Source organism: Neopsephotus bourkii, unplaced genomic scaffold, assembly GCF_033783945.1.
Source record: "Neopsephotus bourkii isolate Nb327-2 ecotype Australia unplaced genomic scaffold, CSIRO-AGI_Nbou_v1 NB_1053, whole genome shotgun sequence".
Taxonomy (NCBI): domain Eukaryota; kingdom Metazoa; phylum Chordata; class Aves; order Psittaciformes; family Psittacidae; genus Neopsephotus; species Neopsephotus bourkii.
The window spans coordinates 840,515-964,563 of NW_026901542.1; the positions used below are offsets into that span (position 1 = coordinate 840,515).

Consider the following 124,049-nt stretch of genomic DNA (forward strand, 5'->3'; position numbering starts at 1 on the left):
CAAGTGAGTGGCAAAAGATGGTGCATTCACTGTCCTTACGTGGAGCATGATTGCATTCCTCATTTGTTGAAGTGGGTCAGTGATTAGAGTTTGAATCCTGTAAACAGTTTGGCTTTGCTTATTTGCATGTCAATCAGGGGAATAGCGTGAGTGTTTCATCACACTCTTCATCAAGGGTGTCTGGTTTGCTACTCAAGCACTGCAGCCATGCTTTTGAAACTGGGAAGATACGTGCACAACAGCTTTTTGTGTGGCATAGTCCTCTGAAAATGTCATGGGACAAACCTTGTTCTCAGAGTACACAGCTTCAGGTGATAGAAGCAGCACTGGAATATGGTCTTGCACAGTCCTGCAAATTCAGACAAGCTTCATCTTGCTTTATTCTAGTGTTAATCTCAAAACACGACAGATAATAGGGTGCTGCAGTACAGGTTAGAAGTACCCATGTGATTTTGGGAATGAATGGAACAGGGCTGTAAGAGAAACAGTGGCATTGCAAAACCAGATTGTAAAGAGAGCTGTGTCAAGGTAAATGCTGACTTCAGAGGCATAAATGAGCCTTAGAGATAGTGGGGCCCCATGTTGCGGCCTCTGTGGGTACGCAGAAAGTGGCGTTCAGCCATTCCACCACAGCCTCCTGAAAGGAATTGTTTCACCTGACTCTGGATGTCTCCATCGTGAGGTACACCTCAATCAAGCAATATTTGGTATGAGAAAGAAGAAAGGCACTGAGGAAATGCCTGTTTATCTACTGACTATGGCTAAGGGGATAGTTAGATTTAGATATATACGTTATAAATACCTGAAGTTACCCAAAGTGGATCTCACACTGTGTTTCAAAAGGTAAATAACTTCTCATTCTCAAACAGGGAAAAGTTAGGAAGAATAAAGTCTAATATAAAGGATTTTGGCACAACAGTCCTTCCAAATTGAACCTTAATTTCCAGTACAGCCAGTGACAAGATGATCTTTCGAAGCTCTAAAGAGGATTCTGCTCAGATATTTCATTTGTGTAGTTATGGCTTCTTTTTTTTCTGAAGATATTGAAAAACACCTCTATCTCTGTAAGAAATTTGGACAAGTAAACTGATTCACAGATGGCTGTCATAGGCAGAGTGCATCCTAGGCACAATTCTCAGTGCTGCACAGCATACTCACAAGGTGCACATTAGACATAGGAGCTTTGCATTGCTTCATGAATAGCATTAGCTGGTTGTAGTCAGACACATTTGACTGCTTATAGCTCCTTGGGACTTAAAACAACCTTGTGGTTACTACAGGTTCACTCTGAAGTAGTGGCAAACAGATGAAGAGGTCTTTTTCGGCCACGTCTGCCTGAGTAAGCACATTATAGATCCCAAATAGCAGCAGTCTGACCTTCGATCTGAGTCAATAGACTATGTAGCCATATAAGAACAGGCTTCGGGAGCTCTCAGTAGTCAGGATAGCTGCTGTTTGGAGGTGGGAGATAATAAAGACATGAGAGAGAGAATTTCACAGCTTGCAAAATTCATCAAGCTTTAGATCTTATACTTACCAGCACATGTTATTAAACTTACATCAAAGCTCTTTATTCAGTGTTTTATGTGATGAGAAATCCTGTGCCATATAAAGCTGGTTTTGGCTGGAAGGCAATTATGGAGCAACCACCCCATATTGCCTCAGTGCCTACCAACAGACTGCAAATGCTCTCACAACACTGAATCAGCCTCCCCAGGGCTGGCTCCAGCAGACTGACCGGCTGTTTTCAGGAAACAGTGGATGTTCTGCTGCCACCAGATAAGGGTGAGTACCATAGCAGACACTCTTTTGAAGTCAGAACCCCAACCAACATCTGTAGGAAGGCATCCATACCTCACTAGCAACCCAGAAGTCCTTCTCCACAACTCAGTTATCTATGGGATCTCTTAAAAGCTGGGGGATACTCAGCCCAACAGGGTCAGCTCCCCACCTGGTACTGAAACACTGCATCTTCCCACTGTGAAGAGAGCAAATATTCAAGGTTTGGCTGGCACAGAGGACATCAGCTTTGAACTGAATCATAGCTCAAGCCTCCAGCAGGGACTCAACAAAGAAGGAAAACATGGAGTGATGCTGGCTTTTATCCTGGATTTCCTCCCCCTTAGTGTAGTGAAAGAGGGACCAGTAAGGCAAACTCCTGAGACTTACTGGGGTATGAAATGCTGCAAGAAAAAAAGATACAGATAATGAGCACAAAACTACATTTCATTTACAGAGACTAATTACAAGCAATAACACATGCCAATTAGATTTTTAATTAAAAAATATATTAGAGACTGACACTTACCTGAGAGTTGCTACAGAAACATGAGCTCAGCCATAGTTCTATTTGACATGACTAATTTCACAACTTTTAAACATATAATTCACCATAATGAGATCATAGTCATAAATCCAAATGAAATTGTATTTTACATCTTTCACATTAAAACCATCAATTTATTTCTTCAAGTATTCACTTTCTGAGATTTAAATTAAAATATTTGTACTTTTTTTTATCTGCATTGTTTCAGATATTTTATTCTGTATTTTATATCTGAAATGAATTTACAGCATTATCCAAGTTTTCTGTGTGTACTGAGGGATTGCAAACACTCTTTGCTTACCTTTATTTTTGGTTTTATTCACCTTTTACACTGATCTCACTTAAGGACTAAGGGAACACAGCTTCTTATTGCAAAATCCCTCTCCAAAACCACCAGGTGCCTGCTTCTTGTAACAGGCATTGCTTTCAGTCTGCATCTCTTTGTCTTAACCTGAGCTCACACATTAATACGATGGAATATGAGCTTCCACAGGGCTTATTACACTGAAATCTTCAGCTTCCTTTGACTGTGTCTTGGCTGGTAAGGTCAATTATCTTCCACCAGCTAAAATAATTATGTTAGGTGTTTTTTATTGAACAGGGTATCTTTTTAACCTATTTCATTCAAAAGAAATCCTCCATTATGTCTGAAAGGATTTTGCTAATAATAATCAGCCACTGTGTGGTCTGCAGCTCCCGCTCTGTTTATAGCAGAAAAGATATGGGAATGGCAGAATAAAAAACAAGGAATCAAAATTAAAAATGCAGCTATAGATCTTTCTTAATGATCTGATCTGCTTGTTGTCAAATACAGATATTTGAGATCTTAACATCCTTTCCAACCCTAACTATTCTATGATTCTATGACATATTTCCCTTCTCTGTCAATAGCTGCATATATAGCATAGGAGATATAAAAGCTGGAAAGCTTTTGGAAGTAAGTATGAGAACTGCCTGTTCTGAACCCCTGCAGGTTTGTTTCATTTTCTGGTTCTTAGTTACATACTCCAGGGAAAAATACATAATCTGACAGTTAAAGAAATATGGTAAGCTTCCCAAATGATGTCTTAGCTAGCCATGAAAATTGTGCTTTGGTTTTTAAATAAGCACGTTTAAGAACAATTGAAAGTATGAGTGTACAATGTAAGTTTCATTGGAGGTGAAGTGATGCAGTGAATGTGATGCATGGCATTAACACAATGCACTGATGTGTGAAAAGATGGGAAGGTAGGGAACTTTTACTCACACACACATGTATACCCACAAAATACTCAAAAGTACTGTGTTTGCCTTAAAACTGATAAAATCTTGAAACAGTGTTGCTAGAACAAGTCCTGTAGATCCATTATCATCTTCTCTCTCTAAGCATAAATCCCCAACACATTCTACTTCCCAACATTTCTGGTAAAAATGCATTGTATTCTTTCTACAACAATTTTTAACAATGGAACATGAAACCGTAATGAAATGTTATATGACAGAATAATAGGTCTTGACTTTTCTTGCAGGACAGTTAACACTGTGCAATGTTTGAAAGCACTATTTTACGTTACCGCAGCATTTGACAGGATCAACGACCTTCTGGGAAATTCCCCTTACTGCATTCTAATGAGCAAACTGATGGCTTTTGAAACAGAAACAAGTTGTCTTTCAGACAAGCTATAGTTGGGAATGGCCAATTTGAAATGATTATTGACACCTGTGCAACAGTCCCCGTTTCAGCAGCTCTCAAGAGAAAAAGCAGAAGGCAATAGTATTTAAGAACGGCAGGGACATTCAACGCATTAACTGCCTGTTCATTCTGCTTTTATTCCCAGAAGATTTGTGATTTTCAAGGGATCTGAGTGAAGACTATAAACAAAAGTAGAGTTATGAATTTTTAAAACTTAAATCAGCACTGGTATTCTCTGTGCACCACACAGACCATTTCCTTTACAGCAAAAGTCCATCTTTGTTATAACAGAAATTCCCCAAGCCAAGCTCAGCCAGGCAGCCCTGTGTTAGATCTCACAAACAATGTGCAGATGCACCAGAGACTTAGTTTGATGTATGAAACTTATCCTTGCTGTTCCTAATGTGTGGCCCTGTACTATCACCTTTATGTAAAATAAAGACTACAAATTTCTGCTGCCCTTTCCTTCAGCCTCCTTGCACACAGTAAGATGTAGGTATTGCTAAATATATAGTTTTTATATTGTTGCCCTTTCCTCGAGTATTTATGTTCCTTAAGAAAAAGCTAAAGACTAAAGGTTGCATTTTTAAAGGTATATAGGTGTTACACATCGTTGCTGCCTTTACTAATATAACCACTAATCCTTTTTATTCACAGCAGACTGGAGATCCTTGGCTGGAGGCAGGGAGGGTTGTGCCAGGGATGGTGGTCTGTGCTGGTGGCCTGGAGCCGCAGCATCCACCCCTGCAGTCGGCTCCTCCAAAGGGAGAGCAATAGCTGCTAAGAGGAGGTGACACAGTTTACCCAGCCTAGGGGCTGGGAAGATGCTACAAATTCTAGAAGAGAGAGCGAGTACTTTTGTCACTTGACACGATGTAATATCAAAGCCCTCCAGCACTGTGCCCATAGAAGCCTTCTGTAGATCTGAAATAACAAGAGAATGGTCCCCAATATATTCAGTGATTCCTCTGAAAAATGCTACTCCCGCTCTCCCTGCAAATATATCAGAGCCTGCATGAAACAAACTTCCTAGGGAAACCATGATGCCCAGAAGCTGCCTCCCAGCCAACTGTGATCTCTGCTTGTTGCAAAGGCCTTCAGAGCCACACCAGTGATGGACAAACATCTGCACTCTTCCAAGTGTGGTGTCACGTTTGCTGTTGAAAAAAGTCACCGTCAAGCAGCTCCTAAAGAAAGAAACATAAACTTTCCCTTCCAGAGTAAAACATTTTGGTTGTTTGAAAAGTGAAATCAGTAATAACCTATCACAAATACCATAAGCAAAATGCAGCTCTGTAAGAACAGGAATCCTGGCAAAGATAACCTGCAAGTTTTGCACCATTTACAAGCCGCATTATTGCCTTATTGCCAGCTGCTAACTCAGAGCAGCTTCACAAAATCCCACGTACAATGTGCTTGTTGGTGTTGCATTTTTCCTTTGTCTGTTTTATAAACTTCTAAATAGACAATATTTTCTTTCTATATGTAATTGTTAACAGTAAATTCTCAGATGATTTAATTCCATCATCATGTGTCTGTTCTAAATGTTCGATGCAAAGGGAAACAATGCTCTTAAAACTGATGGAGAGCATTGTATCTGAAAACATTTATTTAAAACTTTACATAAATGAACATATATCTAATATAAAACAAAGCATAAAAATAATATGAAAACCATGTATCTTTTTATATGAGCCAAAACATAAATCTAATAAGAAAAATGTGAGAGAAGAGCAACTAACTCATGATCTTGAAGGGACTATAAAACATGCTATAAAAATACTTTGAAAGTGGTTTAAGAGAGAGGGAGGCCCAAGGCAACACAAAAGATAAAACTCTGATCCAAGTTCCATCTCCCATGACCCACCACAACTGCCTGCTGGCTTCATTTTCATTACTATTACAAATGGAACATGTCTCAGGGGTGATGGTGCCTGCGAGCATATGCAGTAATGAACCTAATAGAAGAACCAACTAGCAACTAAAAGAAAGATGATTTTACCATTCCTGCTCAGTAGATCTAGAACCATACAGGGATGTGGATGCTCTTGGGAAAGCTGGGAAAAGACTTCAGACTTTCCAAAAGCCAACCTCAGCCACAAATCACAGAACCACAAAATCCCAGATATGTTAGTACCAGGCCTCTGGAGGTCACTTAATGTGGTTTCCCTCAGAGCAGCTCTGCCCACCCTACCGCTTCAGGCATGATGCAGTGGGACTCTTGATCTGGGCAGCTCCCTGCCAAGAGCAGAGAGAAAGCAGGGTCACCAGCTACTGGCATGGCCCACAGCGCAACAAGGAAACATCCTCTGTTCTACAGGCAAACACCACATAAAACAAAAGGCAGGTCATAGAATCATAGAATAGTTAGGGTTGGAAAGGACCTTAAGATCACCAGGTTCCAACCTCCCTGCCATGGGCAGGGACACCTCACTCTAAACCATATCACCCAAGGCCTCGTCCAACCTGGCCTAGAACACTGCCAGGAATGGAGCATTCACAGCCTCCTCAGGTAACCAATTCCAGTGCCTCACCACCCTAACAGGAAAGAATTTCCTCCTTATATCCAATCTAAACTTCCCCTGTTTAAGTTTTAACCCATTACCCCTTGTCCTATCACTACAGTCCCTAATGAAGAGTCCATCCCCAGCACCCCTATAGGCCCCCTTCAGATACTGGAAGGCTGCTATGAGGTCTCCACGCAGCCTTCTCTTCTCCAGGCTGAACAGCCCCAACTTTCTCAGCCTGTATTCATACGGGAGGTGCTCCAGTCCCCTGATCATCCTCGTGGCCCTCCTCTGGATTTGTTCCAACAGTTCCATGTCCTTTTTATGTTGAGGACACCAGAACTGCACACAATACTCCAAGTGAGGTCTCACGAGAGCAGAGTAGAGGGGCAGGATCACCTCCTTCGACCTGCTGGTCACGCCCCTTTTGATGCAACCCAGGATACGGTTGGCTTTCTGGGCTGCAAGCGCACACTGAAGCTGGCTCATGTTCATTTTCTCATCGACGAGGACCCCCAAGTCCTTCTCCACAGGGCTGCTCTGAATCTCTTCTCTGCCCAGCCTGTAGCTGTGCCTGGGATTGCTCCGACCTGGGTGTAGGACCTTGCACTTGGCATGGTTAAACTTCATTTAATTTCTGAACATGATATTGGCACAAAGATGAATTTTTGTTCACATAAAACTGTGCAGACAAGGCAATCATTATTTTTTTGGTGGAAGCCTATTATTTTTTTTAATATCTTTTGGTTTTGTGACTGCTGAGAATTTGCAGTCAAAGAAAAAGAAAATTAAATGGAACAAGAACGACAGCGGTTTCCATCCATGTCCCAGCTCTACAACTTTAAGGCTGAAAAAAAGCCATTTTGATTTTAAGACTGCATGCAGAGCTCTGCCTCTGCTGAGTGAGGAGAGCATCATGATTGTGCCAAACACATCAGAATCAATGGAGAGACTCCCATGCACTCTCTTGTACCTGCCCCAGTGAGGGGAAAATGCAGAGAAAATATGCTCTATTCTTGGACACAGCTTCTCAGAATTAGTACAAATACTTTGGCACTTGCAGTTTATTTTTGCTAACACATACTGCTTTACAATTTCTTTACAATTCCTTTATAAATCTTCCCATTGCCATATTTATGAACGAAAAGTAGGTGAAAGGCTGGAAAACAAGGGGGCAGCAGAGTCTCTTGCAGGCTTTGAAGTTAGGCATTAGAGACATCCCAGTATCATTAAGGGGAAACTAGGAGCATTCTTTTGAATCAAATGGCAGTGGAACAGCATAATCCTCCCATATAAACCCTTCTTTGTTTTCAGATTGTGCTGCAGACTAACGAGAAATATCAATGGGAGAGTAAAAAGCAGCGGAATACCAGTTTATATTCTTTGGAATAAACAGTGTCATTCCGACTTCTGATAACATTCCCCAGGGAGGCCAACTGGCTTCTTAACCCTGCTTTTAACTGCCAGTTTCCTAATTCAGTCTCAGAAGTCAATCACCAAAATCTCTATGATTTGTAAGTATGTCTGGATATATATTTATGTACTGGTTGAAGCTTGTTTCCTTAAAGGTAAAAATGTAAAGAAATATAAAACCAAAAAGGTAACCTGCAATTACCACTTTCCAGGCTTTATTACGTTATTTTGACACACTTCTGTGATTTGAGTCAGTCTCAGTATATTCTGATTAAAAGTGTGAAAACATGTTCTCAGGGGAATTGAAAAAAGGGTCATTTCCTTTCCCTGGGGAAATTAAACTTACTAGCATAGTATTTGCACTGAAAATTACTTAAATATACCAGAGAACTTAAATGATGGGAAGAGAGAGAAAGATCTTGTCAGTGATAAATCCTCTTATTTCCCGTATGCCATTCCAATTATTTCATTGGGTCACGCACCTACAACTATTAATAGCTTTGAATACTTGATTTTAAAAGAAACCTCAGCATGGACATTATAATATGCAAGCTGCCTTGTTTGACAGCCTGAGCGAGCATTACAAAGTCTGCTAGGCTGCAAATAGACACTATTAGCCACACAAAGAGGCTTTCTGCTTGAGCAGCTCTCCTCAGACATCACCACCAGCAGCACAACATGATTTTCAAGTGAGCAACTGCCAAGCTCATCAAGACAGCATGGTAATACTCAAACATGAGGAGCAGAGAGGAGCAGACTGAGGGATGTGTAGCGGGTTGATGTGGCCAGGGTTTAGCTTCTGACAGTTTGCAAACCCCTGGGAAATAGTGTCTCAGTTGGCATTAATTATATGATCTCTTCTGGTTTGAATTTTCACTGAGAACAAATTGCCTTGCAGATCTCTTGTCTCCTTTGGTAAACTTTCACTTATTTTCTAGTGTTTTCCTCAATTGTTTGCCATCGATATTTAAGTGCGAGTCAAGTTTATACCACAATGGAGGATACCTAGGGAATACGCTTGGGATGGTATTTTCTCCACTATCTCAGAAATGCTTCCCAGGATCAAATAGGAATTGCTGAATTGCTAAATCTTATGACTACTACATTTTCAACTAATCTTCTTATTTGGTTTCCCCAGCTGTTATCATATTCAGCAGGATTTAATTTTCATAGCAACTTGCTTATCTTTGAAGTCAGTGTTATCCCTTCATAAAATCCTTTGTGTGCCAGCACTCAGGGGAGCCACTCTTTAGCATGCTCAGCTTTTGCAGCTCCCACAGGCAACCTAGATAGTCCTACCTAACCACTGTAGCTAGGATCATGTTAATTCTGCTCTCAGGATCAAACATGCTGCTCAGCAGCCTGGCTTAGCAGGAAAGGCTAAAACGAAAGCAGTTTTGGCACTGCTGACAACAGAATGTTTTTCAGAACCAAGGGGAAATTAGGATCGTTTTTGACCAACTGGACAGAGTTCATTCTGATCTCATCCAACAGTCTGAACTAATTCACTTATTTGTCTCAGAGTTTGTAAAAAAAATATACCCACTACATTCAGATAGCACTTTTCAGCATTATGGGGCTTGACTTTTGATTTAGGGTAACACATGTGCTGTAGGACTAGAAAATAAACAGCTTATTTAATGTATTTTCATTCTAACATCTAAAGGCAGATTTGGTACTGAAAGAGTTACTTTATTTATGAGTCCGGCTCACAACCAACCAGTTTCATGGCTGCTAATCAGAGTAGAGCAGCTGCCACCTTCAGAAGAACATGTGTGTGCCAGGATGTCTGCTGCTTGCTTTGTAATTTCCCAGTACAACTCCACAGGCCGCCGTGTCCTTCCTCTAGCATCTGAATCTCATGGCCAAAGAATAACAACTTTCCAAAATCAGGGTTTGTAGATCTACAGTGCTATCCACCTAGAGAGAGGGTGTTTCATAGCAGTTTATAAGTTTTCTCGTAATTCCACACCCAAGTTTTCTTCACCCGTAAAGAGCCATAGCTCTTGCTGGCAGCAGTACTTGCAAGGCAGAAGCTAGAGATGGATCCAGCCCTTGTCATCTGCACAAGGAAAGGGTAAGACCACCAATGGAGATCTGATGCAGGTGGTGTAATAAGGTCAAGCCTCCCTCTCGACTTCAACTTGGACTATTTGTTTCTCCTTCTAAAAAGTAGGAGCTGCTCAGATATTACGCTGGCCACAGAGATACATATTCTGTTGGCTGACAAATCTGCAATGAACGGTAGGTTTCAAACTTAAAGTGTCACGCCATGAAGACAGATTACAACCACCAAATACATAGACACATACAGGGGAGAAAAACAGGAGATTACCAGCATTTTTATTGCACTTTTGTAGAGCAAACATGCCTTTCCATATCTCACAAATGTTTGGATTAATCAAAAGGAGGTAGTGTTTCATGCAATGAGTAGAACCTTTTTAGACCAGGAAAAACTGTAACTTAGCCAGAGGACACTGGATGCAACTAGGCTACTTGACTCAAGAGGAGACTAATGATGAACTGGAAAGACACCATCTGGACACTTTCCTACTGCTCACACTCACTAAGTAAGCAAAATACATCCAGGAGGGTAGGAGGGAAATGTCATATACATTTGCCATATTCTTGCACTTATGACCGCTGCTGGAGACAGAATGCCAGGCTAAGTGGACCTTTGGCCTGGGCTGCCACAATCATCTGATGTTCTGACATTAATTTATGTTGATTTTTACAGCAACTGTTTGATTATTATTCACATGCAAGGCATCTGAAAGGACCATGCATACCTTGATACTAATAATTAATAATGCATTGTTAATTACATTTAAAGATGATTTAAGTAGGACTGTTCATGACAATGGATAGTACCATTGGAAGAATATTTGAAGGACAAAACTTTTGGGCATTTGCCATGTCTTCCGTGCTTTTTAATAAGAAGAAAAAACCTTGCTTTAGAAATGTGCATTGTAGCAATAATTCTGAAGCTTCTTTGCTGAGGAGCCATAGAACACAGCTTTCTTTTCTGCAGAAATAAAATTTCAGTCTTGATCTAACATACTTTCGAATACTGGAAAACAGGTTTGTATGCACAGAACTAAACCTATTGTATTGACACAAAGTCTCTTCAAACTGACAAAACAAATCTCTCCTGAAAATTGAATCAAACTACAGGCAACAAAAAAAATTACACCATAAAATGGAACATTAATAAGCTTGTATCTATGTAGTTTGCATCAGCACTTCCCATATTACTTTAACAAATGCACATCTACTAAGATTCAGATTTTCTGTGTCCCATAGGGTACACTCTTGTCAATTTTCCATTTATATTTTGCTTTCAGGGAATAAACTCAGTGAATTGAAACACCATCTTAAGTTCCCAATAATCACTTGTAAATTCCAAGTTGTGTTTTTACTTCACTGATTCAGTCTATTGTGAAGCTGAAAGATATTAAAGACTGCTAGCTAATCAAAACTTTCTTTGATAAAGTTTAATTCACATTGGACAGAAGTTTACCCTTTCTTCCCAACCACGAAACAGCGTTAATACAGACCATAGTCATTCTTGGAGAGGATGGTAGCCCCTAAAATCTTGAACCTATTAATTGCAGACATAAAGAAAACAAATTTATTCTCATGAGAATAGGGCCATCACGTTCTTTTACTTCCTATCCCAACACACAAAAAGCAACCAGAAAAGTTTGCACCATCAGCACTAAGCATCACTTGACCACCTATCTCCCACCATAGCGGGACATGAAGGCAACTGGCTGCATGTCAGATTGCCTCCCCATCCTTCTCTGTTGCTGCATGGCTTCATCATCTCTCTACAGCCTTCACCATCTTTCAGCAGGAAATGCTCCTGCTCCCTCATGCCTGTGTGTCTCTTCATGTGTTTAACAGCTGCAGGATGTGGTATGGTGAGGCTTCATAGCTCTGGGTAGCCCAGTGCAAAGGCAGCAAACCCTCCAGCAGACCCTCTGAGCCATCCCATTTAAACTTGGAGGGGTGTCCAGTTGCAGTTTATGTCTTTCCCATAACTGGTTAAACTTCTTTTCTTCATTCTTTACTTTAAATATCACTTTTTAGAGTTTTAAAAAATTGGAACAAATAAATAATAAAAAGAAGCAGTAATGCTTTTTCTCAATTTATTATTCTCTTAATTTTCCTGTCTGATCACTTGCTAGCAGTTTTGCTATTTGCAGAGAAAGGCATGGCTTTTGCCTTTCATCTTAGTATCTCACCTTTACATTTTTATCCATTGGTTTATACAACAATAAAATGATCTTGGAGATACTTTTTGAATTCTTTATTTTGCCTATAACATTTTTAATAAAATGTCCTATGTTCTCATGTTCAGAAGTCTGGGTGTTTTTCAGCTTTGAGGTGAGTCTGCATTGCAAGTTGCAGAAACTACACCTTAAAGAGATACAGCCAAAGGTTGTTTCAATTAATACTTTCTCTAATGCTCTGAAGTGATGATAGGTGCTAAGAACGTGCTGCCTTTGATCTACCATCCTTGAAATGGTAGCACAGCAGCCACTTATCCAAGTTAAAATAAGAAGGTTACTTTTTGTTCAGTAATTAAACAGTAGCAGCTACCACCCAAGTGATGGACAAACTGGCTTTATTTGGCAAAATATAAGGTGAGGCAAGCAGGTAAAAATGTTCCTATGGGAATAATTGCAAAAAAAAAAAAAACCCAAACAACACCACAGAAACCTGCTTCCCACTGCTCCTCCTGTCTGTGCTGCAGGAAATGCTCCTGTAGATAGAGATGTGAAGAAGAAATACTTGAGTCTTTCAAGAATTTATCTTCCAAAGAGAACCTTGCCAAGTGTCAGTGCTTTCAGCAGTCATGCAGAGCTGACTGCATTTCGTACACTGAGACTTGTTTCTAAACATCACTAAAAAGGTTTATTTTCTCTGTGAGGAAGCAGAGAAGTAGTTTTTACATGGTGGGATTGATTTTTACATCATAGCCAGTTTCCTCTTCAGAACACATCAACAGAATGAGAGTATGCTTCAAACAATGCAGAAGTGCCATATTAACTAGATGCGCTAATGGTAATATTCTACATAATATACCTGCAAACAGCAACAGCAAAATAAACTATCAAAACTCAAATGAGAATTCAATGAATTGGGAGCACAATATATGCCTAGCCTACCTTTTAAATTCTCCTATTTTTTTTTCATAGCCATGACCAAAGTGATTTGGTAGTGATTCTCTTAACAATGTGACCATCTGAACCTTTTAGACCTAGAGGAAATATATTCCAAGCAGACAAGGGACAAAGATGACAGAGGAAAGCAATATAATACAGAGGTAAACAATACTTGATCATAATTGCTTGCTGGCTAGCTTAAGTTTGTATAAATAGAATCATAGACTCATAGACTCATAGAATCGTAGAATCATAGAATAGTTAGGGTTGGAAAGGACCTTACGATCATTAAGTTCCAACCCCCCTGCCATGGGCAGGGACACCTCGCTCTAAACCGTATCACCCAAGGCCTTGTCCAGCCTGGCCTTAAACACTGCCAGGGATGAAGCATTCACAACCTCAATGCGCAACCCGTTCCAGTGCCTCACCACCCTAACAGGAAAGGATTTCCTCCTTATATCCAATCTAAACTTCCCCTGTTTAAGTTTTAACCCATTACCCCTTGTCCTACCACTACAGTCCCTAATGAAGAGTCCCTCCCCAGCATCCCTATAGCCCCCTTCAGATACTGGAAGTCTCCATGCAGCCTTCTCTTCTCCAGGCTGAACAGCCCCAGCTTTCTCAGCCGATCTTCCTATGGGAGGTGCTCCAGTCCCCTGATCATCCTTGTGGCCCTCCTCTGGACTTGTACCAACAGTTCCATGTCCTTTTTATGAAATGTTAAGTGGGTTTTTAATAGGGGAAAGTCTTCATTGTTAGAAATTTCTAACCGACATAAATTATCTGTAGCCATAGCAGTGTGCAGAATATTTTAGGCATGGGAACCAGCCTGCTCTATCCAGTCTGTCCATGCTCTGCATGGCAAGCTGCCAGGGAAAGGGAACCCAGGCAATATGAAAAATTACCAAAAGTAAGTTCTTCGTGCAGAGGTCCTAGACTCTTAAAGAACACGCTGGTGTCCTGTCTTTGATGAAGCTCAAACACTGGGGGAAAATGCAGCAGAAGCTTCACAGCTTGTGTCTGAGTTACTTTCCCCTTCCATTTTCTAACCTGAGCTACAGTTAAATCAAACTAATTCTACACAAAGCAGAGAAGCAGAGTGCGGGTCCAATCAGAGTGAGCAGCAAATCTTTGCAAAAGAGATTTCCTTGTTTTCCACCAGTCTTGTGATTCTGGGACACATTTCAGCAGCTGGACACATGGATGCAGCTTAGCATTCACCTTGGGAACTCCAGTATTTGACTTGCATGTATCTGTACAGAGGCTGATTTTGGCAAGGAAAATATATGCATTAGAACAAGAAGAAAAGGAAAAAAAAGCTGGTTCAAAGCATCTCTCCAGACTGTGTAATAATCTGTTTTGCAACTTTTTGCTCGTACCTGCAGGTTTTCAACATCCTTGCAATCAGCTCTAACTGTTCAACTTTTAAGAGGTATAGCAAGAGCCTCTATTATTATTTCAGTAAGGGGTTTTGTTTGTTTCTTTGTGGTTTGTTATTGGTTGGGGGCTTTTTAATAATAGTTTTCTCCAATGTTTTTCCTTGCTAAATAGCAGCAGTTGCTAATAAATTTAGCCAGCTTATTAAAGGAAATTCTGCTCTTTGCACTCTAAGATCTCATTCTCTAGAGGCAAGTAAGAATCATATTCAGAGACCACATGGATTCTCTCACCACACAGGGCTCAACAAGGTACTGCTCTTTATTATACCTCTTCTGTGGAGGCAAAGGGCAGTCCTTTGTGTCATATAGGAGGTTAAGGTAGCAATGCCATGTGCCCTGGCTTTCTGTTTTACAATCTGTCATCAAAACAAATTGCTGCAAATACCACAAAAGCATTTTATAAATAAAAGCATTTGTACAGGTTTGTATCCAGGCAACAGTTGTAAGCTTCTAGATAAATTGCCTATTACTCATTGCTTGTAAATTAGTTGCAGCTAATTTCTCCTGGCAAAAGAGGGCTGCATAGACCTGATAAAGGGAAGTGATTAAAGCATGTTTTAGGAAAGCTGGCAGAGCAAGTATTGTTTTACCAGTCTCTAGGCCTGCTCTTGCTGTGGATTATGAATCTGAGAAGGACTCTGGTGTGATTCTTATCAGTGTTGCAAATTCTGACCATTGCAGAGTACCTGACAAGGCTGCGTGTTTCTATAGATGGAACTGCTGCCTATTATTTGAATTACAATGATAATATAAACAAAGCATAAACTAGCTGAAAAAGCATCCCTATAGACAAGAAGCAACAAGGTGAATACTTGGCTGCAGGAAGATACCCTGGTGACCCCAAAACCTGCTGCTAGCTATAGGCATGAGTCAGCCGAAGTCATGTTTTCATTGAAAAATTGACCAGTTATCTCTAGCTTCAGGATCTGGTTTGTGGCACATGACTTCAGAAGTTAATAAAATCCACAGCAGTTTAGAAACCACCACTGTTCACAGACCAGTTGCTGTGGTTACATCCACACTGGTAATTAAAAGGGAGTGTGAGCTTCTCCTTGATTCTAAGGCAAATGGTAGCAGCACAGACCAGGTATAATGCTAGACCCTCTGATCCCCCTATACAAAGCAGTTATATTACCATTATGTAGAGAGTCATATTAATATATGATCATATAATTATCTATATTTAATATTAATATATTATCACATTATTATATTTAATCAATATGTTTATATAGAACATATATTTCATTATTTATGTACTACTAATAACATGAATGTTATTCTTTTACTATCTGTTAAACTAATATAGTAATACTTATGAATTATGAAAATATATTTTATTTATTAACTATCTTCTATATGGTAAAACTATGTACTAATATTTATATTATGCATGAAATTTGATGTGGCTGCTGGGAACGGTCTCTGGCTTGTTGTAACCACCCCAAGCCCATAGACTGCCTGGGAAGCACTAGCTGATCACCCAGAACTGGGCCAAAGTCTGTAAAAACATTTTAGCAGATGGTGAGCACATACCAGGGCTCAGCCCCCACCCTGTTAATGTATTAATGCGCACAAAGCCCCTAATGCCTTCAGCTTTAGAAAAATGCCTTCTAAAAGACAGATCCTTGGTTTAATCCTGTTGGATCAGTACAGCTTTTGGGATACCAGCCACCACCAGAGGAGAAGGCATTGCCTGGATGTGTGGGTCTGGAAAGGAAGGCAGAGATGAGGCTTCTCCAAGTCACCCCATATAACAGCTCTGGGGCACAAATGTCAGGAATGGTGGCAGGGGTGAAACGTGGTACATCTCTTGTACCTCCTGCCCCAGGGAAGCAGGGGGGAGTCTGAAATACAAGCACTGCCTTATTTATGGAGAGCAGATCAGCCCTCTGTGCACAACAGCCTGTCTCAAAGACCTGCCATGGTTAGTTTTTTTTAAGGAGGTTGCAGTGAGTTACATAGCAGGCAGACAACAGCTTGAAATCAGAATCCTCTTGTCTGGGACTGGTGAATGTGCATTTGATGCTATTAGAATTTCAAAATACACAAGAAAGAACAACATAGTGCTTCTCCTTTTTTTTCCACTTGTGTTTAGATGCTTTCAACTGTAAGCTCCATAGGAAGATTTTTTTATATATACTGAAAAATACGAATTTATAGAAACTTCTGATAAAAACAAACTTCCATGACAACAAATCCACTTCAATTCACACGAAAATTAGCTCATGAAGGATGGCAAGAATGAGAGTCTTTAATCACTGGGAATCTATTGATCTCTTTACTTTCCTCTTAATTTAATATGCACTAATATTTACAACATAATCTAACAATACATACCTTCTCTACTTGCAAACATTTGCCTATTGCAATTATTAAGGTATAATTCATCTAGATACAATCAATGCTTATAATCCCAAATAAAAACCTGTAACATGGGTACTGTGAAGTTTATAGTAAGATATAACATACAGAAAAATATTATCTCAAGCACACACATTTGCTGTGTCCCACTATAGCTCTGATTGTAATTAAGGCCTTCTAGCATTTAATTAGAGCAATCTAATTTTCAAAAGCTTTATTTTCTTTCAACCCTTCAAGGTGTTCCAGCTTTCTTTGTCGTCTCCTACTAGCTCTGTACAGGACTGTAGTAGAAAAATAGCTGTATCTTTACAAAGGCACATTTAAATATACCCCAGATCTTGTTCCTAAATGTGAGTTGATTTGTATGTTCTATTCCAAGCCAGTCTTCTCAGATATTTGCACCTAAGAAAGTCCTCCCTCAGAAATATTTCCAGTGGCTTTAGTAGGAAGTGAGAAGACAGGAATGAATTTTCCATATAAATTATCTTTTCACCCTTCTTTTGTGACCCAGTGAACACATGGGTAACAGAACCAATTCACCTGTCTCCCTCCTTAATACCACTGATGGTTAATACGCACAAGAATATCATTTAGCCATTGCTCTTGGGAAGCAGTGTTCTAGAAAGGGGAGCTATCAACACAAGCCAGCAGAAAGATGTAGATTTAAAAAAACAACATGCATAATCCACTTTCTTAATCAGGTACACAGCCATCATGTTTCATGATGCTCCTGAAAGCAAAAGCAAAATCCTCCTGATTTCTTCCATAGGTTTTAATGGGACAAGAATCCCTTCCCAGTTGCAAAGTACTATCTTAAAGCTACTTTAGATACTTTTTCTAGTTGGAGCTGATAGATTACAAATAACACTTCTAATTTTTACTTGCCACCTCTTCCAGCCAGTGAAACTTGGTTCCTTGTTATATATATTTAAAGATAGCTAATGCGTATGTAGGGACATCTTTACCACAAACATTGACTCAGTTGATTAGCTTACCAGCTGTTACTGCTTACCATGAGTGTTCAGCTTCCCCCATTTGGATATCTAGATTTGACAAACAGGAGAGGGAAAGTAAAAATAATCACTGAGTTAAATAAGTTGTATTAGTTTTTTAACTAAATAAGATCTATTGGAAGAAAGGCGTTTCCTGCTCTCACATTCTTCTGCTTCAGTTCTTTCCATTCTGCTTGGATATATATCTATCAGTTGTGTTTTCTTCCTTTGTTATAGATTACTTCTGTTGATTTCATTAGAACCCAGGACACCTTCTTATCTGGCAGTGTATCTTTAGGTTTTCTATGGTGGCTATTAAGCTTCTTTAGAAAATCCCTTCCCTTAAGTCTCTTCACAAAAATAAGAGAAGTGACATAAACATGAATTCTGGGGAGTACCCTAAAATTTTCTTTGGGAGACAAAAGAGACATTTTCATCTTTGCTGGATTAGCCAATTTAAGAAAACAAGAGAAAGGTAATTATAGGTGTGAGCTCCAGGCATCAAAACACTCATCAGGCAATAGTCAGGGCTGTTGATGTCACTTGCACAAAAAAAGCATTTTTGCTAGAAGGGTCTTATCCCAAAAGCTGTCAATGTACTTCTAAGAAGCATATTGTTTGCTTTGGAACAGATTAAGGATGGCAGGCTTTGAGGAGGAGGTGAGGAAGCTGAGTGAGGAGCAATGTTAGAGCTGTTGACCTTGAAATTCGTATCTCAGGGTTTTCAGATACCCACTCCATACTTCAGCAAATGAAGTGTGACATTCTAACCTCCTTTTGGCATTCTTTTTCTTTCTTTTTTTCTCTGATTTCAGAACACACACAGAGAAACACCTCTACAAAATGTTGTTTCCAGCCTCTGCAACTCTCTTTAAAGTCTATCTATAAATAAGGTATTAAAGCCCAGGCTGCAACATTTAAAACACTGGATGTGACATGGACTTAAGAGCAAGACTGAACATCATTCACCGCTGCCAAATATATGTGTGAACCTCATGGTGCTCTTGGGTGGGCTTGTGGCAGGGCAGGGCACGGCTGTGGGGATCTGGAGACTGGCCCTGCTGTGGCCTTGGGGACTGCTGGCCCTGGGAGGGGAGTAGGGGGGCTAAAATGGAGCTCTGGGCAAGGCTGAGGGAGCCCCAGGGGGTCTGTCAGGGCCAGTACAGCCTGGTGCTGTCCCCTTGGGGCCTGGCACTGTGGTGGCCATGTGTGTTTTCTGTGAATACCTTTTCTCAAGGGCATGTAGTGGTAGGACAAGGGGTAATGGGTTTAAACTTAAACAGGGGAAGTTTAGATTGGATATAAGGAGGAAGTTCTTTACTGTAAGGGTGGTGAGGCACTGGAATGGGTTGTCCAGGGAAGCTGTGAATGCTCCATCCCTGGCAGTGTTCAAGGCGAGGTTGGACAAAGCCTTGGGTGATATGGTCTAGCGTGAGTCATCCCTGCCTATGGCAAGGGGGGTGGAACAGGATGATCTTAAGGTTTTTTCCAACCCTAACTATTCTGTGGTTCTCTGATACAATGAGAGCCCCAGGTAAGTTTCTAGCTCTCATATTTTCACCAAAAAGCATGATAAAATGACTCAACTATTCACCAAATATTTTAAACAAAGTCAAACACTTCCAGCCCTGAATATATATTTGTTTATTGGCTGAAAATCATGCTTCGTTGCTTTAGAAGAACCTCTGATTCTGTTCATGTTTTAAAGTGGCAGCATTGCAACTGCTACACCTTTACAAACAGTGAAGGAAATCAGTAGCAAAATATTATTGTAGCAGCCTCCTCCAGCTGTATACCACCATGTGTTATTTCGTAGTTAGTCATAAATCCTGAGCAGACCTAGCACCCTCCTCAGGCTTGCAAAGCAGGACAGAAGCAAATATCAAAGCTGATGCTTGGCTACTCATTATTTATGAAGAAAGCTCTAGAAGGCTTTCAGTTTTATCATACCTTTGGGACATGGTTATGGGTCCATGCAGCTGTGCAAGCAGCTGCTGCAAACACTTGGAGACTGGCTTTGAAGGTCTCAGCCATGAGGATAAAAAGAAGTGAATGCTAGAAGCTGGATAGGCAGGAGCCTTGTTTACTTATCTTCTTAGCTAGACTTTCCCAGGATCCCTGAGGCATCTATCTCCTTGGGGTTGACTGGGAAAATGCCTCTAGATTGAGTAGTCCCAATCTTCTGTTTGCATTAAGTCACAGACAACCCTGTCACTAAGGTTTTGAATGAAAGCTAGACAAAATCCAAAGCCCAGCCAGAAAGGAACTATGGAAGCTATTGCTTGATGAGCAAGGAGTTGTAGTGCATTTTCTGGATCGAGTTTTTCAGCAAGTTCTCACTAAACTAAGACCCTTGCAAGTGGGCCTCTCCTATTGTATGTTCTGTCCAACCAAGAGGAGAAATTCTTAGACATCTGGACAAACATGAAGCTAAATTTAATAAAACTGCTCTTGAGTGCATTATCTTTAAATTATTAAAATTGCCCAAGACAACAACGGGGGGTAGAGTAAGTGTATGATTGTTAAATGGTATCATTTCTAAATTGGTCTCACTTGGAAAACATGCCCATAAATCAGTTGTCTTGGCTAAGCCAATTACAATTAAATGGAGAAATGGCACCTTCAAATAAAGAAAGTGAATTAACTATAACCTCAGTGGGGAGCTGTACCTTTAAAAGACTCTTGTTGAAGGTATTCTCTGAGTTAGGGACACTGCATGAAATTTATTTCTGTTCACCTTTGGTTGTTAGTGATCACTAAACCCATGATCAAGAGAGTCAGGCATATGATATAACAGAAATAAACCCAAGATCACTCCCTGATTGTAAGGCTAGAACAAGTAATGCGTCTGCAGAAGTGCAGCTTTATAGTATACAGAAGGCACTTAAAGAGGGGTTCAAGATATATTAAACGAAGACATTAAAAATGCCTGAGAAGCCAGTGAAGCTTTTAGCCATTCTTCATTCAATCAGACAGAAAGAATTAATTCCCCTATATCTGAGTAGTTTGGCACGTGGCGTTGTATGCCACAACAATGTCTGGGCCTACAGGAGGCTGAGGTGGACATGGGAGTTGTAATATTCTCAATATTTGTGTTAATCCCAGTATTTCAATAAAAAGCATAAGGCAAGGAACCAAATGGAACAAGATTCAGAATGTGCATGAAAGAGCAGTTCTTCAGCAGCAGTTGAGGTGCTCTCAACAAAGCACAGAGTAAAGCTGAAAGAGCACATGAGCTGTGTTTTATTCTACTTGCCCTAGAGTAGATGAGAAAACAAGACAAATAGGTTAATTGCTCATTAGTTGCAGAGTAATTCCTTATTTTTCCTTCAGTGGAAAATTCTTGTATCTTTGAGGGGGGTGACCTGCAGTTATTTCCCTCTACAAACCTAGTGCTGGGAGTAGTAACTAGCAATATTTCTACTGTCTTCTTTCTCTATTCAAATAACATTACACATGCATGCATTAGAGAAGGACCTCTGTGGACCTGCTACTTACACTGCTGAACACTGCAGGAGAATTTTGTGTAAATTCACTAAACTTCCAGCAGAAATAAATGGACTTTAGTGTGCACAGGGTCACTCTTCAACGCTGTGTGATTTGTAAGCCTCACAATCTGAGCAGAAAACTGAACCTAAGTGTCTCCCTTCCTGGACAAGTATACTCACCATTAGACTATAATTTCAGAAGCAGACAGCACTAATGGTCCACCAGATAAGCCAGCCTTTGGCACATCTGAAAAGGAAACGAACTGAATATTGGCTCTGTTCAGTTCTCTGGAAGAAAACAGAAGAAAAGAAAGGAAAAATAAAGACAATAAAAACCAAAACAAAACAACAAGAGAACCCTCTCCAGCAGAAGACTCAGCTTTGGAGATAAAATCGCAAAACAGAAGAATTTAGGTCCACCTCTTTCTTGAGCATTTGTTTGTTGATTTGTGTTGGCATTGACACCTGTCATTTGCAGTCTACTTGGTTGTGTAGGCACTTCAAACCAGTGATCTACAGTCCAGGGCTCTTCCAGCACTTAACACATGGCAAGGTCCACAATGTCTCTTGATGGATCTTGCTTTTGTAACCAAACTTGTTAAAATGAGTGCTCCTTTTGTATATTCAGCTCACTAACTCTACTGTGTTTATACAACCATAAAAAACCAACTAGACAATGAAATTGCAGTAGTCCCTGCAGTCATAAAGTACAAAAATGACATATCTGATCTTCCTGGAACCATTTAGTTATATATGATTTCTTCCCATCATTCTTCTGTATATTTGTCATGTCTTTATACTGTCCACAGTAAAAGAGCATTCATAACAAAAATGAATTATATCATCTGGTCTAAATGACAAAAGCCTTTTAGATGAGAACATTTGTCATCTAATAAATACTAAAAAGCCTATCTATGATGCAGTTGTCAGAATGGCACCAAAGCTTACAAAGTGTTGAAGCAAATGTGAAAAAAAAAATGATGTATGTTGTGCACTGTAAATCCTTTGGTACCTATGAATGAAGTCACATCTTCGTATCCATCCTGAGCAACAAGAGAAACTAACAAATCCAAATGAATTACTGCTTCTAAGGTGTACTACAGCATAGGGCAGGATTCTCACTGCATTTCTGGAGTTGACTTGATCTTGTCCCAACTCCAAACTTGCCTTTCACCACGTTTTTTGCCAATCAAATTGTGACCAGAGGCATACTCATACTCACTTTCAGGATGATGGGACAGATATCAGCCTCATCTGAAATACAAGAAAACACATCAGCTCCCAGGGAGTGAAGCTGAGTGTAATCCAGATCATTCTAATGGGAAAAATTACATTTACATGCTTGTGTATCATCTGTCTTTTGAAAATATCATCTAATGATACTTCTGCATCCCTTCTGGAAGGGCTCAATATTTCTGCAAGGATTGCACATGTTATTTCTCAGCAAAGGAGATATATGTAACTGCACAGTGAGTGAAGGGAGAAATAATATGCCTTCTGTTTAGTATCTGTATCCCACTTCTTTCTCTGGCTATTGCCTGCATTATGGTTTCATTCATGTCAGAGGAGGTTATCTTGCATTTGTCACAGACATATTAATGTTATTTTACTTTCCTTAATTGCATGCTAGGATATGAGGGAAAGAAAGAAGTGGTTATTTGTTTCTTTGTCCAGCTCTTCCAGACACAACCTTCTAAAATCCTTTTAGAAATCCTGTGGGCTCAAAAGGCTCTATTTCCTCTCCTTCCCTTCCTTTCCCTTCCCTTCCCTTCCCTTCCCTTCCCTTCCCTTCCCTTCCCTTCCCTTCCCTTCCCTTCCCTTCCCTTCCCTTCCCTTCCCTTCCCTTCCCTTCCCTTCCCTTCCCTTCCCTTCCCTTCCCTTCCCTTCCCTTCCCTTCCCTTCCCTTCCCTTCCCTTCCTTTCCCTCTCCTTCCCTTTCCCCTCTTTGAACATCAGCCATCAGGTTTTCAAAGATGAAAAAATGGTAGCTGTTTTGTGCTAACCACTTGGCAAAACCTAGCTACTCAGTTACAGGACTAAATGAATCTTTCTTTGTAGGCTTTAGCTTCAGGATCTTGTTTACCAGAACTCATATTAACCCACCACATCTGAGCATGCTGTTGGAAATCAGCAAGGATCCCTGGCTGACTTAAAAAGAAGAACACACCCTAGAGAAACTTCTTGCAACCGATGCTGATGTTGATGGTGATGAGTAAGCAGGAAAGTTTCCAGTTTATTTTTACTTTTTCTATCTTTAAAGTATTCATGCAGGCACATCTGTGTATCTCTAAATGCATTACAATGTTGGATGACGAGCCTGTTGCTAGGCTACTAACAACATGTCCTTTTATGTGTCTAAAAATACATTTAACTTCTGCATTTAATGATGGTACTTCTAAATCTTCTGAATTCTAAAGCACACGTGATTACTGTAGAGCACCTTGAGGCTTCTGGAAGATGAATGTTTTATTCCCTGTTACACAGCCCTGTTGTTAAGATTGTTAGAGTCTGGGATGAGGCACAAGTGCTCCTGTTTCCTGATTCATATACGCTGTTTCTTTCTTGGCAATCATAAGAAACAGAGCTGGAAAGGACTCAAAGGTCATATTACTTATCTGTATGTATAAGGCAGGATCAACTAAGTAACTCCTGGCAGACATTTGTCAAACAAGAGTCGGAAAGTTTCTAGTGATGGAGATTCTTTGACCTTCAAAGGCAACATAATCCCATACCTAAACATCCCCATTAGAAGGTATTTTCCTGAAATCCAACCTCAACCTCCCTCACTGCTCTTTAAATTCATTACTGCTTTTATGAAATGCCATTCATGGGTGTTGCCTGACTAGACAGATTGAAAAAACATAGCCAGCAACAGCAAAATAAGGTACCAGGCCTTTTTTAGACTACATAAAGACAGTTATTTCCATTAAAGAGAATAAAGGCAGCTGCTGCTCCTGTTTCAGACTGAGATGCAAGTCTCTAAAACATTTTAAAAGGGGAAACTTCCATACATTCAGAATTCTGTATCAGGTTTCTTCACTCTTATTTATCATAAAAGAGATCTGATGTGAGTTTGAGAGATTAACAAGGGAGATCGGCATGGAGGCTATACTTGCAATTTACATGCAGACTTACAAGTTCCCACTTTTCCAGATTGCACCACATAAGTACAAGTGAGCAAAAGTGGGCATACACTTAATTCCTTACAAAGTCAAGGCTATTGTAGGCTAGAGAACCGAGTCTTTGATGATGGAAGTGAAAAGTGGACAGGGTCCTACAGTCCTGTATGAGTAAAAGAACAGATTTTCACTGTCAGAATACCACAACAACCTGCTTCAAAACGATATCCACACAAAGCCCAGACATGTGTGGAGGGGTGGTGGATTCTGTTGCTGTGAGCAACATATTTTGAGCAAATAATGGGCATTTTGGTCTACCTGCTGAACCAGAAGAGGAAAAGATCAGAAAATGAAGCAAAAAACATGCAAGTGGTGGTATCAATGGAGTCTGGTGCCTTATAGATTTGTATCTTTAGGATGATCTCAGTCATGGATTCTCCACAGTCTATCCATCAGGTCATCAGAAGGATCTCTCTCCTCTGTCAAGCTACTTTATTTTATGAAACATGTAAGACCTACCCTGCTTTCAGGTTCAGCCACCCAGAAGTTATTTCAAGGAGAGACACAGTTCACGTTTTGATCAGGGAGACCTCCAGAATTAGGTCCATGTTAAATAAAGTTATTGCTCTGAACTTAATAAGAAGCAGCATTTTGAAAATGTCACAGTGAAATGGTATGACATTTTAAAAATGAGAATGACAACTGCAGCCTCAGAACACATTAAAAATGTTAATAAGTCCTTCTTATTAAAAAAAAATATAAATTAAAAAAGCAAACTGCCAAGAAAATGGTACTGTCCAGCTCTCGGCAGACTGTCTTCCCTAACCTGGAAAATGATAACAGAGGGAGCTCGTACAGTACCAGAAGACCTGAGAGAGGACAAGGAAATGCCATGAAAGAAACAAATCTGTAGGAAGATTTGAAGAGATGAACGGTCCTTTGATACGACTTACTGGGGTTTTTTGCTTTTTAATTGGGATGGAATCTATGCCAGAAAGGGTTCAGGATTAATTGGGGTTTCTATTCAGAAGAGACTGCTCTTCCCAAAAAAAAAAATCATATAAAAAACACGAAGCAGTGACCTAATCACTCAGCATGGTACAGATCTCTTCAGCTTCTCTATGCTCACACTCCCCCACAGCTATGCTTCTCAGGCAGAAAGCAGCATAATCCATAACTAAGCAAAGCCCCTTCTGCTTGTTAACTAATTGCCCTGTATGTGTTTGTATTTTACCTCAAAAGCAGAACCCTCCTACGAGACATTAATTGCCAGATGTTGCAAAAACGAGAGCACTGGGAAGAAATAACACGTTGTGTTTCTTCTTTGTGCTACCAAGGTGCTCATGTCAAAATCCTCTTCCAGGACAAGTGACAATGTAATTAATTCAGTAATAAAACTTCAGTAGCTCTAAAAAGCCTTCTGGCAGAGACTGTAATCATCCACGCTTGTCAGTGCCTGTCATGCTACACCTGGAAAGCTGTGCCCAGTTCTGGTCCCTACAATGAATTTTCCTGAAGGAAAGACACAGACAGACTGGAGAAGATCCAAAGGAGGGCCACAAAGACAGTCAAAGGGCTGGAGTACCTGCCCTATGAGGAAAGACCGAGGGACTTAAGTCTCTTTTCCCTGGAGAAGTCTCCAGTGGACCTCACCACAAGGTTCCAGTACTTAAAAGATGGCTACAAAGGCAAAAGCTTTCTCTTCACAAGGAGCACACGGAGAAGACAAGGTGCAGTGTGTACAAGTTGCACAAGGAGAGATTTCATTTCAATATAGGAAAGAATTTTTTTTATGGTGAAAACAATTATTCAGTGGAACAACCTCCCCAGGGATGTGGTACGATCCCCATCCTGGGGAGGTTCAAGACATGACTGGACAGGGTGCTAGGTAATCTTATCTAGGCTCCCTTTCCCATAGAAGGCTGGACAAGATGCAAAATCCCTTCCAAGCTCCACTGTCCTGTGAGTCTGTGATTCTAGGAAAATATAAGTTTACATCAGAGTTCCTCCTATGGCTTTGGCTGAAGACATCAGATATCAGTTGCAGCATTTAGCTGTGTATTTGCACACACATCAAGAATGATGGTGTCACCTGTCACAAGGTTTCATTTGACCGTGATTCAGTCTAACTATAGCAAAAGACTGGAGTCTCCTTCCTTCATTCCAGCAGAAATAATCTAACATCAGATTAGGAGATATGATGAAGAAGAACGTATATGTTCTTTGAGCTGACGTGCCCTCAAGCAAGGAAGGTACTGCAGTTGAATAAATTGCTTTCTCAGACAAAGAAGTTTGCCAACTCATTTGAAGTAGAGTGACCAAAGAGAGCAGGGAGCAGGATGCCATCTATACATGCATTTGACATACTCATGAAACCTTTTGTCCCATGACCCATTAATGCTTCCATTCTTACAGAAAGCTATTGTTTCAATTGTACCAGGAATATTTAATCTGTCACATCTGACTGCATCCGTTGCATATTGATAGTGTTTCTTTGCATAAATCAAAATTGTAATAATAAGCAGCCAAACCAATACTTTCAATTTTACAATGTAGTCATGACCCAGATGATGCGATAGGGCAAAATACAGCTTCAAAAGCTGTTGGTGTCTCCTACAGTTCTCTCCAAAGAGAAGAAATTTTACTTGAGGAAGATACTCTTCATGACTGAGCAGCATTGTATGCTCACAAAGATACACTTAAAGTAACTGTAATGGCCAAATCTCTGTACTCAAGAGGAGAGAGGGAAGGGCAGAAAGGGGAAGAGAAGGGAAAGAGTTGTCAAAGGACAGCCTTTGAGAAGGAGAGGGAGAAAGAGAGGGGGGGAAGTTGTCTCCCAAAGCCAGACAGGGAGAGCAGAAACAGTCCTCCTCTGGATGCTCTTTCCAGTGCAGCAGACTGAAGATGTGGAGAAGGAGGATTTCCATCATGCTTTTCCCCTCACTGCTTTCCATTGTGATTTTGTCAAAGTCTCTGGTTCTTGATCCACTTGATGATGTGGTTAGCACTGACTGAAAAATGCTAATTAAGTATAAGTGCTGCATATCCATTGGCTCTTAAGTTCCTCTGTACGAGTTTCGCTGTATAATCTTTATCCCATATTTAAATGACTGCTGTTTACCTTGCTCCCCTCTGTGTTTGTTTTTTATTTGATAGAAACTAAATTCTGCAATACAAGAGGTGAAGCAAAAAGGGAGAAAAGGATGCAAATCTCAGGCTGATGGTAGCCACCTCCCATAAGAACCCACCCTAACAACACTCAGGTTTGCAGGCACAAAGTCATGAAACTAAAGGCAGCAGAAAATACTGCCACAGTGACTGGGGAAACAGTGCTATGGCATCCTGTGGGAGTGATTGTGTCAGTAAGGCTGAGATATGAAGGTACCTAGTGCACTGCAGAACAGCACTGTGATACTGACCATCTTCAAAGCAGAACAGGATTATCAGAGGAATGATTGCTTTTCAATTTCTTCTGTGAGAGTCTCACCTAACAGCATGACCACCACCCTGGAATACAAATAGAAAGTCAGCAAACAGACCTGTACTGTGTTTTCTTTTCTCTGATATAAAAGCCAAAACCCAAAATAACAACAACAAAAAAAAGAAAGTAATAACTGAACTCACCGGCATACATCTGCGGAGTGGTGCTGATTAAATAGTGTCTATGAGAAGCAATCATTAATATTTATGAAAAATCTCAGCAGCAGCTGCCAAAGGATGAAGGGAATCTTCAGGAAATTCTGACTAGCAATAAAACAAGTTATAAGAATTATGGTTTTATATTAAAGGAAAATGTATCAATTTACTGAAGGTCTTATAATATATGTTCCTCCACAGTTCCAGTATTCCTACACTGAGAGACATAAGACATTACAAAAATAAAACCATTGCACTGAGATCTGTCAGGTTTTGGTGACTTGGGAAATCAGTACTGAGAATCTTTAGTGAAGTCCTGCAAAATATATCAAGAAGTTCAACTAAAATACGGTCAAAATGAGTCCACAGACAAAGCCTTCAAAAGAAAAAATACTGTGGCAGTGAAAAAAGCATATAAAAAAAGAAATTATTCCCTCTCTCCTATAGGACTGCTTCTTGTTACAGACACAGTCGCTGGGTGCCCAGATGGGATTCTTACGAGACATGCAGCAGAGGGAATATTCAAATATTCTTCTCTATAAATTGTTCCATGCAGTAAATTTTACCTGAAGAAGTTTTATAAACTGAAAATGCCTAAAAGCTTTCACTGTCTGAAATATATTGAAAAAAATATATACTGATGTTAAAGTCTGTAAAAGACCAACAAAGGAAAGTAACTGAAGGGGTCACATCTCTCTGCTAGCAGCAGTGTGTGCCCATGCTAACACATTCCTGCACTTGAGTCTCTGGGGCCCTTTTATGGATAAGAAGACCATTTCTACGTAAAAGGTTATAACTCATGCTATACTTGTACTTTCGTTTCCATTTAAACATGTCATAATAATAACAAGCCACAAGTCATGCACAGGCTTTTCACCTTGGAAACAAGCTAAGAACACTGAGGGAAAAACGTGCTTTTGTATAGCCTGATATTTTTTCCTACCTTTCCTGCTATGCTTATAATGTCTGCTTCAGGCACCCATGTTCTGTCAAAGGACCATAGTTCTCACTTTGCTCCATAGCCATGTCTTGCCCTCAGCACACCCTCTTTCCAGACACAGACCTCAGGCTTTCCCACCTAAACATGACTGGGTCCAGAAATGGAGAATACTGCCAAAAAGGTCAAAGCAAATTTCTCATTTCCCTTCAGCAATGATGAATGCTAACAAAGCTCCCCTTAAACCATATTGTATTCAGACTGAGGGTCAAGCAGAAGCCTTAATTTGGCTTGAATGAATTAATGTTACAAGTACTACTTCAATCATCAATTCTGTGACATGATCTTTCCTTCAGCGAGATTTGAAGCAAAAATAGTTTTCATGTCTGGCTAAAATGACTGGTTTGGGCAGCATGCAGTTTAGTTTGCTTCTGGGAGACCATGAGCAATGCTTTAAATATCATAAAAATAAACAGATGCAGATCCAGTATAAATGCGCAACCAAGAGTTATGAATATAATTAATCTTTTATCTCCACAAAAAAATAGCTGATATGGGTTGTAGTTGTAGTCTTAGACAGATGGCACTGATTTTTTTTCCCTGGAAATGGTACACCTGAAATACTTGAAAAAGAAAATATAAAGCCACCCTTTATTTTCAAGGTCACCAGCAAATAGCACAAAATCCATTGACACCCAGATGCATGAATGATTGCATTAATAGCACAGTGACAGAAACAAAGTAGTATCTTAGATTTTAGCAGATGTGTGATTAGAAAACCAAGACAATTCTGCTCCATTCTTGACAGGCATGAATGTGAAAAGATTTATTGGTTGGATGGCCACGCACAGAGAGTTGTAGTAAATGGCTCAATGTCCATCTAGAGACCAGTAACAAGTGATGCCCCTCAGGGATTGGTGTTGGGACCGGTCTTGTTCAACATCTTCATCACTGATATGGACAGTGGGATTGAATGTGCCCTCAGCAAGTTTGCCGATGACACCAAGCTGTGTGGTTCGGTTGATACGCTGGAGGGAAGGAATGCCATCCAGAGGGACCTTGACACGCTTGTGAGGTGGGCTGATGCCAACCTTATGAAGTTTAACCATGACAAGTGCAAGGTCCTACACCTGGGTCGGACCAATCCCAGGCACAGCTACAGGTTGGGCAGAGAAGAAATTCAGAGCAGCCCTGCAGAGAAGGACTTGGGGGTGTTAGTTGATGAGAAACTGAACATGAGCCGGCTTCAGTGTATGCTTGCAGCCCAGAAAGCCAACTGTATCCTGGGCTGCATCAAAAGGAACATGACCAGCAGGTCAAAGAAGGTGATCCTGCCCCTCTACTCTGCTCTCGTGAGATCTCACTTGGAGTATTGTGCGCAGTTCTGGTGTCCTCAACACAACAAGGACATGGAACTCTTGGAACATGTCCAGAGCATTTACCCTTATATGGAAATTTATACCTATAAAACATACAACACATTTATTTTCATGCCATAGCATATGAAGAGGAAAAGATGGTTTTACCCTCAAGCTTTTGATGATATTGCAGATTATCTGGGCTTATCTTTTTAAAACTAATGATATAAGAACTAAACACCTGAGCTCAGCTGTGGCATGCTAGTGTAAAGAGCTGAATGGAGATCAGAAGTGCTCATTAGTAGCCTGTGTTGCTGAGGAACAAATGACCGTATTATGTACTAGCTGGATTTTCCTAACAGTTGTAAATCTCTTGGTTAAATATATCCACTTTTGTCCTGTGTTTCCCACTGTGCTCTACTTAGGAAACTATTAAAAAGAGATGTAAGCATTGAAAGGTTGCCAGAGAGCTGTATTTGACTCCAGTGTTTTCCTGCAGAACTTCTAATGAGAAATAAGTCTTACACATGGTCTCACTATGGAATGATGAGAAAGTGAGATAAGTCTACCGTGATACATATTCTTGCGTTACATGAAGAGCTGAACCTTATATTTCATCTGATTTCCTATGTCATAATTGACCAGCTGAACAACAAATCATCCAAAACAAACTGGAATATTTGTGAATACTCTTTAAACCATCAACAGGTAGTTTTCATCATGACATTTTCATAATAATCATGGTAGTCAGTGATAAAATTGATACGGTTCAAATGATTGACTGCAGAACTATGATTATAGAAGTAGGCCTTTTGCTCTTTTTGAAACCGTCATGATGTAAAATATCCACTTATATGGCATGTTATACTGTCAATGGCTTCCAATGAGATCTTTTTAATAGGGATGCTCAATCCTTTACACAAATAGATTTTCGTATTTTTCATGTCAATATCTATCAGACAAGAAGCATTTTCAGGTTCAAACAGAGAGGCGCATTGCTGTTAAATTCTGACAAATTATATTTCATATCTATGTTGTTCATGTCAGTGTCACAGGCTAACAAATAGTGTACTTTTGGGGTGTTCATTGCTTTGGCAAAGCTAGAAACTTAGTCAATCTTTAGTCACTTTGCAGTTAAACATAAGAAATTAACTTTTTCAGCCATTCTTCACACATGCAAAAGATATATTCACCGAATCCTTTCAGGAGGTTTTTTTCACTGCTGTCTGCTGGATCATCTACTCAAAACCAAGAAAGAGCTGGTTGGAGTTGTGACACTTGAGGGCATCTTAGGCTGCAGTGACCACAACACGGACCCAAAGGGGAGTGAGAAAACTAAGTAGCAGAGTCCCTAGTACAAGCATATGGGTGTCACAGTTTAAGCCCAGTCAGCAAGTCAGCCACACAGCCTTCACTCGCTCCCCACCTCTCTTCCCCCTGCTCCTGGAGGGATGGGGAGGAGAATCAAAAGAATGTAACTCCCCCAGCTTAAGAGCAGTCCAGTAACTAAGGTATAACACAAACCACTGCTGCTACCACCAATAGTAATAATGATAAGGGAAATAACAAGGGAAGAGAATACAACTGCTCACCACCCGCCGACCAATACCCAGCCCAACCCGAGCAGTGATCTAGCCATTCTAGGTAACTGCCCCTAGTTTACATCCTGGCCATGACATGCTGTGGTATGGAATATCTCTTTGGTCAGTTTGGGTCAGGTGTCCTGTCTCTGTGTCCTCCCAGCTTCCCCTCCTCCCTGGCAGAGCATGAGACTCAGAAAGTCCTTGGCTGTAGTAAACATTACTGAGCAGCAACTAAAACCATCGGTGTTATCAGTGCTGTTCCCAGGCTGAAAGTCAAAACCATAGCCCTGCACCAGCTACTAGGAAGGAGAAAAACGACTGCTACTGCTGAACCCAGGACAACAGGGAAGATGATGCCAGACTCTTCTTGAAAGTACTCAGTGAAAGGATGAGAAGTTAAAACAAGGCAAATTCTCAGTAGACAGACAAATTTTATTTAAACCTGAAGGTAGGCAAACACCATAAGAGAGGGGGAAGAAACTCTGTCCTTGGTCCTGAGCAACCTGAGATGAGTTGGACCTCCTATGGGCGTAGGGTTGGACTGGACGACCTCAGGACTTCAGTAGAGTTAGGCTTGTTCAGGGATTTGTTAGATCAGTCCTCCTACAAGGCTGTTATCACAGGAAAAATTGCCCAGGGGAGCCTAAGCTCCCTCTGAGATTAGGACCTCACTGTGCAGATGCTGTACCTATCTGAACAGATAACCCTGGCTTCAAAATAGCTATGAAAGATGAGAGGTGAAGGAAAGGGGAAAAAAAATAGTCCCTATTCACAGAGGGGAAACTGAGGCACCAAGTAATTCATGATCTTTTTGACTTCCTAAAGAGTGTGGATGCTCAGTTCCCATCCATTTTAATAAAAGTTGAGCATTCGAGGACATGAAAACGCTCTGTGAATCCTACCCTGCTTGGATTCCTCAAAGCATCCGTGGAATTTGATGTATCTTCTTTTTTAGAAGCATTTGAAGTAGCATATGCATATATGCCTATGTCTGTATATGTTTGTGCACCCTGGCTTTCAAAAAGCAGACAGCTCAGCATATCTTTGCCTGAGTTGGATTTATTTGTACTGATCTGTAGAATATCACATAATCCATTTACAGGACAGTGTGTAAAAGTCTTGGGTAATACACAGACTGAACAGTTTATCCTTATGTACTTATCCGCACATGGGCCCTGTAAACTGCTCAGCTTGCTCTACTGACTGAATTTTCTAAATGCCAGGTCAGCTCTTATAGATTTGTAGAACATCACAGGCAAATTGTTCACACTGCTTTCAGTGCCAATGGTGACTAGGAAATCCTGCCTTTGCAGGGTATAGCCATTGTCCAACTTGCAGGCATAGGCAGACCCCAGACTACACAGCCATTAGCCACGGGCTCACTCCAGCCTCTTCTCTGGCCATCCCAAAAATACTGGATGACAGTGCTGCCCCCAGCCAGCCAGACTGTCCCTCACACATCTATGATATGCAAGAGACGTAAAGTAGACAAGTGTAATAGACTTGAAATCATTAGATTAGCCTATTTTGACTGCCCAATCACCCAGTTTCACCCTTTCCTCTCAGTCAAGCCTAAAATCCATGAAAGACATTTCTGCTTGGGATACAACCCACATCTTCATCCACACAAATCCAAGAGAAGAAGTCACATAAGACTCTCAGTGAAGTGAAGTAAGAATCTTCCTGAGGTGTACTATAGATTAATGGAGAGAAGAGCGGAAGGAGATATAGACTAAGAAAAGAAAAGAGCTTCCTGGAGGTGTTTTGGGTTTAGGAGCTAAGACTCAAAGCGAGAATTAGAAGGAAGATGAATATGGTAAAACGCAGTCAAAACCAAAGACAGGCAAAAGAAGCTGACTGTAAGCAGGTTGACTTTAAGCTAATAAATTGAAGAAACTGTGGGTGGAAGGAACAAAGGAAAACAGAGAAAGCAGTCTTGTTCTCCTAAAGAAACATTGTCTGACTGAGGAGGAGGTCCTCAAGCTGGATGCTGCAGCCCTGCATGTAGCTGTCATATAGTCTTCCCTTCCCAGTCTTACTAAGGAAGCATGATTAATTCAGCCTTAGCTGAAAGCCAACACCCTCAACATTCTGAAGGATCCCTTCTGAAATCACATCACCTCCGAACTCTGCTCAGCTATTATACAGTGACTGTACTGTGTCTTGACAGATGCTTGTCATGGGGAAAAGATCTTCAATTCACATATTTTAAATAAATCAAGATAAAAGCTACGCATAATTGCCAGTCAGTGGGCTCAGGATCAATACCACTTAAAATCAATATCACAGTATCAGACTCTTTAAAATGTTAACATTAACCTACAGATTTCTAAACACCTCTCTATGGCTAATACTAAAATGTTTTACTCCCTTTGATACACACCAGCACCCAAATACACTTTGGGTGCGCATACATCCCACCTGCTCTCATCCATGTGCTTTATATGCACCAGACTCCTGAAAGTGAGTGTTCCCCTGCTTGCACAACCTTCCTGTTGCAGAAGTAGGTGCTCTACATCCCATGCTGTTCTGCATGGCCCCATAATTCAAAGCCAGTGAGATATCATCACATAGGGTCATCTAAGCGTGCCCCAGGAGTGGGTCCTTTCTTATTGCACCCCACACTGTAATTCTAGCAGATGGATGCAGGCTGCTCTTCACATCCAAAAGAGAGGACATTCCATCAGGCAGAGGGAGGGTTTTTGATACTGGTGAGGCAGCTTCTGATAGTTTCAAACCAGACTTACACTATTGGTTCTTTCTTACTCCAAGGTCTCTCCTCACAGTTGTGTATTTTCGTGCTTATGCTGTTTCTCAAACTGACTCCCTTGTCTCAAAAGTATCTTCATAATTCCCTGTTTTCTCTTTAGTCTGCCCAACATGCATCCTCCTCTTTAGCACTGTCAGCTGGGCAGAAACGCTCTTATACAGTTTGGGGTATCTTATCCGTACACCCTGTGTACATTCACAGTCCCACCCAAAGCAGTTGTTATTCAGGCCATCCTGCCAAGGGTGGGCTGTGCAGGCACCTCTACAAGTGCTGCTGACACAGTGCCTGAGCTGCCAGATCATACTTGATGAGCATATGACAGCTTCATAATCAGCCTGAGGAAAACTGTGAAGGCACCAGTAAAATCTGTGGGAAGATACGTCACGTTCCCTACCTTCCCTGAAACAGGCCTGACAGGGAAACAGGGCACATAACAGAGAGGACTGGATTTCCTATCCTCTCTTCACCTGGCTGAACACAGTGCCTCCTGTCACCAGCAGAATTTGGGGCATTTTGATCATCATCCCTGGAGGTGTTTAAAAGACAGTGGTGTTTAAAAGTTGTGGCACTTAGGGACATGGCTTAGTGGTGGTCTTGGCAGTGCTAGGTTAGCAGTTAGACTATATCTTAAAAGTATTTTCTAATCTAAACGATTCTACGATTCTATATATATCACCAAACCCATGACGTTTGTTTAAATGAAGTAAAGGTTTAAAATGTCTATCACACTTCCTAGATTTGTTCACAAATCTATCTCAGAGAAGCAAGGACAAGGACAAGATATAATCTGACACTTGGCTGTCACACAGACGTTAGCCATCTTACTATCACTCCTCCATTTGTAAAAGTCTAGCCTGCTTGTCAGGCGGTTAGTGATAAACGAAACTGCTTCTAATGCTGTCTGCCCCCATTAAAGAAAAGAAATGTTCTGTCTATCTCCCGTCATGATTTTTCTCACTTAACATTTAGCCTTATCCAAACAAGAAGGTCTGGCTATCAAAGCTCAGTTTTATCATTCACAGTATTAACTTTTCCCACTCAGGGCTTCTGTGAATCCTCAAGGCATCAAGCCTGATAACCCCTTACCCATCTTGCTGTCATTTTATACATTTTTTATACCCCTTTTTAAAGAACTATATCATTCTGTATGTGTGTAGCAAAGAAGTAATACAGAGTAGATTTAGATAACTGTATTAGTCACCTAACCCGTGTAGGCTGTCTGAACAGTTAACAGAAGGATGATTTCTCTGGGGATGATCTCCAAACATTCATGATAGGCTCCTGCCTACCTTCTCTCCTCCCCCCCAGCTACACATGAAACCTCCCATCTGTGGCTCCTGTGCCATCACTGCTCTAGGGCTGTTCACCCCCATTAGCCTGATTCTCCAGCCATTCAGGATGAGAAAGTGCTGGAGGGCACTTACTTATTTGAGGATGCAAGGACACTAGCGTGGAGGCAGGAAGGGTGAGAAGAGCATGGTGTCCTCATCCCACTGCCACATCCAGATGAAGTTAGCCTTGTAAGTGAACAAAGTGTGAAACCAAAATCAAGCACCCCCAGGTTCAAGAGTAGTGCTGTGGCGTAAATTAGACCTTGGCTCCCAGAATACTTACCAAGGGCAAAGTAGCATGAACTTTTGTGGGCCAGGTTTAGACAGTCACAAAAAGTAACTCCAGAGAGCTGAGTGATTGTTTTCACTGTATTCACTAAGCCTCCATTCCAGTAGTGTGCTAGCAGCAGCCAGCAGTAGCGATGAACTAGCTCTGAGAATGCATCCAGACAAATCCTCCCCACTCTGTTAAAATCCTTGCTGCCAAAAAATAGAAAAAAATAGAAATAGCATAAATTGTGATTTGAGAACAAACCAAAACAACAGGAAAAGGTTCAATACAACTGCAGGATCCATAAAGGTTTTTTTCCACTACATTCTCAGAACTATGCAGTATTCCAAAAACTACTTCATGTAACTCATGTTCAGACACAAAAGTAAAGATTAAGTCATGATGAAATCCAGTACAACTTCTTGACTATTTATATACTAGCATAACTCAAGTGTGCTTGGGAAATATAATACACAAGTATTATGGTCTTTGATAATTGACCATGAAAAATAGAATCAATGAGCTTCCTTAGAGTGTCCATCAGTAAGTCTTGCTTAGTTACAATCATAGAATCATAGAATAGTTAGGGTTGGAAAGGACCTTAAGATCATCTAGTTCCAACCGCCCTGCCATGGGCAAGGACACCTTGCTCTAAACCATGACACCCAAGGCCTCGTCCAGCCTGGCCTTGAACACCATCAGGGATGGAGCATTCACAACCTCCCTGGACAACCTATTCCAGTGCCTCACCACCCTAACAGGAAAGAATTTCCTCCTTATATCCAATCTTAACTTCCCCTGCTTAAGTTTTAACCCATTACCCCTTGTTCTATCACTACAGTCCCTAATGAAGAGTCCATCCCCAGCATCCCTCTATACCCCCTTCAGATACTGGAAGGCTGCTGTGAGGTCTCCACACAGCCTTCTCTTCTCCAGGCTGAACAGCCCCAACTTTCTCAGCCTATCTTCATATGGGAGGTGCTCCAGTCCCCTGATCATTCTCGTGGCCCTCCTCTAGACTTTCTCCAACAGTTCCATGTCCATTTTATGTTGAGGACACCATAACTGCACACAATACTCCAGGTGAGGTCTCATGAGAGCAGAGTAGAGGGGCAGAATCACCTCCTTCGACCTGATGGTCACACTCCTTTTGATGCAGGCCAGGATACAGTTGGCTTTCTGGGCTCTGAGTGCACACTGAAGCCGGCTGATGTTCATTTTCTCATCAACCAGCACCCCCAAGTCCTTTTCCACAGGGCTGCTCTGAATTTCTTCTCTGCCCAGCCTGTAGCTGTGCCTGGGATTGCTCTGACCCAGGTGTAGGACCTTGCACTTGGCATGGTTAAACTTCATGAGGTTGGCATCAGCCCACCTCACAAGCGTGTCAAGGTCCCTCTGGATGGCATTCCTTCCCTCCAGCGTATCAACCGAACCACAGAGCTTCGTGTCATTGGCAAACTTGCTGAGGGTGCACTCAATCCCACTGTCCATGTCAGCGACAAAGATGTTGAACAAGATCGGTCGCAACACCGATCCCTGAGGGACACCACTCGTTACTGGTCTCTAGGTGGACATTGAGCCATTGACCACAACTCTATGCATGCAGCCATCCAGCCAGTTCTTTATCCACTGAGTGGTCCGTCCATCAAATTGATGTCTCTCCATTTTAGAGACAAGGATGTTGTGTGGAACAGTGTTAAATGCTTATCACAGGGGCTTGAGCCAAAATCAGAATTGATGTTTGTAATCTTTGCAGTATACTCTGCTGGAGAAGTTACTGAGCAACCTGAAGTAATTGCACCTGTTTTGAGCAGGGAGTTGGACTCCGTCTCCTCCAGAGGTTTTTCTAACCTAAATCATTGTATAAATCTATGGTACAATATGTAGACCTTATTCATTTAAATTTAATCCTACTGTAAGTTAGTGCAAATTTTCAATCTCTTATGGGCATGTTCTTCATAAAGGAACAGTGTCAAATGTAATACTTGAACAAATTTCTGGAGGAAATGATTGCATATTGCAACGTAGGACTTGCTTCTCAGTGAGGTGCCTCTTCAATGAACTATGCTGTCTCCTTTAGGAGACATTTCCCATGGGAAGTATATCAGGTCATTTTTTCTATTATACTGTGAAGTACCTGTGTGCTAAAAATTGCCAGAACCCTTGGCTCATATTGCTAGCATACCACTTAGTATGACAAAATTCAAAACATAAAGGCATTATTTGTACACAGAGATTCTTTTATATTATTAATCCATGATAGATTTATGATTCAACAATCATGTTCCCTGGTTATTAACTCCTTGTTCATTCACATTTGACGCCCAAGCAGTTTTAGCTCGATATTTTTTCACATAGTGCAGGTTTTAATATCTATTCAGAAGAACAGTATATCTAGCAGAAATTTCCTTCAGAAGCTCAGCTGGCTGTAAAAGCATAAAGGAGACACAAAACTGACATAAACATACAGTTAAAGAGGGGTTATAGCACTGTATTTGCTGAATCCCCACTCATCTCTGTGGTCATTTCAAGAGGTGGCATGAGGGCTGAGAAGTGACTACCCAGTCAGTAACCTCAGAGCATTCTTCTGAAAACTGTGGCATACCTGGTCCATTCATATTTCATAGCACATTGGGTCAAGTATTCTCCCCGAGGGAGAGATGTTTAAATAATGCATATTCTTTAAGCTATGGCATTGACATCAATATTAAACTGAGATCAATTAAAAATGGAGAGATTCTTCTGGTTTATTGAAACAAAAAATTGAAAATAAAACATCTTGTTTCATTTTACAGATGAACACTGATTTATTTTTCTGCAAATTGATAATATTGAAATGAAAGCCTTGTCATTGTGACATTTCACATTTTTTTCTTATGCTTTTTAGCTGAAACATTTCACTCAACTTCAATCAAGTTGTCCAACTGATTTGATCCTTTCATACAAAACCAACAAACAAAGCCTGTACTCATTTTCCCCTAGAGTGTCAAAGGAGGGATTCCCAGGAACTCCCATAAATTCCTTTATTTTGATAGCTACAAACCATAAAAAAAAACAAATACTTTATACACATTTCTCTGGCAATGTTAAAGGAAAGTTAAAAGCAATCCTTATCTCAAACCTAAGGAATAACTCAGTATGGAGGATGAAAGACAGCTGCCTTGGCCTCACGAACACTTACTCAAGCCTGATCACAGAAAATATGCAGGTTATGTTTGGATTTGTTGTCCTGACTCTGTCTGCAAACAGGCCCCAATATCTCTGCCTGAGCTGCCTTCTGATTTCCAGCACCATTTCTTTTCCCTGTTTGCAGCATTCCTTTGATTTGCAGCAAATACCACTAGCAATCTGTCGCATTGCTGCCAAGACCAATCTCCTCCATTAACAATCAGATTCAGGGATAAAACTACTTTTCACAGTTCACTTTCTTCAAAGATCAGAGACAAACTCTCAACAGGTAATTGGATCCTTATTAGCTTGAGAACCCTCTGTTCAGCTAATTGATATTCAATAAGTATGGCATGCTTAATGAAAATAGGGATGATATATTGGCACTTTAATTTAACATCGAGTTTCTTTGATGTAGGCTGGCTTGATGGGATATTAAAATTAGAACTGAGACAAGTTACAAGCTTCACACTCTTAAAACTTGCTATAGTTCTCATTTAAGAACACTTTATAAAAGAATTAATGCTGTTGCCATGTAAAAAATTTACCAGAATAAGCCATCAGCATCCTTTTCTAAATAGACATATACAGAAATAATGAGATTTACAAGGAAGCTTGCATCTGTAGCTACTAAGCCTGGTTAAACTTCTGAGGAAGTGCACTCACTGGTATCCCTGGTACCATTCCTGTTTATTCTCCATGACCACTGGAGATCCCATATTTATTTAAAGCATACTTTTAAGGCTCTCACTCCTTTCCTTATAACTCATTTCTTTCTTTTCTTACCTATTTCAGTCCCACAATTTACTTATTTAGGAAGACAAACACAAATAGCTCTAAGAATGAGAATATAGTATGAATAAGAATGTAGCATAACTGATTTGTATTTAATATTATACCTGTAATTAGTCTCTGTTCTTCAATAAAAAAACTGTCCTTTTATAGGCCTGTATTTTAAGGGCTGCTTTTTGCTAAGACTGCACATATCTTTACCTCTTCCTTTAACCACAAAGCTGTATACACATTGTATATTACACTGTTTTGTGGTTTGAAGTATTTGTACCATGAGTGGCTGCTGAAGGAAGAAAGAGATGCACTCTCATTTACATGCAGTGTTGCCCTTGGGAGTCATGTTCTGGTATCTGTGCTGAGACTGTTGAAGGATGGGACAGGCTGGAAGCCCGTGTTCAACAGCTGATGTACAGAGCGAAAATAAAACAAACAAAGTTACGAAAATATTCACACTTTCAGTTTATTGTAAAGGATTCATAATTTCTACCTTTGTCTGCCTGATGATGTTGCATGCAGTCTTAAATAAAGTGGTGAATATTTTATGGAAGGAATATCTTTTATCTGTTTAGATAGCACTCAGTATAATAATTTTTAAAGGACTATTTTAAAGGTCTTTTTCGTAGTATAGGTGATAAGGGGATAATGAAGAGACTAACTGGTTTATATAATATTCTTTCCCTGTCTGACAAATAACTAAGGACCAGAAATCCACTTGGATGGCCCCATACCCCTTGCATGAGAATAAGGTGTATATCACCCCATCCTTCAGATACTGCTTAAAGAGTACTAGGGACCAGGGCAGCTCCTGAGGACAGTTCACAAGTGTTCTTCAGACCCTTGCATTACTTTGAATCCTGATGTCTTCAGCCAGGCATAAGATTAGGAGCCCCAAAGGGTGGCAGGTTCTTGTCACCCACTAGAATACTCATTGGCTTTGAGATCATGATTTCATCTTTGAAATTTTAAACAGAGCACTACCAAACTTTGGGAAAAAACCCAAGGCTTGGGAAGAAGGGGGTGTCAGATTGCTCAAGCAGCGATCAATTTCAAACCACAGGTGTTTAAAAAAAGTCATATAAGCAGCTTAAAATTTGGACTGTTCACCTTCCAAGGAGCAAGCTGAAAACTTTAATACTTACTGCGTCACCTGTAGATGTTCTCAGGGGGGTAAGAAAAATGTGTACAAATGCTTCTGTAATTGTGACATACAAATCGTCACTGCTCACTGACCCTCAAACCTGTACTGTTCACTGACCCCTTGTAATTTGCTGTTCCATAGAGTATGAGGTGCATAAAGCTTGCTTAGTAACTGTTTTCTACAACCTATGCTTTCCTAAGCATATTTGCTTGATATCGAGGCAGGCTGTAAATGTGCCACTCAATTACACAGCAACCAAAAAACTGGCAGCACATATGACCACTGGGCTAATGTTGCATAGCACAGAAATGGCTCACAAAAGTAATTCTGCATGTGACACATTAAAGTGTTTGACAATATTGTTTTAAAGCCTACCCAGGCAGAAACAGCCTCATGTTCTCTATGTGGTTTTGGTGGGCACCTGGAGTCCAGCCAGGGTCAACCCACAAAAACAGTGAAAAATAAAGTTTGTGCCACTAATGAACATTCATCTAAATAATTTCCATTACGTTACAGACCAGACATTTTGAAATAACTTAAATTAATAAAACCAACTCATAATTTTTTAGACTTCTGGGGCATTCTCTGCAGATTAGAATTTAAAGAAATAGAACTTATAAAAATTCAGAGTAGAATTTGAAGGACTATTTGTATTCCTATTTTCCCATTCTCATTATTAGAAGATGAATCTGCATTTGATAATAGTCTGAAATTATACAGTCAAATATATTAACTTTGAAGGTAAATGATATTTATACACTACAATATTGTGTCACTTTCTATACACATAGCATATTCCGTATATTTTCATAATGCTCATGGTCAAAATTTCTCTTACAGATGCAAGAGGGTGATGAACAATTTGAATATATTCAGTTCTCATATTTTTGTCTGAATTAACTCCATAATTCCCTCTAGGAGACAAATGCATGAAGGCAGAGAAAATATTTCAGCTCTGCAGAGCAGTATAAGAAAAAGACTGAGTATTACAACTCACACAAATTTTATCAAATCACAATATTAAATTTTAACATATAAACACATCTAATTTTGACATGGATGTTTTCATTACAAAATGATTTACTTACCTTTGAAATTGATTTATACAACAGCATTCAACAGTATTCAAAGGATAGTCCTTTTGTGTCTCCTAATATTTTAGAGACAATGCATATAAAATACTCCATTTCTTTTGATCAAAGTCTCAAGTTAACTCTTTGTCTTGTAACAATGGATGAATTCTATCTTGTGGCCTTGACAGCTTAAAATAGGATTAGCGTAATATTACATTTATGATATTCCTCTAATCTGCTTTGATTTATAGAGAAGAATCTTTATTAAAGGAAAACCTGAATATACTATACTAATATAGAAGTCAGATATTCAGTCAGTCTGTTTCTCCATTTCAGTAACTGATAATGCATTTTCTTAAAGTGTCACAATTAGTACCAAAATTCCGCGCTTTGGCTTAGATACTGTCCTTGCTTAAACTGCAAGTAAGATGAGCTGAATTGTCTCATTCTCAGCAGAATAAAACCTCTGTCATAGGGTAAGCCCCTTCTGTTGAAGAATGATTAGGAGTTTCTACCAAAAGTATCAGACAAAGGTGATGTTGTGGGGAAAAGGAGTCAAATGATAGAGATGTTTATATGTCTATATGTTTATATTTGCATAAATACAACCACATGTCATAACTTCCTTTTAGCCCTGTTGGATAAGGAAGAGGTGGAGGTGGGGGGAGTTTTGGGCAGAGCATGTCTGCCCTCAGTGCTCCTGAACTAGCGAGTGGCACCCAGGTAGGACATGCCTGACCATTCTTCTGCAATGCTGTCAACCTCCATGCACTAGTCACTTGTTTTATCATTTTCATGTCCAGTTGGATATTTAGTGCACTGTATCACAAGCACATGAAGTAGTTAAGGCTTTGCCTGTGCTAGTGCCTCCAATACGGATATCACCTGAGATACTTCTTGATTGCTTTGCCTGTTGGTGTGCATATTTCCATGGGCAGACAGCCTTGTTAATGATACATCTGGTCCAGTTCTGATCATCTGTTGTCATCACTTTTCACAACCTAATAAACACAATATCCATTATGGACTTCTAGTGCATGTACACTCCTAGTATACCCTAAGGGAGCTTTTACATGGTATCTTACTCTTATTTGATCTTCCCCAGCCTCATCAGGGAGCTTTTGGCAAGGAAATTTCCTAAAGACTGTGTGTGCATCTGCTGAGCGTGCTCCGCCCAGAATCTGCAGGAGCAGCAGCAGGGTAGCCCTATAGCACCTCCAAGGCATTAACTAGTGTATTAAGCACACACACATAGACATTGAGGCACTTCTGGAGGTCTAAGTGTTTGACTTTCCATTATATCGTTCCTTTAATACAGTCTACAAAGAAATGGCAAATGCTCCATCCCTGGTAGTGTTCAAGGCCAGGTTAGACAGGCCTTAGGTGACATGGTCTAGTGTGAGGTATCCCTGCACATGGCAGTGGGGTGGGAACTAGATGATCTTAAGGTCCTTTCTAACCCTAACTATTCTATGGCTCTATGTAAGTGTCATGCAATCTAGTAGCACTCTTCTGTGTGAATGGAAACAAATCAAACCCAAATGCTACGGTGGAATTTTTAATCTCTCCTTTCACAGCAAGTGCATTAAGCTTCAAGATACCCAGGTGCTGAGAAGAAAATAAAGATTTCTTTCCTGAGGTTTCGCTCACATATTTTTTGTGAACAGATAGTTACAGCCGAACACATACCATCTCGAAATATAAGACTGCACCAGTCTTGTCAACAGAGGATCAGGAATATGAATCACATTGCCAGCAGACTGGAATTTGTATTAAATGTATCAGTAAGTAGTGTGTTCACATCATGACTCTGCCTGCCAGAAGGCGTGTATTCTCTGTGATGAAGTACAATTTTTCCCATCAGTAAGTCAAAAGCTGGAGCCACTCAGCATTAAATCACTTGAGACCAGACATCTATTAACACATTTAGAAACATGGGAAAACTTTTCCAATATACTGTGATAGCTAGCAGATGATTTATTCCTAGTATCTGTTCAAAGGTAGTGATGTAGATAATCACTGAACTCAGGAATAAACTAAGGAATACAGGACCAGCATCTTAAAGCAAAAATTTTGGTTTAATATATACACAGCTGAAAGTACAACCATGAAAGACATTTTTAGTGTTTTGTGTCAAAATTCATCTTTGGATAGCTTCACGAATTTCAATGCACAGAACAATAACCTTGGAACCAAAAAGCATATCTGTATATTTTTAGCTAAATAAAATAGCAACATCAAAGATAAAAGTTGCATTCATTATTAAAATCATGCCTTTTATATTATTTCAGCTTCAGATTTGGTCTACATATGTAGCATTGTGACAAGCTTATGTTTTGTTTCAAAACTTCTTGTAAGTGATATACTCTATTTAAATAATGATCGTGATGGTGATAATGATGATGACAAGAATATCAAGACTCTCTTGTGTCTGGTTTTAATATCCATTACTGTGTCAACTCTCCTGAGAAGTGGTTACTGGGATGTAGGGTGATGTCTGTCTCTGGTTATATCTAACTCCCCAGGCATAATTTCCAGAGATCTTCAAGGCTGATTTTTTTGTTTGTCATTTTGTTTTGTTTGGCATTCTTTCAAACTTCTTTCCCAAATAGCATTGAAATGTTTCCTCCACAAGGTTTTTACTGATTCCTGTGTTGTTAACTCAGAATCCAGGAGATTTGTTGCTTAAATAAATGTACAATTTTAACAGTTTTTGGTAAGTATACTGAAATGGATGCAAGAAACATAAATCCACAATTCTAAAGGTCTTTCAGAGTGTCAGTAATGATATATAAAACCATTTTATAAATGCAATAGCACTTGCATATGTCTGCACTGCACCTCTAGGGCAACATTTGATAGAAATTCTAGAAGCCATTGGATAGAGCTTCGTTGCCTCCAAAGTTCATTATGGAATGATGATAGAACAGGTACCTGTGGAAAGTATATGCTGGTCCGCTATGTTGGCAAGAAAAACAGGAAGAGGGAGTGGGTATAGCCTGCTTAGTTTCATTCAAAGCCTATTGCCTCTTTCATTCCTGAAAAAATGAAGGACAAAGTAATGAGAGTTTTAAAGAGGACTTGTAAAGATGTCCAGAAATTGCCTTCTTAATAAGGTCACTCTGAGAAAGTCCTGAGCTGGCAATAGCAGGATCATCACACAAGCCCAAGAGAAAGACACAGCTTCTGTCCTTTTGGTTCAGAAAGGCAAAGTGAAGAGAACCTGGGGTGCCTCTGCAAGAGATTAGACAACCAGAGTTTGGGAACAATACTGCAGATCATGAGGCTCTACCTGTGACCATAGGAGCATAGAGGGGTCTGGTGTTGTGCACACATAGGACTGGAGTGATGGGTATTGGGATGGCAGTTGGAGTTTTGATATGGTAATGTGAATTACATCAGGTTTATTTCTGAGTTTTTAACAGTGTGATTTCCTTTATTCAAATCCATATGGATCATCTAATACAGCTCTAAATTAATTATTTCTGACTGCCTTACTGTAAGTAATACAATTCCCATTTGAACCGCTTTCCTTTGCAGACCTGCTTCACTGCATGTATGAATCGTCTGTTTCACAGCCATGGCTGTTTCCTGTAGATACCCAGGGCATTCGGGGCCAAACCCCTACATTATGAAGACAGAACATGGCATGCCCTTTTTCTCTTTTTTTTTTTTTCTTTTTCCTTTTTCTCTGAGAAATCCAACCCAAACGGGATTTGACTGAAATAACTGAATAGCTGGATCATCTTACTTTCCCTTTGTCTGCTCGTGATACCCTTCAGCCAAGAATAGCTAACATTCATGAGCTCTTGAGGATACTTTTACCCTGGCCATGTGTTTGGGAACTAGACAATACAGCTATGTCTGCATGCCATGTCTGCCTCACATATTAAACTCTGCCAGTTCCAGCTTGGGTCTCCACACCACACTGCCAGTCTTCCGACAACAGTGTGAAGTCAGGAGCAGTTTATTCGAACTGATAACCAGTTAACATTGTCAGGACCAAGTGATCACAGTGAAATTGGCAGGACATAAGTTTGGCACCATCTTTAAAATTCTATCAGCATCATTTTAGGGAAAGATTAAAGAGATTATCGCCTGACACCTCTGGCTTCAGCATTCACCCGCAACAAGTATCGGAATTAGGACTGGTTATGAGCATACAGCAACAGTTCTGTAGAACAACAGAATTATCAAAATATACTGTAAAGAATGCAAAACACATGTTGGGATTTTCCTTTCATTCTGTAGGGTTTGTTTTTTTCTGTAACAAATCTATACAGAATTGGTAGATTACATTGTCTTTGATCTTATCTGCAATGCAAAACATAAACCAGTCATTTTTAAGAAAGAAGCTAATTCCTTTTACTGATCTGTGCCTTTCCCATGTAGTAACAAAACCCCGGAAAGTAAAAAAAAGAAAAAACACCAAACTACCCAGATAAACAGAAACTACTGCAGTGCCAGGATCAACAACATAGCCATTCACCTCCAGAGTGTGAACTAGTATGCTATATATTGTTCTGCTCAGAAATGATTTGTGTGAGAAAACAGAATCTAGACATCACTGAGGAAGGTTTTCATCTCATAACTGGATTTTTTCTTTTGCATGTGCTTCCACAGTGCCTCCAGGGACTTGTACATTCGAATTTCTGATTCTCCCATATGGATTAAACACCGTGGCCAGACTAGTGATGCCTCACAGTCATGTCTCGTAATGAGACACTTTAAATGCCTATTGGAAATCTAAGTTAACAGAGAATTGGAAAAGCTATAGTCCATCTGAATAATCAAAATATATAGAAAACAATGGCATAAGATTTGCAAAATACAGCTAGCAAGAAAAACAATGGCTAAATTTGCAAAGAGAAAAATTTCATTATATTTTAAATGTCATTTTCTTAAGAGTAAGAAAAACCCTGTTAAAGAACACACTATTAAAAAAAAAAAAAAGGAGTTATCAAAATTAATTTTCCATCATTTGAGAATGAATTTTGACAGAAAATTGTGGACCAGAATCAAACTCCCCACTGAGTGTGTTTGTCACAAAAGAGAACCTGAGTGCTAATTTGACTAAAAGTCTTAGGAAGTCAGTGGCTGAATATAGCAAATATCCTATCAATAGTATGGATTGTATCTTGGATGTTCGTACCCCAGATGAGAATGCTGTCATTTGAGTTACAGAATTACTCTGACAGAGCGCATGTGGGGTAGAAATAACAACTATCAATTAAAGAGAGGGGGAAAAATCAATCAAACAAAACCAATGTAACAAAAACAGCAAGAAAAAAGCATCAATTGCAATTCTAGTAAGAGACTTCATACTGACTCTTCCCCTTCCTGTCATGTTCTGGTACCATCTTCACCCACCTTCTTCCTCTTCCTGATTTTCAGAGATCTGTTCTTCTTGCCAGACAGACTGGGACACTAGCTTTACCCATGATAAAGAATAGCAATATTTGGTTCATACCCCTATCTGGTCTAATTATACAGGGCATAGAAGTGACAGTATATTCAGCAGGCATTAACCTGAAGTGTAAGTATTCATTGTACAGCAGCACTTTTCAAAATCCAGTGTTTAGCTTAAATCAATATTTCTTTGAGTATAATTTAAAGACTATTACACTCCCCACACTTTTATAGCTTTTCCATTGACATTTGAGACTGCTAGCATTCACAAAAATGAAACGTGCATAGCACTGATGAAACATAGTATAAGGTAGGCAGATGATATGCAAGTATCACCAAGAATCTCTGTGAATGCAGCTCTACTCTCACCTGAAAGAGCCTTACTGATATTCCTTCCATACTCCTCTGATTAGATTGCAGGCACTGAAAGGGGATTAAATAGCTACCTGCATAAAACACCCACAAACCAGCAAGCAAACGACATTTTGAGATAAAAATACACAGATTTATTTTTATCATGAAGGGGAAGTAATTGAATTTGAGCCTGAAGGGGTTCTAAGCACACTCTTGTCAATAAATTGCCTGCCAGGGCAAATAGGTCTGAATACCAATAGAAATTGTACATTCCTAAAGCCCATTTTTTATTTAAAGTATATACACGTGTGTATTGAGGGAAGAGGGAGTCACTTAACTGCTTGCACACCAGGGAATTACATAGAAGATCAAATGCAATAGTGTGAAGCCACAAACCTGAACTGCTACTCTGTTGATGATACCTGTGATCCACAATGGCATCTGAAACAGAAGTAGGTATTCATTGTCACAAGAACATCAAATTCCTTTCCTTTTTTAAATGATATCATGCTGCTTGGCATTCTATAAATGTACATAAGGAGTTAATTTAAAGCAGGTATTGATAATAGCTGGCAAAGCATTTTCCTGACTTTCTGCTGACTTCTCAAGATTTGCCGGTAATGATGAACAATTCATGGTTCAACTGGAAAACATATTCAAGTCTAAGTATGCCAGATTTTCCTATTATGTTTTAATTTGTTGGACCAGTTAGTTGTAAAATTTTACTGTTTAGAAACCGAGAATCAGAGAAGGGAAAGTACTTCAGGACAAAAAATATATAAGACACTTTTACATATCTCTATCAGTCTTTACAAGAATTCACTCCGATAACATAGTGGTGATGGAACTACTGAGTCAGGCTTGCACAACACAGAAACTTCCTGTATATGCTACAGAACTGCAGAGAAACATATTTATACAACAAAAGACAGTTTTCCAGCTTCTTTATCCACAAAACATGGGATGGTGGTAAAACACTAATATGTCTTGTGAATATAGCAAATGTAATGTAAACAGAACCACAAAAAGCAGTCAACATTTATGCAGCAGTACTGTTTTCCTCAGGGTCTCTGTCTACCAGATGAATGCTTCCTGTGATCGCCGATTCCTCTTGAGCCGAGGTGCTCTCTACCTGCTTATTTGTGCAATATGGAATGTGGCCACAAAAATACATGTAAATCCAGGGGTTGGTACAGCTATTTAAATTGCCAAGGAGCATGATAATGGTGAATGCCGAACCTAGAATGAAACAGTTAAAAGGAATAACAGAGTCAATAAAGCACTCGTACAAATCAGTAACATTTTCATAGTCTGCTTCTTTCTGGTGTATCTGTTCATATTTTAAAGTTAATCTAATAGGAGGAAATTCCCATTTATTCAATGATTTTTTTAACTGTTGAAGGTATGAAGCACACCTTATTCTATGTATTTCAGAGTTAAATAGATCCAAATAGCTCTTTTTTGATGTAGCTTCATTAGATTTAAAAGCAATTACTAACCTGCTATACAGATAAATACAGATATAGGTATTGATATAAATGTATGTATAATAAGACTCAAATTCACACTGATAGGAAGAATTCTTAGAACAAAGATCAGAAGATGGGGTTTTTTTCATCGGGCAGAGCTAGTACCTTTTTTTTTCCTTTGGTTTATATGTATGAGTTTAGAATAGGTGAACTTAAACAGTCACATACAGAGTGTGCCTTTCACAAAGAGGTGATAGTATAAGTTTGACAAGATTAATCTTGTTTACAGCATGGTGTTTTTCGATACCTCTCTCAGGCTTGCTTTTTTGCTTTATAAACAGCTGTTTCACAACTTTTAATTATTTCACAGTGTACTACAGAGATTCCATCAATATGATTTTATGATTTCAATATTCAAAAAAACCCAGATATCTTATAGCATTGCTGTTATAAGAAATATTTCATTACGTGGAATAGTTCATCCTTTTCACCTTAAGAACCCAAAAGCCTGAAGCTATAACATCTAAACCTCTAAAAGTCTGAACCTTTGATAAAGCAGATGATACTTTTCACAGTGCTGTTCATTAACCTTTAAATCATTAATCACTCAAAACAGACGAAATACACACGTTTTGATCACATAACTTTAAGTACTCTGAAGCTAATTAGGTACAGTAGATAATCAATGCAGAAATTTCTTTTAATCATACTCAAATGATCACATGTAACTTTTACACAAAATCAAAGTGCAAATTTAAAGCAACACAGCAATTTGCTAGCTTGCTATGAAGTTATGAATGAGGATTGAGAGTATCTTACCTTCTGTCACGACACTGGGGAACCACACAGACCACAGCTGTGCAATGAAGAAAGGTGACCAACAGAGAACATATGCAACAACTGTCACCACTGTCATTTTTACAGTCTTGATCATAGCCTTTGAAATACAGTTCACACTGCTTGCTCGGGATGGCAGGACTTGCTTCTGATTTGTTACTTCATATTCATTCTGGTTTTTGACATACATATTTCTTTTGATTTTTCTGCAAATTTTAACCTGGCAAGTGATGAGGATGGCTGAAGGAATGAAGAATATAACTACAAAAATCCAAGTCACATATGCCCTTGGGCCCCATGGCTGAATAAATTCACCCCAACATTCAAAAATACCTGGAGATATTTCAGTCTTAGAAAAGATAAATACCTGCGGTAGGCTAAGAAACAGTGATATAGACCAGCTGGTGCAAATGGGGATGTTCCAGAGAGCTCTCTTCTTTTGGAAAGTGACCATAGGGTAGCAAACCGCCTGATATCTGTCCACTGTCATGACCACTATCATATAAGTAGAGGCAAACATGCCCAGCAATTGTAGATACTTGATACTTCTGCACAAGAAATCTGGCCCTATGAAAACGTCTGTAATATCCCATATGAGTTGAGGCAGCACTTGAAAAAAAGCTACCATTAAGTCAGCGATGCTGAGGTGAAGCATGAACACATACATCCTAGAGAGCTTCCTTCTTCTTCTCCACAGCACCAGAATGAGAATAAAATTGCCCACAGACGCTGTCAAAAATATGACCCCCAGTACAGCAATCTCTACTTGAGCTAATTGCTCATCTCTTTCTGGTCTTCCAACAGGATCTGACTGATTTGTCAAACTCAGGAATCTGTGAGAAGAAGAACTCTCGGTCTGATGTGTGTTATCCTGCATAGGAAATGAAAAATTCTTCATAGTGCACAGCAGCCACTTACAGTAGCTGCTACTTGCGACTCAGGTTGACAGCTGTGAAGTACTGGCTGGCAAACAGACCAGCCTGGGTTCAGGTTTCAGTATATCTTCAAGCAAATCTCCTCCTGCTTGTGCGAACCACAGCAGTGGGACCTGGATCTTGATAAAATTCTGCCTCTTGCAGGCATGCAAAAAGGCTTTATATAGGCTCCCAGCAGACAGAGCCTTATGTAACTGCAGAGCCCTTGGGTAGGCTGCAGGGAACGCAGCCAAAGGCAGACCGAGTCACACAACTGGGGGAAATATATAAATAAAAGGCAAACTTCAGAGGCTCAACATAATTCAATTACTCACTTCAGTCGAAGCCTGAACTTGTAAATAGCTGTGGCCAAAATCATACTTAAATGATCCTACTCGAGAGAGTTCTTGCAAATTTTTTTTTACGCAAACCAGAAGTGAACACTTCAGCTGAAGCGAGAGGAATGCTTATACGTAGATGGAAAGTTGGGCCCTGAGCTCAGGCGCATCATAACTGCAATTCTCTAGGCTCCTGGGGCACGACCACATCCTAAATGCAGCAGGGACAAAGAAACGCAATTTTCCATTGTCGCCTTCTTTTTTTTCCTTCTCTTTTTTTGAGTCACCTGATTCTAAAAAAAAATAAAAATAAGTAAATAAAAAAACCAAACCAAAATATTTGACCTGCCCTAAAAATAATGTTTTTATTTCAAGACGGGGTCAAGGCTCAGAGGTTTTTTCTCAGCAAAATGAGAAATAACACATGTGAAATAAATTACTTTTAATGAGATTGTGAGTCTACCGAGAATATAATAGAGAAATAAGTGAAAATTCAGTGGGAAAGCCAACTGAAGAAAAGGTCTCTACAACAAAACAATTTTCAAGTGTCTCTATTCTACTATAGTGCTAAAGGTTGGGAGGTCATTTTTCATTATCTAAGCATTTTTAGTTTTGTGGAGTAAGTTGTATCATGACCACAAGAGTTTCATTGGGTTTTGACCTTCTGTGTGACTTTGGCATATTCTTAGTGGCTGATAAAAATAGCAATTTTGATTTAATTTCATTTCTTCTTCCTTAGTCTGCCCCTTTAATCACAAATGAGATTTAATCACAAATGAGATTTAATCACAAATGAGAGATTTAATAAAATATAACACATAAGATAACACATATTTGTATGCAATCTTCTTTGGAGCTAGAGCACTCGTATCCTTTTGTTTACAGTTGGGAGACTGGCAATTTGAAGTCTTTCTGAAGAGGAAATTGGTAAGGTTGAAAGTATCTCTGTGATGCAAGTATATGTATAGTACATAATACTGCACCTACACTGATTAATCACTTTGATCACAACTATGTTACAAAACCAGCTCAGGAATCTCACAGACTACCATCTCTTTGGCACTGTATGTATCAACAGACAGGAGAAATGCAAATTTATAAACAGGATGCTAAAGTAGACTACAAAGGTTTATAAAACCAGCATGATCTAGTTTCTCCCCATTCCCCGTTCAATCCCACCATGAGACTGATATTAATACCTTATCCTGGTTTCAGCTGGGACAGAGCTAATTTTCTTTTTCTTAGTAGCTGGTGCAGTGCTGTGTTTTGTCTTTAGTCTGGGAACAATGCTGATAACACCCCGATGTTTTAGTTGCTTCACAGTAGCACTTACCCTGACCAAGGACTTTTCAGTCTCATGCTCTGCCACTGAGGAGGGGCAAAAGAAGCCAGGAGGAAGCAGACACAGGACACCTGACCCAAACTAGCCAAAGGGGTACTCCATACCACAGCACATCATACCCAGTATATAAACTGAGAGAAGTTGGTTGGGAGGTACTAATCGCTGCTCAGGAATGAGCTGGGTATCAGTCAGTGGGTGGTGAGCAATTGTATTGTGCATCACTTTTTTTTTTGGGGGGGGGGGGGAAGGAGGGGTTTTTCCTCTCTCTCTCTCTCCCCCTTCCGTTCTATAATTCTTAATATTATTGTTGTTGTTGTTATCATCATCATGTCATGGTTTAAACCCAGCCAGACAGCTCATTCAGTCACTCCCCCCCTTCCTGCCCTCCCCCTACTCCCAGAGGGATGGAGAGGAGAATCAAAAGATTGCAACTCCCACAGGTTGAGATAAGAACAGTTTAGTAACTAAGGTATAACATAAATCACTACTGCTATCACCAATAATAATGATAAAGGAAATAACAAGGGAAGAGAATACAACACCTCACCACCAGCCAACCAATAACTCGTCCTCCCCAGCCCAACCAAGCACCGACCGATACCTCCTCCAACCCCACAGTCTCCTGCCCCTTTTGGGTAACTCCCAGTTACAACCTGGGTATGACATGCTGTGGTATGGAATACTTCTTTGGTCTGTTAGGGTCAGGTGTCCTGTCTCTGCTTCCTCCCAGCTTCCCCTCCTCCCTGGCAGAGCATGAGGCTCACAGTCCTTGGCCAGACCAAAACATCGGTGTTATCAGCTCTGTTCCCAGGCCGAAAGTCAAAACACAGCATTGCACCAGCTACCAAGAAGGAGAAAAATGACTGCTACTGCTGAACCCAGGACATATCATCATCATTACTATATTTTACTTTAATTATTAAACTGTTCTTATCTCAGCCCACAGGTTTTTGCCTTTTTTCTGATTCTTCTTCTCATCCCACCAGGGTGGGGAGGGGGCATGAGTAAGCTGCTGCATGGTACTTGGTTGCCACCTGTGGTTGAACCATGACAACCTCAAGCAAGGGTAAGTCTATGAGAACAGACCACAGAGAAACTGAACAATCTCTGGAAACCTTGCCACTGACAGCAGTAAGTAAGAATCCATAATCCAGATTTGGCTGAACACTGCTGCAGCTGCCTGAGTCTACAACAGCTTTTCTCTAAGACCATGTTGCAAAGAGTATGAATCACAACAACTTAACGTAATATATCTGATATTTTTTTCCTAAATGGAAGCCTAATTGAAGCCTTCAAGTAGGAAATTGGTTGTTTCTTTTTAGTTTTTCCTCCCACTTCAGAATCTATCTCAATTAGTAGGAAACAGCATGGCAAGACCATAAGGAAACAGATGGGTTTTACTTTACCCTCACACTCCTTTCCCAGCAAACTGAAGAAGAGTAACTGAATTGGCCACAGACCACTAATCCCTGGCAAGGCTGCTAATAGCAGACACTGAGCTGTAGAACAGGCTGGCTGAGCTCCAGTTCTGCCTTCAGATGTGTGCTCCAAAATAACTTACCTTGACCATCCTCGCTCCATGAGTTAACAAAAAGCCAAGTGAGATCTTTACTCTTCTAGCAGAATACAGAATAAACATGCACACCTAGGCAGAGCTAGGACTACATGGGTTGAAACAGGAACATGTTGAATACAAAACTAAGCCCAGGCTCAAGCACTGAAGATAAAAAAAAAATTTAAATTTCATTATCTGAAAGATGATCAAGGAATTATAAATAAAAAGACCAGAATATGCAATACAAGACACCACTGGGATACTACTGGAAGACTAACAGAATATAGCACCATGAGCATGTATTTGTCCAATTTTGATAATGCATAATGTATGGTAGACATATATTTCAGGCAAAGGTGTTTGTCACTTAAATCTAGAATAGTTCAACAGGAGCCCTGGGAACACACAGCTCTTCCTAGGCCTATACGCGTACACAGCGCACAATGTCTGGACAGCAGACGTGCTGTAATAGGTATCAGACCCAGAATGTGGACACAGGTTAAAGGGCAAGCACACTGTGCAACAAGAAGACTTTGCCATGTTTATAAAAAGGGAGGTGGCCTTTCTTGTACAAATTGTTCTAGTGATGTAAGACTACACTCCATCTTGCATATAATCAGTTCAATGCAATTTGATATTTTCATAACTTTGTAATTGTGCCCTTTCCGTCTTTTTCATCCATGCTAGCAGACATTTGGGATAATATTATATTGAAATTTAATCCACTCTGGGACTATAACTGGCTGAGAAAATTAAAAAAGGATAACAGATGAAAATATTTAAGTCCTCTTAGCTGTTCTTTTACTCCAATAGCATCCTTCTCCTGTTGCCTAGCTTTGCTTCATTCCAAACCGTATCTGTCCAAGTTAATTTATTTTCCTAAATTATTTAAGTTCAGTAGTGTGGGAAGGCACATTTTAATTAACTTCTGCTCAATTTATCAGTGTAGGCTCTCTTCTAAAGTTTATTGGTTAGCTACCAGAGAGGGATTCAGCTCACAGATTAAGACTTAAATTTAGATGTCTGCTTAGAATTACAGAATTATATAGCTGCTCAAGAAAGGGACAACACTGAATTCATACAGTCATAGAACAGTTCGGGTTGAAAGGGATCTTAAGATCAACTAGTTCCAACCCCCTGCCATGGGCAGGAACCTCTTCCTCTAGATGAGGTTGTTCAAAGCCCTGTCCAACCTCGCCTTGAGACCAGTTTACGTAGGATTTGTCCAGCCAGATTTTGAAAACCTCCAGGACCTTAGACCCCAGATCCTCCCTGGGTAACCAGTTGCAAATGCTTGTTTATTCTCACTAGGAAGAAGTTTTCCTTACATGTCACCAGACCCTCCCCTGGTTCTGACATATTCTTGCTCTCCCATGACCTCAGTAGGAACATGGCTTGGACCTCTTGCCAGCCTGCCCATGGGTACTGCGGGGCACTGTTAGGCCCCCTGAAGCTATCTATTCTCCAGGCTGAACTAACTGTGCTGGAAGCCTTGCCAAAAAAAAGTTGGATTTGAGGAGTTAATGGTCTTGAACAAGACATGTCTGGTCTACTGAGCCTTGTCCTTAAAGCCTGTGCTGGCACTGGTGAAAGTTATGAGAGAGATTATGTCCCAGCCTGTATAGGGAAGACGACTGTTTGCTACACAAAATAAAAGGCTCCATATGGTGGGAGGGGGAAGAAGCCCCTCCATAGTTGGCAACTATGCAGTGGACTGTCCAATGCTGCACAAAAGCAAGGTTCCGAGTATTGGAAGGGACCAAAAATTTCCTCACTATCTGTATTTCTGGTTTTACCCTATTTTATGAAAACAGCTATGTTCCCCCCTTTATTGCTGCATTTTTTCCTGTACCTTTATATGGGTAGCTGTTTCAAGTCACTTTGTTGCTCAAGGAGATATTTTCAAAGCTAGGATTTAGGCAAATCTCAGTCACTACTGACTATACTAGCCTGAGTACCTTAATCATGGACTCACTGAATCATGAAAATGTTGGTTGGAAAGGACATCTTGCAGACTTCCTCTGGAGCATAACTGCCTATTGAAGTAGCAGTTTTGATTATCACCATCACTAGATCAGGTCAGACATAGCTTTGTCCATTCAGGTCTTTAAATCTTTAAGTCTCAACCTGGTCAAAAGACGTATGTGACTCAGACCTGGTCAGAGTCAATATATTTGTCACCTGATAAGAATTAAGGCACAAAGAAGGCCAGATGCTGAAACTCTAACAAATTCAAGTGTTTGTTCCTGGACAGATCAATGTAGGGGGGGAGAGAGAGAGTGCGAGAAAAGGGAGGGGGAGAGATGAGTTACAAGCAGATAGTTACCACTCGTGGATCCAGCGGTGTCTTGTTGGCCCTCTTCACCCAGGGTGTTGCTGGTGGTGGGAGCTCACCCTCTGACCTGAGCTCTGCCCTTTTATGCTCAGGTTTCAAGGGGTGTTATCCATAATTTCCATGCAAAATGTAGAAAGGCGTTACTATGATAATGGTGGATGTGTTTCAGTGAACACATATGCAGTTCCACAATTGGGGTTCCGTGAGGGTCCTCTTGGTGGTCGTTGTCCTTCATGTTGTGCCGCATCCTTTGAGTCAGCGTTTTTCACAGTACTGTGGAGGCTTATCAGCTTCAAACAAGAGGGTCAGAACGATCCTGCCTATGCAGTATCAAAAGCCAACATCCTTGTTGTTTGCTTCGTTTGCGATAATTCCTGCAAGGCCTCCTATGGCTGAATGCAAATGGTATCTGAGACAAGCTCAATTAAAGTGGTGTTTGAGACAAATTCAGTTTCCTGACTCTCACGCTATGGAATGTAAGCAGTGTTTGAGACAAGCCCAATTTCCAGGCTTTCACATCCTTCAAGGATGGAAATTCCACCCCCTTGGGCAGCCTGTTCCAGCGCTCTTGGTGAAGAACTACTTCCTAATGCACCTTAGGATCCTCCCACAGTGGCCATTGTCCCCTGCTAGATCACCTGTCACCACTAAGAAGAATTTGGTTCCTCCAACTCCGTAGCTGCCATTAAAGTACTTACAGGCTGGTATTAGATTACTCTTTAACCAAATCTTTGCCAGACTAAACCATATTTGTCTTCCAAAACCTTCATGAATTGCAGTGCACTGCAGACACTTTTTGCAAAGCCAAGCATGGAATATATACAGAAGCAGAAATATGTGCATTTTAGGGGTAAAAGCCCCCCATGAGCTTCTAAAAACCAGCAACTGGTTTATCTCATGACAGACATTACTTATGAAATACAACCTGTGAAGATTACAGGTTTGCACTCTTTTACTTTGGAATGCATAAACAAGTTCTAAAAAGTTCCTGTTTAAGAAAAGATCAAGTAGAAAATCCTGCTGTCTGCTTTTGATTTACAAAACGAAGGTCTGCCTCTTTTCTCCATGAGACTGTGTAGAGCTGAAGAGCTAGTAGGTTATTGCTACTGTGCTTTTCAAATCATGAAAACCAACTAATTAAGAAAAGCAAAATTTCACATGATTGGCCACACCTCGAGGATTTTAGAGAAATAAAATCATTTCCTTAGGCTGATGTGTTTCTATTTCTTTTCAAACATTAAAATGTAAAAAACAGCTACCATAGACCTGATAGGCTGGAAAGGATTAGAATGTGCAATAAAAAAAAAATCAGTTATCAAGAAGAGGGCATAAATATTTACTATTTAATATATTTTATATAAAACATTTACTTAGTAATATATTCTAGGCTGGATAAAAAGAATTAAAACAGTATTGCATTGAAATTGCTTTAGTGATAAAGAATACATTCAAGAAGCTGTATTAAGAAATGTAAATACATAATAACAGCATGAAATGTAATGAGAACTTCTTTTGAAAGTAGTGTAATGGCTAGCAAATGGATTCTTTCATACAGGAGTTTAGCCAGCTACACATGAGTACTGCTCAAGGATTTAGCCTGCAGCACAGATGCATTTATAGCAAGGTAGATTCATACTTTTCAGTATAAAAATATTGCTTCTTTCCCAAATGTGGGGGAGAAACCACTTCACTCTCAGTTGTCTTTACTGGACTAAAATTATGTACACCTTTTTGCTGCTACTGGTACAGCCTCCTACAGTTCTGGTTTCTTAACTATATATATATATATATATATATAAAATCCTACTGCTAATTCAACAGTTATATTAACATACAAGGTTCTTTGGACCAGGCTTAATGATTCAATTCAAACCTAGATAGTTAGAAATTTACTAGAGAGAGTCCATGGAACTAAAGAAGCCTCAAATGCAACAGCTAAAGTGAATGTGTCAACAAAAGATAAAGAAAAATGTATTGCAGGCAGCACATATACAGTCATGTAATGTACGCAGCTACTAATGCATGAGAAGGCACAAAATGATGAATAGTGTCAGTAACTCCATTCCTCGGAAAGAGTTAATGCTTTGATTCAGACAAAACTGCTTTGGGACAAGAAGAACTTTTAGGGAAGCCAAAAGGCTATTAGAAAATGTTAAGACAAACCAAAACCTCATCCATTTCCAGTCAAGGCATACTACAAATAACACTTAATACTGTAATAAACATGGGACAACATTCTGCCCTGCTAACCTCGATCACATAACAAAAGTGGAATTTAAACCTTTCAAAGTCAATCTAGCTCTTAGTTGTGCACAAGCCTATGTTTTGTGTACATGTGTATGTTTGTGCAAACACTGCTTCCCTCCACACACAAGATCTGGATGACTTCCACTTTCCATGAAACTATCTTCATTTCTCAGCTGAGTAAATTAACTGTGTTTTTAAAGGAAGGGGATGTTACTTTAGTAAGATTAAAAGCTACGTAAAAACGAATCCAGCTTAATAGCCTTAAAATGTTAAGACTGCAACACGTCAAACTACTAAAATTACCGTTAGGCAATATTTTGGAACAAGACTCTCCTAAATTAAGTTCATCCTTTAGTAGAAAATAGCCACAGGCATTAAAGCCAGAGAAAAAACAACGGGTATGGGCCCCCTGTGACTTGTAACTAGGCATGTCCCAGATACTCGCCATAAAACAGTACCACTAACTACGTATATTACTACGTGCCTCTTTTTAATCCCTAAGGAGATTCTGTCCGAGGGAGTAACTTTTTAACCTGTTTCAGTAAAATCTTCATTATTCATCAGTGCTGACCTCATTCTTTGAGTACGTTTCTGATTTCACAAACATTACTGACATCAGTGAGTGAGAGTTCCCAAAGTGGAACTGGTTTGCTCAATTTATGTACTTGACTTATGGTGGTAGAATTATCTTCTACAGCTTGTAAACCATTCTCTAAATAACACCTTTTTTCCACTGCTGATGTGAAATTTCATGCAACTTTAATAAGTAGTGCTTACCCATACAGTGCTGAGCTTCTACTGGTACTTCTGCAACTTTTATCAGGCTACTTTAAGTTGAGATACGAAAAAATCATTATAAATCAGGTACGTAGTCTTCTGCCAAAAGGTATCTTTTACATTTGCAGCATTCCAGACAGTCTGGAATCTCCATTAGGATACTAAATGACCTGCCAGCTCACCTGCCAGCACATCTATGGAAAAAAAATGACAGATAAGGAGCCTCACCAAGGCTGATCAGAGCGAGGAAAAATGGAGAAATAATGAGTAACTTCAGTAGAAGGAACTATGATGGACTGGTTTTGAAGAAGAATGAAGTACTTTTGCCACAGATGGGAAGCTATAAAAAGAGGGGTTTTTAATAAAGGGAAAATGCTGAGATAGAACGTAGTATAATACCTCAGTGTCTGGTGCAGAGGCCAGCCATATTTCAATGTTTTAATTAAAAGACAAAGTAAATAGCAGTGAGTCAGTTTCTCCAACGATACCAAACAAGCAGTTGCAAACAATGTGGACAATGAACTAATTCCAGCAGACCTAAGGAGACTGTGTGTTTTGACCTCCTTCCTTTCATGCCAAGAACTTCATCCGACACTTGCACAATAATACTCTCAACCACATGCTGCAGTAACAAAATTCCCACCAGTTCTTGAGTGCTGAAAGATAACAAAATGACTATTAAAGTAATCACAGGGGGCTGAAAAGGAACTGTAATACGACCTCTAGCATGAGTCTGAATTTCAAATTCTAAGTAATCAACTGCATTATTCATAACTACTATAGGATTATTTGATTAGTACACGCTTGCTTTTAGCAGTTTGATTTCTAGAATGCACAAAAGTACTGACCAAGGCCAGATACAATTGATGATGAGCTGTGGAGGCACAAGAAATCAAAGATAGCTGTGTAAAGGTCTTGAAGTATCAATTCCCTGAGCAGAATCTGAACTCCTGATTTAGCAATCCAGAACCCTGATTTAGGGATCCAAGCAACTTTACACTGTGTGTAAACTGCCTGGGACTTAACAAAGTAGGAAATGAATGGTGGGGGAGGAGGGGGAGGGAAATAGAAGAGAGGTAGCTAAACCCCAGATCCCAATTCTAATCTAAAGTCTTAACTCTGAACAGAGTTAAGTACCAGTACCCATTTAAAATGCAGGGTCCGTAACTCTTAAAGGCACCTTACAACCATTCCTTCGAGGAACAGGCTGGGATTTGGCCAGTTCTTTCAAATGGGGTGAGAAAATAGAGATCTCTGGGCAGGGAGAGGAGGAACAGCTTGGGAGGATCAGGAAGAAGGTAATCAACAATATCTAGTATAGCACTATTTTCAACGGAATATTTGCCTATGTGGTGCAAGAAAATCAGGTCAGTGCTCTTTGTAGACTGAGAAGCTTTAAATACACATTTCTAATTCCCTAAGAAAATTTCCTCTTCACCAACTTATTGGCAAGGCAGAATGGAAAATGCTTTCTAGTCACCTAATTGAAACTAGGTGACTAGGCACAAAAGAATGGAAGATTCATGGAACTAAGAAGAAACCCTGGAAAAAGGGACATACTTCCGTATCCTTGTGGCTAAAGTGCTCACATGGGAAGGGGAATGCCACAGTCTGGTGTTTGCTTCTATATATACATTTTATATCAAAAGTTATTGCATAATGAGAATAATCTGCAGAACCAAGACTAGAAGCTGTGCCCATCTTTGTAGACAACTTCCTAACCATGAGGCAGGGAAGTCATATTTATTTTTCCACTTACCCTTCTGTTTCAGTAAACTTTTCTCATTTGGAGCAATACCAAGTGGGGAAACACCATGGGAGTAACTTGGGTCTTTTCAGATTATAGTTCCTAAGGCTGCCAGCACTACCGAGTGCAGCGTTGAAGACAGCCAGACTGGCCTGGAGTCTCTGCAGCCACAGTACCAGCACAGAGGGGGAAAGATCAGGTGGCATCTGTGTCACCTGTTATGGTTCTGGTATGATACATGCACATCACAGTTTAATAGCAATGAAGTCTGTGCTCATTATGAGTTCCACAATTGCCCTACCCATCTATGCATAATAGGCAATGCGAAGCAGTTTTTTGTACAGCAGTCCCAGACTCTCTTGTTAACAGCACCTTGTGCATGCACAGAGAACAACTGCTTTGTCCATGGTGCAGACAGTAGCTCAGATCCTGCAAGCAGTCACATCAGTGTGGTGCTACAGCTAGGTGAACTGACATTTTAACGTGTGGTTCAGCGTGGATGGACCCTTGGGGACTCTGACCCTTCTGCTACACTTCTTTTGGAAGATGTATCTGGGAGAGGAGTAGGGTAACAACTCAAAATATTCACCAGCTGCTACAGTGAACAGATTACATAAGATCTAATACAGCAATCTATAATATTCCATGCAAATGAATTGCCACCTTATCAAATGTGTTACTTCTATATTATGTTCTAAGATCCGATAAGGATCAAAGCAGCCTAACTAGTTCAGGTAATCAGACTGATATAAGACAAAGATACTAAGCAGTTGCAATAGAAGACTTACACTATTTTCTTTTTGTATTTATGGAAGGTGATTTCACAGCCATGCAACTACCTGGTAAGCAGAGTTTTCTCTGAAAGTTTCTCTTCCATTTGAGCCTTTCTAAGGCTTTGAGAATTATTAGTTCTTTGACAAGAGCAAAATATTGAAGGGAAGTAACAGAGATAAAAAAGCAATAAGAAAATAATGTAGAAATGTTCCAGTTGATTACTTGCAATATTTGTGTCAAAAATCACAGCTAAATGAAAGTCAACAGAAGTAGCCATGCTACCAGAAGGATGATGTTTTGTCCATGTCCAATGGTCTTTATTCTTACTCTTTTAAGAACTTGCAGTGAATGTGCACTCAAGTTGCAAAATAATTTTCTAGTACCGCCTCTGAAAAGAAGGAAATGTTTTCCCATTTTTGTCTGCCATCTAGTGTTAAGAGGCAGAATACCTGCCTTAAGTGTTTACAAAGCTTAAAATACTTGGGACCATGACACATCTTTTGTCTATGTCTAACTATGTTGATGAAAACAGCACACAGCATTTTCCATAAGGCTTTAATTGAAGATGTTAGATTTAAGCAGTTATCTCAAATACCATTATTAGCAGAATACTACCCTACCCATGTATGTTAATCTGTCATAGTGATTTTAAATACTTGGTGTTTTTTAAGTTGAGTCTCTTAGGTGATAGTGCTGTGTTTCCAGGATACCATCCATAATAAATATGACAAATCAAAACAAAACCCCTGCCTGTACATACTGAAATTCTACTCATATCATACTTCTGTATCAAATATACAGTGAAAATATATGCAAACCCATTTTCTCTGAATTAATATCTCACCCCTGGAAGCTGTTCTATTCAGGTTTAATTCATCTAAGCTGCAGTCACTGATCTCTGCAACTGGAATAGCAACAAGGAGTAATACTTAATCTTGTAAAGAGTTCCAGAATTACTTTATTTCAGTGTATTTGTGTCAGCTTTTATAGTGCAGTGCAAGAAAATAGAAAATTTTCATATTTCATGGATCAAGAGAGAGAACCCTAGAAAGACAAATGTTGGAACAACTATTTCTGGTAAATATCCAATTTTGATCAAACTGCCTCATAATGCATTCTCTCCAAGTAGTAGTCCAAGACAAACATACAAATATGAATGCTAGAAATAATGATATTTATAAGTATAGCATTCATATAAATAAACACAGTTAACTCACTTGTAGTATGGACATAACAACAGTTTGGCTATAACATGACAAAAATCATGCACCTCAAAGAACTCTCATTAAAGTAAGAAGACTTACCACAGTTTTTGATTTGTAACTTGATTTACAAAAGCTTGCATCTTACCTGCAAAAGCATGTATGAACATGAGGAAGGCCTTTGATTTTTTTAATCAAGATAAGAATCAAGATTTTTTTAATACAAGGTAGAACTCACTAAAATCAATCTATTTTCAGTGTTGTCCTAAACTGGAAACTACCGTGTTTTGAGACCACTCTGATAGAGTTTGAGTGCTTGGTATGCAACCTAATAGAGATCACCAAAAGAACCATCAATAATCACAATAAATTTTTGCTTGTGACTTCCCATAGAAAGTACTGAAACAAAAGGACTTTTAAAACAGTTAATGTACGTCCTATTAAAGTTAAAATTAATATAGCTCAAAATGTGATAAATGGGATCATTTCCATACTATGTGAAAATTATTGTAACTGGGGTTAGCCAGAGTGTGAAATCTGCGGATGGATTCATCTCTATCTAAAAAGTAGGTGTCTGGTCAAATGGGACGAATCAACTCACCTTTAACTATTAAGTGAACTTATAAAATTAGCTTAGTTAAAGTGTCTATCTTTTCTTCTTAATGTCATGACTGCTGTAAAGTGAAGGCTCAATTGGCAAAATATTTGAGAAGGTGTAGATGCAGAATTCGTGCCTGGTAATACATAAATTTATCTTTTTTATCCAGTGTTTTTTAGTTCTTTCAGAGAGTTGTGTGGTTGTTTTGAGAAGCTGATCAATCATGAGCCTCTGAACATGTCAGATCAGACAGGTCTGCTTATCCTTGGGGAAAGACACGAAGCAAGAATGCATGGGGTTCTAATCAGAACTGACATGAAATCCTTGAATTTTTCTTCAGCAAAGGTATGAACCTACATACCATTGTACATATCCCAGCAGCAAGACAGAGGCCTGGGCAGACACAGAAGATAACTTTACAATGAAATTGTGGGAGAAAGTGTGACTGTTTCATAAGGAGCTAAGTGCAGCTAAAAGGGGTCAATTGCCACCTACCTCCAGTACTTATTTGCCAGTCAAAAAGAGGCAGGATGTGCCCCAGCACCATGAAGCTTAACTTGGCCAAACTTCCTCCTCACTGAAGTTGTAGGTCTTGTTTTGCCTAACTCTTTGTTGTAATAAGAATGCAAGTCAGCTTGTTTAACACCATCTCAGACTGTGGCTTCAGAGGGGCCACTGCTGCTTACGTCGTCTGGTGAGATTCAATTCAGCTCACTACATTGGCAAGCAAACAAGGGTCCTGGGGCTTGCACAAAAGCAGACTCAGCTGGGGAAGGTGCTTAAGCTAACACTGCTACCACAGTCTAAAACAAATCAGTACAGTGTTGCTCTTGTAACAGTAAGTGGCCTTTACCTGAAGAAATTCATACAACAACGGGCAGCAAAACCTCCCTGCTTACCTACATCTGGCACTTAGGGCTGATGCCACCACTGTTTGAGCTATTTGGTTTAAAAATGAGTTTAGCCATATACAAAGAAATCCGATGATAAAGAATAGCACACGTGTTAAAAACAGTTGCCAGGAGTAAACCATCACTAGATTAACACAACCAGATGCATCACCTACAGACAGGGCAGGCAGACCATACCTGCAGAACAGGTCACTGTAATCCAGGAAGCATCAACGCTGAAAGCATTTAGGACGGAACAGAGAAGCACCTGGGTGTGAACCACCTACGCAAAAGGATCCTAGATAATATGTGGCTCATGAGCTATTTGAGTACTTCACTGAGGAAGCAATACCAGAATACTGCCTTTAAGTCTTCCCTTGATACTCTTTTAAAAGAGTGCACAAATTTCATTGTATTGTGTTTGTGTGACAAGATTTTGATAGTTGGGAGGTGGGGGGCATGAGACAATGACAGTGGAGGGTACAGGCATGGCTTCTGTGTGAAGATACCAGAAGCTGTCTCTCTGTTGGAAGGAGTTCCAACCAGCTCTAAGATAACTCACTACTAGTCAAAGCCAAGCCCAACAGTAACACTGATAGGCCTGGCTTTTATGATAGTGGCCCTAACATAGTTAAGACAAGGAGGAAAAACTGCATTGCAAATGCAGCTGTACAGAGAAGTGAGAACCTGTGAGAGAACACCCAGGTCAGGGCAGAAGGAGGGCAGGAGGTGCTTCCGGAACCAGAGCAGAGATTCCCCTGCAGCCCGTGGTGCAGCCCATGGTGAGGCAGCTGTGCCCCTGCAGCCCATGGAGGTCCATGGTGGAGCAGATCTCCACCTGCAGCCCATGGAGGACCCCACACTGGAGCAGCGGGATGCCCAAAGGAGGCTGTGACCCCGTGGGAAGCCTGTGCTGGAGCATGCTCTTGGCAGGAGCTGTGGCCCTGTGAAGAGAGGAGCCTGCACTGGAGCAGGTTTGCTGCAGGACTGGGGGCCCCATGGGGGACCCACACTGGAGCAGCCTGTTCCTGAAGGGCTGCACTCGTGGAAGGGGCCCACATTGGAGCAGTCTGTTCCTGAAGGACTGCATCCATGGAAGGGGCCCACAGTGAGGAGCTGTGGCCCTGTGGAGAGAGAAGCCTGCACTGGAGCAGGTTTGCTGCAGGACTGGGGACCCCACGGGGGGGACCCACACTGGAGCAGCCTGTTCCTGAAGGACTGCATCCATGGAAGGGGCCCACACTGGAGCAGTCTGTTCCTGAAGGGCTGCGCCCATGGAAGGGACGCATGCTGGGGGCATCCTCCCCTGAGGAGAAAGAAGCGGCAGAGACAGCATGGGGTGAACTGACCATAACCCTCATTCCCCATCCTCCCACATTGCTGTGGGTAGAGAATTAGGGAGTTTCCTAGGTTTAGCAGTAGCAGTCAATTTTTGTCCTTCTTAGTAGCTGGTGCAGTGCTGTGTTTTGAGTTTCAGCCTGGGAGCAGTGCTGATATCACCGATGTTTTTAGTTGTTGCTAAGTCATGTTTACTCTGATCAAGGACTTTGTGAGTTTCATGCTCTGCCAGGGAGGAGGGGAGGCTGGGAGGAAGCAGAGACAGGACACCTGACCCGAACTAGCTAAAGAGGTATTCCATACCACAGCATGTCATGCCTGGGAGTTACCCGGAAGGGCACGGGCTCTCTTCTGGGTTGGGCTCATTTTGGCAGGTGGTATCATATTCTCTTCCCTTGTTATTTCCCTTATAATTATTATCATTGGTGGTAGCGCCAGTGATTTGTGTTATACCTTAAGTTACTGTTCTTATCTCAACCCATGGGAGCTACATTCTTTCCATACTCCTTCCCATCCCTCCGGGAGAGGGCGTGGGGAAGAAAGAAAGAGGGAGGAAGGGGGGAAGTGAGTGAATGAGCTGCGTAGCTGGGTTTAAACCACAACAGGGAGTAAAGTTGAGCCTGGGAAGATGGAAGCGGTGGAGGAGAAGTGCTTTAAGATTTATTTTTATTTCTTACTATCCTACTCCATTATTGACAATAGATTTTAATTTCCCTAAGTTGTGTTTGGTTTTGACCATGGTGGCACTTGGGAAGTGATCTCCCCTGTCCTCACCTCCCTACATAAGCCTCTCATCATTATTTCCTCACCATGTCCTACTCATGGAGAGGCAGTCATAAAGCCGCTTGGTGGGCACCTGGCCAGGGTGAACCCATCACACAAATTATTCAGTTAATATTCATAAAGTATTTACGAGCTGAAGAGTATCTTGCATTGGAGATGCAAAAAGTTCAATCTATTCAATTTATGAAAAATCCATTGTAACTATTACAATATGTAATGAATGTAAATCTTCCTGTGGGGAAGAAAATTACCAGTAAGAGTTAATTCCACTTTTAATTTGTGAGAAAGAGCAGATGACAGGATGTGAAAGCACAAAGGAAACATTCCCCCCTCCCATCGGCCAGTGCCAGTCGGTCAGCAGTCCCGCGGTAGCGCACCCACCGCCTTTTGCCATCAGCACTGTTAAATTTAGGCGGCTTGATGCAAGCTGTGCTCCAGCCAAGGAAGCTCACCGGCCTGCTGGGCAATGCCAACGTGCCCCCAGCCCTGTCACACACACGGAAAACACGGTATTTATGATTCTTCTCCGAGTATTAACCGGGAATCACAGGAGGACATGCAAGCGGCTACCAGAGAGGGGCCAGGCCGACTCGGGGACCCCGATTCCCTTCTCCTCCTCGCAGCCCCCTCGGTCCCAGCGCCTCCGAGCGGGTGCTGGCGCAAACAGCCGCTGCAACCGAGCGGTCAATGACACCAACACCTCCCCCCCTTTCTCTCCCGGGGTCGCTGAGGCGATGACGGACCGGACCCGCCCCACCCGCTCCGTGCTGTTTTGCACGTCGCAGCCCCGCCCCGGCTGCCCGCAGCTCGCACGCAGGCGCGGCTCCCTCCGCACCCTCGTCCCGCCTGGCTCCGCCCCGCGTCCTCCCCGCCCCGGTGCGTCTCAGCTGGTTCCGGCGTGCCTGCGCCGCGCAGGCGCAGTAGTGTGGAGGAGTCCTGTGTTGCTTTCCCCGTCCCCGTCGCCGTGCGGGTTCCTCCCGCTCTCCCCGTCGGTAGTGGACGACATAGGCCCTGCCCGTGAAGGCGGCAGGCGCTGCCCAGCAAACGGGGGGAGGCGAGAGCCGCCGCTCTGCAGGTACCCGCTGCCGCCGCCGGGGTGGGCCGCGTCGTCCTGGGGGACGCAGTGAGGAGGTGGGGGGGGAAGAGAGTGAGCGTGTGCCAGGCACGCGGGATTCGCGTGCGTAACGCAGGATGGGTGTGGACGCGTGACGTGTGGCGGCGGGGCCGGGGCGGGCCGGGCCGTGCTGTGCCGGGACTCGGCGCTTGTTTACGCGGCCGCTCTCGGAAAGCTTTTCCGCGAAGTGCCGCAGGGCAGGAACAGAACGCGCTCCCTCCCCACATCCCCCCCTCCCTGTGGCGGGCGGTGCCCGCTGCACATATAGCGCTGTGCTCGCAGCCGCGGCCCGGAGCGCGGCGGCGGCGGTGTTGGTGGCGGTGGTAGTGACAGTGGTAGTCACAGTGCCAGTGACCCAGACGGAGGGCTGGCCCGTGTGGTACCGGCACAGCCCAGGGTCGGACATCGCTGAGGAAGGTGTAAGTAACGACGCTGCTGCCCACGGCCTTGTCACCTCTGCTGTTACTGTGGTGCGGCCTGCGCAGGTGTTGGCCTGCTCGACCTCCCTCAGCACCGGTCACGGCAGCAGGGGAAGCCTGAGCTTGTTGGTTAGACACGCAACGGCCTTGCGCCTGCGGCTTCAGCGCAGCTCTGGTGTATTGTATGAAAATCTGAGCTGCACATAGAGTTACGCTTATACACTGCCCTTAACCCTTAAGATGGAAGCAGTTGGTTAAAGCTCTGCTCAAAGGCATTGGTGTCATTTCTCCCCTGGGAGGAATTCTGTAAATGGGAGGTAGCATAATGACAGTGTCATTTGAAATTTGGTCTCTGCATGTGATAATTTGCTAAAGAGATACAAAATTCTCTTTATAGGAAACACTGGCAAGCAATTGCCATATGTCACTACATACTTAGAGCAAGTGTTATGTGTTCCTCAAGATTGGTTTAAACCTGCCTTTACGAAATAACACGATGAAATGGAAATTCTGGGCTGACATTGCCAAATGACCTGAGCAATAGATATCCATATGAAGTTACTTGATGTGAATGTTTATCTTTTTTTTGCTTAAAGAGTAAGTAGGCTGCATCTGCTTAGCAATTCTGTGATTTTAGTTTAACTTGCTACTGGTTTAGGATTTCCATTGTTGTTTTCTTTTATTTTTCAGATAATACTGTGACACACAAGACTTATTTATTAAAATATGTTTACCGATATGAAATAGACATGGAATGAAATTTTCTGGAATGAAATAGACAAACAACATTGGACAGGTGTAATTATTTATAAGTAATGACAGTTCACTTATTTTTAGACACGTATTTGTTCTTTTTGATTAACCCCAAAAGTCTTTGGTGGAAGCAAAGAAACAAATACCTGTATTTGTATGGACCTAAAGTCTGCTGGAGGATAAATCATGCCATTCACCTGAGAGTTTTTCATACAAATGAGCCTCGGTGTAGATGGGCCAGAAGCAAAACACTTTGGTATAACAAATACATTTGCAGCCATGACTTTTTATACTACAGAGTTGCTAAACTTTTGACTTCTTCTTCCAAAGGACTTACAAAAGTGAACAGTCGCATGTCACGAATTAAGAGTACCTTAGAATCTGTTTCAAAGGCAGTGTCTGGCACTCACAGTGAACTGGTTTCACGGATAGCTCGATTGAAGTCACACTCGGGTACTCTGGGAAAAGCAAAGAAAAATAATGGAGATGCAAATCTAGAAAATGATAAACAAGTCACAGATGCCAGAACTCGGGATGACTGCAACAGAGGCCCAGCTGCAGGGAAATCCAGTTGTGCCAATGGAAACTTGGAGTCTATGTTATTAAGTTCAAGTGGCGCTTGCGAAGATGCTCCGGAAGATTCAGCATCTGCTAAAAACAACCTTTTTCATATAAGCTGCTTTTCTACAAGTTTTGGAGAGACTTACAACTTCATAGCTGATCATATAAACTGCTACTTTAGTAATAATCCTGTTATGGATCAAGAGAGAAAAAGGGATGCTTTATTACAGGACTCTCAGAGTGAAGAGAGTAATAAGCTTCATTCATCAGAAGATACTGTAGTGAGTGAAGAAAGGACGGTGGATTCAGCAGCTACTTTAGCTCCTGAAGCAGGGACTCTAGGTGCTGAAAAGCCAAGTACTGCTCTTCCAGTTTCCACTAAAAAAACTATTGCAAACTTTCTTTCATATCCCAGTAACAGTGTACAAGCTTTTGTGGACAGTTACATTGGTGGGTTGGTTCCCAAGTTAAGATCTGATACAAAAGCACTTTCACAGGAAAAGACTAAACAGGCAGAACAGGAAGTGTCTGAGAAGGGTGAGGAGGACAAAGCAAAAGAGGTTAAGGCTGCAGAAGAGAAGGAAAAGCATCTGTCTCTTCAGAGAGAAAAGGCAAGCCTTTGTTTAGTGTGGTTTTTTATGTATTGTTGCCAAGTATATTTTATACATATATGTATATATACTCTGCACATACATGTCTACATGTAAACTTATATGTACACATATAGTTACATAAATAAGTATATACCCATGTAGGTACATATATATATGTATATAGAAAAATTTAGTTACTTTTATTTGTTGTAGTTGTATTTCTTAGACTCTTTCATGGTTCAAATACTGTGATTTCAGAGTTGTCCTAAAAATACATCTGAGTACATGCTGACACGTGTTTTGTTTGGTGTATTGTTGCTGTGAGCTACCTTTATTTTTCTAGTAATCAAAGAACCAAAAGGTTGCCTGTTCACGTTTAAGCAATGCTTTCTTGGAGTCTGTGACAGATACCTGGTACAACATGCTGTCCATTACTTCTGAGAAATCTTAAAATAGCAGTTTGGAATTAGTCTTGACAAAGCTTATGCATTTCTTAGAGTAGTTCTGTGTTATTTGTGTAACTTTATCTTTTTTTTAGATTATTGCAAGAGTGAGTATTGATAACAGAACTCGAGCTTTAGTGCAAGCACTACGAAGATCCTCTAATCGAAGAGTCTGTATCAGCAGGGTTGAAGAACTGACCTATCACCTTCTAGAATTTCCAGAGAGCAGAGGAGTTGCAATTAAGGTACATATAGTCTTTATGCTTAGATGAAAGATAAATAGCTGACAGTCTGTTGACACAGAATAACATGAAACTTTCTTACGTGTTTTTTGTGGGCTAGTCATGTATTCTGTTTGTAGCTATTACAATGTGAATGTCTCTTGCTGTAGCTATTTTTTTTAGCTGTTTCAAGCAGATTCATATGCAAACTCTCTTCAGTTTAGCTAAAGGCCCTCCAGATTGCAGGGTTTAATTTAGAAGCATACAGCACTGTCATGTGGATAGATAGTATAGTTTATTCTAGTGGTAGGCGACAGTCCTACACTGTGTCCTCTGACGCAATTGCCCAGATGGGAGTGTACAGTACAGTTGATCAGTTGATCTGCATATGCCCAGCAGTTTTTATGCTTATTTACATGCTTCCTTTGAAGAGGGATGATAGTGGTGGAGTATAAGTATCAAATAAGTTCATGTAATCTCATCCTACTCATTCTCTTTCCTGCAGTGAGAGGACAGGAGGTGGGATGGTAGACTATGCTAGCCATATGAGCCAAATCACAGCATTTGTCAGTCTCATGCCCTTTTCCCCAAGATGTGACAGATGTGTGACATGGATTGTGGAATTTCTGGAAGATAGATTTTGGGGAATGGAGTGCAGGCCAGATGAATCATCCAGGCAGGGTACAGATCAGACATCTACATGGATATGTGTGAATTACTGTATTATGAAAGTGTACGTTCATTACTTCCATTTTGATTATAATACTCTGTATCTTAGTGACAATAATTGTACATTTAAAATTACTGTGAGGAAGAATTTTAATTTTAATTTTGCTTTGATATTAATGTACTTGGAAGGTATTTCCTGTTTTGAAGCAGTGTGATGCTTGTTCATCAAAATCTGTGCCTTTAGCTGTACTTGGTGTGCTCCGTACTTGAGTTTATGTTTGGCCAGTGTGACATTAAAGTCAGTAAAACTAAACTGCTGGTAAATGCAGCTTTTCTAGAGATTGGAAAGATTTACTTTTCACCTCGATTGTTCAATTCTGATAGGTTGTAGTTCAGCAGTGAGGCATATATGATGTAAGATTGGAGTCCTTTCTTTCCCTTGCTAGAGGGATGGGTAAATACAGGTTTAAAGAAGTTTTCATCTGAGCTTAACTAATATTTCAACTTTTATACTGAAATGCCAAACAAGTAAATTTAAGCATGGATTCTTTGGTATAAATACAGTTAGAATGAAATGTCTTTGTATTTATCAATAGGAAAAAATAATCCCATGCCTACTGAGACTAAGACAGGCAAATGACGAAAGTCTTCAGGCTGCTGTTAGAGAGACTTTAGCTATAATTGGATATACAGACCCTGTGAAAGGCTGGGGTATTCGAATCCTCACTATTGATGGAGGAGGAACAAGGTAAAACCTCTCTGTTATATGCTTGTAGTCTTTTTCATATTATAACTGGAAATAAAATTGAAGTTTCCCTTTAAGTTTATGCCCAAAGATGCCATTTATGATTTAGAGTTCTGTTTACATTTGTCCAAGTGATGGGTATTATTTTTGCTTACATTTGTGCTTAAATTTCCATGCATTAATAGTTCTGTGACATTGAAATTACTTGCCCTTTTAAAGCTGGCTATACACTTAAATGCTTGCATTGGCTTTTTCTGCTATGGAAATAAATTGTTATTTGAGTTAGTCCATTCATAAATCTAATCTCAGAAATACAAAATCTACTGCAAAATGCTAGAAGTAGTTTATACTCTTGAGATCGTGTTGTCTTGTACTTTTCTGGAGGATGTCTGCCTTAGCAGGAGTGGTTGTGTATGAAAGAATGAATAGGCTTGTGATGAAAGCTATTCTATTCATGCTGTCCATTTCTTTAATTTATGCACCACATGTCCTTAGTTATGTATGCTCTAGTTCTGCGTGAGTTTATGCACCTACCAACAATTATTTAAGAGTAGTAGCAGAAGCCTGTTCATTAAATTTGAAGTCTGAGGTTTACTACAAGCTGTGTTTGTTTTGGCACATTTGAAAAGATCTTGTCAAATATTTACTGATTCACAAATATCGATTGGTAGAAAGCAAAGTATAAAGTCATTGCAGAAACAGCTTCACAAGCTTTTTGTTTCCCCATAGTTTTTATTTCATCAAAATCAGTTGTCTTCAGTAAGGTGTAAGTGTATGTCACAACTTTTGGAAACACAAATGTTGAAGTTTATGGTAAACCATAAAGAGATTACAAAGTAGGAAGAAGGATGCTTCGCAGATAATGTATGATGCCTATATATATAAACATAGAGTTTTAATTTTTCTGTTAGATTCATAGGGGAGTGACATTATAGGACACTTTATCTTTAGAAAGCAGTACCTACATCTATAATGCTAAATGAAACAAGTCCAGACAGTGAGCCTGAGTACCAGCTGTTATGCTGCTTAATTGGTCGTGTTCAGCTGGTTATAGTTTTGGATTGGGTTAACTACAGCTCTTCAGCACAAGCCAAGACAGATTTTGGGGCAGCATGGAGGAGGTGCCATTCTGAGCAGAATGTGTTGGTAAAATGGATACTTGGTTTGGTGCTCCTTTTGCCATATGTAGTTTTTTAGCTCTAGCCCAGCAGATTTAGCACCTCTGCATGCCAGATACTGTTTCATGCCGCAGAAACACAAGTCTGGTGCTCTGGAATGCATCTCTCCCATGGTTTCAGGCACATAGAGTTGAAGCAAGAAAAACTACAGACAGAAAACACTATGTCCCAAACAGCATTATATATATAGCCCTGTTAGGACCAAACTTTTAAGTGCTGTGTGGTGTGGATGCAGCTAAAATCTATCCTGAGTCTTCATCCACAGATGATCATTCTTGAGCCTTGACTACAAAACTGGCAACAAAACAATATGGCTGTAGCTGCTGAGTTCTATCTTTGGTATGCTTGAGTATGTCAATTGTATTTATTTTTCATCAGTCCATTTTAATTTTGCTACTCCTTCATTCCCTGAAATATTCAGGATTCTTACAGTCACAACTGTAATAATTAAGCAAAGGTGGGCTTAATCAGTGCTATGTAAGATAAAGATTATCTTAAAACTTACATGTGAAGGGGATTTTTGTGTTTCAGGGGTTTAGTTGCACTTCAGACTCTACGGAAACTAGAAGAACTAACTGGAAAGCCGGTTCATCAACTTTTTGACTACATCTGTGGTGTAAGCACAGGTAATTGTTGAGTCACAAGTTGGAATGTTGCTATCAATATTGTAAAATAATGTCTGAGAATAAATGTAGATTTTTCAGAACTTGCCAGTTTCTGACTTTTGAGTGTAAGCTGGGAAAGTACAGGTGTGAGTTCTAAAGTTTTTCTTTTCCGAGTAAGAACTTTGAGTGATACGTGATACATTTGTCATCTTTTCAATGAGTGTGAAACCTTCTATTTTGCACACAGATAGAAATAGCTTGAATGTTTATGGGGCTTCACTGGCAATGAAGGTAATGTGCCTCATGGACTGATACTGGGCCAGTGGTGTTTCCTATCTTTATTAATGGCCTGCACAGTGGGACAGAGTGTGCCTGTACCAAGATATTGGGTGATGTGGAAATGGTTGGTACAGTGGTGAACTCTCTTCAGATTGGCCTGTACAGGCTGGAGAAAAGGATTGTTGGGAACCACCTGAGGTTCAGTAAAGCCAGGTACAAAGTCCTCCATCTGAGGTGACTGACTAGAAATCAGCTTTGTAGAAAAAGACCAGGTTTTGTTGGAACAAGGAAAACGTGAGTCACCAGTGTACTACTGCAGCAAAGAAAGTTGACTACATACTGGCTCTTATGCACAAGAACATACCCAGCAGATTAAGTGTCTTTGGCTACTGTATGTGTAGTTATGGGCTCCTCAGTAAACTCTTAATCTGTTGGGTGTGTTCTTGTACATACTGAGTCTAGCATAGGGCCAAGTAGATGGTCAGAGGACTGACTAGAGGTCATGACACAGAGGGAGAGAGTGTAAAAACTGGGTTGGTTCAGCCTTGAGAATGCTAAGGTGGGACCTTACTGCTGTTTCAACTAATGGGAAAATGCAGGGAAGATGGACCTAGATTCTTCCTGAAGGTTCACAGTGGTAGAAAAGTCATCAGGCAAGTTGGAACATGGGAAATTACATTTAGGTATAAGGTATCATGCTTTCCTTGCAAGGATAGTCAGACACTGGAAGGAGTTGCCTGTGCAGGCTTTGGAATCTCCAGCCCTGTTGATACTCAAAACTCAGCGGAATGAGTCCTGAGTACCCTGTTCTAATCGAACCTGTTTGAACAGAAGGCTGGACTAGATGACCTAGAGGTCCCTCCCAGGCTTAATTACTCTTGTGACTCAATAAGACATTACTCCTACCTAGGAAGTAGGAAACTCTAAAGCAGAAGTTTCTTTTTAAAAAACAGTCGTGTCTTTTAGAAATGATCCTGGACCAGCAGCAGCATAATGCTGATTTTTAACTGAAGAGGAATACTGCAGCTCAGTAGCTCAGTTTCCTTTAGAAACCAAAACTGTTCTTTTTTTTTTCTTCCCGCTATACTTAATCTTCCATACAGTTTAATTCAAAAAGTAACATTAAATGCAAATTACCATGAGTAGATACAATGTTTGTGTTCCCAGAGATTTGCTTAATAGGCTCAAAATAGTAGAGAAGATGGGAATGTGTAGGTCTATTACACAGAACTTGTTTGTGGGCACAATATGGTTTTATATTTTTAAAAACTCTTTGAAGGGAAAAAGAAGTTAATTTGGCAGTAAGTAATATCTTCCTTGGAAGGTATTTCACAACAAAACACTTCCCTAATGTCTCCTTCAGTCATAATAAAGGCATTTGTTCTTTGATGTTGGGGCCTGATATTCTTAATTTGATCCCACTACTCTGATTAGAACTAACTTTATTCTTAATTCTTCACCAGATTTGGGGTTTTATAACTCCTAGTAAATACTTAATGTGTTCCGTTAAGCTTTGTTTACACTGTCAAGCTTTTGTGTGCAGTAGTCCAGCTTGCAATAACAGGTGACAGGGCATAGCTGGAAGACCTTATCGTATCTGTCAGCATGTGCTAGCAGTGTACTTCATTTCGGTTTGTGTTGATGGTACATATGCCTATAGGTTTTGCAGAAGCTTGCAGCTGGATGCTGTCTCCCAGTATATCAAAGTTACTTCTGAACAGTGGTGCATTTATAATTCAGTCACAGGGAGCAGTTTATAACATCAAGAGTATGTGATGAGGCAAAGTGCTTTTCATGTGTGCTGGCCTGCTCAAATAATTCATGCTTTCTTTTTCCCCCTAAATTTCTGCATTGAGATAATAATTAGTTGCATTCAGATGCATCATCTGAGGGATCTGATCATTGACATATTGTGATCAAAAGTTCTTGTATTGCTTCCAGCGCATTTTATTGCAAACATGACTGAATTGTACTGTGAATGTGTACACATCCACAATTTTGGATGTGTGAATTTTGCATTTTTTTTATCCCAAAATATTCCTCCCAAGTTAAGAACAGCATGGGGCTAGTGCCCCTATGTATCTTTCCAGCCTTCAGTGATTTACCAGTGATGAGCCTCCATAAACAAAGCTGGCATCTCTCTGTGTTGATGATTTTGTTTTGCCCGTGATGTCCTTCCAGTTTTAAAATGCATTTTGAAAACCTTTCTGATTGGAAGAAGATTTTTGTTTTTCTGAACTCATGAGTAAGTCAAGGCATGTATTATGGAGCTGGAAGCATCCTTAGGGGGTTATCTCATTTCCCAAGGGAAAGATCAGTGGTGTACTGACAATTTTCTAAGATTCTGGATCCTGTCAGACCACTTCAGAAAATCAGTGCTTGTGCTCTGATGTCTTCGCAACTGGGGGGGGGGGAATCCAGATGTCCAGTGTGAATCTTCCTGTTGCAGTTCAAGTTTGTTTCCTCTTGTCCTGACTCCCCAGGAGCACAGATAACAGATTCTTCTCTTTGCAGCTGCCTTCCGTGCATTTAAAGGCTTTTCTCATAGCCTGAGTGACCAGGCTTTCCTTACACACCAGTTTCCTCTACTTTTGCTTTTTATTTTTTTTTTATTTTGAGGACTTCTCTTGTGTAATTTTATTTTTTTTTCCATTGGTCCACATTTTTTTTTTTAAGAATGTCCCTGAGGTCTAGATGTAGCACTTCAGCTGAGGTCTTACTATAGTAGTGAATGAGTCTTTCCTCGTTTCCCATTACTGAATGTCTTTCAGGTGTCTTATTAGCCAGCAGCATTCCTATGTTCTTCAAGATGTGCTCCTTAGCCTTGCAGGTTTTATTGAGGTATTTTATCCCACTGAGATGTTGACTGTCAAGGCTGAGATGGTGGCTGGAGTGCAGGAGTCTGTGATACGGGTACAGTGATGGAAGTGTCAAATGTTTCTCACTGGACTGTCTGATAGAGCCTGCGCTATGTTTTGATTTTGACCTTGCTGCCCTGTGAGTGTCTTGTTACTGTCCAGCAGGTTTCAGCCGAGTCCTTTAATGCATACCCTGACTCTGATAGTATCCGCTGCCACTTGGGTGCTGTCTGCAGTTTTGGGTGCTGTTTCTCAGGAGGTGAAGTGAAAATGAGTTTGGACATGTTACGAGTTTTGGCTCTTTGTGCTTGAAACTGTTCACCAAAATAGCAAGTGTGTGATGCAGTAGAATTGTTGCTGGAGAATTAAAAGGAAAGAAGGTAGCAGAGGCTTTGCATAACCTGGGAAAACTGTTGCTCTGCTGTTAGCTGTTTACCATGTGTTGAAAACAGGCATTTGGTAATTTGACAGTTGGGCAACTGTCTCTTGATGAAACAGGTCAGGTTGACCCAGGTTATGTTAAACATGTGTGATGCATGTGAACAACATGAAATAAATGGAGACCGTCAATCCTTGACACTCAGTTACCATGGTGGTGGAGTTTGTGAGAAGCTTGGAAATCATGTTTCGTTTAAAACCAGTTGTAACTACCTTTATGTACTTCTTTCTGCATGTGTTTTACTCTATTTCAAGAATTTATTCGTTTTAAAATTGTTTTCAAACCTATTGCATTCATGTCCAAATTGGAAAAATTACATGTCCTAATTATTCCATGTCCTCACAGTATTGCACAAGTAGATTTAAAGGTAGTATATGTCCCTTTCAGTTTAATGTATCTTAGAGTTGTAGTGCTGCACTATTTTTCCCCAGTCTTTTCAATGGTATCCCGCAACCAGCCTTTTTGGATACTGTTGTTTTGTTCCTAGAGGAGTAGGTCATCATTTTTGAGGCACACACTAGATGGCAGTGTGTATGAATGACTAAATAGTTTCAACTAAATGTATTCCAAACTAGACTTTATAGAATTTTCCTAGATTTTTTCCTTCCTGAAAAGATCAGAGTTTGCCAGATAGGAAGTAGTGCTCCAGATATGTTTTTAATACCACACCATAGATTTCTCTTACTAATTTCTCTTTCCAACTAAAGCAGTGGACTTCATTTGCTTTCTGCCATATGCTTTTGTTTAGGGATAAAAACTGCAGAATGAAATAATGCCATTTTTCAAATTCTCATAATTCTGTTCTGGGGTGTAGACTCTTTCTATCTTGTATATGTTCTTTTAAAGCATAGTTTGGGATCTCTGAACAGAAATTTAATGATACGAATGTCAATTGGTCTTCCCTTTTCAAGATAGTGATACTGCTGACTTATGAACAACATGAAATGGTAATGTATCTTTATAATCTTACTCCAGGCTATATTTTACATTTCAAAATACTTCTTTTTCAGGAGCTATATTAGCTTTTATGTTGGGATTGTTCCATATCCCTCTGGATGATTGCGAAGAACTATATCGCAAGTTAGGATCAGATGTTTTTAAGCAGAATGTCATTGTTGGAACAGTCAAAATGGGTTGGAGCCATGCCTTTTATGACAGTGATATATGGGAAAAAATACTCAAGTAAGTAAAAAATGATTATGTGACAAATAATTAGTATAATACCTGAGACCCCTCAGCTTTGTTGTTGTTTCACCGGTAAGCAGTAGAAGGGGTTAGCATATACTCTTATTTGTTTGAAATTACTGTTTTCATATTTACCAAAACATTGAAAGCCTTTAATGTAATGATTTCTGTTTGTGGGGAATAAAGTAAGCTTTGGTGCACTCATTTCTGATTATATTCCTGTATGCCTGCCAGCTCTGCTTGATCTGACTCATTACAGATCTGCTACAAATTTTACTGGCCACCTGCTGTGCCTTTTTTCTTATAGGAGACATAGTGAGAAATGAAATAATCTGCTGTAGTAGGGATTTTTCATCTTAGCTGCTACATTGAGTGGTTTTGCCCATTGCCCCTTCATTTGAAAAGGGAAATTTAAGGATTGCAATCAAAAAATACTGTATGGGAGTCAGCAATGGAATGGTATTTGCTCATAGATATGTATACAAATGCATTCAGGAAAAGTCACTGAAAAAGATTATATTACAAGTTTTATTAGTTTAATTTTATTCATCTGTATTTGGTGTCATAGTTGTAGAGCTGATGTTGTAGTTTCCCTAACAGTGTAAGCTGGCACTGCTACTGAAGAGCTGAAACATCATTCTCTTAGTGGAAATGTAAGATGCAAATTCTTTCTTTCGATAAGTCATGGCAAGTTCCTCTAGAACTTGATTAATGTACTTATGGCATTGGAAGAGGATTTTTCTGGACATTGTAGTGGTGACAAATGTGCTGCCTGTGTTTTAAGCATCACACTTCTTTGCTGAAGTGGAGAGAGAGGCTTCCAAGCACCATTTCTCTGTGCCTTGGCAGATTTTCAGGAGTGAGCATGTTTACCAATATGAGTTTTCCTTCTCAGATGCCTGGCGTCGTATCCCCGTCCCCCCGTCCCCTTTTTGTTTTTTAGAAACAACAGTTTTCTCTGCCTGCCTTCTTTTCTTCCCCTGCCCAACTCAAAACAATATTGTGAAAAATCACCTCAAAATTACCTCATGTGGAAGTATGTTTCATGCCTTTAACTAAAATGCTGTTATTCTTTACAGCTACATGTAACACATGAGGGAGGTAAAGCACTCTGCTCTTGTGCAGGGGACAGAAGCCAGGCAGTTAATATATTATCCATAGATTAAATTAATGAAATGACATTTTGTTGACCTAATTCTGCACTGACGAAGGGAGATGCTATGCCTCCACATTTTATTGAAATAGCAGGGATTCCTGCAGGCTTCCCTGTGGTGTGGAAGCCTACAACTAAGAAGGGAATTGAAAGGTTATATACCATTTCCTTATGGCAATAAGAAGGTCTTTTAATCACTGCGTGGGGAAAACTGATTTATGTTTTGTTTTAAATTTTAAAGCCTTGCTAGTGCTGGGTGGATGTTGTTTAAATGGTAGTAGACTTGTCAGCCTTGCTTGAAACAGGGTATCTGTTAACAGGAATGCAGTATGTATTTAGCCTTACCACAATATTGATGGTATTATTTTCTGTCAGAAAGTATTCTTGCTGAAAGTAATTAAGCTAATGTTGCATTAGGCTAATGTTGCGTGTATTCAGAAAATGACAACTGAAAAGGAATTTCTCAGTGCTCTAGGAAATCTGTTTTATGTCTTACATGCATTTTAACTCTTCCTATGTGTTTAACTCATGTGTTCGTTGAAATGCAATTTCAGAACCAGTTTTTAACAGTTACTTTTATTACTCTGTGCAGAAAACTATACTTACTGTATGTACATCAGTCTGTGTAATGCTATATTGAATTACATTTGTGAGAAGCCTGGCTTACAGTTCCAAGTTGTCTTACTTTCTTTAGACTGTAGTTCACGTACACAATTTTCTTCTTTCACACTGTCTTGAGAAACTACTGGAGAAATTTGGTAAGCAGCTAAGGGGTTTCACAAGTTAACTAAAATCCCATACTGGGAATTTGTAATCTTGAGAAGCAGTCAAGCACTGTATAGAGGGTAGGATAAAAGTTACGCGTTCTTCATCCTTGGGAAAATGGATAATGCCTGTGTTTGGGATTACAAGAATATTACTTAAAACCAGCATTTGTTATGCAAATTGAAGTGTAAATTGAGATGACTCTCCAGTGGCTAGACAGGCAACACTTTTTCTGTAAGAGTTAGTCTCGCCAGACACACTCAACAGATTTTGCAGCATTATCAGCGAGATATTGTGTATCCTTATGGAACATGCAGTACATCTCCTATGTACATTTGGCAAAGTTGTGGTAGTTTCCTGAAAACTTTTGTTGCTGTTAGAAGGGGGTAGAAGTTACAATTTTGCCTTTGGGATTGAATGGCCTTTATCCAGAATATTCAGTTGTATCCTGGCTGTAGCCCATTGGTATGTTTCTTTGACCATATGGCTGGCAATATGTTCTTCACAGCATTTTTGAAATGAGTGTTGCAATACTAATGACTTGAAGCAATGAAAGAGCAACATATGTAAAGGAGACTTGTTTAGGTGGGTCATGTCTAGAGGACATAAGTCACAGCCAAACACAAACAAAGCAGATTAACGGAAAAACAGAATGGCAAATGAAGGTATGTGTGAAGTAATAACCTGTGAGGGAAAAAATGTAAAAAGCTTACAGGATTTAAACTAATATGAAAAGTAATTCGAGTGTTGTCATGCATGGTTTAATGAAACGATTGTGTGCTCATGATCAAACAAGATGATTCAGTATATGACAGTTGTTATTCAAAATACATAAACTGTTACAATGCTTTAATATAGTTTCAGTTTCATTTAAAATACTACTTATGGTTCCAGTTACCCCATTTTAGAGAACATCGCTATCACAAGATTGATAAAAAGTAGCCAGTGACCTAAAGGCAACAGAGGGTTTTGGAGTCTTTATCTTTACAAAGAGCAAACAAGTTAAAGCAGTAATTTGTAGAAAAACAGTAGAATATCTTGAGACTTACTGTTCTCACCTCTTTTGAAGAAGAAGGGACTGTTCCACAAAATTAAAATGAGGAGACTTTCTCTTTTAACACATTACGTGAATAAACTGTGGAATAAATTGTGTTGCGACTTTGATAAAGAAAATAATTGAACAATGAGGATTGACATATAATAAGCAATTACAGTATTAATGCCAGCACCAAAACTAAAATAAATTTGGAGGTGATTCTTTAGACCTTACAACGTAAAGCTGCATAGTAGTTTAAAAACTTTCTCGTACCTACTCTGAAGCATCCATTCCTGGCCTTCCTATGAAACAAGATGCAAGAAAAATAATCCAGTTGGACACTTCCTATGATTAAGCAGTGAATATTACTTATGCAGTTTTTTAATCTTTGCACTCAGGGTTTGGGAAAAATTGTCTAATACAGATATTTGGGATGAAGTAGATGAAAGCGATGCAAATCAGTAGATGTCTTTCATATCTCACCTCTGTCAATCTCATCTTTTATTTCTGTATATTCCTACTTCATGGTTCTGTGTGCTTTCATCTCCTTCTCTACTTAGTGAGTGCAGATGGCACTCCTCCCCTTCTGGTTGGTAACTGAGACTGGGATTCAAACATTTGTTGGGGGTGGGGGGAAGTAAGACATAGCTACTGATGTAAAAATTGTGTCAGCAGCAGTCTTCGATCACAGCACTAGAAGCTGTCTGTCTCCCTCCCTATCAAGGCACACATACAGCCATTTTTCAAGTCCAGATACCCACCAGTGGAACAGTAAATTGTCCTGCTTCCAAATACAGTTTACTGTCTGCATTGAGGACTGCTGGTATGGTACCATTTTAAGCTCTTTGATATTCTGACCTGACTGTGTTGATAAAGGTCTTACTGGTAACAGTGGAAGCAGTGCTACCTACTTTCACAGTACTGCGGGCTATAAATGGATGCTCTCCTAACAGCCCATGATATCACTGTGCTTAAAATGTGTGGCAATACTGAAAACTGTCTTTGCAGAATAAATAAGGTTAAGGCACCACCTGTGTTTGGGTGAACCATTTTCAAGGGGAGGAAGGAAACTTCCTGATTTAAAAGAAAGCCTGTTTGGAATAGTTATGGATGAGCACCCATTCTGTAGAGTTTTATACTTTTACTGTACCAAATGAAGATGAAACAGATGCTGATATGAGATTATTGATGAGTAAGCTATCTTCCAGCCTCCTGCAGTGTGCAGGAGAGCTGCCTTCTACTTAACGCTTAGAACACTGACCCTAATGCCGATGTGGTGATAAATTACAAAGCTGAATGCTCATGTAATTTCACGGTCAGATTTATACAAATGTATGCGTATGAAAAAATTCCACCTTAAAAAGGAGTATTAAATGCATATCGAATTCCTGTTATGGAAGATTACATGTAGATGTTTTAAATTCTAAATCATATAGAATGGTGTTTTCCTTAGCTTTTTTTTCATAACAGTTCAGGAGAGTAATTTTTGTTACTACAAAAGACCATAATAAGGAGATATTGATTTTTTTTTCTAATTTTTAAATGTAACAAAGTATTTCATTTTCCTCTCACAAAGGAGTTGAGTAATCCTCATGATTTATGGTTAAGTATGTGGTGAAGTAACTGAATCAAGATCTCAGTCACTCTTGCAACTTATTTCCATTAGCCTGGAAGGTTTGGAATATTGATCGGTTGAAGTCAACTGGAGAAATCTGATTATTAAAGTAAAATCTGAGCACTGATGCTTTAAATGCAAAGTTCTCAGAAGTAAGGATGGTAAAAATCAGTGTCTTTTGTTCATGCTAAAGTGATACAGCATTTTATCCTTTATTTTTTTTTTCCACTTGTAGAGAAAGAATGGGCTCAAATCTGCTGATTGAAACTGCAAGAAATTCCAAATGTCCGAAGGTAAGTACATACTATGTAGTAGCTACACAGTAGTAAATACTTTGTGTTCCAGAAGTACTTTTAAGAGTTCTGAGTAAAAGTACTGTGCCCAGAAGAACATTGGATAAACAGCTTGAGTGTTGATATGCTCTCCAAGCTTCCGTGTGAGATAACCCTTTCTCTTAAAGGATAAAAAAATCATTAGATTCTTAAACTTCTGAGCAGTTTCTCATAGTTTTAGTTAATACTTTAAGTTAGAATATGTTTCACAGATTTTTATTTTTAAGGGTTGTAAGCAGAGAAATACTAGGTCAACTTCTCGAGGTTGTGCAGAGTTTGAGAGTTTTTTAATAGAATTCTGATATCTGGAGATCCTGTCATGTCAGCTGTGATCTGTGTTATTGTATAATGAGAGAACAGGGTTGCTCCTCACTTTAGGTGGATTACCAGGTTTCCTCCAGTCACATTCGTAGGCCGCAAGATCTTCACTCTTCCTGTAAGATATAAAGGGCACCAAATTAATTGGAGGGGTGTTATATACAGCAGCAGCACGAGAGTGAAAGATGAGAAAGGAAAGTTATTTTATTCTTGGTGAAGGATAGGGTGTGAAGAAAGAAGAGAAATATAATAGCCCGTATTTCAGAACAATCTGTAATTAACAGGTGTTTTGGTGTCATAGCACTATATTCAATGCTTTACTGTTAAATGGAAGATATTCACATTTTTCTAAACATAGAAACATGTGCTTGACTGACTGCGTTCCTAGTCCATGTCTAAAACAAGGACATGAAAAGGCTGGAGTGGTATGTTGCTTTCTGAGAGAGAAGCTATCCTACATTGACTTGAAAGTTATCTTTGAACTGGGATCTTTGGCTTCCTTCCATGTTCTTCAGTAATAAAATGTGAATATAAATAGACCTGAAACTGGCTATTCCCAGTAATCGGTTTGTTTTGCTGGCAGTGGTGGCACTCTTTACAAGGCATAGCAAAATCAAACATGCGGTTGTATGCTCTGCTGCTGTTAAATTCACAGATTTTTCCAGAAGGTGCTCAGGACTTTGCAACTTAGACTGCATCAAAATATATATGGGTATTGCCAAAAATAAATTAAAGCATCGGTTTTCTATTAAATTTTCCAAAGGCTTTTTTTTTTTCTTAGTGCTTTTAGAAGTACTTAGAAGCCAACCTTCCTTTTTACCAAAACAGGAAACTTTTCCTCCATCGAATGGTGCAGTATGAATCACGCACATGTTTTGCTTGTGCATTATCAAATAGAAGTTATACTTTCCTTTTCTATAAGGATGGGCTTACTGTGAATTAAATGATACAACATAGCTGAAGAATGGAAATTAATGCAGTGGTATCAGTGTCAGCTCCTAGTGCTGTTGAGAAATGTTTCACAAATACACCCTTCTCTAAAACAGTAAACAAAATATAACTGAACACCCACTTGGCTACGGAAGAGTATTGTTCTGTCAGTGCCAGCTAGGCTGGGTTCATCACCACTAAAAGGTCTTGCACATTCTAACACTCACTACAACTATAGGTACTCTCACCTCACATGTTACATCTGTAAAATGTTATTTCTTTGCAGTCATGTGTTTAGATTTATGGAAGTAGATTTTTGTCTTTTCACTTAAAATTACTTATAGGACTTTTGCTAATTACATTTCAGTGTCCTTACAAAAACCTTGAAAGACTTCTTTTGGATTCTTTGGGGATTTTGTCGTTGGGAGAGATTCTTCCTGCAGTCCTTTAAATCAGTTTGAAATACTGAGTTATCATTTTTTTAGAGGAAGAAATTGATTGGCATTTCTAACATTTGTATTTAATGACGTTCTTGCTTTGCTGGTTACAGACACTAAGTAAAACTAGTAGAGTTTTCATAAAGGCAAAACATTTTCAAATTGTATAGATTGCACCAGCTTTTTGTTTAAATACCGATGGATAGAGAGTGGTATAAACAGAAAAGCCAGTGTAAACAATCAATTTCAGGTTAAAAAGAGCATTTTTCGTTAGGGAGGTTTTTTGTTTTCTGTTTGTTTTTTGGTTTTTTTTACTTTCATGTCTTAAAATGAAGGTAGGCATTATAAAAATAAATAAATAATAGACTGAGTAGGATTCCAGAGACACATTTAATGTATAAATTGAATTTCATAGTGTGGAAAGCTGTCGTCCTCATATTATTATTAACATACATAACTACTTTTGTTCTTCCTGCCTCACTAGGTATCTGCCGTAAGCACCATTGTAAACAGAGGAACACCACTGAAAGCATTTGTTTTTAGAAACTACAACCACTTTCCTGGTGTTAAGTCTCATTATATGGGAGGCTGTCAGTATAAACTGTGGCAGGCCATTAGAGCATCATCTGCTGCACCGGGTTACTTTCAGGAATATGTTTTGGGCAACTATCTTCATCAGGTAAGTTGAAATCTTATTCAGTAAATATTTTCCAATCTTAAAGCTGAGAAAAAAAGTCGTCTGAATTTCTGAATCAGCACTAAGCAAGTAAACTGGTAGCAGAAAGGAAGTCTAGGACGCATAGGGATAAGAAAGGAAATTTTTAGCTTGTATAGCCCTTACAGAACTAGAAATGTTAGAGGCTTCAAAGTCTAAGTCGTCTTGATACAAACTTAAGCTGTTATACTGTTCCTTTCTTCTTTGCCTGGAAGGAAACCTTATACGAGTTGTAAATTGCCTTTGACTTCCTGCTTACAACTGGTATTTCATTGAGCATTATTTCACTAAACAGATGGTGTGACTTAAAGTCTAACAATACTGTAAAGTGTGGAAAAAAAATAATCAAGTTACACATGTCAGTGTGCCTTTTATTAGTGCATAATTTCGGTTTATGTTCTAGTTTTAATTCTTTCCATTGATAGCTTATTAAGCTCTACCCTGGTTCCAAACTAGTGAAAAGAATAAGAGATGCCACAGCAGTAAGATTAAACTTGAAGACAACTGCAAAATAAATTCCCTTGAGGGTAAAGCAGTGTCTCTTCTCAACAGTGTGTGCTGTTTTATTGTTACGCACTTCTGTTCGTGACCCTGATTAGGAAAGAGCAAGGCAAATTAACTTCTTTAGTAGTTTTTTTTTTTTTTTTAAACCATTCTGTTCTCATCCTCTGATGCCCCTTTATTGTTCTGTAGTTGTCTGAGGTTTACAGAAATTCTTTTTCAGTACATATTAATGTAAAGTAGTTAGTATTTATTTTTAAGATGTGATGCAGATGCATGGCAGAAAAGACTACAGAGGGTGACTGAGCCCAAGGTCTTCTACAAAGACAGCATAGGATTCACTTAAATTTAAAGAAAGCATCTATTACTATGCTATTTATATCATGGTTTCAGTAGTAAATGCATCTGATTTGCATACAGAATTTCTTGTGTCCATTAAAGGGCTGTGTATTGTCATTAGCATTGTAATGTGTGTATGTACTACTGAAGTTTAAAGACTAACAGTTAAATAAGGACTGTGAAATGGAATAGTGAAAAATACATCAGATTAAGATAATAAACAGAAGCATTGATACAGAGAAACAGCTAGAATTTAATCTGAGAAAAACCCAGCATACTTCCATGCTTTGAATTAAGGAGATGGAATAAATATATGCAGCTATATTAGTTGGGGGGTGAGGGGAAAGATTCCATGGAGAGCAGGATGGTGCTGCTATATCAAACAGATCGCAAGAGTTCTTCCATTTTATTGTTTCTCCTTTTTGTAAGGGTCTCCCCATCCCCCCAGCATCTTTAGCACAGTGTATCTTATTATCCCAAAACCATTTTAATCGAATACTACCTGAAATAAGCACATAAGTTTGGGGGGAGGGGAAGGGTTAAAGCTAAAACTGGAGTAACACATCAGGTATTCCAAGCCTAAGCACTGCTTGAAATCCTGAAATGTGTTTGTCTTCCATCTGGCTAAGCAAAACTGGAAGGAGAGCTGCTTTAGCCTTTGGAGCTGTTCCAAGCTGCTCCTTAACTGCTTGAATGGGTCAGTGTTAAGCTATGTGAAGCAGTTTTCTTTCTCTTCTTACCTTTCCACCCGCTCTTTCCTTTAATTGAGAGTGCATAGAAATTTGTCTGCGCTTCTGTATGAAGAATAGCTAAATAAGCAGCGTGACTTTTAACTTCTACACCATGCTTAGACAATTACCTGTCTTAAAATGGTTTTTGAATTGCCAGACTTGTGTGAAATGTGGTAAGGTACTTATTTCATCTGTACTCACTTTTAAGTCAAATTTGCCAGATTAGAGATTGTATGATTAATGTTAATAGAGATCAGGTCCAGTGTTCTCTGACACAGAGCTCAAGTGAAGTCTAGCTCATTTTTCCTTACTCCACAGTCTTTGGACAAAGCCCTTACATATGATCTTACCAACACTGTTCCACAAGCTCACCACTTTCTTCTGTTTGATGGATTTTAATTACTAGAAAGCATGCATGGGTTTTTCATCTTTGTAAGCCACAAAAATGTGTTTTCAGTAGTAAACTTGGTAATTGTAGGAGAACGGAATACTAAATTTCTGACTTAAGCTTTCATATAATCTGAAAATCTCTTTTCTACCCAGGTGTTATATTTAAACATCTTTGAATTCTTTTAGAATCTGAAGGTTGTCATCTTTCATGTTTCTCATGCTTTTCTTTCCCTAGATTATGCTTTTCTTACCACATTTTATTTCCATAATTATCTGTTTTGTGTGGGATATGCTTGGTTTTTCATGGACAGACAGGTAGCAAGGTGCTGCGTGGTGAATGCTACATAACTGTCTTCATGCTGGTTTCAGTCTCAGGTTACAAATCCACTGCTGCACACTCAATCTACCTTGAATTAGCTTGGTTTAACCCTGTGGGAAGAGCCCTCACACATGTAGCAGACCGTTAACCTTATGATCTTGGGTGTAGTGGTACCTCAGTGGAAAATGCAAGGTAATCAAGAGTTTTATCTCTGTTAAAGTATCCAAGATGAATTGAAAAGAACAGGTATGCATAAATACATTTTTAAGTAAATATAATCCTAAATGCAGCCATATTTCTGTTTAAAATAGCTTTGTGATTATTATATCAATAACTTAGTCCTTAATTATAGCTCATATAAATACGAGATAGTAGATTGTTATTAAGCATCTTTATTCTAAAAGTGCACTGCAATTGTCATGTTAAGTTCGTTGGCCAGGTTACATACAATACTAACATTTGTATTTTATATGGAAGTACTTGCTCTCTTCTGTCTTACCACTTTAAGCCTGTACAGTACCTAACAGGTTGGGCTGGTTTTGAGCTACAGAAATAAATAAAGCATAACATTGTTAGATATCCTCAGTAGTACTGTAATGTTTGAAAAGTGCATCAGCAGAGTGTGCATTAACTGTAAATAATAAATAATAATTTATGCCAAAGGCTCCAATACTGCAGTAGTGTCAGAAAGCTGATGGTCTTTTGAGGATATTTTTTTTAATGGATTGGAAACGTCCATTAATGAATCAATCAGCATAATCTATTTTCTGAACAGAAACTATGCCAGTTTCTTATTAATTTATGTATAACCTGCTTCTGCAGTCTCGGTATTTCTAAATAATTCAAAGCGTAGAGACAGCCAAAATGTGAAAATGATTGTAAAATATCTGGAAACGTTCTGAATAGTAAATATAATGAGATTTGTATCCTGGCTTTGAAGTTTGGGATTCTAAAGGATTATGTAGAGACCAGGTTTTGTGTTAGCTTATCAGTCAGGGGTAAGTTCAAATCTTAATGAAAAGCACTCTGGCAGTTGATCTGATTTAGGACTATTCAAATGTGTGAAAATATTTGTTTTGATAATGGAAATTTAGTGGAATTGTTTTATGGTCAGCCTGCATATTCTTGTCTTACATTATCTAGCTTTTGTTGGGAGTACTTCCTCAAATGGTGTGAAATAGTTGAATGAGTTCTATGTAGGGTTAAGATTGATTCATAAAGATTTTGTGTATGTCCTTAGATGTATACACTGGAATCATGCCTGAACCCAACTGTAGCTGTTCACCTTTCCATAATCTATAGATTTATATATGCATGTATATACACATGCAAGGGCTTTCTCTGGGAGCATTCTGACTTCCTATACTTGCAACTGTAAACGTTCAAGGGATTGTAGAGTGTGTTAACTTTTTCAATTAGGTAATAAATGATTGTATAGTTTTTCTGATGTATTTGAAGCAAGAGGCTCCTAGGTGCCTGTACACTGAACTCTCATTTGTGCTGCAGGTGAGCTGATGGCAGGCTTGTTAAACTTCTGCAAAAAGTGAGCAGTTCCAAACCAAGGAGCAATATTTACATTCAGGTCAATCATGCCATGCTATCTGGTTCCACTCTGTCAAGTAGGAAAAAACAGTGCAGCTGTTGGTAGATGAGGGGAGGAGGATTAATATTCTTTGTGGTTCAAAAGAGGAACACATTAACATTCAAAGGGATTTAATCCCTGTAACATGCTTCTCCAGAAACCATGCAAGTCAAGAGAGCCCAAGTCATGATGTTACAATATAGAAGCTGTATTGCCACATGTCAGCTCCTTTATTTTAAAATCTATTTATGAAGCGCTGAGGGCTCTGACCCTCTCCCCAGTCCTGTTACAACCAGTGATACTTTTTTTCCTACTTCCCACGGTGGGGTTTTGTTTCTTATATCTATTCCCTTTTCTCTTTTTCCTGTAGTGTGGAAGCCATTTGGGGTGCTCAGTAATGTCACTTGAGTAGACAGTACGCTATGCTCAGGAAACTACCACTTAATTAAAAGAGCAATTTAAGATGTAAAAAAAATCATTATGCACACTTCATTTACTAGGTGTTACAGTAAAAACTAAATCTGTCCCACAGGATTAATTAAAAGGCAGCAGGGAGCATGTATGTGTGTGTGTGTGGCGTTGGCAAGTTTAGCAAAGCCACAGATTTTTCTCCAAGTGAAACATACTGTATTTAATACAAAGAATTTGATCACCCTTTTCGTGATAGCTTTCCATGAGTTTATTGTTGCATTACAATTTCATTTATTAAAATGCTGGTGTTAACTTATAGTAGTGTTCTAATAATATTTTCTTTGAGCAAGATCAGATAGTAAAGGGATTAAATTGACAGCTAATCTTTTAGAGGAGTTTTAATAATGCAGGTATAAGAAGATGTGTAGTGGGAATACGACCTAGAAATAAAAAAGATTTATAGTACAATAATATGATGTAACTAAAATTCTACATCTTGCCTTCGTTTGAAAAAGCTAGTACATACTTCCTTCATATTTTAAAAACCTTTCCTTTCCTTTTATTAAGCAGTAAATCTACAAAGCCATTTCATCTTTGTAGCTTGTTACAGGAGAGGCCTTCAGAAGTAATTCGCTTAGTGGATCCTACCCTAATTGGTTTTACACAGTAGCTTTTAAAATTAGATTCAAGGGTGCTTCCCAGACTCTAAGAAGACATAGAATATAGGTCACATTGAAGTTCTTTTCATTCTTAGGATATGCCATGGTGATCAGAATGCACCAGAGCTTATACAGACTGTGGTTTAATAGGTGTATCTTGTTCTCACAATGATGGAAACAAATATTTCTTTGTTTCTCTGTCTACTTGTTGCCATACACATTTTCCTACAGCCTTCGAGGCAGTCTCGCCTACTGTTTAAGGAAAAGGGGACTTACTGATTGTGTTAGCTACATGGGCATGCATTGCTTTCCCTTATGGATTCTAGAGGTTTGGTAGCAGCTCTTAAGGTGGACGCACATGCTGCCACTTATCAGCCTTTGTGAAATTGCTGTGGTTACTGCACTAGAGCAGAGTGCCCGCAGCTCTCTGCAGGGACCTGCTAAGTGAGGTGTTATTGGAAGATTTAGTTAGTGAAATGAAATTGAGAGTATATTTTATTTAGGAATTTAACTTGGAAGCATTATATTCTTTTATTTCAAATGATTCAGAGTAATGCTTTGCTAATGTAATTTTCAGAGTACTTATTTAAAGAAAAGCCAAACTCACTCTCAAATGAGCTGTATTACATTTAACTTTTTTTTTGCTTAGATTTCTGAGTCCATGTATCTTTAGTGACACTGTTTGCCAGCTAATATTTGCTGTAAAACAAATCTTGTGACATTGAAGGAGCTGGTATAGTGAAAAATTACCAGCTGAGTGGATTCATAACCTCTGTACAGACAGTGAGGTTGCTGCTCTCCAGTTCTGCTGTTACTGGCCACCATTTCTTAGATCAAAACTAAAACTTTACTGTCAGTTCTTGATAATTTCTGATTACTTTTTCCCCTCCCACATTTCTGTACCAAATAACTCTGTCATAAAAGCCTAAAAATCGTGTGGGTGCGTGGTGGTCTGGTGCTTAATTTGAACCCTTGTTTGCAGCTTTGTCAGCTGCCATCTGGCCTCAGATTTGCCCTTTGTGTGTAGTTTAAGGAACTGCCCTCTTCCTGTCCTCGATACAGGTTCTAGTACTGTGATAGGAATAGCTTTCGCCATGTGTAAAAGATGTCCATAAAGTTAGTTCAATACCCAGTGCATTCCTGTTAGTCAAAAAGGGCACAATGTCTACACACTGTTTTCTGTGCTGAGCTTCTTACAATACAGGGATTAATCTATAGTGTTAGTTTTGCAAACCCCCAGTCAGTTGGCAAGCTCTTCAGGATTCTTTATGTTGCAGTGTTTCTTTTACTGGGAGGGGGTGGTGCATATTTTCACTGCTGGGTTTAGGAGCAGATAGATTTTTTTTTTTTTTTTTGCTACATAATTTAGAATTATTTCAGCTGATGTTTCCTGGGCTGGGTGGGGGAGTGTTGGGTGAGGGAGTATAGAATGAAACAGTTTCCTTCAGGTCAGATTCACTCCTCTGCCGTGGTCACCAGCTGCATCCCAGACTGTAGCTAGCTCATAAACATTCAAAGCTGACTTTGCTGTGGCTGCCGTTGTAGAAGGTTACTTCAAGAAGATATTTCTTCATTTTTGTCATAGCCAGAAGATTTCTTATTTTCACTCCTAACTCAGTTCCTAGCTAATGAATCCAAATTCTTTTTGTGCCAGTACTGTTCTTCTTGCAGTATTTACCCTTGTGATGTGTTTATAGAAAGCAGTCTCATTCTTTTTTTATTTTGTTAGTCTAAATATGCCAGTATGTCTGAATCCTGCAAAATAGACTCTATGTTCTCTTGATCATCTAATGGTCCTTCATTGCACCTGCTCCAATTTGAGTAATCCTTCTCAAAACTGGACTATTCAGTGTAGTTTGGCATGACTGAGCGTACATTGTGCAAAGTTGAATGAAACACCAGATTCGAATCTAGAAGCTCTAAGTTAGGAGCAAAATTCAGAGGAATTAATTTGATCAGCCTGGAACACTGTATTCTACGTGATGTCTTATCTGTGTCCTCTCTTTCCTTTTCAGAGGAAGTTACATCTCAGAATCACAGTTGCCTTTTCAACATCTACTTCATATATAGGTGCTTTAATCATTCTGTGATAGGGCTCTGCTTGGATCTTTCTCCTGTTTAGTCTCACTACAGCTTAGTTCTGAAGAACACAGCTTTTTGTTTATGGACACTTGGGTTGGCTATATGTTGTCTCGTTTGTGTTTCCTTAGAGTCCCTCTATATTTACAGTAGGGCCTTCCTATTTACAAAGCCTGTAACTTTATAGTAACAGGCTTCATTAGCAATTGCATGCTTTTGAGAAAAGAATAATGAAGAGGATGAGCCCCAAACCAGCTGAGTTGCTCTGATACAAAACAGTCCCAGCCAGAGTTCCCCATCCACTGTAGACTGCTATCCCATCGATTAGCCTGTTCTTTCTCCACTGCAGGCTCTTTCATTGCTGCCAGTGGTCTGGTATGTAAGTTCAGATTTTCTTCCTATAAAAACTTCAATATCTCTCTCCCTTTGTTAAGCCCATCTTTGTATTTTGTCATCTGGACATGTACCTCTTAATCTAGATGACTCATGAAAATACAGAACTTTTCCTTCAGTCTTTCTCCCCTTTTTCTTGCCCCCACTGTGGATACAAATACTAGGTAGTTCATATCCAAATCTGTGGGTTTGGAGTTTTTTATTTGTGGTTTAGGGTTTTGTGTTTAACTGTACTCTTGAACTTTGCCTGTGCTTCCCAAACATCATATGGAGAACCTGAGGTCAGGCCTGTGTTTGGAGCCAATGTAGATTCAGCCCCAGGTCAGTTAGGTTACACATTGTGGTCTTTGCTTATAATGTTACAGGCCATTCATTATTTAGGAACCACAGTTAAAATATGTGCTATTTTAGTGACGTGTGCTTTTGTTCATTGCAGAATTCATTTAATTAAATCTGTGCTGCACCTGCTTACACTTTTAATGAAATATCTGACAATGTATTTTATTGCCAAATAATTCTCCTATGATGTCTGTTAATATTTACCAGATCTTCATCTGTGCAGTGTAAGAATCCATCTTCCATATCTGACACAAACCTATGAATTCAGTATTGTCTTCTGAGCAGCTGGTCGTTTCTGTGAGTTAATGACTGGCTGGGATGAGTTAATAATTTAAGATAAACACCCAGCCAGCCACCTCAGCCATCACTTCATTCCAAAGATATGTCAAGAGCAAATATGGCTAATATAGGGTAAAAAAAAAATGTAAAATAGATTGTTTGGCTTGTAATGGCTACAAGTATTGATAGCTCTCGAAGCATTTAGCATGACATTTGTGTGTATGCAAACAATGTATTACAGTGTTGCTAATTTTCAGGAGAAAAAAGATAAATATTGTATGGGAGAACAGTGGTACTGAAAAGGAAGCTTTCCAGTAACCTTTCAAACCTTACTAAATTTAGGGGTTTTACTCCATCTGATGTGATCTCAGTATAAAGCGTTCTCTTTGCAACTGATGCAGTAGAAGTACAAATGCAGTTAATGTGCCTTCTGGGGTATTTTTTAAACTGTCAGTATGGTCAGTGTTGTTCAGTAATACGAATGCAAATGCAGTTAATTTTAATGTTCTGCACAAATGTTTTCTGCAGAACTTTTAGCCAGGTCAAGGGGAATCCCTTTTTCAGTGTACACTTGAGCAGGAACTTATCGCTGCTCTGGACTGTTTGCTTTTCTAGTGTCTGAAGAGAAATGGTAATTTTGATTGAGCCTTACAAATTGATGAGCACAAGAAGTTTATTTCAGGAATTTAAAGGAGCATCTCTGCCTTTTGTTAAGTAACAGTATCAGCTCATTCTGAAATTCTTAGAAATTTGGTGTACAGGAGGATTGCACTGATACCTGTCATCAATTAAGGACTGCTGGGAACCAGCATAGTGCAGAATACGTTATAAGTTACATGTCACTGGCCCAGTGACTTCCCTGTTAGCATGACATATGAATCGTATGAAATATTTGTATAGAGAGATAATTGTAGGTCATTGCATAGTCTATAGAAAATGATCTGATTTATTAACAAAAAAAACCAAACAACTCCCTCGTCTCTCATGCAGCAGAGTGGGTAAGATCTGCCATTAGAATGAAGCTAAAATGAGTTGTTTAAGGGCACTGTACATTTTAGACCGAGATTTGTTAGAAATATTGGCACTGCCATCCATTGCTTGTCACCAAGATCAAGAGGAAACAATTGTTACTTCTGTACTTTTTCATGTTTATATGGGGTCAAAACAGTTTTTGCAGGGAGGTAAAACATTACCTGTACTTGTTGGGAGCTCCTCTTCAGCAGTTTCATCCTCAGTAGTACTATGACCAGGATGATTACTCATGACAGCAGATCCCTAATCATGTAACTTTTCTATTGAGGAGAGCATATTTATGATAAACATTATAGGGGCTAGTTTATTCTGTAGTCAAATCTGAATGTGTCGATAGCTTTTTCACAAAGCATATATTAAAAGTTTTAAGTTGGTAGCCCAGTGATGCTTCACTGAGCAAGCCTTCACACCTTCTATGTGGATATTCTAACACACTGGTCATGGGTGCTCACTGCAATGGGAGAACTGGGTCGGGATGTGAATCTTGAAGTTGTTTGTATGAATGGATCTCACAGGTAGCAAAAGAATTATCCTGTTCCTCATTCCTGTCTTCTACTCTGGGAACATATGCTGCTGCTTATGTAAATGTATTGAGCTAGTTTTACAGATGATTCACTAGGTGTAGCTGGTTACTTATGGAAACTAGAGAAAATGTTTTCGGAGTAGTTACTTCAATTTTTCTAAGTAGTAGCCACTTGGTATAGTGCAGCAATTCTTCAAACTCGTTATTTGAAGCAATGAGCCTTACCCCTAGTCTGCATATTTATGTTATTATGTTGACTATAAGCATGGAATTTTGAAAATACTTTTCAAAAAGTCCATTCAGAATCTGAGCCTGTCTTCTCCTGTGATAGCTTTGTACTAATTCTGTCTCCACTTCTTCACAGAGACAATGAAAGAAAACAACAGAGCAAGTCTGTAAAAATGAACTAAAATGCAAAGCATGTCTGCACAGACAGTGATGTGAAGTGGTTACTATGGAGCCAACAAACTCAGCTTCCAAATATCAGACTTGGCTTTGTTAGTTATGTATCCTTCATCAAGTGCTAGGCTATTTTCCTCACAAAGTTTGACATCATTCAGGTGAAGCTGTGCCACACACAGGATGTTACATAGAGCAGTTACAAGGCACAGCTTGAGTCTGACAAAATTAGAAAGTGCAGTGCTAGTCTATGAATGTACAAGCTATTCTGAACTTGTTAGAAATAACTGCCCATGGTCAAGTGTGGGTCAAACTGATTTTAGTATTGTAATATCTTAATTTTAAATAACTGTTTCCAAAAATTTGAAGAGTGACTATGCACATTCATTAATTATTTAAGTAGGACAAGATTATCAGAAGGTTCTGTGCTACCAGACTCCCAAGTAGTCTGAGCACTTTCTTTGAGAATTCCCAATGTATTTTCCTTCTGATTGTAGAATTTGCCCTTGTCTATTTCATAGTGTTTAATCAGGCTTTTCTTTATTCCTAGAACTGGGCAAGCAGAGTTTATATTGGAGTATATGCCTCCAAAAGATGCATTTTTCTTGCTTTAAATAATTTACAGTCTGGTAGTCACATCATGAGGGAGCTTTCCCTGACTAATTTGCAACTATCAAAAAACATATAGAAAATATTGGCTATGGCTTTAGACTTCTGGATAATGACCATCAAGCCCTGAAAATGTCGTTACAGTTGCATTGTGATGTATTTTGGAAAACCTGTATGAAAAAGAATTTCATTGCATTCACTTGGGAATTAGCTGCTAAAACATTAAACAAAACATAACAATTGAATGTTTACCACTTAGAAAGCCTGTGGCAAAAGACTGAACGTCCCAGTTCCTGAGTTCAGTGCTTTGCAGTTGCTAAAAGCTTGGCTTTTTATGTGTATTAAGTTCCATTTTCACGTTAATTCATTTCATTGGTTCCATTATTTTTGCTAGGAATTCTTTAAAAGCCTTTTCCCTATTGTTTACCTGCCTGACAACATTAAGAAAGTTATGCAGGTTTTTTCATGCTTACTTGCATTAATATTCATTCTGTGGCACTTTGTGTTCAGTGAGCTACCAGAAAATTAAGCTGACTCAGGTGGTGTGTGCAAGGCCAGGTTGAACAGAGCCTTGGGAGACATGGTTTAGTGTGAGGCATCCCTGCCCATGGCAGGGGGGTTGGAACTAGATGATCTTAAGGTCCTTTCCAACCCTAACTTTTCTATGATTCTAAGTGTGGCGTGGTTTTGCAAAGTTCAGCATAGGAAGAATCATCTGGTGCTTGCCAGTGGACTAACCATAGCAGCACAGAAGGACACAAAAGGGAAGGAGTGACTCACGTATGTTTGGGAAATGAAGAGTTTGCAGCCACTTTGAGAACTGGCTAAGTGAGAAGAGATGGTGAAACGTAGGGAAGGCCAGACAATAAAGAACGGAAGATTTAAAGAATCAAGAGAAAAGGAGGGGTCTGCTCTGGCTGTTTGCCCAACACTGGGTCCTGAGTCAGAACTCAGGACAATCGCACTGCTGTTCGTCAGCAGTTCAGTCATTTGAAGAGTTCCTGTAAGTTACCCGTCCAGTTAGATTCTGAGGTATTCCAAGGAGAATGCATGTTTGCATTTTCCATAAGACTTAGAGTGGGCTGACAAAGTTCAGTTTCTAATAAGAATGGCCTTTAAAGTGTAATTTCATTTTGCAGCTAAAATAACACACATCTATGATTCATACTCTATTTCTTTAAATAGAGTAGAACCTCAGGAAAATTGGAGGAGGACAGGATCTCAGGGAGTCCAGCCTCCTGTTCAGAATAGGAAAAACCTCAAAGTTAAGTCAGTTTGCTCAAGGACTTGCCCAGTTGAGTTTTAAAAATACCCTGCATGGAGATTCCATGGCTTCTCTGCCTCTTGTTCTCCACTATAATTCTATGATTGTAAGCAAAAGAGTGATATGATGAATATCTTTAATAGCATAAGCTGATTTGAAGCCCAGTATTGATCAGGATGTGGTCATTATCAACCATAATAGCTTTGGAAGGGAAGAAAAAAAATCAGTTGCCTTCATCATTGAGCCCGGCTTCTGACTTACCAAACATGACACGTATGCTAGAAGTTACATTATAGGTGTCTAAATTGAAAATTCTTAGGAATGGATATTTACTGTCACTTCAATAAACCTAACTTGGAGACTGCTTAAATATGGAAATCACTGCACAAAGCTGTTAATCATCATCACAGTGCACATTAGGTATGTGTAGGTATGTGTGCTTTACCTTCCTTTGACCTTTTATTTATCAATATTATAAAAATGTTCTATTATTTTAGTATTATATACCCCCTAACCTTATACAACACTAATTTTCCCATGGTGAAGCAAAGATGTTTAATCAAATTATATTGGTAAGATTAGTGGAAATTATTTGTTAAGCATGGTTTTATTCTAGGATTTAAAGAAAAAGCAAGCGCCACAAAGATAACTCTTAAGATTTTTAGATTAAGATTCATGGGGAATTACGTCAAGGGGAAAAACATCCTTGTATTTTGTTTTCTGTGTAGAAGCTAATTTAAACAAAAGCAAAAGTTAATAGGCACTGAAGAGACCATTCATTTGAACAGTGTGTTGAGCAAAGCGGACAGTATCCAGAAGGGAGTTCAAAGAGCTTTTTGTAGGTTGAAGTGAAAGCTTAATTAAAAAATAAGTCTGAAAACTCAGCACAGTAATCCTGGTTTGGCTTATTTATCTAGCACAGCTGTAGCTAAAGGGGTTTTGTGGAATGTTTATCAGCTCCAAAACCTTTTGTATTCTACCTATTCCTGAGTAGAGTTGCTTTTTATTACTGTTCTTGTAATGGTTGGTTATCGGATACAGGGGTTCAGGAAGATTTAGGGTGTAGGAAATTATTGCATAATGCTTATTGTAGTCAATACTCTGTTCCTTGTGTATTTTGAATGTTTTCTTTGTATAGATTTTTGAATGGCTGTAAAGATACTTGTCTCTCCTATTGATGTTTTCAGCTTTAGTTTTTCCTTTATAACTGCATTTTAAAGGCATTCCCAGTGTAGAAAGTCTTACTGAATTCAAAGTCTAAAGCAATTTATTTCTTAGTTGAAATGAAGGTCATTTTACTTCCAAGAAGTGCTGAACTTTTTGAGATTTGCTGGGTCAAAATGGATTCTTACGAGTCCTAAAGTACTTTATCCCAGCCTCATCACCTACACTTTTGACATGTTGCTAGCAAAAGATGTCTCTCCTTACTTCCAGACTTTTAAGGGTAGCTTTTATTCCTATTAGTCTTTGGCTGAATTCTGATCTTCAGACAACTTAAGCCTCACATTCTCAGAGCCTGGCTCTTGATGAGGACTTGAATCATCCTGATCCCTGATAAAAGGCAGTACAAGAAGAGCTCAAGCAACCTAGGAGATCTCTCAAGTACACTGATGACAACTTCCTACCGCAGTTGATGGAAGAGCCAAAAAGGAAATGTACTTTGCTGAACCTGATGCTTATGAAGAATAAAGGACTGGTCAGGGGCATGAAAGTTAAAGAAAGTCTTGGCTACAGTGACCATGAGAGTTCAAGATCCAAAGAGAAGGTAGCAGGGATAAAAAGCAGGAATGTAGCCATGGATTTCAGGAGAGCAGATTTTGTCCTCTTCAGAGCTCTTCTCAGACAAATCCTATGGGCTGTGGCCTTGAAGAGAGGAGTAGTCCAGGAGAGCTGGCTTGATACTCAGTGGTGGCTTTCTTCAAGCTCAAGAAAGGACGCATCCCAGTAAAGAGGAAATCAAGCAAAGATGGATGGCATGGAGGAGCAAGGGGGTCCTAACTGAACTCAGACGTAAAAAGGAAGCGTACAAAAGGTGCAAGCAGGGGCAGGTCACTCTAGAGGAGTATAGATCTGCTGACCGATCTTGCATAGATGGGCTTAGGAAGGCAAAAGTTGGCCTGGAGTTGAATCGAGAGGAGTGTTCACGGCAACTTACAGAAGTTTCTGTAAGCGTGTAAACATCAAAAGGAAGACTAGGGAAAACATGGGCCCACTACTGACTGGGTCACTGGAGCTGGTGGGAGATAATAGAAATGCTTAATGCTTACTGCTTTTGTCTCAGACTTTACCAGTAAAACCAGCTTTCAAGAATACAAGGCTCCTGAAGCTAGAGAGAAAGTCTGGTGCAAGGAGAACTTAGACTTAGTAGAGGAGAACCAGTTTAGGGAGTGGTTGAACAAACTGAACATACATAAATTCATAGGGCCTGATGGGTTGCACCTGTGAATGATGATGGAGCTGGATGATGCTATTGCAAGGTGGCTCCTGATTATCTTTAAATAATCATGGTGATTGGGAAGGGTTGGGAAAGCAAGTATCATTTCTATATTCATGAAGGGCAGGAAGAAAGCTGTGGGGACCTACAGGTTAGTTGGCCTCATCTCATCCCTTGGGAGATGATGGAGGAAATCCTCCTGGAAAATATTTCCAAAATCATGGAGGACAAGGTGATCATGAGTAGTCACTGTGGATTTACAAATCATTTCATGACTGACCGATCTGGCAGCCTTCTGCAGCGAGGTGACTAGCTTGGTGGGCAAGTAGAAAGCAATGGATGTTGTTTACTTTAGATTTAGTGAAGCCTTTGACGCTTATCTCCCATGACAGCACAGACAAGCTGACACAGGGCCAACAGTATTACCATCTTCATTAATGACTTGGATGATGGGACAGAGTGCATCTGCAGGAAGTTCACAGATGTTGCAGACCTGGGAGGAATGGCTGGAACACAAGATGGTTGTGTGAGGGACCTCAGCAGGCTGGAGAATTCTCATGAAGTTCAATAAAGAGAGAGTCCTGCACCTGGGGAGGAATAACCCCGTGTATCAATCCACACTGGGGACTGACTGGTTGTAAAGCGGCTTGTGAGAGAAGGACTTTGGGGTGCTGGTGGACAAGCTGAACATGAGCCAGCAATGCACCCTTGTGGCAAAAAAGGCCAACAGCATCCTGGGCTGCATTAAGAACAGTCTTGCCTGCAGGTGAAAGAAGGTAATGCTGCTTCAGGGCAGTGCTTAAGGCCACATCTGGAGTACTGTGTTCAGTTCACCAGTACAAGAGAGACATTAATCCAGTGCAGGGCCATGAGGATTTGAGTATCTTATATGAAGAGAGACTGAGAAAGCTGGTCAGTCTAGAGAAGAGGAGGCTTGGAAGTACAATTAAAGGATGGGGGAGTGGGAATAAAGATGGAGCTGTACTCTTCACAGCAGTGTCCACTGAAAGAACCACAGACAATGGCACAAATGAAAACACATGGCATTCCATGTGAACACAAGAAGATCTTTTACTGTGAGGGCAGTCAAATACTGGCATAGTTTGTCTGGAGAGGTTTTGGAATCTCCATTTGTGGACTGGATATGGCCTTGGGCAGTGCGCTGTAGCTGACCCACCTTGAGGAGGGGGATTGGACCAGATGAGCTCAATAGGTGCCTTCCAACCTACATGATTCTGCAGTTTTCCAAGTCTTAAAGTCAGGCTGTGACATCTGTGTAATGACTGTGCTTATAAAGTAGCTTTGGCCAAGCTTAGCTCTTTTTAATTTTAGAATCTGCAGGCAGTCATTTGGATTTTGTTAGAGAATATATCCTTGTAATCCCAGTAATAAACATTTTGAAATGCAGGCTTTTTATTTACTGATTTTTGACAGTTTAAGAAGCTATCAGTCTGTCTTACCTAAAAGGTCTTCAGAAGATGAAATCATAACTTCAGATATTCCAGTGAATAGTGCTCTCGTCGCCTACTTCTGCTGCTCACAACAGCAGAACTGACTGCAGACACAGGCACTGCTCTGATGGTGTTCATAAGCCCAGGAAGCCTGGCTATACAGCTGCTGCCTGGCACAAACAGAGCAGTTCCACAGAATATGGACATCAGTGCTTGTTTGGTTTAACCGGTTTTGTATATTAGTGCTATGCTAGTTTTGTCTATAATTGTGGTTTCTCTTGTGAGCATATGTCATACAGAGTACTGACATTTGTATTCATTTTTAATTTACAGGATGGAGGTCTGCTGCTAAATAATCCTTCTGCACTGGCAGTTCATGAGTGCAAGTGTCTTTGGCCAGGTGTTCCACTGCAGTGTCTAGTATCACTGGGCACTGGTCGATACGAAAGTGAAGGAAAGACCAACGTCACATACACCAGTCTGAAAGCCAAACTCACAAACGTCATCAGCAGTGCAACAGACACAGAAGGTCAGTGTCTTAAGATACGTTTGTATTGTGCCTGTTCTCAGGTTTTTATGTTTCATAGAATTATAGTTCCAGTTCAGAGTGATCTGCAACCTTTAGTATTTCCCCTTCTCCTCTCTACCTGCTGCATTGAAACTGCTTGAAACATGTCTCTCTGTAACTCACTATGTGTAGTTGGTGTTTTACTACCAATATTACAGGTTTTCTGGAGATGATAACATGATTATGTTTCTTAGCCTTCTCTCCATGAATCTTCCTTTTCACTATGGTGTTGCAAAGCTCATTTAGTTCATGAATTCTCAGCTGTGAATGAGGTTGTTAATATAGGTATAATAAAGATAGAAGATACCTTAAAATTTATCAGAATGGCAATGAAAATCCAACAAGATTTATACAGAGTGAAATGTTCTCACTTGTGCTTCAGGATAAAGGCATACTTGAGAATTAATTTCAATAGGAAAATCATATTTTCTTACATTTGGTTTGTTCTTCCCATAAAATGAAATGCTTAAATTTAATATAGAACACTGATTGGTTTTCAACAGCTTCAGAAAAGGTATTTAGTTCTTTTCTATGTGTGCTTTTATACCTGGACTTTTCCAAGGACTAGACTGTACCTACCAATGTTCTTAACTTCCATTGCTGTCAGGAGGAGCCACACATGAGTTTACCAAAATAAACTCTGTTCCTAGGATGGGAGTACACTGGATCTCTGTCACTGGCAATTTGCATCTGTTTTGTTTTTAATATTCAGATTCTTTCCCACCTTACAAAGGAGACTGATACTGCAGAAAACTAGGAAACAAGAAGTACTCCTAACAGTGTAGGTCCCTTGCTGTGTGGCCTCTGTCAGTGGACTGTCATAAGGAAAAGCTAGATTTTGGGGCCAAATTTGTATTTTGTCCAGTTGTGGAATGGCAGTGGGAATTGTGGGAAAGAGTGACTTGCCATCCACTTTTTATCCAGGGAAGAAAAAGTTTAATTACAGATGAAAAACCAGGCAAGAAATTTGATGGGGAAGAGGAAGAAAGGAAAGATCACTGTGGAGACCAAAGGAGAGAAAATAGAAAGAGGAAGATTTGAGTAAATGGGTAGTTATGTTATGAAGGAAAAAGGAGAGAGCATTAAATAGGGCAAGAAAGACTAGATGTGGCGAGACAAGAACAGAGACAAAGTGCAGTAATTTACAGGAGGAGGGACCAACCAGAGAAAATTTCAGGTTAAGAGGAGTCTTTTGCTGTAGTCTTACCCATGGTATTTTTTTCTCACTTTAAAATGTTTATATGACAGTAGATGTCTAAAGGAATGGAGGAGCGTGGTAAGAATACGAAGAAGGTGAAAATAAAAGAGAATGAAAGATGAAGGAAGTCATGGAAATGTAATTTTAAGGGAGTCAACAAACAGAAGAGAGATGAAAAGGAGAGAGAAAATGGGTTATAAAAGAGGAAAAATGAAGAGAGGAACATACCAATACATTACATAGCCAGTTTATGATTCTACTAGTTAACTGTTATAATTCGATTTGATCATTTTAAATTAATGTTAAAGCCAAAATCTGTACTACTATATAAAAAATTATTTAGTTGCAAACAAAAGAAAGCTTTAAACCTACATACTTTTTACTGCAGTCTGAGAGAAGACTATATAGCTGTCATCTCCCCAATACCTACTTCCCTTAGTACTAATTGTGACAAATCATGGGCATCCTGAATTGCAATGTGTAAGCTACGTGCCTGCTCTTCAGCATATACACTCACTTGTAAAGGAATGAAATGCACACGTAATTAAAAATCTGGATAGCTGCAAAGCCTTCTTAATAGTCATACCAGTGATGCTGGCGTAGAGTAAAAGCAGCAGCTTTTCCAGAGTAAACAGAGCTACAGGGTCATTTGCAAACCTTCTAATGAGAAAGGGGTTTTGATAAAGCAGTGGTGGAAAAACATTTACTCAGCAAAGCAGCACATATTTACACTTACTGTGTCACTGCAGAGCACTTCTTGTTCAGAGACCGTGAAGGACTATTTGTCTGTCTCATGTAAATATAATGGTTCCCTTTCTTTGTTTTCACTGCAGAAGTTCACACCATGCTGGATGCACTGTTACCTGCTGATACTTATTTCAGATTTAACCCTCTTATGAATGAAGACATACCGCTAGATGAAAGTCGTAAAGAGAAACTCAACCAGCTGCAGACAGATGGAATTCGATATTTAGAACGAAATGAAGAAAAACTGAGAAAAGCTGCAAAAGTATTAATGCAAGAAAAAACAGTTTTGCAGAGACTTCAGGACTGGATGCGGTTAAAGACTGACATGTATGAAGGCCTTTCGTTTCCTTCCAAATTGTGAATATGTAATGCATGAAAGATCATAAATGTAAATGTCGTTCCAGAAAAATGCATTCAGTACTGTAAAGGTATTTAGCAGGGGTAAATAACATCTTTGGAAAGCTCTCAGAGTTCTGGAGAAAGCAGTTCTGGATGGCTGATATGTGCACACTTGCTTCATACAAGGTTTTATGGTGTTAATTATTTTTTGACCTTTACAGATCTTACTGTTGTTGCTCTGGAGTTTCTTAAAGTCAGTAAAACTTAAAATTGTGGAAAACAACTGTCATGCATTTTTTGATGTATGTACCATAATCATGGTGCAGTAAATCTTTGTTTATCAACTACCAGACTTATTCAAAACTAACAGAAAATAAAACTCATTCACTTTAATGTAGGCAACATACTCGTAGGTTCTTACGTACCCAGTGAATTTAACAGAAATGTCATGTTCTTACCAAAACTTTGCCTATGTTAATTGCACTTTTACATCTGAAAGATGACACTGGAATTCTTTTTTTTTATTTTCAGTGGATTTTGTACATAACAGTATTGACTAAGTGTCATGATTTAAGCTCAGGCTGTAAGTCAGCCCTGCACTTTCTTCACCCTGCTCTTCCCCCCACTCCCAGAGGGATGGGGAGAACTGAAAGAATCTAACTCTCATGGGTTGAGATAAGAACAGTGCAGTAACTAAGGTATAACACAAATCACTGCTGCTGCCACCAATACTAATAATGATAAAGGAAATAACAAGGGAAGAGAATACAATACCACCCGTCAATACACAGCCTCACTGAGCATGAGCCAGCCCTTCCGGGTAACTCCCAGTTACATCCCGGGCATGACATGCTGTGGTATGGAATACCTCTTTGGTCAGTTTGGGTTAGGTGTCCTGTCTCTGCTTCCTCCTGGCTTCCCCTCCTCCCTGGCAGAGCATAAGACTCAGGAAGTTCTTGGTCAGACCAAACATTTGAGCAGTAAGTAAAAACAGATCATAGAATCAGTTAGGTTGGAAAAGACCTTAAAGATCATCAAGACCAACCTCTAGCCCCAGATTGACAAGTTCACCACTAAACCAGGTCACTGAGGGCCTCATCACCATGTTTTTGAACACTTCCAGAGTCTGGGATTCCACCACTTCCCTGGGAAGCCTGTTGCAATGCCTGAGCACCTTTTCAGTGAAGAAATTTTTCCTGAAACTCAAAATTATGAAAAAGTATCTTAAGAAGCACAAAGTAAATAAATGGCTCTTCCAAAACACAGTTTTGTGTGGCACAGCAAACAGATGCAATAAAAAGCTTAATAAGATGTAAATATAAAGTGCCATATTAAACCAAAAAACAGTAACTGCCATTTAGGAAATACAGCTAGTAAAATGGATTTAATCATCAGAAACATCGGTGTTATCAGCGCTGTTCCCAGGCTGAAAGTCAAAAACACAGCACTGCACCAGCTCCTAAGAAGGTTAAAAAATGACTGCCACTGGTGAACCCAGAACACTAAGATATTTGGATGACTATAAATGGCATATTAAATTATCAAAATGAAGATACTTTTAGGTCTTGCTAACTATTGTTTTTACTGGGATAATTTCAAGTTTTTTCATTCATTATTTGAAAATAATCCCAAGCCACAGAATTCACTTGAGCAGCAGCTATTCCTGTCACGGGATAAAGGAAATAAAACCCTGGAACAGTTCACCTGAGGGAGCAGCTGACAATAGAAGCTTCAGTTTTGGTTGCCAAACTTCACATGTCTCTAGTCAAGAAGAAAATCAGCAGTTGAAATAATAAATTATGCATTTCCTTTTATGTTCTAATTTTCATATCTACATCCTCTTGAAATGACTTTACAGTTGTGAAGTTAACATTTCTAACATACTAAAATCTTCCTGCACATTCCTTCACAATTTCCTGCTTATGCCAAGAACAGTGGGCAGGGCATGTCATGTACCCATGAATAAGATTGCTTCACAGGTTTCTGGGTGAGATGTTATCTCTTAGTAGGCAGCTACTGTATGTTAAAAAGATTTACTAGATAAGAAGTCCAGTGTGTTTGTCACTTGCCTTTTGGGACTAACCACCTGCCATTGCATTATCTGCTAAAAATAACCTTTACTTTGATAGACACCTTCTGTACTAGTCTTAGAAAATATTATTAGGCTGCCTTTGTGAAAGGAACTGTTGAGGAAGAGAGCTGAGATCCTTCGTTAGCTTAGGAGTTGCTACGTAGTGCTAGAAAAGATTTGATTTGGCCTGTTCTTAATCTGATGTATTAAGTTCTACCTGTGCTATTTCAGTCAGATACCTACATTTCTGGTGCTCCCTCAGTTCTCTGGCAATGAAAACATTCTGATTCTGTTTAAATATATTGTTAATTTTTCACACTGTTGTCTTAAGGAAAGGGAGGGAGCAATCTATTTCAATTGGGGCAAGATTGGATTTGTAATTACACAGGTTTTGCTGGAAGCTGCTATCTTCATTTGCCATTTTTCCTCTGCTTTTATTGCTGTTCAAATACTATTTCTTAGGTGTGACTTTTAAAAGCAGACAAGAAATTGAGTTGAACTATAGAGCAATAAATTCAGACTGGTTTAGGCCACTGTGTATATAGATTCACAAGATGCATGTGTTGAATTCTTTCAAACTCTTTGATCCTCAGTGTTGCAAGTGCCGCACAGTCTGAGGCACTAATTAGCAGTTTGCTCTCCCTTCTAAACCACTTTAAAATGTGCAGGTGGAACAGTTTATCACTTTGGCTTTAATGAGTTTTTTGTTACTTCAAAAACTATTAGTGTTTTGCAAGGAATCCTATTGTGGATGCATTTCTATAGCACTGAACATAAAACTATTTTCAGGAAGTTTATTGAGGGATTAGATGTGGAATCCTACATGATACTTTAATAGAAAAAAGATGGAATAAGGAGAACTGTAGAGGAATCAGGACTGGCTAAATGAAGAAAAGAAATTTTAAATTAAGAGATTTTATTGGTAGGGAGCAGATTAGATTTTAACTGATCATTTCAATGGGTTGAAGAACATAACAGTTCTCAAGTGAATCTAGGAGGGATTACAAATATGTTGAACAGGTTTTCAGTGCAGCATGGGTTTGAGAAGATAGGCTGGAGTGGAAAAAAGTGCCTCTGAATAATAAAAATGTAAAATTAAAAATGGGAGAAGGAATACTCAAATGCAGAACATTATGCTAAAAGAATCCTGCTTCGAAGAAGTACCCTTGGGAATGCCGTGCAGTTATCCAGTTAACAAATGGAATTGAGTCAGCACTCACAAAAGTACTTGTGTGTATTGATACACCAGAGAATTCCTTGGCCAGGAAAATGTGAACAAACCTGAAAAATGAGATATAAGTGTGAATTTTGAATCTAGAATAAGAAATCACAAGAAGATGGTAGATACGGATTCCAGATTATTTGTGAATTCAGAGAAAACAAGAATGTTTGCCCAGATGAGTGTTCCCACTTGAAAATGTGCCACGTTTGCATCCTGGAGAGAAAATCAGGAAGTGCATGCTTTAATTTAGAAGGTGATAATGTGGAATCTTTGCAAAATTGACATAATGCCCTTGCTCTGATTTTGAAAGGCAGTAAGAAAGAGTCCATACCAGGGGATGAAAAGGTAGAGACATAAAATAATCTCCCTTTATGCAAAGTCAGAAAGTGAAAAGCCTCTAGGTAATCTCTTAGTTTCTAATTATCTATGTAGAAAGAGATCTTAATTGAAGGAGGTTTCATTATCAAAGGAAAGAAACCAGAGCTTTTAAATATTGAAGTGTGATCACTGGTTTTGGGGATATTTCCTGTCAGCATCTGTTCCAGCAGTGTTACGAAGATACTGATTCTGTTGCACAAGGCTCAGGCAGCAGCGGTGGAATATAATTACAGTTTTGGTGACTGCTGTTACAGAAAGAGATACTCAGACTAAAACAGATGCAAAGAAGGGCTGCCAAAGGGAAGATTTAAGAGAGCATGGTTTGTTTCATCTAACAAAACAAGGGCTGGAAGGAAGGTACATGCTGCTGTTTAAAAATACTTGAAGGAAAAGATCATAAGATAAAGGGCAGCACTTGCCCAAAACCATACATCCTCTTACTCACCAGAAATAAAAGGTGCTAAAACCTAAGGAGCAAGATTACAGAACAGTATACAGAGAATTAACAGTGCAAAAGAAACTGTTTCAGTGTAAGTTTTAGTCCTGAGCTACTGAATGGTGGGGAGGGGTGGCTGTTTTATGAGAATGGCTGCCGGTCTCCATGGCCAACTGAATCCCTTCTCACCTACATGGCAGGTAAGAATGCATTAATCTCTTGTATATAACACAGTCCAGATGCATATGGAAGCTCCTAGCAGCTGCTTCTTATTACACCTACTAGATAAGTATTATGATTTGTCTTTGATTCATCACTTACAGATAATTCATTTTGCTGTCCTTGCCTACCTGGTAAACGGAGCTGATAGAGGCTTCAGTAATACAAGATACATAAAAGGTGAAGGAGAAATCTGGGGTGTGCTTGCTTACTTGGCACCATTAATTTTTCATCAGAGATTAAAACACTTGTATGCTGCTGGGTCAACAAGTAGTGCTGATTTTCGTCCATTAAAAGACTATTCTCAAAATGACAAGTATTAAATACAAACAGGAGCGGCTGTGCTAAAGAATTCCTCTTTCTGCTTAAGGACTGCACTTCCAGGCACAGCTGTGATACAAACCCATAGTCTTTTGCACTCAGCTACATGAGGCAAGAAGGGAAAATGACTTGGTTTTTTGCACTGTTGCCTAAAAAGCGAGTCAAATTTTCAGACCTTGCAGACCTGTTCCGTCTCAGGGACAGTTTGGTGCTGGAAGTAAGGTATAGTCTTTGTGTAATCATATTCCAGAAAAACAAGCATGCCACATGCCTTTTCCTCTTTCCTTGCTCCAGCTGCATATTGCTGCGGTTTGAACACAAGGGACTGCTGCTCCCCAGTTCTCCTGTTGCTGAGCAGCTTCCTCACTCCAGCCTCCTCATTCCCACACCTGCAGTCATGTTTGCTCCTGGTACTTAAGCAGTGAAGCACAGTGTGCTGCTTGCTCTAGTGCTTTGCTGGTGGCCTTCTCTGTTTGCACGTATACTTATATAACAAGATTTTTAATTATTCTTCATAGTCTATTTTTATTTTAATAACGTTAACAGATTTCACTAGCAATTTTCAGCATAATATGAAAAATTAAGCAAGCACTGAAACACTCCAGTAATTATATGTTGGTAATTAATGCATGTTTAATCTTCAGTAGCAATGTTATTTTGCTTTTTAGTTAGTATTTCATTCAATGTATTGGTTTCTTAGAACAGTATCATCAAGGGCTATTTCACCATATAGTTGCAACAGCATGAAAAGTACACAGCAGCATTTTGAAATCTTTACCTTTCAGGAAGAAGCTGCACCAGCATTTTTATGTAAAACCACACAGACAACCTGGACAGATTACTAATACCATTAAAGTGCAACGCTGAGTTCAGCAAACTTACAATTTTTGCATTTAAAAGCTCTTTGCATTTTAAAATCCTTGTAAACTGCAAAAGGAACAGATTTTTGTGCTCACATCATTATTTTATAATTGAATGGGATAATAAGCATCACAATAATATCACAGGGGAACACTCTTCCAAAATGCCTCAAAGTTATGATAGCAAACCCCAAAATTTTATAATTCTTAACCTGATCTGTGTCCACCCTTGGCCATAATTCCAGCAAAGCTGCTGTTCCCTGCTTCCTCACTGACTGCTCTGTAGAAATCACAAATACAGTCCTGTCCTCTCCTCTGCTTTTGTACACCTCATCTGAACATATTTTCACGCAAGCAAGTCAGGCAGTCACAGAACACTTCTAACAACAAAACAACACCTCTTCTGTAAAGAAAGAAAGCAGAAATGCTGGAATGTTTAAGCAGGGAATATTTCCAGCCTCCTACAAGGAAAGGCAGGTATCTCAGGTACTGCATAAAATGTGGAGTTAAAGGACAAAACTACCGCACTACTAAATCTGACTTCAAAGCATTACTTTACGGAGTTACTAAGACATAAGCACATCGTAACTTCAAAACTTGAGCACTGTGTCCATTCTAGCCGATTTATTTCTTGCTGAATATTGTATTTAAAACTATCCCCCAAGAGATCTGAACAATGCTTAACGAAGGCTGGGTGTGAATACAGCGGAAAGGACAATATGTTTATAGCAGACTGAGTTTTAAATAATTTGCAGTAAATAGGTCATGAATCCTTGGGAAGAGCTACAGATCAGTAAGGAAAGCTTAGATGAGATTGTCAGGAAGCAAGTGTGCTCTGGACAGCTGTTTATTTTGTTGGTTCTTATATATATATATATATATAAATGGCTGTGTATATTAGAGATAGTAAAGAAAAAAGCAAGACAAAATACTTCCAGCATGATGCTATTCCTGTATATTTTTTGTCTGGTATGTAAAATGCATTGACTTCAGATTGTCTTTGAGGAAAGGAAAGGTTTTTCTCATCTACTATGCGGGGCTTGGTACGCTGCAGCCTCTCAGGTGATTGTCATCCCTTTTCAAGCCAATACATTTACAGAAGGTGCATAATAATTCAACTTAAAACAAGTACTGTGGAAAAAAATAAAAGAGAGATCAGTTCCAGAACCAAATATATGCAGGATGTGTTAGATCAAAACTGAGCGGTTGATACTGGGTTTTGTCAGTTTTTTGCTCTGATTTGGTTGGAAGGCACCGTCCCCGTGGCACACCCAGAAAGCAGTATCACCTCCAGGCAGCCACTCAGCCAATCTGCAAAAGGACCCTGATGGCCTGGGAGACTGTGGCAGCTGTACACAAGCAGCAGTCGGATGCTCAGCACATACTCTCTTCCCCCACATTAAAGTTGTAGCCACTTCACATTAATAGTCACTCTGACCAGTCAGGCCTTTACAAAATCAAACCACACAGAAAAAGATACTTCTCTTTCCTTCTGCAGATAATGAGGAAGAAGACTTAGATCATTATTACTGTCAGGGCACAATGCCTTTGCTTTCCTCCCTCACAATAGCTACTTATCAAGAAGCAGCTCTTGCAGCCAGACCTCAGAAAACTGTACTCCATGGTCCAGAGTCAGCTCAAAATCACTAAAAGCACTGGAAAAGACTGTTTCTCAGGTCCCCAAAATAATTTGAAATGTCTGATTTCTAGGTGAGCTTCCACTGCCAAACCCTAAATGCATTGTGAAAGACTGGCAGTGTCAAGAGATCCCTCTGCAGAAAGTACACATGGTAAGCTCCCCATTGACAAAGCACTTCAGAGATGTGGAGTCCCCAGAACAAATAAACTCCAGCTGACAGCAGGTACCTTGTTAGCTTGTTCTGGTAACCTCTATCAAGAGCATTGCTGACAGACATGGTATAAAGTGTCCGGCTGACATATAGGGATGTTTGTGAAATTGGCAGAGTTATTCTTGGCAGGGAGCTGATTGCCAAGCCTTCTCCTTTCTGCCCAGGACAGTTACTCGAAGGAAGATTCCCATGCCAACATTCTGTCACAGAGAAATCTACTGTACAGTGAGACAACAAAAGTTCCCAACCTTGATACAGCATTGGGCCGACAGGTGTTGGAGCAGGTTTTTAGGTATGGATGGAAGGGAGCATGTTTCCTGAGCAAGCCAAAGGATGAGCATGGGTGCTGCTCTGCTAACCCTACAAGCCACTTGTGTAACCTTTGGTTGTCATCATGGGGTGACATTGGGATAGGCAGGTTGCTATTCCAAATACCAAGTCTTCTTTTGCATGAGAGGACACTCTCCTGCTGCTGGAAAAGCACATGTGCCAGTGCAGCCATGATTTGCAGAGCTGTGCTATCTATGTGGACAAAAGCATGCATCATGGAGGTGTGTCGTGGTTTAAACCCAGCCAGACAGCTTGTTAACCCACTCCCCCCCTTTTCTTGCCCTCCCCCTACTCCTGGAGGGACAGAGAGGAGAATCAGAAAGAATGCAACTCCCACGGGTTGAGATAAGAACAGTTTAGTAACTAAGGTATAACACAAATCACTACTGCTGCCACCAATAATAGTAATGATAAAGGAAATAACAAGGGAAGAGAATACAACACCCCACCACCAGGCGACCGATAACTCGCCCCCCCAGCCCGATCAAGCACCGACCGATACCTCCTCCAACCCTGCAGTCCAGTCTCCCTTCTGGGTAACTCCCAGTTACATCCTGGGCATGACGTGCTGTGGTATGGAATACCTCTTTGGTCAGTTTGGGTCAGGTGTCCTGTCTCTGCTTCCTCCCGGCTTCCCCTCCTCCCTGGCAGAGCATGAGGCTCACAAAGTCCTTGGCCAAACCAAAACATCATTTTTATCAGCTTTGTTCCCAGCCTGAAAGTCCAAACACAGCACTGCACCAGCTACCAGGAAAGAGAAAAATGACTGCTGCTGCTAAACCCAGGACAAGGTGTCATGAAGTGTGTGCTGGCAGTCTCAAATCACTGCAAATCACACAAGGAGGTGATCTGAATGGTAGTGTAACCATTCCTTGAGGAACACAGCACCTGGACATCTGCTAGGTCTTCCTCCAGAGCTCCAAAACATTACTGGTGCTGTCAGAGGCAAGCTAAGGGACAATAGACCCAAAACCCATACAAAGTAGCAAACAGAACATCTAATTAGGTGTTCAGAAGTATATACTTTTTTTATCATGACAGTTCCTGGACAGCTTTTCTTCCCTAGTTACCTAAAAAGAAAAAAGAATAAAGAGCTTCTTCAAAAGGTAAGTCACCCTGTCAGAATGTATTTGTAAAAACAAACACATTGCATCTCATAAACCTCATCTGCACAGCAGATTAGAAAATGATTGAATGTAGTTGTTTTTCTAATCCTATGCAGACATGCTTGAATAGCTTTACACAGATATAGCACTGCCGCTTTCATTTTCATTTAGCTTGAATGAAACAATACCTGATACAGCTAGTCTATATTTTAGTGTTAGCCTCCTGCCTGCAGTCACCTACTGTGAAGGTCAACAAATTGGATCACAGAAGGCTCATTGTTAGTACCCTACAACTTTGAGCTTTTATTCAGGTATATGTGTCCGTTGTGTATCTCTAATCTCTACGTATGTCTCTATCGTTACTAAAGCAAGATGTCACAGTAGATGGTGGCTCTGCGAAGTTGTCTAGGATTTCATAGTTTTGCTCAGACAACTCATCTTGCCTTATTCTCATGTTGTTTTCAAGGTCTAGAACAATAGCTATTGTGAATCAAGGGCTAGGTTTACTTCCCTAGGGACAAAAGGTACAATAGCATTTCTATATGAGTTCCTACCTGAGCACTGCTTCAAGAACTTCCCTTTTACCAGAAAAGAACATTTATTTTCTATGTCATTGTTCCACATTCTGAAGAACTGTTTTTTTAACTCTGCCCTGTGGACTTGTCTATGCCTGGTTTGACTTCTGATGTTCTCTCTACTGCTCTATCTATAATGCTGTGTTTTAAAGCACTGACTTTAATGATCACATGCCTAATTTTGAAAGCTAATGCTGCTCTTATAAACAATTGTTAAATGGCTTACAGAACAGTCTTTGTGCTCATCTATTTCTCTGTTTATTTCTGGGCAAGAGTATACTTGCCTAAGATAGCTCGCTTCATGTTACTTCTTGAATTCATGCCATAGAACAAAGAATGACAAAAGTGTTACAAGAAAAAAAGCAATAGCCTTGCCTCCTTCTCAGAAATGTCAGTGTTACAGCATTTGTAAACCTTTGAGCTGAGCACAGGTGCTTCTCAGAACAACAGATGATTGGAGAAATGAGGGAATTATTATTACATAGGTGAAATAACAGAAGACCGTGCCAAGGGACTGATTTTGGGTGTGGTAGAAGATTCCTTCATAATCACAACAACAAATAATAGCTTGAGAACGTAAGTGGAGGCCAGCAGAAAAAGGCAAAGTTTGATGTCAAAAGTAATATATATATACACCATGGTTTTAAAGAGAAATCTAGATGACCAATGAATCTATTTGGCTTGAAGACACAAATTGAAACAATAAGCCACAACTTTATTTGTGCATTGATTACAGATATTCAGATATCAAATATGAAAATTATTATTGAATGTGCTATGTAAACACATTAGGGAACTCACACTTAAAGATGTTTCCATAATCCATGGTAGCCAAAAATAGTGAACAGATGTATACATACATAGAGAAAAAACCTTGATGTATTCACACCCGCTTAAAAGTTCCCTGCAAGGAGTACAGGAATCCCCCTGAGTCCATTTTAGGGATCATATTAAATTTAAAAGTCATGGAACCAGTTCCATAGATCCAGAGGTTTCCACATCCTCTCCTACGGTTGGTTGAGCCACCTTGCCTCCAGAGTGGGCATCAGAGCCCACCAGCTACACCTGTGAAGGCTAGTGCCAGGCTATGGACCATATTGCTTGTCACCAGTTGGGATTTACAGCACCATGGAGAAACAAAACTGCATGTCTCACCGTTTTAGGCTTGCTTGCACTCTGCCTTTATTATTAAAGAAATGGAAAATTCAGTTGGCACTAGTCTGAGTAAACCAGGAAAACTTCTACTGCTGTTGGTGATGAAATACCACGTAGTCTGTGCTGTCACTTCAGCCATCTGATCTGAGAGCATACAGCTGGTGACTACACTAATTTGCTTCTGCAAGTTTTCAAACTATTCAAGGGAACTTCTGAGCTGAGAAAACTGATGGGCTCTTGTGGCAGTCAGCAGCACAGCAAGCAGGGAAGTGGGTACTCGCACCAGAGGAGGTAAGTAATTATCCTTTAAACATGAGTCCAGCCCGAGTACTTTGGAAGGAGGCAGGTAGTTATGGAATGAAAGACAGAAAGTTTTAGAAATGTGAACTGGAAAAGGGCTCACTTCCATTGAGAAGAAAGTGTGAATATCAGGGATTATACATCATTAAGGGTTTTCATGTATTTGAGTGACATACAGCACATAGAGGGGAGATACCCAAACTTCATGGTAATTGCTGTATGTGATACTACCTCTTTCAGTAAAGTATAAATAGGGAGACAGAGGAGACTCATTTCCAGTATTGTCAGAAACTGTGTCACTTTCCTTCAGCTTGTATAAGGAAAATTATATGTTCTTGCTAGAAAAGAATGGAAAAATAACACAGCTCAGGGACTATGGGTTTAGGGGAGATCAAGCAGAAGAGGACATAGAAGCATTCTGTGGCTTTACTGAGAAGTGTTATGCTAGTATACCATGGATTGAAAATGAGCAAACAAAATACAAAAACACAGGCAAAAAAATACAAAAGCTCATCTGCTAGAGACAGAATGGTAAAATTAAATAGACCTGCTTGCTGGTTATGTATCAGTGCAATTTTCTACTAGGAATGAGAGGATAAAAGAAAGGTATGCCTTCCTCATGCTGAGGCTCCCACGTGCACATGCAACAGGACCTTTGCAAATTTGCTGCACCTCAACTTAATTTCAAAAGCATGGGGAAAATTATTTCTGACAGGATGTCACCTGCTGAGTGAGGATACCAGTGAGCATTTGGAATATCCCCGAATCTTCTCATTTTTAAATTCCTTTATTTTGTTAAATGTGTGTATTTGTATTACATTTCTTGGGATGCATGAATTCATTGTTTTTAATTCATCTGTTATGTTCCATATAAAATCCTTTCAGTAATTCTTTTTTTTTCTGATTCCTTCAAAGTATTTGATTAATCTGGGGCAGATTTCTGGAACTCTTCAAAACTCCTAATTCATGCCTGGAGGTCATCACTGCTAGAATGTTTCCAGGGCATCTGAGCTCCATTTTCAGGCTTCACAAAGGGTAGTAATTAGATACTGCAGTGATCATCAACCATGTCTTCTAAACACCATTTGGTGCTTGGACTACCACAGACCCTATAAATTATTAACTAACCTCCCTGGCAGATATAGCTGAGAATATTCACATTCCGCATTACAGTGTGCACTGTTATTGAGGGGATGGGCTGCACGGGTGTTGCTTTTCCTCCTATCCTGGGTGTTTTGACTGTGTGAATTGTACATTTTCTTTGGTATTTTGGACTAACATAAATAAAAACATGAAGTACAAAACTTTTCATTTAAAGTAATTATTATTTTCTGGACCTTTAAAAAGACACAATTACACTGATACGGTGACCAATACAAGAGGACCTTGGAAATATGTTTGGTTATGCAGGAAAAAAAAAGAGCTGATTGTTCACTGTCATCTATTCAGAAAGTTACAAGGACTATGAACTGATGCCTTTCCTCTGGGAACCTAGTAGAGCCAGTCAATTTATCTATAGGTTTTCTCATTTAAGCTGCTTCAAGAAATTCAAATGTAAGCCATTAAGACAATGGTGTGTTTGCAATTTAAAAATAATGTCATCGTTAGAAGGTCCAACTGACTTAGAAAACAAGGTGTGTCTTAAGCAGACTTGAAAAGCTCTTCAGGCATTTTTCTAGTTGAAGACTAAAGGATAACTTCAAAAGGACTTAATTGATGTAATTTTTCATCAAAGTTTTCCTCTTCTTCATCTTAGTTTCCCAGGCAAAACCTTTCCTTCATTCTAAACCTTACTACCTGTGATCAAAATTTGTAATCACGTCTTGGGAAAGGCAGCAGACCTTACTCTTTCACTAACTTAGCTCATTCTCTCTGTCATCTGAAAAGACTTACTTACATGCTTTTTTTTTGTGTGTGTGTGTGTGTGAATCCTTAAGTTCAGTCACTTTATATATATGCACAATAAACAAGTGCATGAACATTTGGTGCATTGGAATAAAGTTTCACTAAAGCGAGAGTTACAGCTCTAATAGCTATTAATAGGCATTTTCCAGAATCTTGAAGTTGCTTCCTAGTTAATTTCTATAATGGAAAACTCCCCACTAAAGACAGACTCTCTTAATCTGTGAGATATTCAGCTAAAAGACGTAACAGGTTAAATCATAAGGTCAAGCTTGACTTTTAAGTTCCTGTTCTTGAAAATGGAGCTGCTTAGCATTCAGCACTTTAGCAGCCCCTTGGATAAGCTGCCTGGTGTCTGCGGATGTTTGATCTTTGAAGAGCAGTTTTTCAAGAACTCTGAACCATGAATTAGGCTTGTAAGAGATTTTTAACTGTCTCAGCCAATCTCTTGTAATGGAAAAATGTGAACTCTAATCATCACACAAAATGTGTTTGGTGTTTGCAGACAGTTTAATCCACTGTGTGTGAAGGACTTCCTTCCTTTATTTATACACCAGATAAAACATTGGTCCTGCTGAAATCGATATCAAATTTCCATTGACTTGAGCCATTTCACCATGTGAATACAGCTGTCAAAAATAGACGTAGTTTCTGTAATATGCCAGGCATTAAATACATATTTTATATAATCCTTTCTCTCTCAAGTTTCTGACAAGATACAACAGTCCATTATGTTCCTTGAGATCACATTCTGAGCATGGCCAAAAGCACTGTGGTCTGCATACTCTGGTATCTGTGGATGTTTTAAAAAAGTTCCTCTCTCTCTTTTACCTGAAAAACTTGATCTCTTAAGCATTCTCAAAGCACATCCATCTGATTGATTAAACTTGACACAAAACCAAGCTGACAGTAATGTCTTCCTGTGATTAGAATTGTCCAGTATGTTTAACTCATTTTTCAACCTGTGCCAACAAGCAGCTAAGAAATAGAGTATTCCAAAATAAAATGGTGCTGTCATCTCTCCTTAAAAGGTATTTCACTTTGCATGGCATTATTAAATACTCACAGGCACAAGAGAAAACATTTTTGGTCTAGATAGTCAAGCAACTGGGGAGAAGGGAGGCCAGTTACAAATCTAATTTAAAAAAGGTTTCTGCCTTGAGAAGTTGAAGTTTATTAAGCAAAGGAAAAAACTGAACCGAGACCTCCTACTTCCCTTCTCAGCACTGTAATGGTCAAGCTAATGGAAGATTGGACAGGTGATAGCACCAGCAGCTCCTCCTCTCCATCTGTTCCTTGAAGAACAAGATCCTCTCCTTCCATTTTGCATTCAAGCTTCTAATTTCTGAAGGAAGTTTCAGCCCTGTGAATCTCTGCAGTGTCTCCCAGCAGTGTGGAATATCTGAAGTCCTAAAAAAGCAAGATTAAAAACACATCCTTTCTGGGTTGCTGCCACTAACTGGCTCATGCTTAGCCTGCTAGCTACCTTAGGTGCTATAATGTCTTGTAAGGGAAGCCTATGTGAGATCTTATAAATACATAGGCACAGCTACAGGTTGAGCAAGGAGATTCAGAGCAGCCCTGTGGAGAAGGACTTGAGGGTGTTGGTTGTTGAGAAAATGAAGAGGAGCGGCTTCAGTGTGAGCTCGGAACCCAGAAAGCCAACCGTATCCTGGGCTGCATCAAAAGGAGCATGACCAGCAGGTCCAAGGAGGTGATCCTGCCCCTTTATTCTGCTCTCGTGAGACCTCACCTGGAGTATTGTGTGCAGTTCTGGTGTCCTCAACATAAAAAGGACATGGAACTGTTGGAACAAGTCTAGAGGAAGGCCATGAGGATGATCAGGGGACGGGAGCACCTCCTGTATGAAGACAGGCTGAGAAAGTTGGGGCTGTTCAGCCTGGAGAAGAGAAGGCTGTGTGGAGACCTTCTAGCAGCCTTCCAGTATCTGAAGGGGGCCTATAGGGATGCTGGGGAGGGACTCTTCGTTAGGGACTGTAGTGATAGGACAATGGGTAATGGGTTAAAACTTAAACAGGGGAAGTTTAGATTGGATATAAGGCAGAAATTCTTTACTGTAAGGGTGGTTAGGCACTGGAATGGGTTGCCCAGGGAGGCTGTGAATGCTCCATTGCTGGCAGCGTTCAAGGCCAGGTTGAACGAAGCCTTGGGTGACATGGTTTAGTGTGAGGTGTTCCTGCCCATGGCAGGGGGGTTGAAACTAGGTGATCTTAAGGTCCTTTCCAATCCTAACTATTCTATGATTCTATGATTCTCTCTCTCTCTCTCTCTATATATATATATAAGCATGGCAGTACCTTAGCATAGTCACAGATTTTGAGAGAATAGTTTTGAAGCCTTAAATTAAATATTATTTTACAGTTCTTGACAGCACATCAGAACACTTCTGTGCAGTGTCTTTCCTGCATGATCCTCTTGGTAGCCTAGTTCTCAACGTATCTGACATCAAAACACATCCTCTGCTTGGTTCTCTGTGAAAGCTGATTTTGTTACTGTACACCAAGCAGTGCAGCTTTTAACATTAGAGATTATCATTTAAGCTTTTGATCTTATCTTTCATCTCTTTTCTGCTTAAAAATATCCAGATTTTATGGTGCTACAGTAAACAAAACATTAGCTTCCAAAAAAGCACTAGTACAACAATAAGTGTGTTTGCTCTACTATTATGGTATCAGAAGATCCTCCAAATGAAATCTGAAATGACCACAAATAAATCAGATTAAAATTAATCTCAAAAGTTGTTCAGTTTTTGACTGGGAGGGCCCATAATCTATTGCAGGCTGGTTGGAACTAGATGATCTTAAGGTCCTTTCCAACCCTAACTATTCTGTGACTCTATGATTCTATGAATATGATAAATTGATTTTCAATATAATGAGTGGGGTATTCCCCACTGTTTTACTTTGTGTAAAGTACTCTGTGTGCTACACCATTCACCACTTTAAGATGTCAAAACAAGTGGAACAGTGGGACAGTGGGATAACTCATGTTAAGATCACATGGGTGACTTTCAGCTGCATAAATTCAGAGTCTTACAATGTAGACATTTACAGCTGAACAAGACACCCGCTCGTCCTGTTAGAGTCAATGGAGAAAAGCAAGCATTTCTAGGATTTAACCCAGCTTTTCCTAACATAGACATCTAAAATAGGTTACATGAATCATACACTAAAAGTGATTATTTCTGATTCCCTTTATACTCAGTAGAAAGAGTGACTAGCTCAGATGCAGACTTTCACATAGTAGACATCTAAAGTTAGGTGAGATGAACAACCCAAGATGTCTTTCCATATCCCTTAAAAAGTCTGGTCTATGAACAAAATGACAAGGAATTCTTTCAGCTAAACCAAACCTCTTCCAATGTATCAGCCCTCTGAGTATTTTATTTGGTAACTTCCTCCTAAAAGCACTTTGCAAATGCCCAGATCATGCCTGATACCCATCACACACAAGTTTTGTGTATCAATGCAATTACTGTCATGTACCTGATCAATGCTTCCCTAAACAAAGACTACAAAAAACTCTAACAGGTTAACATAGAAGAAGGTGGTAGATCGCTAAGTGAATCAAGATTGATATTAAAGCAACATGAAGACCAAACTATGTTTGGAACTGCTCACGCATGGTTATAATAGCATAAACTGAACAGAAATATTACAAAAAGTCATAGGAGGACTACAGAAGAGATGCAAGGCAGGAGAGAAGAAGACTGGAAGCTAATATTCCTTCAGCCATACAACTTCTGCTTATCATAACGGCTGTTGTTTATGCCAGCAAGCCCACCTGTTTGTTTCTGCTTGGTGCCACCATCCTACTGCCAGTATGGATGGCACTCGTCCACAGTAGTGAATGCCATCTCCAGCAGAAGCAAGTAAATCCCAGCTCTGTAATCGGCTGCATAGACCTTTGAATTTACTTGTTTACTGACAGCTATATGTATGTCACCATTTGGAAAGTTCACCTTTGTGCTACTGAATGTGTGTATTTATTTATCTCAGTAATACAAAAAATATGGTGTTTCAGTTCTCAGGGGAATCATAAGAGTATAATCATACCAGCTGCAACATTTCAGCCTAATCATTCAGCAGTACAGAGTTGTTTATTACACCCTCCTGGCAACAGTGACATCTCTTCGTTTATTTGGTTTTTCTGTCTAACTTGCACCGTGTGATTTGCCACAGCCCACAGGTTTATAGTTATAAAATTTGGTACATTTGCCACCCAAACACTACCCAGATATTTATGCCTACATTTTAAGGAAGTGAAACTTTCAAGTCTTTACCCTCTAGTGCCCTGCAGTTCTTCAGTCCACCTCCTGAAGGTTTGGCTCACCCTGTTCCCCTGGGAATCTGGCATGGATCCAAAAAGACAACAGTCTGAGAAAACATCCTTCTCTCAACATTTTACACCCCTATTTTCTCAAAGCCAGCAATGGCTACATATTATCCTTTCAGAACACAATATCTTGGAAGCAAAGTCAGGCAATATCCTAACATTTTAGCTCCTCCGTTTACATATTTCTAGATGTTCACTTATACTGTAGTGTTTTTGTATTTAAGATGAAATAAATTAGTTGGGAACATGAGAGTAGCACAGTAAACAAAAAAAAAAAGCAAACAAACAAAAGTAAAGAACATACACAACAAATTCGAGCACTTACTGCCCTCTCCTTATAAAAAGGATTTTCTTCATATCCATTTAATCTTCTTTGAAAATTCAGGCCTCAAACAATAATATCTTAGCTTCAGATTGATAGGAGCTTGAATATCTCCAAAGTCTGAAGCAAGAGTGTCTGACTTATTGTTTAACCTTCCGATATTTATATGCATGTGCTATATCATTTATAGAATCTGTTATTCATCTAGAGTGTTGCTTTTCAGTCGGCCAGATTCTCAGTTTTAACTTGCCAGAGTTGTAATGGGGTTTCTGAAAAGATGCCAGGTAGGGCTTTTTGCTCATCTTGAGCATTACATTTTGCACTACCAAGTTGTCATTGTGGAGTTCACTTCGAAAGCTGTTTGCTGGATTGTATAATAAAGAGTTAACCATTCCAAAAGTTGCCACCTTGTGATGCACAAAAGGCTATTCCTAAAATGGCTGATCCAACAGCAGGTTCAGCAGTGGCAGATAATCCCATTTACTATACGCTAAATGGCGACAGGGATTAATGTTGAGCAATATCGACCATAGTCCAAAGAAGTCTCAAAATGACATTAAAATGCTTCTGACATTACGCAAGAAGTGAAGGGAAGGTGAGCACTGTGAGCACCCCTTGACCGAGAGGCGTGCTCAGCAGAAAGGTTCGTTTGAAATAACCCTCATCTGAGGCTCTTCTCCAAGCGGTCTCATCCAGAGCTTCTCTTTAAGCGATTGACATCTAAGTGCTGACTTCCTGAACTTGTGAACTGGAAATTTAATCTAATTCTGTTTTGCTGTGACTGGTGAAGAACGCGCTGGTCCGAGCTGTGGGCAGGCCGCTGGCTCCGCTATTTGCGGCAGTCCCCAGGACAACCGGCATGCCACGGAGGATTCCACCGCCCCCCAGAAGAAGCCGGCAATGCAAGCCTCTGTCTTCCCAAGTCAGTTTAATTTACTGTATTGTTGTACCCACAGCCGCCGAAATTATTGGCTCCGATCCTGCTAGCACCCGTGTTTAACTACACACATGTGAGCTGTGCTACCAAGTTCAATAGGACTATTCTCGAGTGTAAAATAATATCCTTGTCTCCAGTTTGGGAACTAGCTGAAACCATCTATTTAGAGGGGCACTGCCGGGCTAAAATAATGAGTCTATTTAAAACTCTGCCTTTGCCAGCTCCCGCACCGCTGGTGGGGGTGCCCTGACGGGTGCTCGGCTTCCCCGGGCTGACGGAGAGCAGGGGAGCTGCCCACCGGGTG

The 124,049-nt window shown here is 39.8% G+C and overlaps 2 protein-coding genes across 2 annotated transcripts; one reads left to right on the forward strand and one right to left on the reverse strand.

Annotated features, from left to right (window-relative positions):
* Positions 1-48,935: 48,935 nt before the first annotated feature.
* Positions 48,936-52,167, reverse strand: LOC133216443 (arg8-vasotocin receptor-like). The gene is made up of 2 exons (XM_061361128.1): positions 50,599-52,167; positions 48,936-49,549 (listed from the first exon to the last, which is right to left on the reverse strand). Exons 1-2 carry the CDS (start codon positions 51,512-51,514, stop codon positions 49,350-49,352), a joined length of 1,116 nt encoding a protein of 371 aa, XP_061217112.1. The 5' UTR covers positions 51,515-52,167; the 3' UTR covers positions 48,936-49,349.
* A 16,631-nt stretch (positions 52,168-68,798) lies between these two features.
* PNPLA8 (patatin like phospholipase domain containing 8) lies at positions 68,799-105,688 on the forward strand. Its single transcript, XM_061361167.1, has 12 exons — positions 68,799-68,884; positions 68,930-68,989; positions 69,680-69,718; positions 69,750-70,914; positions 71,435-71,584; positions 72,826-72,977; positions 74,684-74,778; positions 79,344-79,515; positions 84,323-84,380; positions 86,589-86,783; positions 102,887-103,082; positions 105,153-105,688. Exons 4-12 carry the CDS (start codon positions 69,805-69,807, stop codon positions 105,425-105,427), a joined length of 2,403 nt encoding a protein of 800 aa, XP_061217151.1. The 5' UTR covers positions 68,799-68,884; positions 68,930-68,989; positions 69,680-69,718; positions 69,750-69,804; the 3' UTR covers positions 105,428-105,688.
* The last annotated feature ends 18,361 nt before the right edge of the window (positions 105,689-124,049 follow it).

What these genes read in the sequence shown, in the direction of transcription:
- LOC133216443 (XM_061361128.1), bottom strand. Translation starts at nt 51,514, where the DNA reads ATGAAGAATTTTTCATTTCCTATGCAGGATAACACACATCAGACCGAG. An exon ending in CCCCAGTGTCGTGACAGAAG is followed by an intron (nt 49,550 to 50,598) that starts GTAAGATACTCT and finishes GTTTCATTCTAG; the next exon opens with GTTCGGCATTCACCATTATC.
- PNPLA8 (XM_061361167.1), top strand. Translation starts at nt 69,805, where the DNA reads ATGACAGTTCACTTATTTTTAGACACGTATTTGTTCTTTTTGATTAAC. An exon ending in GCAGAGGAGTTGCAATTAAG is followed by an intron (nt 71,585 to 72,825) that starts GTACATATAGTC and finishes ATTTATCAATAG; the next exon opens with GAAAAAATAATCCCATGCCT. An exon ending in ATTGATGGAGGAGGAACAAG is followed by an intron (nt 72,978 to 74,683) that starts GTAAAACCTCTC and finishes TTTGTGTTTCAG; the next exon opens with GGGTTTAGTTGCACTTCAGA.